Here is a 102,930-nt window from a genome sequence, read left to right on the forward strand (position 1 = left end):
ATCGTTATCTGAGGATTGCACAGCTCTGCAAATCAGTAAGCATAAGTATCCAGAACAGTTCACAACATGTGGTCCAATCTGCTTTTATCCAAGGCCAGAACTGGGATGCACAGTAGTGTGATACCTCTCCTGCTGAAGTCTGTGCTTCTTTTTGTTTCAACAAGAAGGGACTAATCTAGGTATCAACATAATCCTCTTTGCCACAATATCTGAGTTCCGTTAAGGGAATTTAGCTAGGGGGACCCGAAGCCATTTCTCAGGTGGGCAATTGAGTTACAGGCCAGCTGGAGTGACTTACCCACAGATACCTAAGACCAGAAAGCAAGCCATTACTCCAGCCACCGATAGGTGCAAGATCACCTTTCTCCCTACTCCGTGATGAAACCGATCACCTGCCAACCTTTATCTATTATCAAGTCTGAAGGGAGCACTCAAGAAACAAGGAATCTGCATAGAGACATCCAATGGGCCAATAAGTTAAAAGGAAGCAGACCCCAAAAAGTTCAGGCAACTTATGGAGGGTATCCAAGGAGCACATGCTATAGCTCGGGTTTTAGACATCACCTTTGATTCTGAACTGAATGTAGCTCAAATAAAAAAATCTTCTATGCATGAGTTAGAGATGAAACAACACAAATGTCATTTAATTTACATGACAAAGTGCTGCCATTATTTCAGTATGACAGAATGCCACTAAGGGCAATTTCTGAAAATTATTTAAACAATGTAATGAGTTAAATGTCAACGTTAGCTAATTATGTTTATGCTAATTGTTAATTAGCCCCATAATGGAGACAGTCTTAATTAACAATAGTTATGTGTGTGTATGTGTGTGCATGAAAAAAGTGTGCATTGAGAGAGAGAGAGAGAGAGAGAGAGAGAGGCTGCAAAAAAAAATGTTGTAAGTAATTTAATTTCCTGTAATCACAAGTATTTCATTTCAGACATTAACGAGAATTTTTCAATATACTTTAGAAAAGATGTGATTAACTTACAATGTATCTGTAAGCAATTCTTTCTGTCTAACATCTGTTCTGTCACAATAATAGCAGCATCTTTTTTTTTTTACTATGGATTGTGTAAAGCCATATCTGTCTCTGTTTTGCCACAGATTTCTTCTGCAACAGGAAAAGGGTACACTTTGGAAACATAGGTAGGGTTATGACAGAGAGGTCAGCATTACTGACAATCACAAATGAAATAAATCACTAATTTCCCAGAGAACAAGAATTGTTTGTTATATTTACCAGAGAAAAAGCCATGAATAGATTGATACTCATATCTGTGGATACACTTGACACGTTCATAACAACAACCTTTCTACTGTATGGTCCAAATCATAAAAATAATCTCCTCAACAATTTAAGGTTTAATTTTAAAAAGTGGTAACTGATTTTTTTGTCATACAACACGGCAAAAAGTACACTAAAATGCAGCTTGCACACTCACAGTCCATGGGTTTAGAGCCGACATAGACAAAGCATTTAAATACAGGTTTAGACTTAAAGCAGATACTTCGGCCATTCCCATCCTACAAAGCACTTTGGACTATATTGAAAGGCTGTGCTGAGCTGAGACTTTCATTCCCAAGTTCTTACTCCAGTCTCAGCTGGGGAAGAGCATGTCAAAGTCTGCAAAAGTTGCATGTGTTTAGAGCACTTAGACTAGCCCCAAAATACCTAAAATGTGTCTTAAAGCAGAAGTATATGTAGCAACACTGCAAAGCTGCTTCCTGTGTATAGACTTGCATGCGCACACTTGGAAGGGGCATCCCATCACCACAGCAATCTGCCTGCCAAAAGGTCAGGTCTGTTGGAAAGATCATGGCCACCTTGTCAAGGAAACAGACTCTGAAATGGGGAAAAATGAGTAATATAGAGAAGAGAGACACCTGCTAGCTTAGAAGAGCTTAAAAAGGAAAAGTAACTACTAGATTTCTGCAGCTTCACACGCACACACACATATAGCAGGACACATCCTATACAGAGTGCCCAGAGCAGGTACAGCTAGCTGCTGGCATCAGTCCTTTGGGATCGTGTGAATTATAGACCTTCCAGTACCTTCAAGGAGACTGTCAGAAGGACGAAGCTAGGCACTTCACAGCAGTGCATGGGGGGACAAGAGACAACAGGCACAAGCTGAGACGAGAGACTAGACCCTTTTCACAAGAACAGTCAGGCAGGGGAGCAGGTTCCGAGGGAGGTTGTGCAGACTCCGTCCTCGGAAGTTTTCAAAGCCACAGTGGATAAAGTCCTGAGCTACCTGGTCTGACCTCAGAGATGACCCTGCTTTGAGCAGAAGGTTGGACTAGAAGCCTCCTGAGGTCCCTTCCAGCCTGAATTATCCTATAAGCCTACCTTTGGACACACCATTCTAGTCTGCGGGCTGCAGTACCCGTTACTGACCCATAATTCAAACCTAACTGTGCTTCTTTAAAATCTGAGTTTGTTTGGAGTTGAATGGAAAGTCACTACGTGTACACCTATTGGGCCAAACCCTGCTCTGAGAACCAGTAAACAAACCCATCAATCCTAGTAGAGCTGCCCAGGTGTGACTGAGAGGAGGGTCTGGCCAAGAGTGTGTTTCTTAAATTCAGTTAAATGTCTAATCTAATTCCTTCTGTGCTGCTGTTAAAAATATCTGGGCTTTGATTTAAGTTACAACACCGCTAAATATAGATGCAGTAAGTAGTTCAGTGGCTTGCCAAAAACTAACAGTGGGGTATTATTGACATGCTAGGTCTTAAGGGGTGGGAGAGTCTCTAGGAATAGCGCTGGTACCTACAGCTACCCTTGCTGCATATTGCAAGCCTGTGCATTTGAAACTTGGCCTCGTGAAGTCAGCAGCTCTCAGCTGCTGTATCATCTCTCAAAAGGAGATGTAAAATCCTTTGTGAATTATTTTGTGACTTCTGTGGGGGATAGTCTTCCTCTCACACATCCAACTGCATGATGAGGGAAGCATCCCCAGAACAAAGACGGGGCTCAAAACAACCATGGAGCTCGAGTGAGCTAATAAAGCCATTGTCATCTATACAAATAACCCATCACTTCAGCCATAGCTCTCTGAGCAACTCTTCAACCTCCCTGCTTGCTACATCCAGTCTGAACAAGAACGAAAAAGAGCATCCAGCCCTGAGAAGTCTTGCAGAGTTTGGCTTAAGGCATCCAAAAGGATGTATTTACAGATGAGCATGATATAACACTGAAAAAAACAGAGAGGGAGAACTTCCTAGCCAACCTGCCAATTTGCTGTTGCTGCCTTTTATGCCTTTGATCCATAAATGAAAACATGACCAGAGCCCTACTTTTAAGAGGCTTAATTAGTATCTGAAAGAATTGCTGTTGCCTTAGAAATACAGTTCTGCAGTTTGCATTTTAGCCGTAACCATGCAGTAATGAGTATAAATGCAGATGATTAAACATAGAAGCCTGCCAAACTACTTTTGTAGTAGTAGCTGTAGATAACATAAAAGCAGCTTTCAGTCTTTTAGACTTTAGGTTACAATCATGTTCATAAAGATAAATAACAAACATGTATTAATGCTACAATGGTTTCATGAAAGAAACTAGACCTTCCTTTTACAATCACCTTTTCTAATTTTTAGCCTTGACTCAAACAATGGAACTTTCATAAACATGCTTAAGCTTTGTCCAGACAAACTTAAGCTTCATCCCTTTTCCAACAGGACTGAAGGGCTTTCCAAAGCCTGACCCACTCGGAAGAAAGCAATTACAAAACTCTATTACTGTATGAGATCATGCTGAAAAAGTGGGAAATTGAAGTGGTGACTGTGTATTATTAACTGTTTGTCACATAGCATTGGGAGTCCAAGCTTCTGCATGGCATTTCTAGCTGTACAGATATGCCAGTGCAAAAAAGGAGGTGTGCATGCTACTGAAACAGATGTGCTATTGGGCAACTGGAGAGCTGAGTTCTATTCCTGCCGTACTTACTGACTTGCTATGTGATTGCAGCTGGTTTGGGTTGAACCATGGGAAGTCAACATTTTTCTTCATGAAGATTGTGAGCAAAGCCTGAAAAATTAAAATTCTCAGTGGAAAAAAAAAATCCTGTGGAAAACAAATGTTTTAGTTCAAATTAAATGTTTCATTCCAGTCCCTCTTTTTTTTATTTTATATCAGACAATATCAGCTTTGCAAAATGAAAAAACATTTAAGTTCAGATTTAAAAGTTTTGTTCAGAGACGGCACATTTCAAGACTTGGGCATCGGGGGCCCAGGGTATCAAAGCTGATGCCATTTTGCAAAGCACTTCAGTGGTAGTGAGCAGCCCTCATCAACAGTAGAAGTGATGTTTTCCTTACTTTCACTGTCCATGCCCTTCAACACACCCATTAGCCTATGGATCAGATTGCTCCTACCTGAAACTGATGGTACTCCACTGTTTTTCGAAGGATCTTCTTGTGCAGTTGTTGAAGAGAAGGAACTCTTTAAGACTAAATGGTGAAAGGTATCTAATTACTTTGTGGATGCTCAACTCCCTTTGAGACTCAGGTACTTAAATATAGTAAAGAACTGGGACTTTAATGACTTCACTGTAGAAATTTTGCCTGCGTTAGGCTTGAAGACTGTTCAAGTACCCAGGCAGTGTATTCCAGAAAAGTTCCACTATACTACATGTAGCTATTCTGATTTCTGACCACTTGGGATCTGCTCTCAGCTTCATAGTGCACTTGAGAGGCTTAGATGAAAGGTACTGCTTGAAGTTAATTTCTTATTATTTAAAATATTCTATGATTACACTGCCTGCATTTTATGAACTAAACCAACTTGCAGACAACAATAATTTTGGTAAGTTCAGGAATTCTTGGTTGTACTCATACTTGTTGTATTTTCCCTTCTTAAAGAGAATTACGATTATTAAAAGCAGTCCTGAAGAAAAAGAGCCTGTAAATCTCATTTATTAAACACTTAATAGTTTGATCTCTTGAAAAATATTCTAATGTTGCTGATTCTGCTAGCTGAATAGTTATCAAATAGCATTTTTGTCAGAAAAGGGTGAAGTATAAAGGACTAGATTGTGACTTGGTGCACCAGACCTGGAAATAAGGACACTTCTTAGTCCCTCAGTGGCTGCCTTGCATCACGATACCTAGATATCTGCATGTGAAAGGTATTGCTACATGCCCAGTTTATTCTCTTTCCACAGTAGCTGGCTGATGAAGACACAGAATGGACTTGGTCTGCTCCATTAATATCACCATGGGCCTGGATCTCAGGGCTAGGGGCCATAAACATCAGTCCTCCCACAGGGAAAAACCTGCACTTTACCATCCAGCCCACGTATCACAAAGCAACCAACTCCCACTGAGCCAAAGGGTTAGGGTGGCACATGCACAAATGAAATGAGAAAGTCCAAATCAGGAATTAAGATGCTGTGATAGCATAGCATGCACTATCTCCCCCAAAAGTCAACACACACCAGTGGAAGCCGACCATTCCTGGCTGTGCGTGCAGCCATGGACTGGAAAGCTACAAACTGCTGCTGTTCTCACAGGGTCTGACACTGCTTTTTATTGTTGGGCAGTTTTTCTGCTCATTGCAGAAGTACAGGTCCAAATGGCTCTTGATCATTACAGCGGACTGAAACAATGCATATTTTCAGCTACAGTCACATGCAGTTGCCACGCATGTTCATTATAAATAATTTAATGCAGATAACCTTTCTAAAGCAAGAATATAAAACAGGTTTTACCTGTGGTTCAGATCACTGTCTCTAGAAGCTGATACAGCAGTGTGACCAGCCTAGTCAATGATGAGCCTCCTGCCTTGCCCTAGGCACAAGTGAAGGTTTTGGAATAAGCCCACCATGCTGCAAGTACAGGGGAGCTAGATGTAGAGCAGTAGCATAATATATGAAGCCACAAAGCCTTTCGTGCTCTCTATTGTCCACTGTTGAGTGGAGACAGTTCCGGGAGTGAGGACATTCAGATTTCGTGAGGGTGCACCCTGGAAGGTAAGGTAAGGGCAGAGCAGACCCAAGATTCACCTCTTCCTTCCCTCAGTGGAGCAACAGCAGCTCCCCTGTGTCTTCCTAGCATAGGCCTAGGCACTATGCACAGTCTGAGAAGTCAACCTCAAGGTCCGTTGGAAGCACTGTCAGAGGATGAAGCTAAAATGTCCACATGGAGTGAAGGAAGGGACAAGTCCAGAACCCCTGTGATACACCCAAGCATGACACGCCGGCCACCGTCTATTCAGACCATGGCAAGACAGATCTTTGGCCCAGGCTGTGGCAGTAAATAGGCTAAAACTCTCCCTTTCCAACCCAAATCCATGCCTGAGCATGCATTTGTACATAAACCATGTGGTGGTAGGTGATGCAGGACAGCAGACTCAGCTCAGTATTTACCCAGGAGGGTAATCATATCCGCTGTGGGTGCTCCTGGAGAGCTACAGCGTAGCCAAGGCTGCCCATGGAGCGTGCATGCCCTCACAGCACTTCCAAAGGGAACCTACTGCCACCAGGTTTCCTCAGGAAAACAGAGGCTTCCCCCACCTGTGCCCACACGCTCCGAGTGGCCTTTCTTATTCTGACAAACATAGTCACAACTCTCAGGTACCCGGGGCAGATAAGAGAAATTGGTCTTAATTAGCTAAACATACTATATGTGTTATTGCTCCACATTTATGTGGTTAAGGGAACATATGTCCAAGGAAACAATTTTGTTGTCGCTTCCTTTGCACGTTAGTTTCTAAACAAGTGGGTTATTGTTTTATTAAGGCAGCAAATTCCCTGACTGATGGCTGCATTCGCAGGATGACCTTGTCATTGTTTTCTCAAGTACTTGTAATTGTTAAAGTGGAGAACATTGGGCTTTAATTATCTGTACTAAAAACTCATACACTCCGGTTACACTCTGCTGATTGTATTGGATACACTACGATATTTATTTGCCAAAGAGGGAAAAATGGCAATGGCAAGTCAGTCTAAGAACTCTCACAAGAGAAAGTAATGGTGGATATTACAGGTTCCTAAAATACTGTAATAGCATATAGTAATTCAGGCAAGCCTAGTAATCAGTTGGTGCTTGGATTCAGTACGGATTAGCTGCTATTATATCAGACCGTCTCTCAATCTTGAGAAAATATCTTTAAGGTAAAAACATTTAAGTGTAAGAGGTATAGAATGTAAATACCATGGTTTGGCAAACAGTGCATGCTGCAGAAACATTATGACTTCTCCTTATTTGAATATAATGTATTAATTTCACACATCCAGCCACTGGGTAGCATTACAAGCTTCAAATGCCAGGCATGCTCATTATAAATAATTTAATTCAGATAGTCTTTCTACAAAGTTCATTCCCCGAGAGGATTTCCCACCAGCAGTCTGAGCCCAAACTTCTTCTGAACCAAAGTCTGTCAGTGCCTGCAGTGGGGGCAAGACAAAGAGCACAGCTACAAACCAGGGCTCAAAGACACTAAAACCTTACAAACATACATGAAGAACGTTATATTTTGACAGAAGGACTTTGAGAAAAAAAATATATATATGTGGAGCTCAGAAAGATCTATGCCATGTCAGATCCTCATTATTATAACAATATTAAAACCTCAGGGTTTCTGTTGTCAGTTTAGTACAGAAAATAAAGCCATATAGAATATAAAAATAATAATGTCACATAAAATACGTCATGAAATGTAGAGCTATGAAGTATTTCCCCAGCATCTGTATAAGAACAGATCATTTGAAATGCAAATGGTTCATGTTATTGCCCAGCCCTTAAGTCCCTGAATGCAAAACATCCAGTGACTTTGACAGTATCTACATTTTCCCTATGCCGTATTGCTTCAGCAGCGGCATGAGTAAACGAGAAGATGCCACCAGGACATTTTCTGGGAAAGGCCCTCATCTGTGACATGCGCTCTCCCACTTTGGACCAAAATACCTCAGTCTGTTTATTCTCAACACATAGCATGAGACCCATCTGTTTTCATTAGGTTTGGAAGAAGGAGAAAAGCAAAAAAGATTACCTCTCCTAAAGATGGTCAGACAATTTTACATGTATAAGACATAGTTAATAAGTAAAATTGAAGGAAAAACGCTAGGTGCCAAAGGCCCCTTCAATCTAACCAAGAAAAAAATATCAAAAACAAAACAAAAACAAACACGGAACCAGAGTCTGGAACTGAGGTGAAACAAATTCAGATTAGACATAAGGCGCAGTTATTTCCCCCTCCACCCCTTACAGCGAGGAAACGAGGTTTCCACTGCCTCTTGAAGTGTTCAAGCCAAAGCTCAGATGCCATTCTCAGAGGCACGTTTTAGCCAAGCACTAGAACTCAGCATTCATACAGGGGCCACTTTTCACAGAAAATGGCATGCAGGAGATGAAAAAGAACATGATCTAATAACTCTGTCTTGCTTTCATGGCTTTCAGTTAATAAAGAGGATGAATCTCTTAGAGTGAGCTATGGCTGAGAACTGATGAATACCTTTTAAGAGAAGACCTGAATTTTTAATGCTGCATGCGTACATTAAGAACATAGCAAAAACATTTTTTTTCATGTTCAAAATCCAAATATAATTGACAGAACCAACTGCGAAATCTAGAAATGACAATTATTATCATTGTTATTACTGAACTTAAGGTTGGGGGATATATGGAAATATTTCCACACAGAGATATACAATATGGAAAGATACAGAGCATGTTAAAAAATACATTACCTCCCATTCAAACTGTGAAGAAGGTACAATAAAACATACCTCATGAAGGAAGGGTACATATGAAAAGATAAATGCCACTGGTGCGTGTTCCCTTCCTGATGCCTCATTATATGTGTAGTCGCTACCATAATATTACTGATGCTCTTGCTTTTCATTTGAATATAACTTTGAAGTCCATTTCTGCCATATTCTGCTACATTTCCTCCCAGTTGGTGGTATGTTACTCTATAATCAGCCCAATTGATTTCACAGAGTGGAATAAGGTTGGTGTCATCTGGTATTATTTAAAATGCGGAGGCATATTACAGACTAATTTAAATGAGACTATTACAGAACTGTTGTATGTGAAGAGGAAACATGCACCGCACCATATCTTGGGGGAATCTAAGTCCTGTTTGGATTTCATGAAGTTATTTTCTGTCCTAATTCTTGCATGTCTTCAATCACTGGCAGCACTTTATCAGGTTCATCTCCCAAATATGTGCATGAGATAGAATATTATTATTGCTTATAATTTAAATATTGTGTTTATTATAAACAAAATATCTTACAAGCCTATTTTGAAGTTGCTTTACTCCATAATTAAGCCAGTTAAACTTGCATATATCTACCAGGAATACATTATGAGCCCTCATTTCAGCATCGTAGTATAGGGAGAAATGTTTGACATATAAGAGCACTGATGCGAAGTGACTTCATAGTTAATTCATTTCAGTTTACAAAACTTACATTCAATAGTGAGAAATTACTTGGGAATAGTTTCATTTGTTATTAAGTTTAATATAATGTGGCAGTGTTAAATAAAGCACATATATTAAAGCCAATTCTTTTTGTTTAAGTTATTTCAGTTAAACCAAGAATGCATTGTAATGTGAACTAATCAAAACTACAGCAAGATGCTTGTGCCAGATTCTCACCCAGAGCCCGTGGAAAGACACTGCTTTCACTTCGCACACCTATCTCACCAGCCTGCCACCTCTGATTCTGGAAAGGAAAGAATAGCTGAAAGTTATTTAAAATGAAAAATGGGCATAGTCATTGCCAGTGTACACACTTTGGATTGGCCTGTATTTTTCTACTAATGTGACAGACACTTAAATGAAAGAAGTGAATTCACGGCTACCATAAAACAGTGGCCAAGTCTCCCTTACCCTTATTTTATTTCTAGCAACAGTAATAAAATGGCTGTTTATTGAGCTTTTCTTCACTCTTTCTTTTCCTTTTTGCTTCACAATCAAACAAAATGTTATTTATGAGAAAGTGAAATAACTTATTTATTAAATTCTTGTTCTTGTGGTTCCACAGTAAATTGATGGCAAGATTTTATATATTAACTGGTGCTGATGACAACAGTCTCTCCTTTGAGAAATGCTTGGATTCACCTAGAGGGCTGTGGTTTTACTTGAGCATTAGGAAAAAATCAGCTAAGGAGGAAATCTAAAACCCAACTGTGGAAACACCTTAATCACTGAGCATATGGTAATGATGGCAAGGCTATGCTGATTATTTTAAAATACCCATAAAAGTTGAAAGGCTAACAGAATGAATACAGTATGTACTTATGCATAGGATATGTGTTTGCCATTGCTTCTCCACCCTTGCGAGGCCAGGCAAACAATACCAAATGAAAAATGAAGGAGGTGCACAAATATACTTCCCAAGGGGCTGCCACAGTCAGACTCTACGTCAATAAGCACCCCTTGAAGTCCCCCCTGAACTCCCACCTGAAGTTAAGGGAAGAAATAGATGATCTACACTTAGCCTCGGCAGTCATCCTAGAACACCCAATGTGCCTCAGAGCTCCCAAGTGCTGCGAATATGAAGTGGCAGCCCCTCAGTACAGCCAAAATCAGTAATTCAAAGGCAACTGAAGAAGCAGGAAACAAGCCCTGCCGTATGGAAGCAGGACGCCAGCAACTCCTGGGGTTTCTGATCTCTGCTGGAACAAACCTATATGTATTTCTCCATTGCTTCTTCTCTCCAAAGTCCACTACCTGTTTTCAAATCCCTTTCGGATAGAGGGGTGCTCTGTAGGTATTCACAAAGAGTTATTCCAGCAGGTATACCCTGGCTCCTTAGTGCTTTGCTGCATGTTCCTCAGTTGGACCACAATACCTAATCTGGGCCCAGTAAACCCTGATGCTGCACCAAGTGTTGCTTCTCTCACTCATGTGTAAATTCCCATTAACCTGACTGAGGTTCTTATATGAATCAGCCGTGCAGAATTTGACCCATTTCCACAATAGTCTTCTTCATTTAATCCTTCTGCAGAAAGGGTCACTTAAGATATTTGTTTCAATATAAGTTATTGATTTCATATCTTCACCACTTTCGCTGCAGTATTTTAGGTCACTAGGTCATGTGGCCCTGCCTCATCCAATAGCTGTCTGGTCGATACCTTAAAAAACCTCAGTATTGACTGCTGGAAGAATGATCATATAAAGAACAGGACCCGACATCAGTCAATTGGATTGCGTTTGGCAACCAAAGGGGGTAAAAAGTGAACCTATACTGATAATTGGATCAGCCTAATAAAGACACATGTGTCTTCAGCTTTAAAGCAATTGATTTTCCTAAAAATGACATGAAGATGTAACCTGAAACAGTTTGGGACTGAGCAAAAGTCCACTGAAACCAAGATTCCCCTCAGTTTCAGTAAGGCTTGGAATCTGGCCCTCTGTCCATACGACTAAATTGATGGATGAGTTAAGACATACATGTACTTGATGAGAATCCATCATCTTGGTATTGCGGTTTGAAAATAAAAGTGGAGTTAAAGCAAAAAGAAAATATCCCAACCACTAATTTCAGTAAGGCTTCTGCCCTTCACTCAGTCTCCCAGAACAACTTGGGAAACAGATGTGTGAATTTCTATCTTTAAAAGTTGTAAACAGGAATCTGGACTAACTTCTGTGCCTGAAAAGGCAGAAAGAATATGGGTTTTTTACCATCTGTATGATTTCTCTGTGTATCCTTAGATCCTAAGGCATCAATGACAGCTAGAATGAAATGCCCCAGGGAAACATTTTCTTCTATGCAGTAGTTAAGGTGCCAGTCTAAATAACTAACTTAAAGTAGACAATTTTTGGACAGCAAAGTTAGATAATGCAACTTGTAATTTTGGGAACTCTCTCACCCTCATCTATGTTTCATAATCATTTTTGTCTATATTTCAAGCAAAGTTTATCATCAGAAATAAAAATAGCTAAAATGCGGCAGTTGGGAGTTTGGTTCCCACTCCTGGTCCTGCCATAGCTACAGATTATATTCGATGCTGGAACCTGTAGTTGTTTCAATATCCAGAAAATGGGAGTTATAATGTTTATGAGAAAGTACCATTGTTATGGAGAAAATTTTATATCTATTTATAGCTTTATCTCTGTCTATTTATGATACGCTTATCAAAGCAACACAGTATATAGAGTTGTTCTTAATATTCCCATCATCCAGTGGTAAAAAACACATGAGTAAATGATGCTTTTACTAAGAACTTTTCTTCACAAAGATCTTACAGATTATTTTTTCTGTAGTCAGCCCAAATTTGCTTGATTGCTGCACATAAGAAAAGCAATTTTCCCCATCAACATTACATGGGTTGTTCCTATACCTATCCTGCAATACAGTTATAACACAATGGCATCCAAAGACCTCAATATATCTTGGCACTTCAATTGAAAGAGGAATTGAAGACAACAATCCCTTTCCAGAAGTATAATTACACTTAGCACAGATACAAGAAACAAAAGGAAGCAAAAGCTCAGATATGCAGAGATGTTTTCCCTCATCAATTGGTAAGCTCAAACTGTCCTGATCTCTGTGCTGCATCACTTCTCCAACCCACAGAAAGGCAACCGCTGAACTCCAGAAACGCTAAACCAGAAGGTCAATATACAAGCCACGCTCTTTTTTTCTTCTTTACCTTCCTGCTACTTTTTCTCAAAAAGTTACCACTGTCCCCTTTCATTGCTCTCCCAGGACACTAGCAATCTGAATCTGCCAACCCTCCTTAACCATGGACGTATTTTCTCTGCCTCACCCCAAGTGTTAATGGGAATGAGAAAATGGCAAGTGGGCCTCAGCATTTGTTGAGAGGTGGATACTCATGGCTAAGACTGGAAGGCTTTCTTTAAAATCTCATTCAACCATCACAGCTTTGCATGAATCAAAGTTAAGCCTAAGCAAGGGCTCTACGTTTGATACACAAATCTACTTGGTATAGAATGATATTGTTTACAGAATGGTACTTTTTTCAAAGCAAAGCAAAGTACACCTCAGTTATAAATAACTGAGGGTGTAGTTTTGTTAGTCTTTTTTATTTCTGTAGCTGTAATTACTATACTGGCTGACACTTGTTATTAAAGCTTTTGACATTGCTACTTGGCTACAAAGGACAGTAAATGACACCCTTTTAGCTACTCTCATATATATGTGTATATGTATATATATGTAGGAACAGGACAGGCTTCTTCATCGTTTTTGGCTTTAAGCTCAGTCACACTTATGTCTTATCTGCAAAACTTTTCCCTAATTTTCCTAATTTCCCTAGTCACACACTAAAGGCGCAGTATTTTCCATAGGGGTTCATTTCCAAATATGACAGTATTGTCAGCCAATTATTAATCGCACATTATAACATTTTCTTTCACATTTAAGCTTCCTGGTTGATGGCATTCACAAGCCATTCTTCCTGTAGAATTGGCTCTGTAGTTACCATTTATCATGTGCCTAACAGATTTCCCTGGAAATATAGGTCAAGACTGTTGCAACAGTCTTGTTGTTTGGATCTTCTGCAGCAGTCAATGTGCTTGATGAATATTACAGGATAGTTGCTAATTTAAATAATTCTGAAATTATAGTTCAATTTGATTCAAAATCCAAGGTGCCAGGCTTGGCTCTGAGTTTGGGTCTAAATTTTCAGGTTGAATATATAGCTAAAATAGGAGTCCCAACCTGGACTCTCTAACTCGGATCAGGCTTTCAAAAGCCTTAATTAAGAAATATTTATCTCTAGCACTGAGGTACCCAGTGTTTCTGCTGCTTCTTGCCTGGTGCAGTTTTTTGCGTCCATTCTAAGTGCACAGAGAACGGTTGTGAAATGCTGCAGTTCGATAGCGTGTTATACCCACTTTGCCCGGCTATAAATAGGAGGACATGCTTTCACTCTGCATCCAGGCAGCCTAAAAAATTACCTTCCCTCCTCCCCAGACTGGAACAGAATAGTGAATTACCACATCTCAGCCAGGAACATAGTAATAACGGAAGGAGTAACTGCATGCCAAGAATGCCTTAAAGCACTCCAACCTAGTTAAAAAAGCACACTGGGCAGCGCCTTCAGTACGCCTGCTTGGCTATGCAAGAAGTTTCTCAGTAGTGACAGGAGCTGGATTTCAAATATCAGAGAGGTCTTGCAATAAAGTATCAGGCAATTTTGCATTAGATTCCCTACTGGGGTAAATCAGCTGACAGCGCTGGTCTAATTTGCACCGGTTTGCAGAGCTGGCCCTTCAGCTTAACTCTCTAGATTAGATCTAAAGGAATAGTCTTTTTATTCTCCGTATGTCTCATATCTCTATCACCTTCATTTCTAAGTGCTGTATACAAAAAAATCATAATAGAGGGGGATTGTGCACCCATCTGAGATTGTCTTTGACAATACTGATTTGTAACAATATGCTCAGCTTCTTTGCCTCCTCTGCCATCTCCAAACCAAATTCATCACAAATAGCGTTGCAGTCATTTCAGTGAAGTTCTGCAATGGAGGGAAAGAAGTTTGGGATATAGTGGAAGTTGGCCAGATTCAAAAAACTGTGACTTGATTTTTGTAAATGGCCTGACACCATTTCCTGTAGCTAAGCGTATGGTTAACAGAGGCAGCCCAGAGCAGTCTGTCAATATGGGCAAATTAGGAATGTGGCAGTCTTCACTGAATTCACCAGGTTTATTCTACTGAACAATTAAGCTAATAGGGCTGGAGTTTTGGCATCTTGCTTTGCTACTAAACTCAAAAACTTGGAGTCTCAGGTCCACCTTCTTCCTACTGCCATGCACACATACACTTCCCCAGCTCTGCTAGCATTTGAAAATCACACAGCCAGCAGCAAGACTTAGGGACATCTTCACTGACCTATCACAACTAGTAAGTCATGGCAGCATTGTTAACTTGTTGCTTAAATATAAAGCGTAAACCATTTCGGTCTTCATGTTAACTGACTTCTTTGCATATAAAAGCAATGAAAAACAAAGGAAGAATCTCATTTTCTCACTTCCTCCTTGGCTAATAGGAGAAGCACCTTTGCTCATGTGGTTCCTGGGTATCATTTGCTGTGATATGCTGAATGGAGGGGGACACTAAGAAGAGTTCAGCTTTAAAGACTATTGTGAAACAAGAGAGGTCTGTATTTACTGTTGTCTTGCCTGAAAAGGTGCTGGGAGCCTGCAAGAGTGGTGTTTTCCATGCCCATCTAGCAACTTCTTCCTGGGTTTGCCTGCAGCCAGCACCTCTTTGCCTTACTATTGAGCCCAGTACTGGTTCTAGTAACACTGGATAATAATTGGATAAGGACTGAATCCTACCTAAATACACAATAAGAAACAGTTTCCCAGAAGGATCTCTGCCATTGCAAGCTTTTTTCTTTTTTTTTTAATACTTTGTGCTTTCCAGGCAATCTGGGCAAGGACTATCTTATAAGTAAAGGGCTGTGAAAAGTATGACTAGGAGAGGCCTATTGAAAACGCTGAAATTAAGATGTTATTTGGGAAAGGAAAGGATTAATACCCTAGATAATCTAAGCATAACTAGAAAATGTGGTTCTTTCATCACTCTGTGTGAAAGGATGTTGTTCAACACACCCTCCTGTAACTAATAAGGGTAGAACTAATATGATAAATAATATGCCCCTAGAAAAAGGATTATTGTAGCAGTAGAAGAAGTGATTTTTACAATCAATGTAAAATAGGTAGAGCCCTGAGTGTCACACCTAGAATATTGGTTTGTAACGCTGAGCAAGAGGAGAGTTTATAATTTACAAGGTCTGACTTGAAGTTCATTTGCAGAGAAGGGGATAAAGCCAGTTTATGCGGCTGATACTTGCAATGCACATAAACACTTTAGATAGATAAAGAGACATATTTACATACGTGCATTACAATGCAGTTATTTTTTATTCTTTCACATGCGTAACTGTATTCTGCATGCAGTCTTTACATTCCTTAAACGTGTGCATATGCAGAAGAAAGTATCCATATACAATGTGCTTATAGACATAGATATGTACGCTCACATGCACGCACCACTAGGGTATGGATGTAGGCGTACGTCTTAAATGATTGTACAGTCTGGGGCATTGCAAAGGCTACTTAGATGCCAAGGCTAATGTTAGGAGCTGTACCTGTGAGGAGGGGCTTAGCAATATTTGGAGGGAGGCTTGAACTCCACGAGGGTCTGAAGAGTCTCCACATCCCACTGATAAGAGAACCTTGCTGATGGGGGGAAGGGGCTTACTTGTTTTTTTTATTTATTTGCTAATTGCATTTGTTTTAGCTTTAATTCCTTCATATAGGTCAATTTTTTTTGGCCTTCACTCACTTCCCGAGGACTGCGCCATCTTAGTAAGAACCAGGCCTCTGTGACAAGAAAAGGGCACCTGCATAAAGGAGCAGCGGAAGATGCTATCGCGGGCAGCCCCTCTCCCTGGGAGATGAGACCAGCAGAGGTGTGTGCACTGAGTCTGCAATAGCCCTTCTCCTTCCCTCTCGCTCTGTCTGAAGTCTGTTGTATATTTGTTCCTTCACGGCTCCTCGTCCTTAGATTAGATTTCTCCTTTCTCATTACCAACCTTAATAGACCCTTCAGACCTCATTCCAGCCCCAGATATTATCTGACCCGTATAATTAATTAATTATAGCCCAAATATTATAGATTATTAAAAATAGCATAACTAATAGTGTAATATCTCAAGCTGTCGACTTTAATAGTCAACATTGTCTTGGTCTCTCTTATCAGGCTGGGACACCCGGTGAGAATATTGATTTCTGGTAATTTTAACCATCATCTGCCATCCTGATGGGTAATTGTCAGATTTTCACCAGAGTCAGAGCTCATTTGAAATCGTTAAACCGTCGGCAAGGCTCACAGTTGATCTTAATGTTTCCTTTTTCTCCCCCTTCAATATGTTTCAGCAACAGAGAGGAAAATAAATAGAAAGAGAAAGAGAGAGCGAGAGCTGCCTGCGCGCCAGCCATCTGATTTCTCCCTTATTTTGTCTTTTCCTTTAAGCGCGCAGCTCCCGTGGATGCAGCGGGGCCGTGCGTGTCGCCACCGCCACCACCCCTCCTCTAACCTTTCGTTAGAAAAGAAATAAGAAATAAATAAACGAGCCGCTTGTCCCTGAAGCACGCGTGTGTCCCCGGTGCGCAGCAGACGGGATGGCCTCGGCTCCTTCCCGGGCCCCGCTGCTGGCGCAGCGGCTCGGCTCGGCTCGGCTCGGGGAAGGGAGGCAACGGGGGGTGCTCTGCGCCCGGCCGCACCGCACCCCCACCCCCGGGCCGCTCCCACGCGTGTCCCCGGGGGTCGGTCCCCGGGGAAAGGGGGGTCCCCGCTCCCCCTGCCCAGCCTCCCGGTAGTCGAGCTGGGGGTGCTCCCGGCGGCCTGCAGCCTCCTGCGAGCAAAACGGATCGGCTTTCACGAGGTGGGTGAAAAAGCCTCTGCAGAGGCGATAAGTGACAACAAGGCACTTTATTAGTATTTTATATAAACTCCCGGCTGCTGGGAGATAAGCACCCAAATTACAGGAAGGGGGGCTGTGTAAATGGGGATCCCCCCGCTCCCTCCAGCCTCCTCGGTCTGCAGCACCCACCTCCAGGAGGCCCCGGGGCTGCCGGGGAGCTGGGAGGGAGCCGCCGAGAGGGAAGGGAACTGTATAATAGATCCTCCGAGGATGCCCCTAGAGCATTATTTAAACTTCTAATTATGATTCATGTGTGTGATAATATTAATTTAATAATCAAGGAGCTGTGCAGGAAGCATTAACCTCAATTAAGCTCATTACTACCCTAACCTGGAATCCCCAGGGCTTTTAAATCTTCTACTATGAGGACCTGACACTGCATTGATAGAGGGCGAGATCTGCTTCAGAATCTTTTTTTTTTTTCCTTAAATCATTTGCCTTCTTGGAGAGAGTTAATTAATCCTCTGACTTTGGCTCGGGGGCGCCTCCCCCCCGCCTGCCCGGGAAGGGCCGGGCACCCCGGGGTGACTGCCGGCACCCTGCTCCTCAGCCCTGCCCGGCGCGGGGAAGCACTCGCAGGGCACAAAATAAGGGCGAGACCAGGACCCATGTGCAAGGCAGGGGCTGGCCCCGCTCCTCGGAGCAGCCTGGGGCGCTTCTTATTTTGTTATTATTAACAACAACAACAACAGTGGTAGTAATAAATGCTACAATACATGCTAAAATCCGAGAGGGACCCACTCAGAACAGGAGAGGATGAGTTTTGGAGCCCAGTTGTGTTTGAAAACAAAATAGGGAAGACGAGAAGCCCAAGACATCCCCCCGTCCCGCCCCGGGCCTGCGAACCGGGCAGAGGTGGGGTGGGAAGACCTGCGTCCCGGGAACCCGCTGCGCCCCAGCCGCGGCCAGCGGCGGGAAGCGGAATCTCTGCGCCGGGTGCATCCACCGGAGCGCCCTTCCCGGTGCTGCAAGGGCTGCTAAACTGTTTTACCACGGCGATAAATGCCCTTAATTACCCAGCGCTCCACACCCTCCGGCGAGAGGGGGGGAATGGCGAGTAGTCAAAAAGGAAGAAAGAAGAGGAAAAAAAAAAAGATTCGTTTGTCGAACCGCACTTTGTTGCAATCTAATTTGAAATTAATCTTCAACTAATTAAGTTCGAGATGGAAAACCGCTCGTAGCTCCGGTAGCGAGTGGGACCTCTCCTCTGCCCCCAGCATCCCCGGGACCACTCTGCGGGCTCTCCCCGCGCCGGGCACGGCCGAGGCCTCGGCTGCGGGGCCGCTGCTGACCTGGCTGCCGGCGGTCCCTGGGTCGCCCCGGGCCGGAGTAGGGGCTGCGGGACCAGCTGAAACTGGGGTGCGAAGTGCACAGCCTATCTCCCTTGTAGAGCTAGGGGTGAGCGGGCCTCTCGCTACGCTTAGGAGAAAGCGAAAGCGCTGGGCACCAGCAGGGAGGGGGCAGAGCCCCGCTACGGGGACCCTCCCTGCCCTGACCGTGCAAACACAGGTTATCAGCTTCCCGTCCCCAAATGGGGCATCTCTTCCGAGGGACTGGGCTCCCCCTGCTCCCCGCCGGGGACATAGGGGATCGGCGGGGACCGTAGGCCTCGGGGTGGCGGAGGAGCCGCGGAGAGGATGGCTCCTGGGAGCTGCTCCGGCCACCAGCGCCTTCAGGCTTTGGAAATATCACCAGCTCGCAGATATAATTCAGCCTAACTACAGAGATAACCATCGCTGCGGTCGGGAGGCTTGTAAAAACGCGAGGGTGTTCCGCGTGTTTCCCTATTTATTTTGGAGAAGGAATCATTTCCGTGGGATCCTTCCCCAGTAGGGCACGGAGTCGGCGCACCGGGCTTGCGTGGTGTTCATGCAGCCTTTCCGGAGGGAATAGGGTGCCTGCCACCCCCTCACCCCCCTCACCCTTCGAGCTGCTCCCCGATGCGGCGTTTCCCCTACTCCCCGCCCGGGAGAGGCTGTTGCTGGTCCCCCCGGCGAGGAAAATGTAAAGGACTGTCTTCCCTTGGAGCAGGACGGGACCGGTCAGCCGGCCCGATCATGAGAGAGATATTACATGTCACAACTCATCTAGGGCTCCATAATCAGCGCTAACTTTCTGGTGAACAGATAACCAGAGATGGCAGATGGATGGAGATTGCACAAATGAGGCTCTAATTGACAATCAATTGTGATTAGGAGCAATAGAACATCTTTATAACACTCGCTTTAAAACGCGAAGAAACAAAAGCGCCGGGCGGGCTGGGGTCCCTGGGGGACTGGGTCCGGCCTCGGTGCTGCCCCTGCCCCGCCACCCGCGGGAGTGCGCGTTACCCTGCGTGGGAACAGGTGAGAGGAGCGCGAAGGTGCCCCCAGCTCCGGTTGCTTCTTCCCCCGACAAATCGTCCCGGCTGGCGTGTCCGGGAATCGGTGCTGCTTTCCCTGCCCGGGACTGTTCTTGCCCAGGCAACCGGGCATAAAGCTTTAATCGCAATTAGAATAAATATCTTCCAAGAGCTATTGACTCAAGGTATAAGAAATTCCCTACTGCCACCGCCCCTTAAAAAAAAAAAACGTTTTTTTTTTTTCCGAAAGAGGTACAAATGCAGGCGATTACCATAGCAAATCTGATAAAGCCAAGTCATTGGCATCTACCTAAACTACCATCTACTTTTCATAAATAATATCGTAGAACTACGGGCAGAAGTAAGGGGAAGAAAATTTATCCGAAACAAAAGATCAGATCAAAGTCACGGCCAGAGAAGAAGCAGAAGAGAAAGAGGAGCTGTTAACAAACAAACAAACAGATGTGTGTGTGTGTGTGTGTGCGCGTGTGAACATGCAGATTAAAACTTCGCTCTCGCTGTTCGTTCGTGGCAGCCCCGCCGGTAAGGTCAGGAAAAGGGGGAGAGGTAATTACCTACACATGATCAGAGATTATACATACCATTTCAACCCAGGAGGTGATTTATAATTTAAAGATAAAGCATAATAAAGTCATAAAAGGGAAAGGACACTGTTGTGGTGTCTGATTAAAATCTAAGGGCTGGTGTATAATATATGAGCGGGGGCTGTTGTGGGCTCCCGCTCAGCGGGACTCCCCTGGGCCCAGCCCGCTGATGGACTAATCATGTCCAAGCCCTACCAAAATTACAGGCTGATTGTTTTACCCATTATTTCTCCCAACTTTTAATTTCTGCTTTCTAAAGGATCATTGCCCGCGGTAATTGCAAAGGACCTGTCCTTGTATGTGTCACCAGCCTCAAAGACAAAAAAAAATCTAATTTTCCTTTTATGCTTTCTCTATTTTCCTACTTTTTTTTTTCCCTGGCAGCTAATTCAAACTGAGTAGCGACTGGAGCGTCCAAAATAAGAATGAAATTGATATGATCAAAGTACACACGGGTACACGAAGGCAAAGGAAATTAAGCAGGGAAAGAAATTCTGGTTTTGTAATACACAGATAGCTCTTATTCTTATTTCTTCATTTTCTATAATTAAAATCACTTTTAAGAAGGGAGAGTTTTTTTTCGAAAGTGGAAGTTAGCTCTGGCTATTGCTTTACTTCTGCATCGGTAGGGAGCAGACCCTTTTTTCCCAGTTACTCAGAATTTATTGATCGTCGTGTTTTGTCTTGTGTTGTTCTAACGTATTAATTTTCTCTGAGCACTTGCCTGGCACTTACGTTTGATATTTAATTTTAATTAATTAATTAGCTGGGGGAAAGAGAAGCGTGTGTGCGTGTGAGTATGTCGCTGGACACAAGCCCCGCTCCAACCACTAAACCTCTGTCCATAATTTCCCCCTTTTGTTCTAATTTAATAATCCCAGCAGGGGAAGGGAAACAGGTGCTCGGGGCTGACACCTCTGAGCCCGCACGCACGCACGCACATAATCCCCTTTTGATCATATAACTCCACTATTAGGGATGGAAGACCTTAAGTTCCCATTTTGTGTGTATAATATCTTCTTTATATTGATCCCGCAATTATTTAAAAGAAAGCGTCATCTCCTCCCACTTCTCCAAATAAGGCTATTTAGATGCTTTCCAGATGAGTGGAGGTGTGCTGAAACAGAGCTGACAGCCAAGTATATCACAGCCAACACCATCCTTCATTCGCTCTCTCCATCTCTCCCCCCCTCCCCCCGGCACACACTTTCACTGTGTCTCTCCTCCAGTGATGAAGATTACAGACTATTATGGGCAAGGGATTAATTTGTAGCCAATTACAATCCAGTGCTAAATATGAATGCATAAATAAGATACAGCAGTGCCTCAGCGTGTATGGGTGCGAGACGGGGGGGGGGGGGGGCAGAAGTGTCTGGGCAGTCTGGTGAGGATGATGAGAAGGAAGAAGGAGCAGCCGAGTGGAGGCTTTGAGCCGAGCATCACCTTGTGACTCCCTGCCTCCCGCGGAGGCTCCCGGCCGGCTGAACCCGGCGCAGCCCCGGGGAGCTGAAGGCAGCGGCTCGCCCCTGCCCTGCGCTCCCCTGCGCGCAGAGCCGCTCCGGAGCGGGGGGCCGGGGAGGAGTTTCCAGCTCAACTTTGCTGAAGGAAGGGGGGGGGGAAAGGGGGGGAGAAGTTGCAACCGAGAGGGGCTCTGTAAAGAGTCATGAATGTGAGCAGAGACAAGGTCGGTGACATCTCCATCCCGGCAGCGGCAGCCGCGGCGGTGACAGCCCCCGCAGTCGCAGCTGGCATCGGCGGGGAGCCCTGCGGCTTGCACGGGGAAGGCATGGACAGCCATGGGGAGCAGCGGCTCTCCGCCGGCGGCGAGCTGCCGCTGTACTCCTGCCCTGGAAATAGGGACAGGCAAGGGGACAGCCAGAGCAACACCCCTGGACAAGAGGGGGCAGTGGCCGCGCTGCCCATGGTGCACAGAACCACCTCCTTCTCGGTGCTCGACATCCTGGACCCTAACAAATTCAACAGCAAAAGGAGGCAGTGCGCGGTCTTGTACAAATCGGTGGGGACCGAGTTCACGCTGGGGGCGGAGGATAAGCCCGAGGACTCAGGGACGGAGCTGGCCGAGCAAAAGGCTCTCGCCGAAGATTTCGACACGTGCAAGAAGTCCGCAGACCTGATCAGTAAGTAGGTTTGGGGGCTCGGAGCCCCCCGGGAAGGGGGCTGCAGCCGGATGCCCGGGGAAGTTCTTGCATGCTTTTAAGTCCCCCACCCCACTCCAGGCAGCCTGGTCCCACCCGGGCACTCTTGGGAGCCAGGGTGCTGGGGGCCCCGGCTCGCGGCGAAGTGCAACTGCTCCCTCCTGCTAGCTGTAAGGAGGTCGAAAAGTGTGTCAGGCCGGGGGTCACCTCGCCCTGGCACAGGCTGCGCGGCCAGGGGCTGGGCGCTGGCCCGGGCCGGCTGCCTGCGCTCGCCCCCCTTTCCGCCGCCTGGGGCTCCCCGTCGGGCCCTGCCCCGGACAGGTGCCCCGGGAAACTCGGCAGGAGACGCCCCGGGCAGCGCAGCCCCGAAGCGGCAGGATCGGTCTCGAGCAGCCCGGTCCCGGGGGGGCAGGCCGGAGCCGAGAGGGGAGGGGATCCCGGGATCCGCTCCCTCTCCTTGCTCCTCCCGGCTGCCGGGGAAAAGCAGCCGTGGGTAACGCTCAGGCAAACTTGCAAGCGGCTCCTAGTGCTGAGGCTCCAAAGGGGCTGAAGCCCTTGAGGGGCTCGGCCCGGGCCGGGGATGTGAAACGCTCTCCCGACCCGCCCGGCAGCCCCACCTTGCCTGGCCTCCCGCGGCATTTATGACTTTTATGTATGTTCTTCCCAGCCTTCAAACCCGCTCTCCCCTTCCCCCCCCGCAGCCTGCTGCGCGTTGCTCTGGGCGACAGATTCAATTTTCTCTCTCCCCTTGGCTTTTTTAGGACAAATCAGACTAATTGTGACAAAATGCTGGTTATCTCTGGAAAAACAATTAAATTCCTTCGATTACATTTAAGGTAAAATGTGCTTAGCAGCGTAAAGAGGCTGGATAATGGGGGAAATCGCCCCAGAGTGGCATGTAGGACTGCCTGGATCGATATCCTATTATCGAATTGTGCATATCTCTTTCAAGCACCTTGCAAACTCTTCCCTAACATCTAAATTATAGGGTCAAAATTCGGATAATTACTCGATTAAAACCTATTACACTTATTAGGGCTCGCTATTGATCGGGAATTGCATTCGACCGAAGCTCTAGATTGCTTTTTCTTTCTGGGTCCAAATATCCCAACTTTCTCACCTCCAAACGCTGCGACTCTGACGATATTAGAGCACTTCCGAGAAAAGAGAGCACTGGTGAAAAATCTCTATATCTATTCCGTGCCCTGGGAGGGGAGAGGAAGGGGCGACGAGGCTGGCAAGTGGCGGAGAATAAACTTCTCGGAGAGGGAAAAAAATAATTTCTCGGTATTTAAGGTGGGAGAGGACTCCGAGTCCCGACATAGCATGTCTTTTAAATTAAAAATAGGCAGCAAGAGATCTGGAATCTGTTCTAAAAGGCTCGGACTAGAATAGATGTGCTTTAATCACTAAAGGGGAAAAAAAAGCAGGAATGAGGCATTAATATAATTCCAAAAAGACTTTTTTTAAAATCAGTTTCTACCAGGTGTAATTATTCATCTAAACTGATCTGACTTTTGTCATACTAAATAGATCTGCGCAATCAGAAAGACCGACGAGGTCAGCCTATCACTAATCTTATACTTTTTATCTCCAGACAGGGAGAGAAATGCAACTCTATCACTTTTGTAAAAATAAATATATGTGGAGACATCATGAAGCAGTGTGCTTCGCTTCCTGACAAGTTTCCCAGACATTTCGCACGTTTAGCTCTTCAGTCATAACACATTAATATTATGTAAAGGGAGAACAGCCACAGATAGATCTGGGACTACTCAAAAATCATGACAGTTAATTCCAATTTTCCCCCTTCGTAAGTAATATTAGATCAAACTGTAGTTTAATTTAGGAGATGAAAGTGTTCCAAAAAGTATCTCTAGCCAGAAAAGTACCAAAACCATAAAAATGTCTTTCTCGCAAAAAGAGAGAGAAAACAGTGTATTACAGATCACTTGCAAAACTTATTTAATCTCAAAAATAACTGCTAAAACCCTGTATTACATGCTATCTTCCAGGAACATAATCCCAAGTTCAGCGTGAATCTGCTTCACCAATTATATTCGCCTTGCATTTTTCTGCTTAAAGAAAATTTTAACAGCCCTTAATTGAACAACGGCTGGCATTTCCTAGAGTTCACTGGGAAACATTAAACTCTTAAAACACGAAACGCGCGTTCCCTGTTCAGTGCGTGTGAAAGCTATGCGTACTGATGTTACGTTTATTACCAAGATCCTGCCACGTAGACGTATCTACACACGCTTTTTATATATTGTTGTTGCAAAAATTACGCACTAAAATTTACAACGAGTTCTACAGGTTGTAGGGTATTTAACTTGGCTTCATCTTCACACACTGTTTCAAATTGGGACAAAAAAACTAGCTATGTTCACATTCACGTACAGCAGTGCTTATACGCTTCTCCTGCTCGCCAAATTGAAAGAAATCTGGAAAAACACTTGGTTAATAAAGCCCGCGTTATTAAGGGCAGTTTCCGGGTAAAGATGACTACAATAAACTTGTCTGCCCCATTTCCTAGGGGGGAGACAGCCATACCCGACGTTGGCCGAAATCAGCTCTTTCCGCAAAACACTCTCACTTTCCTTGATACCTCTGATCTGAAATACGGGACATGGGTGTCCGGCATTAGAATAAGGACTAATGTGGTAAGATAGTCAGTTTGGGGGGGAGGGGTTTAAAAATAACTAAAGCACGTAAAGATTCACTCCTCTACTTGCCTACCTCGGTTAAACGAGTTAAACGAGCCCTTGCTTAAGGGATCTACCCGGAGCTACACCCCTGCTGTAGGTGCTAGCGGCTACTTGGGGCGGGAAGTTTCGGAATGCCTGAAAGAGACGGATAAAAAGGATCGCATTTACGGTCCTCTGCACCTCGACCTGCCCGTGGTGCCTCCGAAATTCCCCGCCACTTCGGGGGGAGTTTGCAGAGAGCATTTGCATCCCGGCTCTCCCGGAGGAGACCGAGCCCCGAGGTCGAGAGGAGCCGGTTCCCCTGAAAATGCTATTTTCTTGCAAGCTTCATAATGTCGGAATTGTCAACAGAAGTCCAATGGCCTTAAATATCGCATAATTACCTTGTTCTCCGATGGAAAACCGTTAATTGGAGCATAATACAAACCCAAATAAATTAAATGACCGTTAACTAGTTTGTACATTACACAAAATGAGTTTAATTAAGTTTGTATCTGCTTTGCTAATCAATACAAGTATTTACTCCACTTTAATACTTCCATCTCATGAAGAGACAAGAGGTCAAACAAGGCGGAGAAAGGGTTAAAAAACGCCAGAGCAAAAAGCCAGCTAATCTTCCATCGGTGCGGAGAATTCCGAAACGCAAATTGCTAAAAGCGACGTATCATTTTCGCTGCCCGCTTCCAAACCGCTCAGCCCCGGCGGGGTGCGCCGAGGGCTTCTCGGCCGGCAGGCCCCTCACGCCCCCCACCGGCCCCGGCGGAGCGCGGCGCAGGGCCCCGCCGCGGGCGGCTGCCGGCGGCCCGGGCGCGGCAGCCGGACCCGCAGAGCGCTGCCGCCCGCCGCCGGGCTGCGGGCAAGTCCGGCCTGGCCTGCCCGCAGGCCTATTCCGGCCGCTGAGCGTTTTGCGTGTTCGCTAGCGGCGGTTCGAGGTGGGAAGCGTTTCCTGCGCGGTCGCCTTTTGGTGCCAGCTCTTGTCGTAGGGTTGCTCGTAGGGGACTGCGCTGGCAAACCCTCCCCGGGCTCGATCGCCCTCGGCCGGCCATCGCTCAGCCCTACGGCCCGAAGGGGAGCTCCTTGCCCAGCCCTTCGCCTCGTCCTCCCCGCTCCAGCTGAGGGGGCTGAACGTCCCTCCGCGCAGCCAGGAGACCCGGACTAGCCGGCTCCCACCTCGGGCAGCGCCCCGCCGCCCTCCCCGGGCGAAGGGCCCCGCGGCGGCCGGGCAGGGCGGCGCCGCTCCCGGGCGCCCACCCCGGTCCTCCCAGCAGCCGGCGATGCCAGGCGGCTGAACCTGCTCGCCAAAGCGGGGCCCGGCGGCAGCGCCAGCCCCGCGGGGCCCAATTCCTCCTCACGGCCCTCACCCTGGGCGGCTGCAGCGGAGGGGGCTTGGGCGGGGGTTGGGGCTGGCGGCGGCGAGGCCTAACGGCGGCTGTCGCTTGTGCGCAGAGGACGGCGAGCTCTACAAGGCCGAGGAGTGCGACCTCGACTACGGCAGCCGGCCGAGCCGCAGCCCCGACAGCGAGCTGCCGGACGACGAGGAGCTGTGCAGCGAGGAGAGCAGCAGCAGCAGCAGCTCGGCGGCACCCGGCGAGGCCGAGCCGGGCCACCACCACCACGCCGAGGCGGGCGAGGCGGGCGCCGGCCCGCCGCAACCTCCGCCGCCGCCTCCGCCGCCACCTCAGCAGCCGGCGGCGCCCGGCGGGGGGCAGCAGAGCCAGCAGGCCAAGCCCAAGAGGAAGCGCACGGGCTCGGACTCCAAGTCGGGCAAGCCCCGGCGGGCGCGGACAGCTTTCACCTACGAGCAGCTGGTGGCGCTGGAGAACAAGTTCAAGTCCACGCGGTACCTGTCGGTGTGCGAGCGCCTCAACCTGGCGCTCTCGCTCAGCCTCACCGAGACGCAGGTGAAGATCTGGTTCCAGAACCGCCGCACCAAGTGGAAGAAGCAGAACCCCGGCGCCGACACCAGCGCGCCCACCAGCGGCGGCGGCGCCGCCGGCGGGGCGGGCGGCGGCCTGGGCGGCGGCGCCTTGGCCGGCGGCCTCAGCCCGCTCAGTCACTCGCCGCCCATGGGCAACCCGCTCTCCATGCACGGGCCCGGCAGCTACGCCGGCCACCCGGCCGGGGGGCTGGTGTGCGCCGCCCAGCTGCCCTTCCTGCCCAGCCCCGCCGTCCTCTCGCCCTTCGTCTTGGGCTCGCAGACTTACGGCGCTCCGGCTTTCTACACCCCGCACCTATAAACCCACCGCCCCCCTTCTTCTTCCTCCTCCTCCTTCCCCCTCGCCCCGGCCCGCCCGCGCCGCGCTCCCCTCAGGCTCCGGAGACTCACCTCAGGCTGGCGGTGACCGGGCGGCCGCCGCGGAGGAGACCGACCACCGTGCTGTGCCCCCTTCCCTCCCCGCCTCCGACATGGGGGGCGACCCCGCTGGGTAAATACAGAGCGGCGAGGGGGGAAACGGCTTGCCGGTGAGCCCGTGAGGGAAGAGGAGCGGCGAGGCGAGGCGCGCCGCGGCCAACGGTCGACGGCCAACGGCCAACGGTCGACGGCCAACGGCCGACGCGGCGGCGGGCTCCCACCGCGGCGCCCCTCCGCCTCGCCCAGCAGCGGGGCTCCTCCATCACCCACAAACATTTCTACGACCCTTTTTATACGCGATATGTCCGGACTGGGTTTCGGGGCGGGGGGGGAGGAGGGGAGGGAAACGGGAGGAAGAGGAGGAAATCCTTCCTCCCCCGTGTATATAGAAGTAGATGTAAATCATCGTTACTTGTATTTTTTCACTGTCTCTTGTTGCTGTGTTTTGGGTTTGTTTTTATTTTTATCTTCCCTCCCCCCCCGCCTTTTAGTTCAGGATTAATTTTATTCTGGTCTGGCCACTCGTAAAAGACTTTAAAAAGCTTACGTACGTACCCGTTCGCCTCTCAGGGTAAAGCAGAGAACTGTAGTCTTGTCCCTCGACGTTGTTGAGGCAACAGAGCGTCGTTTCCTTCCGTGATTTCACGATGACGACTGCTTATTTTCCACATGCGTTGCCCTAAGTAAACCCAGACCTGGAGGAGCTGCCGCAGACGGCGGCGCGCACCTGGGGAAGGGGCCCCGGGCGGCGTTTGCTGCGCCTCGGGGGTTTTGGGTTTTTTTTTTTTTGTTTGTTTGTTTTTTACGTTGACCGTTTCTGTATATTTCTGGTTGTCAGCTAAAGTTTTAACTTTGTAATTAGTGTAAAAGGTACGGGAATAATGAGCAAAAAGATGGTAATAGAGAGCACTTTGTTTGCTGAACGCTTTAAACCAATCAATAAACTTTTAAGGAAACGGCGTCTTTCCGTGGTGGTGTGTCCCTGATGTGCGGCTGACTTCGCAAGGCAGCTGGAGGCACTGACGAGCCTCCTTCCGAAAATGCCTCAGGCCTGAGGCTTTTGGGGCGACGCCTTTCGTTAGCTTTCTTGCTTCATTTACTCTGGGACCCATACTGTGTATTTCTTATGCACAAATAAACTTTGTTCTTTTTGTACGCGAGGGGGCATTTCCCTTATTAGTTAGTTTTCTTGTTTGCGTTTTCTTAGTTGGTTTTGCCGAGCTCTGTTGTGCAATATTAAAGGGGGGGGAAAAAAAAGAAACTTTTTATGGTAGAGGAGCCGAGATTTTCCCTTTGTTGCCGCAGATGGGGAGTGTGATATTTTGCATTTAGGTAAATTTAATAAATCGACTATTTCATTCCTATCCCACCATTTAAAAAAAAAGAAATCTAATCTTTCCATCGCATTTCCCCTGAGTATTTTTAAAATAGTTTCAAAGTCAGTACTTTCTAATCCTTATTCTATTACTTTTTTTAGTCTCAAAAACGATTAAACGCGTCGATCATCCCGATTTGGTTACCGTTGTAACAACAGCTTTTAATTCGGTGCTGAAAAGGCGCTTTTATCTCGTTTCCACCCTCCCTGTACGATCCCGAAGTTTACACGGGGAAAGAGGTAGTTCCCACTAGTTTCCCACTAGTTTGTTTGTTTTTTTTTTTTCTTTCTCCGCCCCAGAAATTTGACGACTGGCTTTCCGGGACCCACCGCAAATGTTAACAACACAGAGAGAGAAGTACTCCGCAAGCTTTCCTCGCCTCCCGCTGAGCTGGCTGCGGTGTCTCCTGCCGTACCGCCGCACGCGTTAGCAGCGCCGCTAGTACTTTAAGCAACTTTTTTTGCAGCGTTTCTCCTAGGAGCCGTGCCCCGCTTGGGGAGGGGGGAGGAGGAGGAGGAGGAGCGGGGGGGCGCGGACGGAGCCGCCCCCGCCCCGGCCGGGCTCGCCCCGGCCCCTCGCCACCGGTGTCTCTCCGTCTCAGGGCACAGAGCTCCGCGTCTGCCCACCAGGCGCTCATCTCCCCTCACTTAGACCTGTGCAAAAGTCGAAAGTTTTGATCCAGAGCTTTGATTTGCGTTTGAGAGAATAAGCCTAAAGATGTTCTGGAGTAATTTTACGGGGAAAAAAGACAGTGTCTTAACGGGAGGCATCACCTTTCAGGTTATAGGTACAGCTGATGGCTATTTGGTGACAGGATCCATCCTCCTACTACCACTTCAACCCTAATACACTAATCAAAACCCAAAATAGTTTGACTAGGATTATGCAAAAGCAGTACTGATAGGAAATGTCAAACTGATTTGGAATATGATCCTATTTTTGATTGGAAACTAAGAGCATTATTTGAAACTGCTATCTTGGCTTGTTCAAAAAGCTGCTTCCAAGAGAGGCAGCAGAGGCAGGTGCCGTGCACAGCTGGGCACGGGAACCTCTCCGGCCGGGCACCCGAGGCTGTGCAGGGCACCGCAGGGAACGTGCAACCTCGCCGCCGGTCCTTGCCTCAGCTTGGCTGAGTACAGCTGGTGCAGACACCTTGCTGCCGCGATATGGGTGTTTCTACTGCTCTAAAGGTAGGGCTTAGAGTGCAGCCCTCCACAGCTATTACCGACAGGAGAGAGCCGGCAGAAGGGCAAACGGCTGCTCAGGAGACGCTTCTGTACCATAAAACTACCCCGCAGCTGACCAGGTTGGAGCAAGCTACTGTTAGCTCAGATGGAGCAAGATGTACTTCAGCTCCATTAAGAGAAATGTCAAAGCCTGCCTACGTACTGAGAACTCCAAAAATTCCCCCTGCTGGAAAATATTTCAGCTCCAACAAGGAGATACTCCGAGCTCTGGAGCAGATGATTTTCCTGCTCCAGGTCAGTTAGCATCCTGCCATTGAAACCTGTTCTTCAGAGTGTTATTACCAACAGCTGTTGGATGAAGGGAATCACTTAGCCTGAGATTCCTAGGCCTTCAACCTGTTATAACAGCTTCATAGCACTGCTGAAAACAGAGCTGAGGGTTATCTTTCTCAGCATAGTTGAGGGAGTCTGCTTTTGATAATTCTTGTCTGAATATCTGATCCGGGGGCCTGATCCTCTGCTCTTGGAAGTCAATAGCAAAGCCATACAGCCTCAGCTCTAGCGTATGTATTCCCCAGCACGCAGACCGTAGAGGAACACATAACACACCATATACTAAAGTCTCAAGTCACAGCATGTGGCCTGTGTGCAGAGGCCAGTCTCAGCAAGAGCAGCCCTAAAGAACTAGTTCTCAAACTGCGCTCTCCGGGCCGCTGCTTTGCTGAATCGGATCCAACTCGGATAGTTACAGACTTACCAGGGAGAAGTTTGATGACATCAGCACGCAGCAGTCTTTGAGGAACGTCTCTGGTCTGAATGCTCAGTGACCAGTATGCTAACACTAATATCTCTCACTCGTCTGAATGTTTTAGCTCCGTCGCCCATGTTTCTGCCTGTTAATAACTCTGGCTCTCTAAAGGCAAGGAACAGAATGACGCAGCAATTCCAGGGTATCGTACTAAGGAGATCACACTAGATAGTCGTGTTAGCCTCTTCTGGCCCAAAAAGTTACTAACATACTGACTCCCAGCAAGGCCCGAAAGCTGATTCCCATACGGTGACGTACCTACTGCGCTACGTACAACAGTCCACGCTTGATCCTGCATGGAGCTTTTTGGAGGAATTCAGCTTGTTTTCAGTGAGTTACCAATTAGAAATAGAGAGCCTGGTACACTAAGAGTAACATCAACTGACTGAAAGAAAGCTGATTATTTCTCAGTGATGCCAGCAGGAAGTGGTTGCTCTGGTTTCATTCTGTGAGTTAATTTTTAAAATTAATTTATCTTTCATTCATAAAATAGGAGATTCAGAATGCTAAATGTATTCAAAAGGACCTTTAGCAAAGCATTTGCCAGAGGACAAATCCTTATCTCAAATACACTAATAGCGCATTCAGAGTCTGATTCAATATTTTCAAGTGCCTTTGGCATATACCAAAGAAGATCCGGGGCATTGATCCTGCTCTCACATCAGCATATTTTTGATCTAATTCCCATGAAGTCAATGTTAAATCCAAGGGTGCAAGCCTGTATCAGTGAGAAATGATTCAGACCCTAAATGCTCCTTGACATTGTTCATTGCGTTTATGGTTGAATTAGGTAAAAAGAGAAGGAAAACCACACCTATTTTACCTTGCTTTGAATATTTCAACTTATACTGAACTTGAAACAACTTTCACTTGTTTACATTCACTGAATAAATGACAGCAAAATGTCTTCCAATCAAAAGAACAGAAAATGTACATAAATACATTCTAAAAGATTAGGAGAAATCTGACTGAAAATATTTTGAGGTATATTATCTCATTGCTTAAACACAACACTCAATAAAGTTGTGCAAAAGGATTAGAAACCAGTATTCTCTATTTTTTTCCCCAAAAAACATTTCTTAGCATATATATATGCTAAGAATAACAATTCCTAGCTCGAGCAGGACCTTCATGTGGTTTCCGTGACTAGCGTCTCAGGTTTTCTTCCACGTATAATGCAGACCTTCAGACTGCAACATATGTTTCAGACTTCAAACTCACAGTTACGTTACATGTTTTGTTTCTCATACTACAGAAGCAAAATGTTAAAAATAAAGTTTTCTCTATATCAGCTTAAACCCATTTCCTGAAAACGTACTGTGATGTCTGCTTGAGGTCTGCTGTGTTGGCCAATATACTTACCCATTAACTTAAATGTTACAGCTATGGAATAGTTCTGCCCAAACATAGCCATATTTAACTGAAAAGCTCAAAAGAATATTATTATTTTATAACTTCTGGGCAGTTCTGATCTTGAGGTCCTATCTCAAAGAGTAGGCAAGAAGACACGGTTGTTGTAGAGTCTTCCTTAAGAATAAATAGAAGAAGAATTTTTTATGGTATTGGAAGATTTGGCAGGCTCTAGGATTTAAGCCACGGCACAGATCAGAGTGGACACTGACAGTGAAGGGAACAGCCACGTAAACCAATGGGATCCTAATCTGTTTGTCTCACAAACTGGGTCTACATAAGCTGTGTTCTTCTCTATCTGGTTGTGCACTGTACACTGTTTTTTTGCCTTCTGACCACGGTGCTCTGTTCCACCTGCTCACATTACATAAATGTCTAAGGTGGATAGAATAACTGTTGCTGCAATACAAATAACGCTGACAGCAAAAGCTTTTTCTACTTTTCTGATCCTATCTGGCAGAGATGTGGATCCATCGTACAGAACAGGCTTCAAAGCAACTCGAGATGTTATCATAGCACCCGAAATCTGGAGCTGCTAAACCAGCTATCAGGAAAAGGGTTGGCACTGAAGCTGTTCTGCAAGCGCCCGTTCAGGAGAAATGCTACAGAAGCTGGATCAGGCACCCGCTGTCAGTGGAGAAACACCAAGGACACGGAGGTCAGCTCATGATCAGGACCCAAAAGTCTGGGCACGCAGGTTCAGGCAACGTGACAAATAAGAGCTGAATCTAATACATGATTTATTAATTTAATCTAATGTTATGACAGATCTTCAACTAGTTAAAACTGTCATTCTGCCCAAAGTTCTCTAATTTATTTTAAAACATATCAGACTCTTTTATATTTTCTTCACTGCAGAGTCACAAATCAGTAACATTTTACAATAACAATAAATGAAAGACGACACTACAGCAAAAAAACTGCAAGACACAGAAATATTTATGTGAGGCGATGACTGATAAAATAAAGGCTCACCCCCTTTTGTAAACTGCTGCTTTCTTGGTAGAAAGAAATCTACTAATCTTAGTACAAATATCTCAATTATTGCCCATCTCCTGTTTTTCTACAACCATTGACATTCATTAGGAGAACCTGCCCTGTACAGCTGAGCATAAATGGTCTCTTTCCCATCTCTCCACCCTTGACATCAGCAGGGTGACAAGCCTCATTTACTCTGATTTGGTCCCCTGAGACTGCATGGGGGGAGAGAAATGCAGGAAAAGAGCATTTGGATGGGCTACTGGTAGGACTTTTTCAGTGGGCTGTGTTGCCGGAGAGACTGTAGTATCGAGCTACACTCTCTATGATCTGTTAAATATTTTGAGATTTACAAGTAAAAATATTCTTTGGGACTTGAAGCACCAGCACTACTCCCTGGGGTGAAGTGTTTGCGTGACAAACCATTTTCGCTTTGAGCATGCTCTGCAGCGTACCTCATCGGACTTTCATTTGCCACTTCTGCTTCAGCGTTCTGTAAAATAAAGGTTCTTGTGTGCTTTGAAGCAACATCTAATTTCAGCCCTAGTAACTGCCTGTGGTGGACTCTCCTCCTTCAGCTGACAAAAACACTATTGCAAAAAATCCAAGATATCCAAAAGCAATTTCCAAAGAAGCAGAATCGTATATTATATTTCCATATACCTTTTATAGTGTGCGAGGATAAACGTGCTCCATAATGGCATTATAAATATAGCAAATTAATGGTGGATGCAATGCCAACACCTTGTCATTATGCAAATTGGAATGTCGGCAGAAATGGTTATTCAACAACCCCTTTCAAAGTAACCAGACGCCTAATGCTGCTCATTACACCTAAACTAATTAGCACCACATTTAAACAATTTTAATAAGCTTTTTCCTTAACCCTTTGACAGAGGGGATTCCTGATGCTAATGCAAAAATGTACAAGCACTTCACATAGGAGTATTGGGGTTTTGCTCTGGACACTAACAGGCAGAAATGCAAGGGAAGGCTACCCACAAAGCCAAATGGCAATATTTACGGTACAGATGTGTCAGGATGGACAAATAGATTGCACTGGAGTAAAGTCTAGTTCTGTTGCAGCCACTCACAGCCACTTCCCACCATGTGCCTTCCTCCCAGTAACTCAGAGTCTGCACCCAGATTGCAACACGCTGCATGCATGCACTTTCCTGATCTGCTACGAGATTTAGACTCTATTGGCAAGTACCAAAGGAGACGGATCTGAAGCCTCCTCCATTTCAGCCTCTGCTCTAGGAAAGGAGCAAGGATGAGATCCAAAAAATGACTTTCACTTATTAGTGCTGACATTTTAGGTCCTTGACCTCAGAGAGGAACCCATGCTGCAGCGGCCAGGCTCTGCACCCAGCTTGATGAGGGTCAGGTGTCACAGTAGCATGATCAGTGAGTGACAGCTGAGCAGAGGAATACCCAGACCTAGCTAAAACAAAATGCTCAACAGAGGCCTTATTTAATCTCTCTCTCCGCACCAGTCAAAAGGAAACTCCTTGAGAACTGTCTCTCTTTCTTTGGTGGAGCTCCAAACCTCTACTTGAGGGCAAGATACACACGAGATGCCCTGTGCGTAAGCAAACGTGTTCAGATATTGCCCAGGAAGAGTGTGACTGAGGACCAACCATCTCCTTGGACTCGGAGGATTCATTTCTGGTTCTCCCTTCTTTCATTAGCTGATAGCGTGGAGACCACATGAGTTTTGTCTTTTACCTAAGGCCTGTATGACCCTCCTGCCAAATACTGTTAGTCTGTAAACAAAGGCCAGGTTCAATCTTTAGGAATTTCTACTAAACCATAAATATCTCCAGCTCCAGGATGCCCTAAAAGCCTGGATTGAGTAAACTGCTTCCTGAGCACAGTAGAGTTAGTTCCCCACTTGCAGAACTTGGATTGAAAGAGAGGTAAAGCAGATGAAGGAGAAAGAAGAGGAGGGAAAGCACCAAGCTAGAAACATGAGTGACTGATCAACAGCTTTCAACCCTTCTGCCTTTAGAGGCAGCATCCATCTCCCATAGCTGGAAGACAATAACCTCCTCCCACAGGTCGCTCCTAGGTTGTTGTGGAGGCTCTGGGAAGTCCAGCTGCTAGGCAGACTCAGCTCTCATCCACATGTATTTTCCAGGTGATGCGCTAAGTTTTGCGATCTCTAGCATCTCTTCCAGCTGCTGCTCAATGGGAAGGGTCCAGGCTGGAGTTTCTCATCGAGGATGCTGCTCTGAGGCCTTAGCCTCTGTCAGCACTTCCTATCCTTGTTCCTAAGTCCCTCAGCTTCTTCAGAGGATTTTGTAACAGAAAGGACCATCCCTCCATTTGCTCAAGAGAGATGCTCCTCAGGCTCTGAGTGCACCAACAGACTCTAATTGCTCTGACTAGCCTTTAACCATCTTTCTCCATACCCTCTTCCCACACCCCTGCCAGGTGTTCAAGGTCTGCACTGATACAGCACAGCTATGTCGTCTTGTATCAGACTGCCATGAAAACAACTAAAATGTGAGAGAGAGCTGTGGGAGGTCTAGTCTGGGGTGCCCCCTCTCCAGCCATTACCATGGGAACTATGTTTAAGCGGAGGCCTTGCCTGAGCTGTGATGTGGATATGCTGTGCCTGGCCTTTTACCTTGCTGACCCTGATCTTGCCTTGCTGACTTTGCCTTCAGACCTGCCTTGTCCCTATGGACTTTCAGCTGGTCCCTGAGCTGTTGTCAGGCTCTGGTTAACGCCACCTAAGCTGCTCTGCTCTTCTTGTTTAGGTACTGTGAGACCATATCCCTCATCAGGAAGGTCACTGCCCCCCTTGCCTTGTCACCTTTTGTTCCTGGCTCACCTGTGACACCTAGAGTTTCTATCCCATTTTTTTCTTTCTCACCTTGCCTTGGAAGCACTTGATTTTACTGTGCACTCTCAGTACTTACTGGTTAGAGTTCCGGTTCAGCACCACTTAGTGCAGAACTCTCTTCCATGTTTCTGGACATAAATGCAGACATTTATTCACCCAGGAGCAGAATGTTGTTAATTACTTTGTTTTTATTTAAATATAGGTGTTCCAATCTGTCCTATGACAGCAGTTCCTCTGTATGCCTATTTAGTAGATGCTAGAATAACACCCTTCTCTTGCAAATTGGTATCCAGCTGAAGACCTCAGGGCTGATCTTCTAGCTGGTGACAATGGCTGCTATGAGGGAGCTCCAAGCTCTTGCCTCAAGACATGAGGATCAGCAGTGCTTTCAATGATAGGTGTTGAGGCTATGAGGATGAGGATGAAGATCCAGCCCTCTCTTGCCCCATCCTGGGGATTGTGACCGCTAAGGCTCTTTTCTGCCTCCTCTCTGGTCTGCTACGTGAAGCATTTCTAGTTCCACTGTGGCTCAGTTTCAGTTCCCACAGGAGAGTGGGTGGTGGAAAATTGTCTCCTTCCAGCTCCCTTGCACTTAGTTGCCTGTGGCTTGGGCTGCCTCCTGAGACAGGACATTTGAGTGTCCTATGTATAATGACCTGAGAAAGGAAGTTGAACTTCACCTTCCCTGAACACGTGCTCCAGCCTTACAGGTATTATGTGCATGAAGGGGAACACTGTTATTGCCACTGCCTTTTTAAATTAAACAGTGAGGTTTGTTAGGATCTTTCGGGGGGTGTCAGTCATCCTATGAAAATACTTGTCAGGTCAAGCCTTCGTGAGTGGTCATACGCTTTTTTTTCCTGGGTCTCATTAAGTTTACACCTGAGCAAGAAGTATGGTCTAGGTGGGAAGGCCAATTCAGCCCAAGTCATTTACAGAATTCTTGGGGGCCCAAGAAATTTAAGCAGCTACTGGATCGCAGTTTTGGACTCAGGTAACTAGACCCCTCTTGGGAACCAGTGCAAAGTCTGCACGCAGTCCCTTTCTCTGCCTGCTTGCTACGATCTATAGTCAGACTATCTTGTAAAGGGGTAAAGTTTTCCTACGTGGTAGTATCATTTCAAAAGGCATGGTTTTAAATTATCGATTCCCTAAGCACTGCTGTAACATTCAGATGTCCTTACCTTTTCGGATGCATAACTTGCACATTTATTTCACCTCTGCAATTACAACCATTAATGTGTTTAACAGCACTGGATAAGCTACAGAGAACTGCATGAACAGTCAGGTATTTGCATGAGGATTAGAGACCACCAGATGGCTATCTCTGCTAAACTATTTTGATATATGCTGGGTTAGTTTTTGCTAGCTGGGTTACTGAGATTCAACTTTTCCTGCTTTTGGCTAGTAGCTCATTATAATTAGCAACATCCTTATCAGCCACTTCAGCATTTCCTTTCAGTAGAACAGGTTTCTTCTTTGTTTTCCAAAAACAAGAAAGATGTTTCTTCCACAGTGTCCACCTGAAAACTGTTTTGCATAGCATAATGTTATGTTCATGCAGAATCATTTACAAATCTTGGGTCTTTGCCTTGTTTCCAAAACAACCAGAAATAAATTGCCTAAAGATCATTTAGGAGGGATTACAGTTTCCTAATAAAAATCTTCAGCCAGAACTGCATTGCTAAAGCCAAACCTAATGTAGGTTTAGAGATAAAGAAGTAGCAAGATATTATGCAAAGGATGAGTATGGACCCATCATCTCACATCAGTAACTTTAAAAGGAGATGTGCCGAAAGATTGTTTTCATTCAGAAACCCTGCCCACAAATTCCATGTTAATCTTATGTCACTATGTTCTCTGTATATATAGAACATATTTCTGATTTTCTCTAAACAAAAAAAGTGCTGCTGCTCTTCTCCCACACCAAAAGGAAGGTGTTTCAGCATCCTTCTTCATACTGCCATCCTAAAGATAACACCTGAAGGTAATCAGTGTCGCTTTGGCCTTGAACTCCCACAAGTCTAAAACAAAATAGCCATATAACAACCTTTCCAGAAGTATAGTATCAAAAAAAAAAAATCAAAAATCCAATCTGTTTTCTTTAGACACTTAATCTAAGGGTTGGAGTACCACACCCTAACTAAAAGGGTTGCAACATATGCATTAAGTCACAGAACATGTATTATAGAGCCCAAGGAAACACTCAGGACACAAACTTTCTGCTAGGAAGAACTGACAACTATAGACTTTCCTTTTCTTTTGAAAACATAAAAATTACCAGTGAACATTTTCAGCTTTCTAGCATCAATATATCACGCTACTCTGAGCCAAACCCTTCTTTCCAACCTGAAGCTGCACTAAATTTATATACACTATTGTCTTTTCCTTCCGAGTTTTTCTTTCTAGATGCAACCACATCCTCAGGTAAGAATAACCATGGAGAAGTGTTTCGTTCATTTCTTCTTGTGGTACCACTGAAATAGCACTAGTTGCAAAAGGACGACTTAGATGAACCAGCACAGCTGACTCCAGCTCAGAGCTACCATGTCCTTTTAAGAATACAAGAAATTCAACCTTTATTGCAGCTATTCACCTTAATTACATAGAAGGGCCAAGTCTTCCAATGTGTGTGGGTACCTGGAAATCATATGGAGTGCCCACAATCAGTGAGTAGAAATAGGTTGCAACACACTCATTTGGGTGAGTTGCAAACACACAGCAGAGATTATGTGGATGATATTTTGTGGACATTAAGGAATGAGGACAAGAATAGGAAATGTCTGGTAGAAAAGTCACATGGACAGTTTAACAACTAAGATGTTTGAAGGGCCGGTGAGCTCAGAATCATGAGATGTGCAGGCTCCTAAAATCCACTCTGAATTATTTCTGATTGAAATAGGAACCACTGGTACAATCCAGGATGACCCTCTAACAGGTAAAATTCCTGAGAATTCCTGAGAATGGTTACAGAGGTAAAGTAGTTTGAAATCTCTCATGTGTATATGCTAAGTTCTCTTTACATAGGGAAATCCTTTGATTAAATGAAGCAATAACTAACACGGAAGGGGAAATACCTGTTTCTCAAACACTGTGGATGAGGGGAAGATGCATGCTGGTAAGAAGTCAGGGTAGCATACAGGCAGAGTTACGGAGGGTATGCATTTACACATATTTTTCTGATGAGTCATAGTCTTTCTTGCTTCAAGGGCAAGAGGAAGAAAAAATTCCTATCCAAATCATTATACTCCCTGATGGACAAGGAAAGCTCTAGCATTAAAATCAAAGTAAAGAAAAGTAGCAAAACTCAAAAGAGAACAATCTCTGTCATCACTAACCTGGTCCAAAATCCATGTGCTTGTGTCCAAGTTAGCTAGCTCCAAGTTACTTGCAGGGAAACCTTAATTCTGCAAATTCTTATTTCACATGAAAAAAGCAACCTAGAAAAACACTCCTTTGTAAAAACGTATGATTTGATCCTATAGTGCAATCTGTATATTCATTTTAATCGGTGGATTGAACACTCAGGTCTAAGATAAGTTTCTCTTCATTCTTCTACAGCTGATGTGACCCTAAGTAGCATCACAGAGCAGCATAGCTCACTAAGTACGTTATTTCCTCATAACTTTCTACCCTTTCCCTTGCCAATCTCAGTCTTAGGGATTTTTTTTTTTTTTCATTTTTACTAAAATATAAAATGAGAACTCTACAGGGTGCAGTGAAGCACACTTACATTTTGCTGGCCGTTTTTCAATGCTGATTCCACATGTCTGCAGCAAAGACAGGTTAAGCGCCACTGCCTCCTATAAAATCCTCCCTCTTTTTACAGGGAGAAAACATGTTTTATAAATGAACACTGTCAGTCTTTGCAGGCTCAGAAATCTCTGGAATAGCGGCACGACGACGATTGTGACACATGTGAACGTTAATCTCCAAGATCAAATAGTTTAATTTAAGCTGTTCTATGACACCAGCCTCCAATGGCCTACATTGCATTCAAATGTCTAATTTTGCCTGTATCTCTGCTAAGAAATAAAATCAGTTTAGCAGTTGATTCCACTGAGCTGGTGAGGAACATGCTTTATTCTTGTCTACGTTTCCACTTAAATCTTCACTGCCAAATTAGCTAGACTGATGGAAGTGGTTTTGCTTTCCAGTGCAGTAGAGATATTTGAAGTTCTTACTTTCAGTTAGTTATTTATTATTTCATTTGTGGTGGGTTTAGAACTACATCTTTTAAATATCTGTACGAGAGAGAAAGAGTCTTCCAAATGGCAGAGCTCTGCAAGATATATTATCAAGATTCAGTATTAACTGCTTTCTAAGCAGTACTTGCATAAGTCAAAAAGGTATTTGGCAGAGCTGTAAATCAGCTTTTGTCTGAGGTGGTCAGAAGCTACACTGAAGAGTTTAAAGTTTTTAATTCCTAAACAGTTTCTTGCTGCATGACACACACTGCAAAAAGATGAGTGACTAAGCCAGTGCGGTACAAAATCCATTCCAATTTGTGTTCTGCATTTTATTGGAAACATCTGCAGTTTAATTTGAAATTTAATTTCAAACAGCCCATTCCCCTGGATATGCCATATTTCTTTCACCCACAAAGCTGTACGAAACCTAGAGACAGCAAACTTGTGTCAGCGTTTGGTTCACTCTGCTTCAGGCATGGCTAGGGCAAGCAAAGCATGTGAGAGATCTGGTTAAGTCACCAGCCAATAACAACAAACCATGCTGGATCCAGCTACTTAATTTCAAAGTAAAGCCTGCAGAGTCAGAGGAGAGTCCAGACACTCTTCTTTGTGTTCAGGTCCTCAGCTGCACTTTCAGGATTGAGACTGAGGTACTTTTAACTGAGTCAAGCCAGGCAGCTCACTTGTACAGTAGGATGCTTGAACAATTTCTAAAACTCTCATACTTTCACTTTGTGCTAGGGCTTTTCAGTATGACTTAAACTGCAGCACATTCTCTACAGCCTTTTAGATCACGCTTTCCAGATGTAGCTGGTTTTGAAAGACAGTGGAAGACTATCCCGGTAAAACAAGAAGCAGACCGGGACTAACTCGATCATTTCAGCTTCTCCACTGGTGCCATACCTTCTGACTCCGAATTAGTCCCTGGACTTGTCACAATCAAACTTGATTCCATTCACTGCCAGCAAGACATCCAATCGATTTGGAGCTTTTTTAATATGCACACAAGAGGTGTTTAGGAGTACTGCAGGAGCTGGTATGCTGCTTGATATGGTACGTTTTCTGGAATAGTAAGCTGAGCCAATACTCTGCACTGCTGCCTTATGTGTGAATCTAATCGTTTTTTAAGGCGTCTTTCTGAAGGCAGGAAAGTCAAGGCAAAGTACAAGCACATATGTTGACAAACAAAGTATAAAAATTACATGCGTCCATTAGGAAGGCCAAAAACATCTGTGAATATTTTAATTAGAGCATGTACAAGCCATAAAACTTGTTCATATGTAAATTTCAAGTAGTTACCAGCTTGTTAAATGCATTCAGTCATATACCACATCTTTTCTATAATTCATGTTCAAATAAATTAGAAATTGATAACGATTAAAAATGACCCCAATAAAAACGCTTAGCACAATATTTTAGTTTAAATATGAAGGTCTGTGATAAAGGCCTGGTACAGCTGCACTCTTGTTAATCTTCTTCTTTGCCCTTCATTTTATCACAATTTAATTCAGTGCATAGTTAAACTGGTTGGCAAACTTCTCATGCTTTCTTTGGTCCACTCGATTCATTGCTTTCACCACTCGTTTCATAGCACCTCTGAAAGAAAAAACAAAAAATGAATATAAAAAAGGTTATGTTGATGCTATACAGTCTCAGAGAATGTTTATGAATGTTGTGGGAAAAATGAACTACGATTAATCACTATCAGGCTTCTGAACACTGCACTGATGAGGCTGAACAAATTTGTCTTGTTAACCCAATTAGCTGCAGCAATACAAATAGTTTAATTCAGCAATGATTTTATTAACAGGAGTAAACAAATTAAAGTCTTTCAGTTTAATGACTGTGCATTCCATCCTCCTAGTGTTATTTCTGATACTCACACATCAGAAGTTTGATTTTCAAAAGCATTTAACTGCTCTAGGAGAAAAAAGAAAAAACCTAGATGCACATAACAGGATTTAAAAAACACCCTCAGACACTCTTATAAAATCCAACGTGTAGAACGTAGAATGTTTCTTGTAAGGGAAGGGCTTGCTGTCCAACTGATGCAACTTTAAGTGATTTTCTTTTCAAAGGCTCCTACAAAATGCTTCATCAGTAATGAGCGGAACAAGATCCCCTCTCACTCACACCACCAACACCCCTATTCTCAAGCGGCAGCTATCTCATCTGCAAGCACAACACTAGTACTTTAGGAAGACAGCAGAGACTGTCATGTATCTATTTGCAGAGAGGTAAATCAGTATTCCAGAACAGTTAAGTGCTTAGAATTTAGCATAGCCGGGACAACATCTTATGCTTACATGAAGTGGAATGGGACCTCTACTACCTGGTGATGGGCAGGTCTTCATGCCCTGTGCAGCACCTGCTGTGCTTGAAAGCTCTGGAGAGTTCCCCAGATCAAAAAAGGAAATCAGTGAATGAATTTTGGAGCTCTTAAGCTTTCTGGTGCCTCTAAATCTGACCAGAGTGTGCCTCCAGGTTGCTAATCTTTCTCTGGCTGCCATTGTTTCTTCCTGGTTGAAGGTGCCCAGAGATTTCCCTTCTTTGGGGACTGGCTGCTACGCTTTTGAACTGGGTGGAGAGACACACATTTTTCTTCTCTCCACAGAGCTTTGAGTGGAGATCCTTGCAGCTGAGATTTGAGGGTGGGGGAAATGGAAGCACCTGATGCCTAGAAAGTAAGAATAGGAGCAGAAGCAGGAGGTCCTTACAAAAGGTATAGAAAGGGTGAGTCTACATATCTTTTGATTAAGAAAGCAGAAGGGGTTCACGATAATTTTAAAGGGATAAGTAGAAGAAAAAAAAAAAATCAGAACTCTCTGTTGCGTACATCTGCCTCCCGAGAAACTTATAGCTGGTGTTGTGTACAGCTTTGTGCCTAGGGAATGTTCTTCTTCACTGGACTCCAGAGTTCCCATGAGTAATGATTACTTTGGGTGCCTCTAGCAGAAAGGCTGAGAGAAGTTCCAGAGATTTGAGGCTGATATTTGCGGATGTATTAAGATGTCAGCCTACCTCTGTTTATGAAGAATGAGGTTATCTCCTAACACTTCTCTGAAAAGGCCTGGATACTCTGCCTAACTGGGAGGTATACCAGCCAAGGGCTTGGTTTGAGGGACTACATTCAACTTCAGAAAACAGTGCTGACTGATGTATCTGCTTTCATTTCTACATCACAAGCTCAGTCCTCAAGTTCTATCCCACGATGAAGAGAATGGTTTCAAGTCTACTGCTAAACCTGTTTGACTCTACATTGTCACAGCCTGCCTTTCTCTATCGGTTGCGAGGCTGCTGCAGGTTGGGTTGTAAAAAGACAGGGCATCCACCAGGTAACGTGCACTAGCTTTTTTTCCCAGCATCAGGCCCTACACACTATTCTAGCTCAGCTCCTGTGGCCATATCTATTAGGTGCTTGTTGACCTCTGTATAGCTAACTGCTCTCTGTAACTGTTTCCTTTTAAGAGGCATTTTGAAACATCTGAAAATAGATGATGCTTCTTAATAATACTTCTAAATGGTGAGATTAAAGATTCTCTCAGCAGCAACTGTAAACAAATCCAGTATTCTGAAAAAGCACCTCGGAAGTGGTATTCTTTTAACAATATTCTGCCAATAAAGTTACAAGGAATATGGAAAATGTGGTCATGGTTTTGCACTTCAAATATTGCCTAAATTGGTAGGAGAAAAGTGATCCTTTAGCACTGCAGAGTGGCCTTGACACTTTCACGTCATGTAGGTTTTACATTAGCACCACTGGATTGTGCAATACTGTAAATGAAATGAGATCCCACTTTGATGATCTGTGTGCAATTTCACTTTACTTTATTGGCAGACTAGAGCCTGGGTTTATCGCCTATACATTTCAAGTAATTTGGGGTTGTTATAAGGAGCCAAGGTTATCATCTTGTTTAGTGCTGCAAAGCGTGAAACCTATTAAAACGTGACAGGTTTGATTCCCCACGCCTGGCACTAACACACTCAAAATCATTAGCACAAAGCATAATAAACCAAAAACGGGTTTTTAAATTTATTTTGTAAAAGCTGATACGAAATTCTGACTATTGGAACTGTGCATCTTACAGACCTCTAAGATCAGGTAACATGAGAATTTAACAGAAAACATGCTATTTTGTAACCAAAAGGAACGTGCATTTGGTTTTGTTCTTATAACCATTATATTAGAGAAGGGAAAAGAGAGTTTAAACAAATACTGCGTCTTGGATGCTGTTCAAGTCATCCTGTATGTTTAGCACATAACACAGCACTAATGATTTTAGAATAATAATTTTATTTTCTTTTTGATTTGACAACTTTGCACTGTTTGTCTTGCTTTGGCCACTATGTTTTTAACATGTGAAACTCCTTAAATAATTGCAGCTGCTTCTCATTCAAAATGGTCCAGAGCATGTTTGGGCAAATTTATGCTGTAGCCATAACTAACATAGACTGGATATCAGAAAGAGCGTAACAGAGCAGACACATGGAGCTACTATATATTGTAAAACTCATTCAGCTTAGTGGGTTTGTAGGCTCCCACTTGTGTCTGAACTAGCTTGCCTGTTTGCTTATGATTAGGTCAGATATGCCTACTTAAGTCATGGACACATCTTTGCTACGTCCAAACACTGGTGGCAGTGTCAGGATGTCACGGGCATCTGTAGAAGCAAAATCTGTTTCAGAAAGAAAAAGATTTCATTTAAGCCATAGAATCCTAAAAATTAAGCACACAGATCTGTAAACAGATTTCTACAAGGCCTGTCTTTACTGTGGTTATAAATCAAGTTATCTGCATAATTAATGGTCCCTGAATAACAGTGGCTTGAAGCATTTTAGCTGTGCGGGTTCACCTCTTTACTACTCTATCTGCTAGAGGGTTAACCTCTGGGAAGGCTGTGGGGTACAGAGCTGACAGCAACAGCCTCTTAACTTCCATGCCCAGATTTGCCAACTTAAGCATCATATTCACAAGCCTAGCTTGAGAAAAGCAACCAGACTGCAAATCATTTTAACGGTGCTGTGGCTGCAGCAGCAATCCTGCACTGCTTAACTAAGTTTCTATAAGATTCTTGCTTCAATGGAACCACTTTACTAACAAACTATGTAGAGTTTTAGAACTCAATTTATCTTGAGCTAGAGAGTTTGGGGGGGGGTGTTAAATTGCGAGAATATTCAATCTATTTATTGAGCTGTCATCACAGAAAAGCAAGCTTTCTTACAGATAAGTAGCTATAGGTTATATTTTTAAAAAGTAAAGGTAACAGTGCATAAATTATCTTGTATGCATTAGTACCTAAATTTACTTCAGTAGGCCTAAGTTATGATTATCTTAACATTTTTGATCTTTGTTTTTTTGCAGTCCAAACAATTTCTTCTATAGTTAGGGGCAGGCCAGGAGCTACTGTTTGCACATGTGCTGGGAGGAAAGGGAGAAGTATAGAAACAGCACCATCCTGGAAACAACACTGTGTCCACATGTCATTGTAGAGGGAATACTCAGCTCCCAATTCTTAGACTGAAAAGAGAAGAGGTCTGCAGCAGGTTCCACTTCTTAATATTAACAAAGGACAGCAGAGGTGAAGTGAACAAAGACCATAACAAAGATGCATTTTTTTTTCCTCCTTAACTGAGAGTGAATTGAACTGGATAAAAAAAAAAAAAATCTAACAGCAGAATGTCACTGAATAATATATAGGAAGGAATCATTGTGTGTACTTACTGGAAAGGGAGGCACTCTATCAGGCTCAGCTACAAGCTTAGGTTACCCAAGGGCAAGACAAAAATACACTGGCGTAAAGCAGCCCAGGCAGCAGTCAAAAGTTCTGGAAGGTCCCTGAACACGCACTAGAGCCTTGGGATCAACTAACAAGATGCTACTACATGCCAAAAGCCAAATGTTTTTGACGTATCCTTTTATTAAAGGCATTTCTACTCCAGGCAGCCCATCCCGGCCTTTCAAAAGGAAAAACTATTCACTTTCACTCTATCTACACTACTGCAGTGTGCATCTGTTGCTGCAAGTTGTGTCACTCTGAACGCTTAACCTTCTTTTCAGATTCAGTAGCATTTGCACACATACGGTACCATCAATCTGATTAATAAATGATAATCCAGAAAAGTCACTACAGAAATTAGAAGATTAAAAAAAAAAAAAAGAGAGAGAAGGATTAAAAAAATAGCTTCTACAGGGAATTTTTTAAATTAGCTGCAAAACATTCTCTAAGAAATAACCTCGTTCATCAGTACCTGCTACTCCTTGCCCTCCAGACAGATGGAAGGCATTCCTGCTTGGCACTCGGCTAAGAGAGTTAGTATGTGCATGTTCAAGTAGAAGCAGAAACTACCATCCAAAGAAAGGGCAACAGCAAGTTAGCAGGCTTTAGATAAGGCAAGCGTCTTACTTATTGAAGACTTTCTTCTCAAGCCGGGAACGAGAAGTATTAGCCTGCTGTTTCAGGTCTGTCAGATTTGGGTATTTTTTCTTCTTTCCTTTCTTTTTCCCTCCTTTTCCATTATTTTTAGAGGACCCAAGATCCACTCCTGTAGCTGCTTCAACTTCTCTCATGAATTCTGGATCTCGCCACTCTGTTTAAAAGAAAAACCATGCACTTTGAAACTCCAAACCCAAGTCCAATTTGCAAACTCCTAAGGTACAGGTTCTTGTCACCACTAGGCGAGGGCAGAAACAGTGTGTTGTAAGTTACAGACACAAAGGAAGGGGAGGATAAGACAGCTGGCCAAAACCACAGATCTTGATGAAAAAGCCCTGCCAATCTGGGATTAGTACCTATTATCAACTGCTATAGAGAAAACTGTTCCGTGGGAAGACTTAAATCAACTTTTACAGCAGCACAGCAGCGAAATTCCTAGGAGACTCTTCCATGTAGGAGAGGTGACAAACACAGTGATCGTTATTTATAAACTGAACAAAATGCCAACAATGCAGCTGGAGGAGCTTACCTGCAGAAATAAATTTTGAATAAGCAAAGTTAAAAATATGGAATATAGCAACTCCAGTGCAGAGCGGGGGCTACTGAATGTTGTAACATTTCTGCACCAAAGAATCGTATTTGCTTCAAAACATGCAACTGATATCTGACATCTAAAGAGTATTCTTGAATAAGACGACATGACCCTGTTTCCATGTGCCCAGTTTTGCATCTGAAAAAGATACTTCAAAAGAAGTATCCCACACTTCATCAGTTTAATTATCTAAATCAAGTTTCTTCTCTTGAAAACAGCACAAGAGTGAATTTATCTTGTCAAAAATTTGTCTGACAGTTTTATCAATACCTTTAAGCTTCACAATGCAAATACAGACTGTAACTAGATTCTCATCATAGATGCACAACAGGCATAAACAATTTAGACTAAACTCTTTGTGGAAGCAGTTGTCTCTCATTTTTGGTATAGTCCTACACATCAAAACAGACAGAATAAAAGTTAAGTAGGTAAAGTTAGTAAGTAAAAACGTGGCTAGAGGATAGGTATCTTCGAGTAGAAAAAATGAGCTGTGTAAACTTAGGAAAATGACACCCTTTCAAAAAACATTTTGAGAGTATGGGTTGGAAAAAAGTGAAAAATGCCACTTCAAAAAGTAACATGGTTCAAACTCAGCATAAATATGAGAAACCTGGATTTTAATAACCAAAAATTACCACTCATTTGTCATATAGGCTCACGTATGTCATTCAGCCTTTCTTACCTGAAGAAATTGTAAAACCAAACTCTGACTAAGCTTATTTATCATCTATGTAGATATGAAAAAAATATACAGTGCTAAATGACAATACAATTTCACTTATACACCAAGTTGGTCATTGAGTGTGACAAATATTGGTAACAACATTTCAAGAAGGTCAGTGCCACTTAACAGTACTTAAAAAGATGTTGTAATACTAGAGCAACTCTCCAAGGAAAGGTTAGATCTAACCTACTAGTATTATATATGAAAGCAAGGACAGGATAAAAATCCATCACAGACAAAAGGATAACTAAGAATGAAGCTGTATAGGGACTGAGCTGGAGAAATACAGAGGGAGGAAACAGAACACACATACTTGATAGATCATAAGACTTCACAGAGTTTATTTTTTTGAAGTGAGGGAATACAGAACAGCACAATTCAGATACAGGAACGATTAATCCAAGATTAAGGAAAACTGTCTAAACAGTTTATCTCTCAGTAATAAGAAGGCGTCACAGTTTAGGAACCCAGTGAATGGAGCAATTGTTTAAACACAACGAAAAAATGCCGGCATCCAGTAGAGATGAAATGAGCATTTGAGTAAAATGAAGGAGCAATTTAAAAGCCTTTGAGAAAAATCAATAGGATGCCAGGGAAGAGCAGCCTTTTTGAGCACTGATGGGCCCCTAAAGCTCTTCATACATTGTTACTGAGTTTAGCAGCAGGGAAAAGAAAATTACACAGTTTGCAAGGGTAGGCGGGAATCAATACTGTAGTTAGTAAAGAGATGCTATTTCACATCTGACTGGCCAGCGGCCTGCCTTCACCAGCCTGTCCTGATACCTGTTTGTTAACAAGTCACTAAGGGCTGAAAAACCAGATACTCTTCAGGGTTGACACAAAAAATAGGCACTTAATTTGCTCCTGTGTGCGAACTATTGGAAAAGGATGAACACTGCACATTAGCAGGTCAGCGTAATCCCTCATGATTCATTGTTTCAGGACCAAAGAGCCCAAAGCACCATTTTGTGAACATCTAGCTAGAATCTAAAATTTTACACTAAGTTAAAAAATGCTTCGTAGCAACAGTGATAGTGTTGCCAAAACACAATCACCACATGAACTGTATTACTTTTATATAATTGTTTTCCCATTCTGCCACATAAGGATGAAAATAACCTCCCTCCAATAGCAAAAAAACCTAGGAAGTATTTTTGTGCAATTTAACCATACAACTGAGGCAAGTTTTGACATCTGACATTTTTCAAACTGTGTTCTTTAATAAATGACGGTGTCAATCATCAGACCAAAGCACTTATTGTACAGAATGAGTCTCCACTTGTACACTTTTCACAGCAGCACTGGCCAGACTTGCTAGCAGGACTTCAAGTCCTTTGTAAAAACAAATAAGGAAACTGAAAGCAAACAAACAAATGCTCCCCCAACACAAACCCAAAACAACAGCCCAAAAAACCTTTTATAATATTTCCATTAAGGTTTCAAAATAAATGCAAAAATATGGAGGCCCGGGGAAAAAAGAAACGTCAGAAACAAAAAGCAGTGGGCGATAGATATTCAGTGATATCTGGTATACACACAGCATTAAAAAACCTTCAAGTTTTTGTCCAATAAATTAACTGCCACAGATTCTTCATCATCTTCCCAGACAGACAGAACGGACCTTTGTAAGGCATCTCAGCGCAACAACGGCGCTCAATAATGCAACGCAGCAATGTCAGCGCTGGTTTGGGACCAGCATACACATCCTGCGGGCCAGAGGTGAGAAGCCTCTAACAACACCACACTGACTCCGTAATAAAAATAGATATTATGGCTAGCCTAGAGCAATGGCAATTTCATAGGATTAAAAAAAAAAAAAAAAAAAAGAAAGAGAAAAAAAAAAGAAACAAACATCAATACCTCCCAGCACAAGTGATTTTTCATACCAAGAGTATTAGTTTCCAGTTTGAAGCTAGTCCCTCGAGAACACCTACTAGTTCAACCTACTGGTTTTAGTTTGTTATAACTAGGTCAGCAACTTTCCTTTTTAGCATAACATCCACACTCCTGGTCTGGCTTCAGTGAGCCAGCGCGACCTTTCCAATGCTGCTGACTAGATGCCAGCCTAGAGCACCTCACTCCACCAGGAAGGCGGAGGAAGTGGAGGAAGGAGGAAGATGGAGACTGCTTGCCAGCATAACACCTCTTGACATACGCAGATGGTGGAAGATGTTCAAGAACAGCTCCGTTCACACGGTGCTGGTAACGGCCTAGCAGAGTTGCTCAAAGGTAGCCAAACGTGTATTACAGGAAGCTGGTCAGGTCAGTTGTATGTTTAAACGTACCTTTATTCTTCTTTAAATGTACCTTTATTCAACAACTACTGTTGTTCTGCAGAGATCTCAAGGGAAGGCTCAGGAACTTCATTAAGAATATACGTAACTGGGAGACTGATGAAATACAGTCAACCAGAACTGTAAGAGAGAAATGCCCCCCTCCTCCTTAATGGGAGCACACTAAAAGGTATCAAAATGGTAAAGCCTAATTGGGATAAAGCCTTAATTAGAATACAGAATACTCAACTAGAACAAATAGTTTAAAACAGAGAAAACTAAGACCTGCTGGGAGAAAGTAGATTAACAAAAGCTTTGAAAACAAATCTGTCCCCTCCAATTACACACTATGTCTTTGCTAGAGAGATCCTTCTCTTCAATCCTCCTTTGCAGTCCATCAAGTTCCAGGAGCTGCCTGGCTGCAGTCCCCCCGGGGCGCTATGAAAATCTACCTTCTGTCCATCATTAATGAGGTTTTGTTGTACTACTGCAAAGAAAAAAAAATCCGTTACTCCTCTTGGAAGTCTTTCTGCCTGTGCATTCTCTGCATGCTTTCCTTCTCACTACCTTATCTAGCAGTCCAAAGCTTTATTGCACCTAAAAACATTCACATAATCTTGGGAAAGGATAAGCCTTCTGCTTGGACTATTCCACCTGAAAGCAGCAGCCAGGACAACTACTGGAAATAAAGAACAAATGCAACTGTTATCTTTGCAATTGTTTATCTTATTCTGTGTATACATGCATCCATACATATATCGCATAAACAAGAATCACCGCAAATGAACTGCAAATTAACATCAACAGGAATTTAAATGAAAGAATGGGGCTGGCACTGAAACAGAAACACAATCCAGTTCCGTGGATCTTAATTTGTGTCTTTAGTTGCAAAAAAAAAAAAAAAAAAAAAAAAAATCTGCTCTCCTCCTCCATATAGCCTCCGTATTTCCTAGGTTGTTCAAAATCATAATGTTGAATGACACTGACTAAATTGTTGGCAGGACTGGGACTCAAGATCTTAGGCACAGAGGATAAACAGGACAAAGACAACAGTAATTCTCTCTGTGAGCAAGTTATTAAATTAAGAAAACAAGGATATTGTGCCAGTAGCTTTTACCAGCACTTTCTGAGCTGTAGGACAAAGTTAGGTACTAAAAATCCTAAAACACAGCCCATAGTCTCAAAGGTTTGCATGTGGTATGGTGATTGCTGACTGCATAGCTAACTCCTTCTACTGCTACCAGAAGCATCCTCGAGTTCCCATCCTTCTAATGCAGAACATTCATCGTTGCTCAGTAAAAAGCTCTGCGAAACGCGTAACCAGAGTTATTAACAGCGACCAGCAGAGCTGAGACTGAAACTTCAGGTATCTTCACATCTCCCAAGCTCATTTTCCTTCCGTAACCTTACGGATCTTTTTGCTACTCCTGTTCTTCCTGCCTGTTTCAGTTTGAGAGGGAATTATCTGGGCATTATAGGTGTACAGGAGTTCTGTGGGGGTCAAATATTCTTTTAAAGACAAAGAAGGGCCAGCAAGGCTAGCACGAGACCTCCATCAAGCTCTGAGTGCTTTTAAGTGGCACAAATTTCAATTGACCACTCCATTTTCCGTTCCTAGCCCAAAAGTTTTCTTAAAAAAAAAAAAAAAAAGGGGGGGGGGGGGAAGTAATGAAAGTTTTTTCAAAGTTGATTTATTTCTCTGAATTTTCAACCACAGTTGCTGAAGCTTTCAAGAAAAGAAAAAACAACAACACAACCCTTGCAAACCCTTAAACCCAAAACTCAGAGCACAGACAAGAAAAGTTCAGGCCAGGTGACTGAAATTTGCCCAAAGGGGCAGGCAGGCATTCCTGCCTCTCCATGGATCACAGCTGGGCAGGTACCCCCACAGAGCTACCCGCTGAGCGGTCTGTTGTACACAGAGAAGCTCTCAGGAAGGCTGGTTCTCTCCTCCTGCCGCAGTTTCCTCCTCCTTTTAGGTAAGCTGTGTGTCCCAATGTACAAATCATATATAGACCTGCCTTTGGCTGTTAAGTATAATCCTCTGAATATCTTTGTAGAGCCACGAAGACATCTACCTGACTACAAACAGATTCTCTCATATAAGTTGGAGTTATTATGGGCCTCTCAAGACCACCTGTTTTAAAACTAAAATTTTATCTAAATAAGTTATTTTTCCATACCCGCTAAGTAGCAATTATGCTCATGCAACATTCTCTTCACAATCATAAGGGCTAAAAATAATTTTGGCTTAATGAAAGCTGAGGTTTTCAGGATTCATCTACAGAGTTAGCACTTCAATGGAATCCAGGCCGAAGTGGCATCTAGAAAGAGAAATTACTAGCAACATAAATCATAATTGTTCCTACAAGTCGTATCTAACACAATAACTAAGAATTTTACAAGTTCTTTTAGGTACTAGTCTTCAGCCAGTCACAACTCAATGAGAAATGGCTGCAAAAGTCCTTCTCCCTTGTTTTCCTCCATTAAATTAGTTTCAGCTAGTTGGGAACAGTCTCAGTGGTTCTGCAAAAAATGACAATGCATAAAATCAAAACAACCTTTCCAACTTGACTAGATCATGTTCTACAAAACTTCACTCCAAGAGGCTCAGCAGCTCCAGATTAGCTTTTTGACCCCTCTGCCTCTCTCTCTTTCCCTCCCAAGTTTCTATTCTCTCCCCATTTCTCCCTACCTTATTAGCCTACTTGGCTGGTTTTCATGGAGAAAAACTCCACAACAACAACCCCCCAAAAAATGCTTTGAAACATTTTGGTTTTGTCACCCTGTGAAATGGTATATAAATACATAAATAAAAATGTAAATCCTAACAGCAAGAAAGAAAAACGGTCCCCAAGACCACCCCAAACTCAGCACTACCTCCTTGCTCACTAAAACTGTGATTACAGTTTGTGCAGGCATCTGACCTAGCTATCTGGCCTGCCAAGGAGATCTGTGATGTTCAGAGCCTGCTGAAAGAAACCTGATATTAATACCTAAACTAGTTAACTTAGCTTAGCTGCTCCTGCACGAGCCACATCACACCATTACACAGCGGTGCAACCTGTGTGCTGTCCCACATGCTGGGCTTCAGTTAACTGTAGTCTTCAACAGCCGATTAGTTTAAGACTAAAACAGAGACGCGATTTTTAACTAAAGAAAGAAAACAGTAACAACAACAAAATCACTTCTGGTAATATCTAGAAAGAGGCCTCAACTTACAAAATTTTATGTACTGCCACCTTGACCAAAAAGTACTTGCACTCGTAAAGTCTTTGAGAAAGTCTTCACACAATTGTGTCTTTTTACACATTTAGGTGCAAGATAGCAGTATCCGCTGATATTGTAGTACTGAACAGTTCCCTTCCAAACTCTTGCCTGTGACACTATCAAATTATGCCCATAAAGCAATTGCTTTCAGGGAAGGACTGCACCAAAAAACAACGTTAATATCCTAGGCTTACATTCAAGGCTTATCTCCCACCTTGATCTACTATTTTGACACTTTTTCTTTCTTTTTTTTTTTTAAGATGCTATGTAGACACAAACCTGGCTGGGCTGCTTGCTTCTCAAACCGCATCTTTTCTTCTCTGGCTCTGTCCTCTGAGTTAACAGGAATCCCAGATTCATCCCGAGGAATTATCTTTCCATGGAAAGGGCACTTAAGAAAGAAAGGAAAAACTCTCAAAACTTCTGAATGAAAAGAAAACTTTTTCATGTAATTCAGCAGGGCTCACAGCCAGACACTGGAATGAGGTGATAAAACTTCATTCGATTTTACGCCTGATCCCCAGTCCCCATTCGAAGGCATTAGGATCCCTTGAACATCATACATTGAATATATTCACAATTGCCAAGAAATAAGCTCTTTGTGACATGAATTCCCATCTTCAAGAGCCAGGTAGTATATCCGGTCACCTCTGGAACTAAAGCTATATTGAATTTTGTTATATAAGCTGTATCCCTATCATGTAACAGTGTCATTTAAAGCATTTTAGCACATTCAGATCCTTCAGTCTTAGATAATACAGGAAGAACTGGAATATCAGAGCAAAGCATTTAAGCAAAGCATTTCTGCTCAAAAGCCCTCGTAATTTGAGGTTGCGTAGGATTTATCTTTCATAAAACCTAATCTGTAAATGAAATCCAACTCTTTGCCACCAAAACACCCATGTTACTAAAAATGGCTAATATCAAACATACCTTTAAATGAGGAAAACTATTCAACCACCAACTCATTGCCTCTGCTTCACTGTCAAGGAATCAAATATCACAGTAATAAATATAATAAACACACCTATGATCAATGCCAAATATGAGAGATCTTTAAACATCTATAACTTCCTTACAGAAAGGATGTTTCCCATTTGCAACAAAACAACAGCAAATTTCTCCAGATACAATTTTCATTTACTCCTTTTAGCTATATTTGGAATTGGAATAAACATTTGTAAAAACGTTTTAGTGATATCTTCTCCATACAGCACATATCTCGGAAGTTAGGTTATTTGGCGCCCACCTTAATCCGATCTTGTCTTTCGCACAGACTTCCATTAGGCATTGGTGCTCGACATTTGTGTTTCACTGGTTCAAACTTCCCAGCAAAGGTTATATATCTAGTTTTTAACATTTCAGTTACTTCTTTATTTTCGATCTCATCCTCCACTTCACTGGGTGCCCAAAAACGATGCTGAGAAGAAAATCTGGAAAAACAATGAACAAAAATTATTTGTCTACAGGCAAAGGTGTGCCTTTCCAGTCCAGTCTTGTTGAACTGTCGGAATCAGACATAAGACTAGTATGTAAGAAAGCACATAAAGATGTCACTATCATCCCTTAGTAAACCTGTACAAGAAGGGGAAGTTTTAATCAGCAAATTATAAAATTGTCACGACTACCATATCATGAAAACATTTTTTAGAATATTACCAAAGCCTAACGTCTTGAATTTCTAAATATCCTGTCCACCTCAATTTCTTGTTTAACCTGCTCACCTATTACCAGTCTTAGCGCTAGTGCGTGAGCTGGCATTTGGAGTAATTCATCCAATAGCCAATTACAGTAAATAACTTGGTTTGTAATTCTGCAGTTAACGCTCTTCTTAACAAAATATTTCTACTACGGAACACAGAGGACAGACCAGGGAGGGAACAGTTACGTATCTATGAACTTGTCCGATCTTATTTTTGGCAGCTGTACCCCTGTAGCAGCAGACAAGCAGGAGCTGAACTCAGAATTTATTGCAATATTCTGAGACCAAAGAACAGAGGGAAAAAATCAGTTGAGCCTTAAGGAGATTCTTTCCCATAGGCTCAGGTAGACTATTCTATTCACCAGCAATAGCTCTGAGAAACTTACGGCAGGGGGTTCCTCATGGAAACAAGTGCAATCCACTGAAAATCTACTTTAATACTAGTGATTTCGCCTGTATTTACAGGCATATATATGTAAATATAGTCTCCAATAATATGGTGTAAAGAAGATTAGTACCATGTCAGTGGATGTGGGGAATGGGAGAGAAAGCAAGGACCCCTGAGTGGAAAAAAAAAAAACTTTTGAATGGTACAGTACTTTAACTTCATAAACGTTAATAACTCTATGCTAATAACCTTAGAGACACAAGGAGGGGAAAGCAGTCTAAAAAAAGATACCATACTGGATTGCTATGCGCAAAGTAGGCTTACAGAATCTTTGCGTAAAATTCTAATGCTAAATGGCAGCCTGATCTCCCCTCCACCTCTACATTATCAAATTACAGTTACATGAGAATGATGAAGCATTCAACAGTTGTGTGTGCCAGCCTTTCCTATTAGGAAAAAGTTCTATTCAATATTTTGCCCCCCCCACCCAAATCTACATCCAACAAATCTCAAGGGAATCAAAACTATGTTTTACTCTATATAGCGTTGCTCAGTATTTGGGAACCAGTCTCAAAAGACTGCCTCCTACAGACATTCATAAGTATTATTGTTTACTGCAATCATATAAATTATCTTCTCCTCCAAACATTTACAAGCAGATGAGAAAAAAAAACCACGCAGTGTTGAATCCCAATCCCAAAGTTTTCTGATTTTCTGTTGCTCTAATTTAAGCAATGCTTTAAAGGGGCAGAAAAACACAAGAGATCTTTGAAAAAAGATGCATGTGACAAGTAAAAGCTTTTTGTAAGTGAGATCAGCAGAGGAGTAGCTGATCAGCTAGAAAATCAACACCCCACTCAGAGTGCTTTTGATCTGGACAAATAACAGAGGCTTTAATGGAAATTTCATGCATACCTGCAACATTAGGAGGAGTAACACATAAACAGTGGTTAAGTGAAATCTAAAATAAACAAGAATCTGAAAGACGAGTGTTGCACTTTTTAAACAAATTTATATACACTTTGTTATTAAGATAACGGGAAGCTCAAGTAAATACAAATTCTAAAACCAGTACAATGTACACAGAGATCCTGGAACAAGCTCTAAATGAGTTAACCGAATATCAGAAACACTCTGGCCACAGTAGTAAAGGGCTGTGTATCACCTAATTTACCCTGATGCTAAGAGTAAGCTGATTTAACTCAAAGAGGAAGGCAAATCAGCCTGGAGGGGCCATGCTACTCAAAAAGGTGGTTTAAGCTGATATAGTGGGCTTTATACAGTACAACACTCTGCAGTATACACAGACCCCCTAGAAGTACAACTACAGCTGTTTAAACTCATTTTAAGAGTTCTTGAACTAGCTTAATGAGTTGAACAAATGTGAAATCAGGAAAAATGGTTTGCTCCAAGCTCTTTATAAAGTCAACAGTTCCTCTCACTTTTTACAGAAAGTGCCAGTTCATCATTTACCAGCTAATCAAAACTTGTTTAGGAAATGATCTTCCTGATAGCTACAGTCTCACTATCAGTATTTCAAAATCTTAATTTCTCCTTAATGCTGTAGTGAAGTATACTGTAGTGTTTAAAAAAAAAAAATGAAGAGGACAGGCTATTTCACTTCAGGTTTCAGAAACTCAAATTCCCTACACATTCTATACGTAGTTCTGTTTTTGTTCTAAGCATGCTATAGAGACAGCATGCATGCATACAGAACAAGTTAAAGGAGTTGGTCAATGACTACCTTAATTTTTCCATAAATATATTTTATACCCGGGGTCAATGGTATTGTGTGTGCAGAGTTACTTAAATTATCTTTGGTTAGATTGGCATACCTGTAGTTATAGACTGTAAGGTTCGGAAGCGTGCCCTCTATTTTATTGGAAAGCATAAAACAGTACAGCACAAGGCAGGCAGTGAAATATGATTTTGATTTCACTTATGACTTGAATAACTCATTTGCAATGTAAAATAAAGCCTTACTACCTTTTTGTCATTATCACAGACAACTGCTTCTTAAAGCCTTGCTGAAAATCTTAACCATTGTATAGGCCTTGAAAAGCTTACACCTCACCAGACAGAACCCAAAGCTTGGGGTGACTGTGTTAAAACACTTTGCTGCATCAAATTTCACTGGCTTTCAATAATTTAAAACAGATGCAACATTTTATAAAATCAAGTAGAGGGACAGAGCCTTCCTCTTGTTCCTTTCTGCAAATGCTGTCACTGAGAGTTAAATCAAACCGGAGTGAATTGTGACAAAAGCAATCCAACTGATGCCATTTAGTGCTTCCCCATCCCCAAAAAGAAAGGCATTGGAAACCAACAAACGAGGACGGCAAGTGTGGCAAGACAGTCATCTAGCTACTGTTCTGAAAAGTGGTAGATGAAGAAGAATATTACATGAAACATCAAGCGGAACAGAAGAATTTATGTCAGGGAATCCAATATTCCTCAGTGTGCAAATGTGGAAAAGTTGATGATGTTTCGCTCAGGCTTCATGCTGCAGCATCATTTACGGTTTGTTTATATGGCATTATTACTCCAGTCCACATTGCAATTTTTTTTTTTTTTTGGCTTTGGTAAGAAAACAAACTCAAAATTAAAACAATACTGCTGAGGACATATAAGTTTGATCCAGTCAATGATTTTTGCCTTTCTTCAGGCCTTTCTTCATGCATACTGACCCTAAATTTCTACTGGATTTGAACAAAATTTATACAGACGATACCTTTGAATCCACATAAAAATATTAGAAAAGGCTAAAAAAAGGTTTTAAAAAAACTGCTAGAAACAAGTTCTTGATGTACAGCTATAATCAGTTCTCCCCAGCGCTGCTAAAAGCTAAAAGCGCTTTCCCAAAGCCAGCACTGCTTCATGCCCAAAAAACCACAGAACCTTCCCAGACAAGAATGAAAAGTGAACTCAGAGCTGAGAGATTCAAATTCAAATTCTGGCACTGCCGCATATTTCCTGTGCGACTGAGCAAGCCTATCAATTTCCCCAGTTAGCGCTCTGTAAAGTCAGGAAAAATACTATTTCCTCCCCAGTCTTTCTCCTACCTTGTCTGTTTGTATTATTTAGACTGTAAAACTCCAGCAGAAGGATCATCTGTTATGTACTTGCATAGCACTTTGCACAATGAGGTACCAATTTAAATTGGAGTAAGTGCTGCCATGCTGCAAATACACAAACATGAAAAAAGCAGAAAAACGTGCTTTGATTCATCAAAGGATATTTGATTAGTATCACATCCTCTTAAAATAAATACCTTTTGTTAGAATTTCTGACTAGATTTACAGGTCCCATAACACATGAGAAAGAAGAAAAGTAATTATCAAAAACAATAGGATTCACCCTTCTGCATGACCTCTGAGTACAAGTAAGTCTATTTATTTTTTTTTTAAATTTCTCTTAAAAGAAAAAGAGCATTTACTTGAGCATCTTCCCAGCACTTGGCTGGTCCTGTCCCCAGTAGTGAAGATCTAATCCAAAAGGCATGATGGGAGCTTTAGCTCTTTCTTCTTCCAGTTTTCTTATTTTACTGTCGGGCTCTTCCAAAGCTGCTTGCTCAGTAGTTGCAGACTTGCTGGAGAAAGTTTATGGAAAGTCAACAGAAAACAGCAACGATCACAACTTTTTCTCTGTTTCCATTAACTTCTCACACAAACATTAGCTCACATCTAGAACTTCAACCACCTTTTGCAGAATTCTCTCCCTCCCACTTTTTTTTTTTTAAAATAGGATACAGACTTATTACACTTCACACTAAGTACAGCACAGTGCACCGCACATTCAGCTACAGCTAGCTAAAACATATTATATCATGGGTGCAGAAGCCTAGAGGTCTATAGGTGAAGCAGTATGTATGGATCATATGTTGCTGTACTGTAACAGGAGCTACAGAGTTTGTATTGCAGACTGAATTTATAATAGTCATGCTTCTGTGAATTCATACCCACGTGTGTATGGCAGTTGCAGACTACAGTCATTTTGTTGGCAGAGTGCCAGCTTATATCTTCGGGATATTTTGCTAAGATAAAGATGGAATTGGCAGTGTGGTGTAATACTATATTACTTACGGAAAAATTGCTTAAGAAAAGAAGCAAGCTGTACAAGCAAGCTGCCTAACTTTCATATATATGGGCAAAAAAGAGATAGATATAAACAACAAACAAATGAAATGAAGCAAAATAAACAAATAGGATAAGCAGCATAAGCAATGACTGCAATTTGCTTTTCTTTCTTTGACCAAAGAATGCTGGAGTCCAAAGCTACAGCATTCCTTGCTAAATTCATTAGTCCTTAAAAAGCAGAGTGCTATTATGGAGATCTCAGGTATTCTGTAATACAATGCTGAATGGTCTCAGTCACCCTTTCTGAAACATAAGCTTTTTTTTGCCAACTAAAATACTCCAAACTCAAGAGATCCAAAGGAGTAAAGCTCTTTCTCTTTCTGAGATTACATTCCAGTTTGCTAGGTTTGGGTTTTTTTTTTTTTCCTGGACAGTGTAGAAGTGTCTTTTTTGGAACAACATACCATTAACTAATTACTCCACTCTCATGGCCACAGACTCGCAGGTAAATCTTAGACAGGCTGGCATTTCAGCAAGCTTTGAATAAGACTGACAATAAATAGTTCTTTGAAATCAGTACAACAATGCTTCCAAAACAGCATTGATAGCATAAGTCACTAGGAAACCTGAGACTGTTGAAACTAATCTCTAATTTAGCATTAGGGCTATGATCTGTTTAGCTGTAAAATCAAAAAAACCCTCAACAAACGGGGATGGATTTTTTGGTTAGGAAATGGTATCTTGGACACTATTAAAAAAATCCCCCATTTACACCAAATACAACTTAAACCAACTTATTAATACAAGATTTCTCAAGAGCCTGGTGCAATCATTAGCAAAAGCCCCAATTTTAAAGCAGTGAATGTACATCTAAGGAAAAAAAAAAATTAACTTTAAAGTGAAAGCAACACAGCCTTAACCTTTAGCCTACCCATTTCAGGATGCACTTTTCAAAACACTTTTGCTATTAACAAATACAAGTAATAGAGAGCGGTCTCTAAAATAATTAAAATGAAGAGAACCTCGTGTATGGAGGTGATAACTTCGGTAGCTTGTCTCTAATAAGTTTCAGTGTTGCAGCTGCACAGGTTGGGTCAAGCTCATCTTCGTTGCCTTCCGGCTGGGTCTGGGAGCTCACCAGAGCCAGTCCTACTGACGTCTTCCTCACTGGTACATTTGGAGGCGACAGGGGCTCTAGCCCTGCAAAAGAGCTAGATGTTTATGAGGGGTTTCTTTCCTTCCCCTGAACACTTTACAGGAGGGCTAAACAGCTCAGAACACAGATTTTGTTTCAATGGGCTATTTTACTGCTTTCAGGTCACATTAGACATCATCTTACTCATAGAGGCCAGCAGACAACAGTGGTATTTGTCTGTGAAAGCTTTCTTATTTTGGTACAGAAATGCAGTGAGTAACTAAGTAGAGCAAAACAATGTTTTAATTTCTACGACATGGCATGATGCAAAGAATGATGTTACTTCACCTTGGAAAGAAGGGTTTTAACAATATATGCTTGTTTAAATTGCAATATTGCTTTTTGTACACAAGTTTCTAGGGTCACATCAGCTTGCTCATACGTTATTTCTGTATGCTAGGTTACATCAAGATAAAACAGAAGCAAGGAACTACTAACACTATATAAGTTTCCTGTGCAACACTCAGAGCCCAGAAAGAAATCCCAGAGCAAGAGAAAGCAAAATGAAACTCAGATATCCATATTCTCCTGTGTGCTGAGATTAATTCTCTATGGTGTCTTAGCAAAAAGTACCGCTAAAACTCTTACAGCCTGGCAAAGAGAAATCACTGCTGGGAGGATGCTTCACTGCCGAGCATGACTGACAAGAACGGGAATCATCACCATCCGGCAGGGCTGGCAGGGAAACAGCACACCAGGTGAAAAAATAAAGTCTCTTTGAGATGCTTCCCTGTCCTTTGATGATTCTCAGCTACCAGACTGAACCTTCACACCTGAGCCTAGAACACACACCATCTTTCGAGGGGCTATACATACATTCTCTTTTTCCTTAGCGATTTGTTAAAGGGCAGCACCACTCACAACTCGCAAGTTTCAAATCCAAAATACACTCTCAGACTACAGAGCCTTCTGCTTTCACATACACTGGGACACACTCTTTGTCAAGATAAAATATTTAAGTGTTGACAGAAGCATAGAGTATGGCCGCAGAGCACTGCAAAGAGACGCTAATTACCCGAGTTATAACTGAGGAACAAGCCCACTGCAAGGCAGGACCAAGCATAGATTTTCAGCACCAGCAGCTCTGTGGTGGGGCAACATAATTACTTTCTACAGCTAGATTAAACAGTCAGCGTAGACTGTAATGATGCAATTAGATAGGCTGGGGAGTTAGACAGCACATGCCTCTACCAGTGAGCTGCAGAAGCAACTTTATTAGCTGGCAGTAGTAACGAGAACTTTTCAACCAACAACATCTAAAATGGAGAGACATGATCCCCCATGCTAACATAACAGACTACATCACCTTTAGAACAGAAGAAAGCCTTTTTATAAGGTAAGCAACTGAAATGCAAGGTCACACCCCCTCCCCGCCAAAAACCAAAATCAACACAAAAAGAAAATCATGATATCACAGGACTAAAACTTCCAGCAAATTATCACAGCCTTCATTTAGAAAACAATCTGAGTCTATCTGACATGTTTTAGCAATCATCTAACTGGGACTTTTGGTCTCTTGTTCACTTCTAACCAGCCCTGAAGTTGTATTCAGCACTACTCTTCCTTTGCTGTCCTGTTTTACTGGTTATTGACTACATCACAAGACATCAACCAGAAAAGGAAAAGTTAACGGGATATCTACACTCTCGGCACTGAGCGGGCGATTGCAGACCAGTAGTGTCAGGTAACTTTGGTGCATAAATTACTTTCATTTCAGAGAAAAACATATTTAACATGTACAACATCAGGGCAACTTGCTTTTTACCAGAGTCTACATAAGCGTACATCACGAAATATGTCATAAAATATATAAAATCTACTGCACGCTTATTTTCCCTTAGATATCTACAATAACGAAGTACCACAACACTCTAAATAACTATCAGTAACTAAAAATTCCATAACTTAATCTTAAGTCATATACATTTAAAATACAGAAACCTCATGAGGGCATACAGAAACGCACACATGTGGAAATCAAAGTTAGGTGCCCCTCCAGAAGATGCTGTGCTGCAACCAGGACCCGTGAGACGAGATTCTTCAACAAGTCTCAATCGTGACGACGGAGCACAGCTCTAGCTGTCCAGTGCTTCCTGAGAATTGAACTTAGAACGGATGCCAAGATAGATCACCCCTTTTTGGCTTTTCTCTCCTCAGATGGGAGGTGAGAACCTGCCTACAGCTGTGGACACAGGTGGGCCAGCTTCTGCTGGCTGTTGGTAATGCCACCAAGAAGTGGACCTGATGCTATCACTCTCTTGCTCAGTCATGCCCACATCACGTTTCCTAATGAAGGTAATGAACATGGCATGCTCACCTTATCTAACTTTCCTTCCCAAAGTTAACAGGGCTTTAAAAACTTCTGAAAAATTCATTCAAAAGACTAATCTCTATGTTTGAAAGTCATCTGAAAATTAGCAAGAGGACCATCAATAAGGGAAATTATAATTAAGCATAATGGGATGGAACTAAGCAGAGGAACATCTAAGCTAAGTAGCAAAAGAAACAATCTCAAATCAAAAGATTTACTAGGCTGTGGATTTGCCTTTCAAGAGATCATGGTGACTCCACAGAACTCCACTTTTTACGACAAGAATACCTTTCTGAAAACCACTGCTTAAAGTAAAGGTTTTGAGAGCACTTGTGGGTGCGCTATTCACAAGTTGTCTTGAAGTGTGTCTCTCTCACCACATCTTTCTCCTCTTCAGGAAGGATGTGTGTATGTGTTAAAAAGTTCTCAGAAAATCCTAATTTTATTCCAATTTTTCCCTATAATTTTTATGGAAAGCATGATCACTCATTCACTATACTGATGGCGGGGGGAGAGAAACTGCCACAGAAAAGGCAAGAAAGATAAATGGACAATGTGACATATAGATAGATAGAAATCACATCCAAAAATCAATATAGGAATCCTTAAGGGTTACAAGAACAAAATATTTTTCCATTGATTTCTTATTTTAAGCCATTAACAGAAAAATGGCTAAAGGTAAATACATTACTACATCATTAAAACCACCACCGCTGTGTGGTTTTTTTTTTAATATTTGTTTATAAAATTAGTTTTTGCTGACAGGTTAAAGAGTCACTACACAGGCAACAGCAGTATTTGAGTTGTATTTAACAGCATGGTGGGGTTTTATGTTTAAGACATACGTGGCACTGAATGCAGTTTTAAAAGTAAAATTTCTCTTAATAATTCTGCTGCTCGGTACATTTTCTGTAACTCAAGCACAGCACCTAGGTTAAAACTGTTCCAACAGCAGCTTTTAGAAAGAATCATAAAAACATTCAAATCCCCTTTTGGTTTAAACTGACCAAATGGCACCTATTTGCCTGAAGCAATAAAGTAGACCGTGTTCACAAGATAAATCGATAGAAGGAAAGAGAGAGGCTGGGATTTCAGCTGAAGTTAGGCTGCTGAATGCTGACATTATTGATTTTAGCTAGTTCAGCTGGCCTTGTAATTAAAATGTAAATTTGAGAAAGAGATTATGTCCTGACAGAAATGGTGGGATTAGGGGGAGATAAAAGCCCCTCAGTGAAAATTCAGAGAAAGAGCAAGCACAGGTTTCCTCAGCTGTGTGGATTTAGACGAAATCTAACTACTTCAAATTCACTTACATTTAATTGAAAAAATGGAGATAGACTACAAGCAAGTATTATGGACTCCAACTTTCCTGAAAGAATATAATAATTCCAATTTCCTATTTGTTGAATCTTATTCAAGCCAAATATATGCGATTTCTATTAGTACAGTCACAGTTCAAGAACGTCAGGAAAGTCTAGCAGTTCAGGTACAATATTTACCCACTTACTCTCTCCTGTGATCAAAATGAAAAAAAAAAACCCTGAATATATTTTACTCAGCAACTACAACAAACTTCACTGCTAACGGAAAAGAATTTTGCAAAGTTTCCCTATAAGGACTTGTGGATCAAGGATGGTTCTGTTGCTCACTAAGTGACAAAACTTTGAATGAATTATACAAGTCATCCCCGATGTATCTGATCTTTAATCACAAATTAAAGGGATATTTAGGGTTTTTTTTTAATTGTGATCAAATTTCATCTCTACCTATAAAATCTGGCTCTTCCCCTGGTAGTACCACTTCATCTTAAAGAACTCTAAAGTGGGAAAAAAAGATTTATAGAAGTAGCTGCTATAAACAAAATCTAAAAAGTGTCTTCAGCTCATACAGAGATAAAAACATTTATCACTTATTGTGGCAGAAAATTTCCCCTTTAATTTTAAAATTGTATGATAGACACGATTCTCTTTTTGCCCTCAAATGCCACAAAACAAACTGCTGTCTACATCTACTGGGGGAGGATGCTACAACAGAGGTGGTTCTAGCAGACCTGAATATTATTTGGCACTGGTAAGCCAAAGGTACACTGAAAAAAAAAATTTAATCACATGGTCAACTGCACACACTACTGTTACCGTGCACATTACAGTACTTTTTAAAAGTTGTCAAGGAGTCTTTTATAATCAGAAGCTCCCTTTAAAGGCAGGCACGTTCATTTACATTTATCTAAAATTTCAAAATTTTACTTTGGAAATTAAAAAGAAAAAAGGTAACAGCTGTTAGTTAACTATACAAGTTCGATAACATTACATAAAGTATTTGGTTTGGCTTAAGGCAAGTACAGAATACATTAATTTGTTCTAACATTACTTGTCATGAATTAACCCTATTTACCGTTGTTTTACAATCACAGTTAAGGGAGGCCAAATAAGCAGAGTTCAGGTTAAAACCCTCCCACGCTGGTTGTCCTGATCATTTAAACCTCTTGCTAATCATTTTGCAGTCCCTGGCTATTATATAGCTCCTATGAAGTACAATGACATCACAAACAACTCAGACATATTAACACCACCCTGTTCACTGATTACTAACTTCTAAGAATTTCAGTAGGAATCAAATACATCCTGTGTCCTGCCAAATTTTCATGGAACTTTATTTGCATAGAAGGACCTTGCTTGAGAGTGAGGAACGGTTTGCATGATCACGATGTATCTGAAGAAACATCTACAATTTACTGACTCTACATGGATGTAGAAGTGTTTTATTGGAAGTGCCAATCATGTTTTTTGGTAAACGTGCAGTTTTCTTCGTTCCAAATACTGTATTACAATAAATGTTACTCAATTATTGCCTTAACTGTAGCTATATAGAATATGCATTTGCCTATATATATATATATATATATATATATGTACATACACACACACACACAAAACAGGCTAATACAATGAGGCAATCTTACTTGCACATTTATAATTAAATACTTCTAATGTTGTATATGTTAAGAAAATTTGAGATCACGCAATACAAATATATTTGATTATAGCAGATCAGGGCTAAGGTCTTAACCTGAATGCTGAATATCTGTTTTCTATATGTTTATGGTAAATCAATGTATGCTATTCCAATCACAACTTGCATAACAATCCTAGCATACTAACAACCCTAACTTGAATGCTAAATCCGTTATCTCTATAGCAAATCAGTCATGTGTCTTTTTTTTTTTTTTTTAAGGATTTATAGCAATATTAACAGAAATCTTATTCTAAGTATTAGCCTCTTGTTTAGTGAGAGGCAAACAACTGTGTTAACTGTACTTTCTTAATTTGTGAAAGGGGAAGCCAAATTTCACAGGGTAGTGAAAGCTGAAGGTAATTCTACCTGTCCTTTCCCCCTACAAAACCTGTTTTAGGTTTTCCTATAAAGAAGTCAAGTAAAACGGACAAATACTTATGCAGCCTAACAAGAAGTAGCATGAAGGAATGGTGATAATGTAGTTCTAAGTCTCAAATTCGATTCCCGAGAACTGTGCTTCATACGATCTGAGGGTTTGCTTTCCCTATGGTCTCCATGGAGCTCTTTCTCCATACAAAACTCTTTTCCATATTCTCCACATTCAGGAAGAATTCCCTCGGGAAGCTCCTGAGGCATGGAAAACAGACAAATCAAACCAAACTAAAAAGCCATTAGCCTTTTTAAAGCACAAGCCAAAAGAATCTGAGAAATGTGTGTAATAAGAAAAGAAAAGCTTAAGTATCATTTTAAATTCCCATTTAGTCAGCACACGTGTGTCCATTTTTTGGGTCAACAGCCAGCGGACCCCTTTAGACTCCTCAGCAACTCCATTCTCAAATTATAACGGCATCAAAACCATTTGTTTTCATTACAACTAAGGTAGGGCAAGATCATTTGGTTAGTTACAGTGATCTACACTGTTATGGCCGGTAGCTGATGAAAGCAATTTGTAACAACCTGCTCTTCAGACATGCACCCACCCCCTGGATAAACCCACCTTTCATTTGGTACGAGACACGGTGACATGTTAGCGACAGAAGCTGCTGTGCTGATCTCACATCAGCGTTCTTACTTGCACCGACGCTTCCTTGAGTTAAGTTTACTTCACGGTCATCACCATGATAATCTAGCTCTCTCCTGTGGAAGTCTAGGCTCAACCAAAGCCATACTACCTTTAAAGCTACCGCAACATTATTTTTATTAAGTTTTTGAAAGTATGTAGGATTCGTGGTTTTTCTCCATGTTTTCCGTGCGTACAATTAAAAAATCACAGAACTGAGCAAAACCTGACTGGAAAATATAAAAAGTGGTATTTAACAGCCATAATTGGATGGCTAATTTGAACATGGAAGAACTGATTAACATTTTATTAAAACAACTTAATTGTCAAAGTTCTAAAAAACAAACAAAAAAATCCCACTCGTCACTGACACTTTCGTTACACCCATTACAGCAAAAATAACGGGTAATCATTCTGTTTCAACTAAATCTGTTAGATGCCTTTATGGAGAGAAAGACCGGCAAGAAAGATTATTTCTTCATAGCTGGAAGTGGTTTCTATTTCACTTCATGAACACTTGCGTGAATGCTCTTTTTGTCACATTTAGCTTTAAATCTTTTACATATGACAACAAAACAGCTTTTTATGGGAATAATTTCATTTGGATGTAGGATAAAAGAACAGATTATTACTGTATACAATAATTAACATAGTTTTCCTACTTTTGTGCTTCTATATGTACTGCAGCAAAAAGGAAGCAGGTAAATAACAGCTAGGAGGAATTAGCACAGTGAAACTATACAGCCATACATTTGGTTAGACAACATGCAGGGCTTAAAATTCAGTGTCATTGTTCGCAGAGTGACACAGGTGAAACAGTATTCTTGACCACGCAAACAAAAACATCCTCAAGCATTTAGAAAATCTGTTACGTAGGGAATAAAAGAATCAGATTCCAATAAATCACTAATGAATTTTTCTATTTTTATCTCTAATGATGACTGTTCTATTACATTCCACATTTTCAAGGCAGTTTTCCTTTTAATCAGTGCAAGGACAAAACCCGATAGCCAGAGTAGACTGCTTCCACACTAACGTTCCCAAGTCAGGCAGCTTCCTCATATCGCCACTTGTAAAGTGGAAATACCACTTTCCTGTACCTCAAAGCAGTATTGCGTAAGTACATTCATTAGTGCATGCATTGGGACACAGACAAGAATTATGAATAACCTATTAGGGAGAAAGATCAAATGGTAAAGAGAGAGCCTATTAGCACATTGATATTACATAATTAGAATGGGATTCAGCTTTCAGACTAAAACACTTATTTATGCATCTAAGCACAGGTGCTTGAAATCCCACTACAGTAAATGGAGATCTATTCAACGTAACCAGCGGTGTCTGGAGAGCGAGCATACTTTTAACTGGAACTGCTCCCCAGACTCCGTTGGCCTCGCTAAGACACAAGTAGCAGAGAGAACGGTTGCTTGAAAGGTGGTGCTATGAACTAGATCAAAAAACTGTTCCATCACTACATAGAGAAGCACATCTCTCAAACCAAGACACTTCTGCAAGTAGCTCACAGCTCAGCTACAAACAAGTGATGCTGAAATAACTGAGGGAATAAGACAGGGCAGGAAGGAATATCTTATCTTAGCGTCAGCACCAAATTCTTTGTCTGTCACAAGAACTATGTCTCCAAACAGCACAGGTCCATCCTTCACCTTATCCACTGTTAGGGCTTTAAGCCATTGCAACCGACAGCTAAATAGCAAAGGCTGTAACGTGAGGAAATAGCAAGCGGACACAAGATTTCATCTGTTCCCTAAGCCTGCTTTGAAATAAGACCTCAATTCTTAAGAGGTCAGCAGTACCAGCCCTATAAAGCAAAGTCACTCTTCAGTGGAAGTAGGTAATTTTGGCGCAGAGTGCTGAGAATCAGAGTAACCTTATGAAAACTATTTTCCCAGAGCTGTTGCTCTTTCAGCCAAACATTCTCTTTAGCAATATAGTGCTTTTAAAGCGGCTCTGCGGTACCACAGCATGGCTGGTTTCTTGTCTGTTGCAGACATCAGGTGCAAGTGTAAATAAGGATTATACAAATGGGAGGTCGTTAAAAGTCTGGTAATGTTAATTTGGCATGACACCCCTAATGGGTTATAGCTTCACACTTCAGTTATCTAATCACCTAAATTCTTTTAACAAATTTACATTTCATCTTACACATGGAGATTCAAATTGACTTAATTCTCCCTCCACCCAAACGGCATCCAATGCTCAGCTCATCTTACATATTAAATATCATCAACAATTTGGGGGCCATCGTCACCAACTACATAGACATAGACATTACATGTGTGTGCGTATATTTATGCATACAAAACCTCCCTGTCTCCAAATATCTTTTCAGATCTCAAGAGAATCAGAAATATGTCCTCAAAAATAGCATCTGAGCTTGAAATTTATTTTGTTGGTAGAATACTGTCATTTTCTTAAGAAAAGTGAAAGGGAATAAAGTGACTTTTAAATCAGGTATCTAAATGTTACATTTCAGAATAGTTCCACAGCCATGTTTTACATCTTTGTCTTACTACTTTGTATAAACATTTAATCTGAGGAGCTGTTTGATTTTCCTGGCTTGTTCATGTAAAGTAACACGAGGGAAAAGCCTTTGAATTGTTCACACCTTCTACATAACAGTCACAATATATTTTAAATGGAAGGCTTAATGTTGCAGTTAAGATATTCCACACAGACTTCTAGTTTCTTAGCTCAGAGTCCTTGTGAACTAAATGTTTTGCTACATTTCTGTAGTTCACACTTGGATTATATTAAGATACAGCTAAAGTCACTGCTAACTGCACTGGTATGTGGCACAAATGATCTTACTTAAGTAGAGGGCTGATCTTCTAACACAGTTAGGCCTCCACGGTAGCACGTGACTATGAAGTCAATTTGTTCTCATTTATTTTACTTTAGTAATTCATTCTTCTAAACAAAAATGTGCCATAAGGATCCTTAGTTTGTTTTTTCTCATTAAAAATGTAAGTATAACTGAAGCCAGTAGAGCAAATACAATTCTCAATTTTACTTCTACAGACCTCAAGTAATTACACAGCAGTCAGCTGATTTATGCTATAGTTATATTCTAAAAAAAAGAATTAGAACTACCAACTGACAAGTTGGTTCAAGAAAGCACTTAAGTACATAAAGGTGGAAGAAAGCACAGGCATTAAAGATGGCCTGAACAGATATTCTTTCCTGAATGGGGAGCCTGTGCAGTCATTTTAAAAGGCAGCAAAAAAGCTGACTTTCTTCAGGAACACCAATAATGGTTCATTTGTTTCAAAATGTTATTTTTTTTAAACAAACTTATCAAATAAAGAATGAGCAAGTGTGACCGGTAGCTCCCACCTAACTACATGCATACAAAAGATGAGATAGGTTTTGTTTTCTGACAGTTTGGCTTCTTCAATATAAAGTACGTTCCTATTAGCCATAGTTTAAATATAAACTGGGAATTTCTTAATCCACTGTATATAAATTCTTATAATTTTCTTGGGTAGATAATATACCATTGACAGATGATTGGGTGGTAAGTTGCAGTAAGTTTGTTCTCTTATCCTTTTCCAAGAGGAAGAATTCAAGGGGCAGCAATGTATCGGTGGTGCGACACAGAGGGTGGTAAGATGCTTTATTTTTCAAACGTGAACACGTGTGAGAGAGAGAGTGAAGGAAAGGGAGACAAAGAAGGGAAAGGAGTCCATCTCACTTCCAGTGGAAGCTGACAAGAAATAAACAGAACTTTCGTATGTTAGGACTCATCACATCAGGCTGCTGTTATGAAAGTCAAGTCCAGTCCCTGGAACTATTCAGAAAAAGTCAAGTTTTGGCACAATTAGTACAGTCAAAAGAACGAAAAAAAAAACCCATAAAGGGACTACCGTAGTGACTAACTTCATCTGCTCCTTTACTTATTCTCACTACTATTCTTTTTGAACTCTTTCTCACTAGCTGCATATGCATAAGATGTTGTTCACAACTATCTGGAAGGCTGCACCACAATTTTTTTCATAACAGAAAAGTAAGAGCTGCCCAGTTCCTATGTGTCTGTGTCCTACAGCCCTTCACCACTGTCCTGTGTTCTCTCCCGATGAATACATTCAGTTCCCATTTCACCCTCTATCCCATGTCAACCTTATCACTATCTCAGTACTCCCAGTTCTACTTCATCCTCCCCAACTAGTTGTTGGACAAAATACGTGCCTATAGCTTGTTTCAAGCAATGCACGTGCAAAGTGGTCATTCAAGCCAAACCACAAAAAGCAGTCACCTGCTCACCAGGGCACGGATTTAGTCTCAATCCTCTGTACAGTTGCTAATTTCCACACTCTATAAAGGAAAAGTGGGAAATGAGACATTTACCTCCTCCAGTTCAATTGGTGGTTCCAGTTGGACTTGTTGCAAGCCCTTAGGCGAGGGGGGAAAACAGACAGACATACCATATAATCAATGCAGGGCTTACTTCCAAGGGCACCACGGTGCCTTAATAGAGAAAGTCTAGACAGAGTAAGTTTGAGGCACTATATGAGGACTTCATACCAAGAGAGGTCCATGTGCTGACCCCAGTCACTGCAGAATATTACTGAATACCTTTCACTGTCTGTAGCCAATTCTGACGGCAGAAGACAGACAAAAAGTTTACCCTCTCCGTATCTTTTTGGGCTTACAAAGGCATACCCCTTAGTTTTAACCAAAACAAAAAAAAACGACTTACACAGGTAAAAGCTGAAGCCTGGCTTCTATGGCACAAACTGTGCATGTTAAAAATAAGCGTGAACAGGAGTGAAAAAGGCAACATCACCCAAACAACACATTCGGGGCAAAACAATTCTCACACAAAGAGCTATGATGAAATAAAGGAGAAACTTACTACAGTGTCTAAGGTTCTTAACTTTTACTTGATGGCAGCCGCTTTCTCTTTCTCTACAATGTATTAAAACTTCTGAGACTTAAAAAACACCATGCTACACAGAGGCAAAGCTGCAGGCACTTAATATGCTAGATGTACACAGGACAAGAAGTAATGCACTGAAATTTAATTATTTTAGATGAACTTTCACCAGTAACTCTCCGCTCAATTTCAAAAGAACACATTACAAGTATATATTTATTTTAAAAAAAATCTTTAAAATGCATTAAAAGAAGGCTTACTTCATTTAAATAAAGCAGACAAGACCAAGATTACGTTTTGTCATCTGGTATGCGCTCAGTGGCTACAATTCTGCACTAAAAGGCTGAGCTCCATTTAACTTTTTGCAACAATGACACCACCATTGAAACGAAAGCCTATGTTCTGAGCTGTAAATTGGCCACCTTATGGGAAGAAGTAGCTGCATATTACCTATTAATACAGGGAACAGTACAAAATCTTATCCCATCTCAGTAGACTGTTACCCGTATTTCTAATATCCAGGCTCATTTATAGTTGTACTTTGCAATCCCTTCACTCTGAGTAAGTATATCTTTAGCACATATATAAACATATAGCACTGCTTCTTGCTCTAAACTAACAGTGGAACATGATGGAACGAAATAAGCTTCTAGTCTCAGTTGCTTCTGCTCCTAGAAAGTATTTGTTTATCTAGAGCCAATCGCTGCTACCCTATCTATGTAATGACTTCCTCATAGCAGTCAGAGAGATTACCCACACCAGTGATCACTTTATTACTTCATAATGGCTGTTTATTTACTTTACTGCAGCAGTAACATGCAGGGATAAAGCTTTTCACAGCTGGGCAAACTCACCATATTCCTTACGCAGGTGGTCTGGAATGTGGGGCTCATAACCTTCCTTCTCAGGGACCTCCACAAATTCTTCTTCTTCATCGTCGTCGTCGTCGTCTGAGGCTTTCATCTACAGAGACAGTATTTTTTTTTTTTTATTAACTTGAAGACTGTTTTTCATTCCCCTCCACATTGAAAATATTTTACAGACATCATGATAGCCCTGAGACTACTCTATGCCAAAAGTATTTCACTAATTATGTATTTAATCTTTATCTAAGATTAGACCTTTGCTTAACATTTTATCTCTAAAGCCATACTCTATCCTAAGATATAGAAGAGGCTTTAAAGAAGAGATCCATTACTCCACATACAGCTGCTAGAGTCTGAAAAAGCGTGAACTTATAAAATTGAAGAATCTTAAAACAACATTAAGATTTTGACTTAATAAGCAAATTACAGCCTTATCTCTTCTTTATTTCATTTCACTCATTTGGGTGCACCCGAACGGTCTGCAGCATGTTACATAGTATCACTGATTGTTTAAGGGCTCAGAAAACCCACAGAGCAAGCAAACAGGAAGGGAAGCTGATGGACTGGCTGGTTTAATTCTGACAAAAGCAAGAACAGTCGGATTTGTCTGTATACTATAGTGTCTCACGGCGTTTCTTCAGAGCAACACTCAATACTTTGATATATTCATTTCTTAATTAAGAAATTAGACTGCACGGATTACTACGTACCAGACCAGCAAAACGGGATTTTTAAAACGTGCACTTAGTCTATATCGCATTCTGAAATGGAATATCTATGACTAGCCGAAAACTAAAAATGGAATTGCTACCAATTAACTAGGGTAATTAATTCACGTAAGTGGCTACCTCTATTTCATTTCAGCTAAGCATTACTGTGTTCATACCAACAAACCTCTACAATTTTTTTCCTCAGTTTGTTTCATACCTGAAAATACATTTTTCTGCTAGACTACACGTAAGCTAAAAACATTTGTGCCACCTCAGATATTGGTTTGTATTATCAGAATTTTAAAATCCCAAATGCTGACTACCCTAAAAAGACAGCAGTGTTGCAGGTTTTATGCTCCATTTCTTCTGTCTAACTTAAGAGTTACCTGATCCTTAACACCACCACCATTAGTAAATTATTGTGTTTCCCATGCACTTTTATAGGAAGTGCACAGGTTATCCACTAAACGCAACCTTACCACAGAGCTCACTATCACTCTTTTTCAATTGACTTCACTGCAACAAGCCAAAGCAATAGGTAAGAAATGGCATATATTTCTGTTATTTTCAGCCTTGTTCTTCACTTCTGCTAGTGCACCTGACTCACATTGATATTCGTATCAACTACCCATTGTTGCAAGCACTAGAGGACACTGCAGGTTTTGCCTGCAGCAGAATTTTCCCAATTTAATTCACTACTCTAATCGCGTGTCACAGCTGCACAGATGAGTTCCTTTAAATCATACCTGTACTCTGAAGCCACAAAACCTAGAAACTAACCTTGGTTTACTGAGTATAGTTAATAAATAAATAAATAGCAGTATTTCTTTTGGGTCAGCACTACTTGCAAGTAGGATTGAAACGCATTTCTAACAAACAACATCAATATTGAACATATGCTTTAACATACAATGAATGGATGGTGCAAGTTAGAAATATGATTTTCCATTTGTTTAAAAAAAAAAGAGAGACTTTGCTCAAAGAAAGATGCAGTTCTAAGCTTCTGAAAAAAAAAAATTACTGTCCTGAAGAATGCAGTGGGTTTACTAGTGCATCCTTACCAGAGAGCATCTAATTATTCATTTTAACACAATATCCCAGCATAATCATCTTTGAAAATAACCTGTCGTCAAAGACAAGCACAGCATAGTCTCTTCAGCCAAGCTATCGCTTCCTCTAATTAGCGGATACAGTTGCCAACCTCCCAGCTGTGCTGGAGGATACTGCAGCATCCTAGTAAACTTTTTGTTTCCTACCACAATCATTCTTCCTCATCTAAAGGAAAGAAGCAATTCAGGCCCCAGGTGGCACAGCCAAAACAGATACATGCTGAACCTCACCTCCACAGCAGAAATCAAAATAAAGTTCTAATGTAAAGAAAGGGTCAAACACTCCACTACAAATCACAAACTCGCAAAGGCGCTGGACATGAAAGCAGCACATTCGTGATGAACTGCAACTTTTAGAAGACCTTTCTGATGACCTTTTGAGGGAAAAAAAAAAAAAAAAGGTTTTGTACTCTGTGCAACAGAAAAGGGCTAGAGACTAAACAGAAATTAGTCTGTTTGTATTCTGATTTCAAAATTCTGCTGGTGTTGTCACTCCCTTTTTATCTGTTACGGGCAATTTAATTAAGTTTGGAAATTACATCCACTCCTATTTCTCCAGCCAGAAGCAGGATAACATCATATTTTACATACTCATGTTCTATTCCTCATTTAGCTATTAAAAATATTACAGCAACCTAGAACTTGTCATGGATGATCTTAATCTACAGCTTTAGTTTAGAAAGTAATTTCAGTGTATTTCTACAGTTTTTATTCACAAGTAGCTTGTATATAAAAAAGAAGCAACAGGTTTAAGGAACTGAGAAACAGTGATGAACTAGTAAGAGAAAGAAAACTCATTTAAGACTTGCCATTTAACTTAAATCACCAAACCGTATCTAAGACATAGTACGTGTATAATACAAGTACTCATGCGTGTGACAGATCTGAGAGGACCTGAAAGAATCCAGGACAGTACTATTCTGACTTGAGATTTCCCCTAATTTGTTCCTACACTGTTGGGAAGCACTTAGCTCTCCGTATAATACACAAACATACTAAAACAAAGTGGGCTTCAGTAACCCTCAGCTTCAAAAAACCTGAATTAGAAGCAACTTTACCATATACCTGCATGGTTTAAAACTTCAAAGCATGTGAAAAGCCTGACAGAGAAATGGCATAATCAGATGCAAATTCACTTTGTTTAGGTACAACCCATGAGCTGTGCGTTCAACTACTATAGAAAACATTAATCATAGGAAACTGTAATTTTTGTTATCAGTCTAACACTAATCAAAAGGGAAACCTGTCACTACCGCTGACCTGTGAAACGTCCCAATTATACTCTTCGGAAATGACAGGAGCACTTAACTTCCTCACTGAGTAAATGACGACAATCAATCAAGTTTGAATAACAATGAGCCACGGAGCTGAAAATTATTTTTTGTATAGAATCTACCCAGGAATTTATGAAAGGTGAAAAGCAACCCAAGGTTTTAGGGGCATTATGGCTTTCAGCTAGTGCAGTGCATATCAAACACTAAACAGAATTTATGTGTTTTAATTTTCTAAAAGGTAGATGTGGACTTGGTGCTACAATGCATAACATATAATGCCAGGTTTTAAATATGGGGGTCATTTTCATAAAATATTATGCTTATTGTTCACACCCTTGAATTTCACTGAGGTCTTTTATTAAATTCAGATTTCCTTTTTAAAAAACAAAAAACAAACAAACTGCTTAGCCAACTATCATGAACTAAGCTCTCTTTTCCCTTCAAATAGACATAAAATCTTTATTTTGATACCGTCCTTAACAAGATAACTTATTTTCCTTTTTGTTCTCAAATAGGAAAGTCATCACTGCTGGAAACTCAAAAGTTGCACAGGATCAGTGGCTAGGAATGTCTCGATTACTTCATTCCAGTGATACTTCACCAGAAGCATCCCGTTTATGCCGTTTTTCCCGCTCCCCTTCTGTGAAAAGGGGGAGAACTCATGGGCAACATTATGAGTCAGAAAAGCCACTTGTTTTAATTCCAATTTTCAAACTTCAAGAAAGTTCCAAAATAAACTCTACAAATGCAGTATGAAAGTTCAACTACCCGTTCTCTGCTTTGCCATTATAGGTAATCCTTTTCCAGTCAATTAAAAAACAAACAAAGCTATCAACAATCGATGATTACATCGGAAGAAACAAATATTTAAAACAACATTTTAAGAGGTAGAATTGGTAAATTACAATCCTGCAGGAAGGAGTGGTTAGGCATTCACAAACAATAACAACAAGACAATGGTAAAATAAGCAATGTACCATTTCTAATGCTCCATATACGAGGTAAAGTGAGAGCTCAAGTGATAAACACTACAACGTAAAACTTTTCTTGTAGTTTACAGAATTAAACACCTTCAAGATAAATAGTCTTGCAACTGGTTGTTTCTCAATAACCTGTCAAGGAACGTGGAAAAAAAAGTCTGTGTTCGCAATCCTTCGTAATTATCAGGCGACAGGCGGGAAGTCACCAGCACAGTTTGGCACTCTTTTTGATCATCTTAGAGATGAAGGGTGAACTACTTTCCCTCTGTCACTAGGGGATAGTCCACGTAAAGGCAGACCTGACAGAGTCTGAGCTATTTGAGGCTACTTGCACCATCACTGCTCATTAAGTAAGCGTTTGATGGAGAATCAAATATTTTCAGTTCAGTGTTAATCTGCTCCACAACAACACTGAAATTTGCTTGCATATAAGTGAATCTTGTTTTTGCAAAAATACATTTTAAAAATATTCCTAAAGCAGTAGAATTACTGACTAGATCTCTCACTGCTAGAGAAAAGCATATTTTAGTTAGCCAGTTTCTACAGCCTTGTCATGAACTTATTTGCATACAAGAATACATCAAAAAGAAAACATGCAGAACAGATGCATGTATTAGTTTCACTGATAGGATTAGAACAGAACACAGAGTTCGAATATTGTCTCTTCAATTCTCCTAATTTCCATTAAAAAAAAAAAAAACTTTAAGTAGTGCTGACTTTTCCATGTGGACAACTATACGTGTTTGTTTCCTAACTCATTAAAAAAAAAAAAAAAACCAACACAAACAAACCACGCTCCTCCAAACCCAGATGTTTCCTTCTCAAACTCCATCTCATAAAAATTAGTACTTAAAACAGATACCGATGCCAGCAGAAATACACTCATATCTTCCGCTTTGGGGTTATTACTCTGATGCCTCCAGCCCTTAGTGCTGCTCAGTGGAACCACACATGCAGTTAAAGGCCCCACTCATTCATCCTAATCAGTAATAAATGCAAAAAACTCCACCCACTACACAACACTTGGAAAGACATAAAGAAAAAGCCCTTCGTCCTTTTTCCAGTTTTACACAAATTGATTAGTACATTCTGTTACAAGGATTTAAAAATCTGAGCCTCCACAATCATATTTAAAACAAGCAATAAAACGACTGAAATATACAATGCAATCAGTTTATAGGACTAGATGTACAGTGTTTACTAATTATTTTGAAAAAGAAGGAAGAGAAAAGATAACACACGGAGGAGTCATATCTACTTACTAAACCACCACTAGCAAACTACAGCTGAGACCATTAAATAAATTTTGTAAGGTCTAATTAACTTGGTTTGCAATCTCAATTACTTTTCACCCAAGAAATCACTTTTGTTCAGTTTTATGTGTGTCTTTTTCCCTTTAAAAAAAAAAAATGATGTAAGGCATCCTCAGACAAGTGAACTCTAAACTTCATTTGTCTTTCAGCAGGCTTGATGGCTATGCATTTAAAAACCCATTCTATCTTATAAACTAAAAATTAAATGTACTCAGCTGTGATGGTCGTCATTGCATCTGCTATTTATATGCTAATACCCTCACTGAAAGATCTTGCAAATTATTCCACCATGCCAATATCTCATGTGCATCTACTCAAAGCCAACTAAGTATTTTTCTAGAGGCTGAAGATTTTGGTTAGGGAACCAACCAGAATATTTATCACAGGAGAACCTAGTTAAATGGGCAGCCTCAAACAAATACATTTTTTATTCAACCACAACACAAAACTTATTTCACTCATTTTAAGCAAAATTTGGGGATATTCTGTGTAACCAAACACTGAATGGGTAAAAATAATTTCTCTAGTACCACTAATAGAAAGTGACTAGTCAAACAATGTCTCTTAAACTTAATGACTTTTACAAGGTCCTCCTAATCCTTCCTTTTATATTATCCAACACAGCACGAGAAAGAAATAAACATTGGCATTTTGACAGATTTCAGAACTGTGCTTGATTTCTCCTTTGATGACTGCAGTGCCAGGAAAACATAAACTACTAAAAGAGCCATATTTATAGGGATCTCCTCCCCACACACACGCTCCCTCCCCTTTTCTCCATGATTTGGGCATAAATTCAAATCCAGATGACTGCAAATTAGATATGTAGCCTAGGCACACCACATTTTATGCTTACTCATAAAAGTATCACCACTCATTCTATTTGTACTTGCTCACCAGCACACAGGCTACTCGGGCAGCCTGACTTTTATTTGGGAACGTACTTCCGGCGTTACTTCATAACTCTCCAAAGTTAGCAAAAACGCTTAAAAGGGTTACAGTTCAACAATTAGCCAAAGCACAATGCTGGTGAATGGGCACATCTTGCTGCAAATTCCTTCAGCAATATAAGTTACTCATCCAACCGGTTTTTCTTTAAAGCAATACATTAGCCAGATGTGGTCTGCGAGTATCATCACAGTTCCAGAGACAGAAGTATGAGGATCACTCCGGACTTGTGCCAAATCTCTCCCCATTCAACCCAGCGGTAAACAGAGCTCAGACATTCAGGCTGAAAGGTCAATTGTGATGAGGCATGTTGCTCAAAACCCATATCTCTCTGCTTTATTGTCTACAGAAACTTCCATCTCTAAAGCATATCAAGCTCAACATGCCACACCAGCAGACCTTAAGGCTGCCAGACACTTTAAAAAAAGCTTGGATTTAAATAAATCATGATTCAGATGGAACACATGTCTAATATATGTATGTACTACCATGGGCATTTATAGTTTTATAATTGTTCATTCAAACTGTAGTTTCATATACTTCATAGTTTCATGATTGGTACCTTTAACAAAAAGGCCATCTCTGGAAGATACTGCAAAGCAAGTTTAGTACTTCTTTAGCCATAACCACTCAAGTGTTTTTTCTTTAATTATTTGGCTCAGATCCTCAGACACATTTTATACCTCACTCGTTGGGCACCTACCATCCACCAAAATCAAGTGTAGCTGGTTGGGTAAATACTCGTAAGCCTTTAAGCAAAGTACATCAGAAAAGCAAAACTTTTGTGTAATCCTAGCCTTTCATAAAAATAAATACTACATTCACTGGGCTGTGTAATAGTTTCACTTAAACTACCCAAGATCTCCAAGTCTAACAATGCCTTTCCTCTCCATGCATCCCAGAGAGCTGAAACAGAAGTCTGTTGCCTTTCAATATTAAAGCTAAAAGTTCCCAAACATGACAAAAAATTACGATTCGTACGGAATTTATGCTGACCATCTGCATTTGATATCTACACTTAATCTGTATCATCAGAAGTTACTGTGTAACATTACACAAAAACATTTATGGGACATTTCTTTCTTTTTTTTTTTTTTTTAAAGCTACATCTTACTTTTAGATTCCTTACTTCTGTACAGGAATGTACTTCTCCCACATAGTTACTGTGCATACTTTAAGCACCACATCTTATTACACAGTAAAAAGAAAGAATGTATTTTAACAGAGCAGTATTTTCACTCTACTTTTTCATCCAGTTTTGCATTCACACTGAGAGAAGAACTAACCATATCTCACGCCATCAATTTTGGAGTCCCCTGATTAAATAAGGATTCAGCTGCACAGTTGGATCTGCATTCCCTGAATCTACACTGCTACTGAAAGGGACACTCTCACTATCTGGGCTTAATGCTTGCATCAAAATCTTTTTTCTAGGTTAGGTTTCAGCCCAGTCACGTCGTGCAGCCACAGGAGCTCTACACATAGTGCAAGGGAGGTAATGGGATTCATCGGGGAGGAAAGAGACAGGACTGCCCCTTTTGATTGCTGCTCACACTTAGACGATCTTTAAACCAACCACATAATCACCGCTAAAATATATAAGCTCTTTCCTGTTCAGTGCCCACAAAGTAGTACAACAGGAACCTGTGCAGAACCAACCTGCCTATTAAGAAGTGGATTTAGCAACTATGTAACATCCTAAGAAATACCTGTGGAGTTTCATTTTTATGGCTTCAAGAACTGTAGAACAGAAGAAGTGATTTTACAGAAGAAGAAGGAAATGGCGTTGCACTCATTCCCTTTGTCTTGAAAACCAAACTTATTTTCTTCCTGACTCATGGATAAAAAAAATGAGTAAGGAAACTCTGAAGCGCATTCTCAATTTTTCATTTATCTTGACATAAACAGGAAAGGTTTGCAGGTTTGAAGGCTGAGGTAGGATCAGGTCAGTGAAGCGACAGAACCAACAAACCAAGTGACAGGAAATCTTGTTCAGAGGCCATGCTCAGACAGGAACACACCTATTCCAGAGCAGAACTCCAGAAACATTTCCTATTGCTATAAGCAGTAGGAACACCCTCATTTTTGTCACCAAATAAGAAAGCAGCTATCCTATAGCCACTCTCATGGCTACAACGTTACCTGAACGGTCACTGTGCTTCAACTATCCCTCCCTTCTCCTCCTCCTCTTCTGACTAGGCATTCTCTTCTACCCACTGTCCCTGCTACACCAGTCTCACCAGTCTAGATGAAATTGCTTAAAGTAATTGTTTAAGGCTGCAATGGGTTCCAGGACTGGCTGTATCCGTTCTCGGCCAAAAAGCTGTTTGATGGTCTGATATCTCAAAGGTCATCAACCAAAAATACCTGTTTCTTTCCCCCTCCAGAGAAGCTTTTAGGTTTTCCAGTGCTTTTCAGCTAGTTGCAAGTCATTTATGAGATGATGAACCATATTTCCATGACCACCTGAAAGACTTCAAGGAATATTTGGAATTATTTAACTCCTTTATGACTCAGAGGACTATATATGGTAAAAGCTACACTGTAGAGCTGAGAAAAAAAAAAATCTCATTATCAGTTGTCTTTATAAAATTTTAGGAAATGTGATTTTCATCTAAAATGTGGTATAATAAGTTTCCCATTAGTGCTCACTCATGCAAAGAGGTTCCACGGCATTTGATAAGATTACCACTATTGTTTAGACTATCCCAAACTTATGCTACTAAAACTTTGTATCCATCATCAGTGACTGTGTTTTGTTATATATTTTGCATACATACACTCCCCCATAAAATCAGCAGCTAAATGGCAATTTACTTTAATTATCACTTTTATGAACAAATCTGCAATTATAGACTTTTAAAAGAATATTTCATTTGCTATATTTTTAATAGCTGGATATTTGCCTCCGTTAAATAAACCCAACTACAGGCAACAAGTCAACAAAATATTCTATGCAAGAGCCACATGAGCTTAAGAATTTTTATTGTGCATTTTAGGAACGCAGACAACATTAGAGGTGTATATATGTACTTTTAAATTTAGTCCACGCAATAACATTAAAGACCTACTCTAATAAATTCTCTTGGTAGTGTTCTAAGCCTGAATATTTTTCTTTTCCTTTTTTATAAATCAACTTTTTGCAACCTACCTGTACTGAACTTCCCAAACATATTTTACTCACTTCAAAACATTCTTTCCCCATGTAAGGTGGGATGGATAAAGAGTACGAAACAAATTTACACCTAATAACTGCAGAGCACACATTGCTCAGTATTCATGGATGAATCAAGAGAAATGACCCTTTGGCCTAGAAACTTAGAAACTTAACATAAGGGTTGACTTTAGATGACAGAGACACCCTACTTTATTTTACACTCTGTTACAAGAGCCTCAAATTGCATCGTGTGACCTGCGAATCAGATACGGATCAGAGGTCGTCACAGTGACAACTTTAAAAATTTGTGACTAGATTTGCATAACAAGATATTTTTAATAACTTTGCAACAGCGGCAGGCAGCATATCCACTGCAAAGCATACCACAGCCACGTTCAGTTCTCTGAAAGAAAAAAAAATTAAAAATAAACCGCACTAGCTGATTAAACACTGTGACAAGAGAACAGTGCCTTGAGTGTTAATTTTACAGTGTTTTCTTTTTTGCCAGTTCTACATTCAGGTAAGACTTATAAAAATAGAAAAGCTTCTTTTTCTGAAAAGTAATTAAAAACAAAGCAAAGAAGAAAAAGAAGCTTCACAGAAATATTTAATTGCTACATGAGAGTTAAAATGGGGGAGGAGGGAAGAGGAAGCATAAGCAAACACTTCTTCCGTATGACCTATTTAACGGTTTGTATTTACTTTTACAGTTACGGTTGACCTGGCTTTTTTGATTTTAAAAAAATTAAAAAAAAAAATATTGGCTACTATTTTGACCAAACAAACATTATCAAATTTTACTTATTCTGAACACATTACACGCATACATACACGCATGCATACATACATAATGATATATACAACCTGAAAAGGGACATCTTGAAGTGTAATATTGATTTAATTATCAAATATAGAAATATTTCTGTTCGTTTTCAGAAGACATACTAACAATCAACATTAAGTTACTAAACACCTGGCTTTCAGAGGGCAGCTTTGTTAAGAGTTGGGGGGGAGGGCTGTGTGCAATTTAAAAGCATCACCTGCAGGAAAGACTTATTTTACAAAAATGTCTCTCTTGCTTCTTGGTCTGAGTATGTCCTAGCAGATGTGGGTTCAGGCATGGTGAGGGATCACTAGGGACAGTGATTTACCCTCTAGAACCAACTTCTCTAAAAAGAAAAAATAAAAAAAAAAAAACAGAAAGAAAGGAGGAAATGAGTGCAAGAAATTGTTACACAAAATAGAGAGCAAGCAGCTGAACTGGATTCTCTATGGCTATAGAAGGATGTACAAAGAGGAAAAAAAAACAATATAGCCTTCGCTTTTCATTGAAAATGCAAGTGCAGGTTTTTTTTAAAGCAGGTACTAAAAGACCGACCTTAAAAAAAGAGCCAAGCTAAAAAAAATAATTAGGTAGAAATAACTCAGTAACACTGACAAAATACCAAGCTGCAGTTAAAGATATTGGGGGGGGGGGGGGAACGGAAGTCAGCAATAGTCTTGCAGCCAAGTAATTGGCAGAGCTCTTGGCTTGATTTATTGCATAGTAACATTTTTGTCTTTTTATGTATTCAAATATTTTAAGACAAAATTATGACCATAAATCTTTAATTTGTAAACACCGTTTGCTATAATATCTGAAATTATACTTTCAAAAATAACTGAGTTGTACTGCTGTAGGGGTTAGGTAGCAGAGCAAGGATCAGGTTCTGGACGACGCAAGGAGACCCTGCTTCAAATGTAATTATTAATGGCATTACTGAATTCAACCAGATGCTTCACATGGATAAAACCAAGCACATGTATAAATCAGGATCCAAGTGCACACTTACATATGACAGCAGATAAGGAAAGGTGAAACACAAGGTAATTAAGAAAGTTAATGGAAAATATATATATCCGAGGTTGACGGTATAACTTGAGGTTAAGAATTCAAAACATTACAGGCCTGTTAAATAATCACTCTGTTGACAGATAAATGAGCTGCATATTTCCTACATTATATTGTCTACTACCTTCTGTTTGGTTCAAGTTTTAGTCAGCTTGAGTACTACACCTTCTACTGCTTCCCAAAGGCAATCACACGAAAGATAAATATGCTCTCTGCATACAAAATGCTAATGAGCTACATTTCTATTAATAACGTGATAATTTTAAGTATTATCCTAATCCTTTATGGAAGCAATGTATATGAAACACTGTGCAGGACTTTTAAAGTAGAGTACATGTTTGTCCTCTCACAACTTTTAAAACTGCAGTGTCGTTAGGATCTAATCAACTGCAAAGCAAAACACTAGAGGAGAAGAAAAAAACATTTAAAATCTAGTATTTTAAGGAAGACATGAACAAAATAAACTATTTCCAACCAGGAGACTACAACAACACTGCTACAATAATTCATCTAAATAGAGTCAAGAGCTAACTTATTAAAGTATCTCTAGCGTAGTGCTGCTATAATAGGTTTACCTGGAAACACACAGACTGAGATGACAGCTGCCTTTGGATAAAGGTGGTGGAGGGAAAAATGTCAGGCATGCAGTGTGCACTCCCTCTACTGGACACTGAGATTATCCTGAATAGGCATAAGAAAAAGAAAGTGGTATGTCCAGACACCCAGGTACTGTGAAACAAGAGCTCTTTTATAGCTTCTGCCCTCTGTCCCCAGATTCTGCTAAAATTTAGTTCCATAGAAAAATGGATCTCAAAACTCTCATTTATATTCTTCAGATACGTTTCCTATCAGGAACCAACATCTGATTCATTCCCCAAACAAGCATTTAACTACGGTGAACGTAATTTGTGCAAGCACACAAAAACTCCTTCCTGCCTTTGACGAACACAGCAAGATTGTCACCGTTTCTCCACCTCCCGCCTCTTTAAAAAATAAAAACTCAAGAAGAAACGTGTTGCAACTTCTGATCTGCTGGGGCAATGTATTAACTCCCGTTTGCAATGGGATAAATTAACATTTATAAAATCTGTTCCGAGGGACTTGTTTCTAGACACTAAAAGGATAACCTCTGTCATTCTTTTCCCTCTGCTTGCACGGCTCCAGATATAGAAAAGAGCAGAAGGATGCCATGGTCGGCACGGTGTAAGTGTTACATATAGATGGCCACCCTCCTTATAATCAAGGCTTTCTGATGATTTGAGTTCTTCACTATCATGGAGTAGATAAAAGAGGTAGTTATATCTGATGTCACTATAAACCACTCCATACTATAAGGTATAGTTAGTGTTTCACTGCATAAAGTTTTGTGCTTTCATAAAATTCCTGTAGTTCACAAAGCAGTGGGTCCTTATGGTTTTTCTATAAAGGCAAAAAATGTCAGAGAGAAAATTAACACAAAATATTTTAACACGCTCTAATTGTCTGAGGATACTGCCTGGTAGACTAGTGCTCCGTAATCTGGAAAGTGGAATGAGAGACCATGAAAAGCACCAAGGTGGTAGTTACCAAAAGCAGCAAGAACTTTGATCCACAACTTCCTGCAGTAACCAAGCAATTATTCTGTGAAGATAGGACAGGTAACCACTGACTTCTTCCTCCCAATGTAACTTATATCCATCTACATTACATGGTGCCGCAGCATCAAGTATTACCGTGCATATACCTTCCTTTCATCTCAGCCATGGGCACATGTGCCTTGGCTCGGCTCAGCTCAGCTAAACAGCAGCATCAATGGCACGTGGCCATGATAAGAAACCAGGACGTTCCTTCTTCTACTGGCAATTCAAGTATTTCCTGGTTTGAGAAGTATAGAGTGAATAGTAACAAATCTCCTCCAGTTCCACTGTACAATCTCTCATCAAAACCCTCCCTTTATCAACTTTCTTGAGCTCAGTCTGTGGGTGGGTAAAGCCTTTCCTTTTCTCCTCTGCATCAAAACAAAAACCTCTGAGAAGGCATTCTAGCGCAAGAGTGAGGAGAAAGGAAACAAAGCACAGAACAAAGATGAAAATGGAGGAAATTAGAGACCACATAAGCACAAAGAAACAGCAGAAGAGCAGAAAGGCTGAGGAGACTGGGCAGGCCACGTTTCCAAGTTCCTACTTTTCTGTTTTATATTTGCCAGAAAAAATAAAACCACGCTTTCCCCGAAGGTAAGGCATGCCTGTGGTGCAGGATCATAATTACACTCAAAGAAATAAATGGATACATAAACAATTCACCTTTATGTTCTCCAGTTAACAACATATGTACTTCAGATTGCAATGACTAGTTGCCAAGCAAATTGATATCAAATGTCAAAATATCCAGGGTTGTCACAGATAACTACAAACCAGCCAATTTACACGGGACCTTCAGCACTCAGACACTTCATTTACTCCCTCTGTCCAACTAAGTGCTCTCCTGTGTTTCTATATATGCTCATCTCTACACACACGCAGGTAGAGCACTCACTCGAGTGTGCTAACAAATAATATTTGTAATACACCGAACTCTGAAAAGATAAGATGGCCGCAAGATACTGCTCTGGAGGAGAGATTATTAGTAATTCTCTTGGGTCTAAAAATACAGGAGATAATGTTACATGATAGCAAGACTTTGGAGCGGCAAGAACCATAGCGCCAATGACACAAAAACATATAGACAGAAGCAACTATACATACTGCAAGCAGCAATGTTAAATTAAGAGGAGTCGGGTGTAGTTTCATATGCTAACATGTAAATATTTGATGGATAGGGATTTAATAATCAAGGTCTAGAGGCACTGTTGCTTATTTTGTTCTATCGGTCTCTCATTTTACTGTGTTCTTCAGTTTCAACCAAGACACCTGACGCATGTGAATAAGAGACATTTTATACACTTCTTCCTGCAGCACAAAGCTGTCTTTCTTCAAGTTACAAGTTTAAAGTAATTCAACAGTAAAACTAAATTTGGGTATTTTCCACAAAAAGAAAAACCCTAAGAATAAATACGTACAGTTTCAATGCATAAATTACATACCTCAGTCTGCATTGTTTCATTTTATATGTCTTTCTGAGCACTGTTATGTACCTTCCTTTTTTGTAACAGTGGAGTTTATTAGGTGTTAACCATATATAAATATACACATAGAAAAAAAAAAAATTCAAGGCTTGAATGTCATTTATATCTTGCAAGAAATATAGCAACCAATATTCCATGCAGAGGACCAGCAAATGAAGTCCTGTCAAGCAAATGGCAGGAATGACAGCAGATGTCTGGATTCCTTCATAGCTGGTTGCATAAAGGTAGTGCATATATTTCACTGAAGAAAAAAAACCTCTGACAAGACAATCTTTCAGTACTTTTCATTCAGAGTTGGCATTTCCGATGGGTGTGGTATATCAGTAACTATTAAGATGATAAATCAGATTAATCTTGATAAAGGTTCATTTGCACAATGAAAGCAAGTCTAAAACACTCAGTCATAGCTAAACTAGGCTACTACCCTTTAACCCAAGATGCAATGACCGGATCAAATTCTTGCAATCCCATCAGAAGCCAGCCTTCACTCCGACGCTGACCCAAAACATTTATTTTCATAACAAGCTATACAGCAACTCTGCTTGATTGCAGCCAACAGAAATAGGTGTCATGCAGCTCTGCTGCTTTAGGTATACAAACAAGCCATAGACTCCTTTTGTGGATTATCATTTGATCTTTCAGGCCCAGCTTACTCAAAATTTAATATCCTCAATCCTACCTATTTTACAAAAACGGTCATAGGGAGCTAATCTTTGTGAAATATTTTGACACTTTAAAGCTTTATATAACGACCAGGTCTTACAAGCAGTCCACAATCACATCACCTGTTCACTACAGAGAGTGAATGCTATAAAGCAGAGTATTTCCCTGAATTGTCAGGCACTAGTGTAAGTTAACACACTGTAAAAGAACAGGAATAATACCAATATTTACTGAGAAATATGTATCTACACAAAAGAAGCTGAGGATATAGCAACGTTTCATACGAAAGGTAAATAAAATCTGAACTTAACCACTTCTCTATATAAAACAGTAACAGTGCTGGCTTATGTGTTTTTGTGTGATAACCAGATCCCAGGCACCACACGTGTTTGGTTCAACCTTCCGGAGTGAAACTATAACCAGCTGAAATAGTGTACGTATTGGTTAACCTTGTGTTGAGAAGTTTGCAGGATTAAGGCTTAAGAGAAGCTGTGTTTTTTGTATACAAGCTAAGAATGAATAACGCTCCTCTCCAGGACTTAAAAAACTCACCACTTTTCTTTTCCTCTCCTTAAAGGAAATGTTCATGTCCTTGTATTTCTTCATCGCAACCTCCAGTTTATTCTTGAGGTCAATGGCACATCTTAGCCGATCATCATTTATTCCTGCTCTGGTAAATAACTGCAAAGCAAGAAACCTACATTCTTATTCTTTTTCCTAGACACCAGAGACAAAAAACATTTTTTCTTCCATTTTTAATGGAACAACACTGTCACAAATTCCTTTATTGCGTAAGTAAAAATTAGTGAACCTACATCTTTCACCATCTAGAATACAAAAGCTAACAGCAACAACTAAACACAAATAAAGAACGAACAGCTGCTATAAACGTTTGCCTTTGGGAGTGTCATTTAGTATGCCAAACTCCATGCATGAGGTTTCTGAGCAGTAATATCAACTAACATAAAGTGTTTTTCTGATACAGGCATGTCTGATACAGGCATGTCTGACAAACAAGCTGATTTTTACTTTAACCCCTCTGTGAAGGGGATATATTTTCTAAAACATGGTATTAAAAGAATAAAAACAAACAAAAGATACAAAAGACTTCACTACTGTTGTAGGTAGCACACCTACACTAAGGGCCATCAGACAAGTTATACAGCTCCTGCACTTTCATCTTACCCACCTCTATTAAATCAGCAACCTTTTCTATTTGAACCACTGTTTCTTCAACTTTGTTTCAAGTTCAACTTTGTTCCAAGTTCAACTTCGTTCCTCATGTTTGTTTTTTGGCCCTCTACCTCAAGCTTTACCATACTCCATCCCTTGCTCCTCTATCTTTTCATAAGAAATGAAGAAATCAGCTCTTTATCCCACCTGAATCCAGGACTGCACAGAAGGCAAGAACTTATTTCTAAGGAGTCTGTGAGCATCCATGATATTGTTTATTATGGCTGTATTATCTTCATTCTCATGTACTTTTATATCTGTTCAAAACAGGAGAAAAGGGTTAGTACACGGGGTTTATAGTGTCGTCTTCTACAAGAGCTAAAAAAAACTTCATGGAAAAGTATATGAGAATCTTGTTAATATATTGGATCACTTCAGGGAAGGTTACAGACATCAGAGTGCTACTGTGTTCAGAATCAACTATTAATCGGAAGAAAAGATGAAAAAAATTCATTCTGATGAAGACAGAAAAATGGCTAAGCCGTCAGCACTCAGGAATCGCTAAATAAACCAAAGGCAAGTGAAGGCTTATCGTTTACATTACATGGGCTTCATTGTACCAGTTTCTGCATATTCAGTACGAAATGGTCCCTGCCCAAAATGGCAATAGGGACTTGACTGTCAAAGAAGCAAGTATGCCACTACCCAAGTGAAAGTGGAACTGTTCATCTGTTAGTCATTCATAATCCCTGAAGATCCATTTCCAATTCTGTTGTCTGCAAGCAGAGAAGTAGGTACCTGTCTTCCTGGCTGTTTGCACATAAAATTCTACTAGAACTGTATCTATAAGGCACTTCACTTAGATTACCCTTTTAATATAACTTTGCTAATATGAGTTACCTGCAGGAAAAAAATCAGTGTAGGCTGTGATTTGGTATAATCACGAACCTTACGGTTCTCCTACCAGAACTCTACTCATTGCTTCTTGCAAGTTGTCAACAATAAGAAAAAGAAATTGAAGAAACTGCCGATTCTTAGATATTTAAATTAGTACCTTATACACCTGAAGAGAGAAAGAAAGGAGTCGTGAAGCACATGGAAAAGGAAACTATATTCTGTAAACTGACTTTAAATTTTTTAAGAAACTTCTCATCTTATTACTGGTACTATGAAGCACTGTACTACAATTACAACTAATACAAAAGCATAATCTTAAAAGTTGATTAATAAAATCTGTAAAGAACACATAAGGCAACCCAAACCTAAGAATGGATACTAGATGAACCAGAAGTAGAAGAGAACTCCAAAATAAATGAAAATGGTGTCCAGCAGCCCCAACTATTACAGTCATAGAAAGAAGCAACAACAAAGCACTTCAGAATAAGACTCTCTCCAGCCATCTGTGAAAAACTGTTCCAGGTACCTGTGGAGATTTCAAGGTCTAGAGTATACTTATGAGAAATAAGTCCATGGTTCCTAACAAAAGTTTGGTAATCATCATCACTGAGAGCAGGGACACCAGATCCAAATTCTGAGTGGGTGCCTCTATCTAACTCTTTTTGCTCCAGCTCCTGCTGCTGCTCACTCAGCTCTTCATTTCCATCAGTTTTAACACACTGAGAAACAGAAAGAAGGTCCTTGCTGCAGCACGGCTGTTCATCATCCGCATGTCCAAAATAAGATGGGTGAAGTGCTATCCGAGAGGACGAGGGAGATGCAGGTTTGTCTTCATTAGCAGTCATTTGTTTGTTGGGTTCCAGTTCTGTGTCATTCATAGTGAAGTCAAAAGGATCTGGCATTAGAAGCTGGAAACAGTTTTCCATCTCTGTCAGCGTGTCAGCAATCTCCTGAGACATTTCTATTAGGAGACAATTGTTTTAGAATATTGTTAAACAACGTAAAATGCTAATGTCTCTGGAACAGATACAGATCTACAAAACAAATCTAGCTGTCAAAATGATAATCCATTTAACCGGTGATCAATACTATTCCTCCATACATACTTCTCTCGACTCCAGAAATTATATTTAGAAAAGCCACAACTCTTCCTTAAGCAAGAAGTCCAGCATTTCCTGGGCAAGAAATTTAGAACCAATGTTTGTCTTTTTCCTTTCTCCCTAAAATTTCATTATTTATCAAAGACGACTTAAGATAGTTCATAACATTTCAAGGAGAACAAGGTTCAATGAGGATATTCTAAGTGATGCTGGTGAGTACTCATTCTACAGCCATGGATGTTACAGTTGCTTCTAGGTGCACCCATGAATATATACTACAGCTGAAAGAGATATTACAAACAAAAATGACTTTTAAAAGGTTAAACCTCTTTAAAATTTCACCCTTGTGCATGAAAAAGGCTAACAGCATGCAGAGTAAATGCAGACACGCATGCAGGCATTGCATAAACCAAAGCAATTTCATTAAACAACCCTTTGTAACTGCAACATAATATACTCACTACTCCGTTGCTTTATGCACACCACTTAGAGATTCAGTCCCCAATCAGACACATTTTGAGCAATACTCTGATACTTTTCATTGAGTTGCTACACCACATGGAGGATTTCAGTGCAGACCAGCGCCCATACTTCTGGAACGTGGTAATTGCATATATCATGTAATTCAGATCATCAGTCAGTAAGTTACTAAGAAGTCATGTCTGTGTCTATGACTAGACACAGAAATTAAGCCGCTGGCTCCAAAAGGTATCTTGATATGATCTTGATATGCTCACGGTCATGCAGTCATAATTTGTTGACTAAAGGTCTGGTCTGTAATTCAGTACTGTTTTTTTTTTTTTTTTTTTTTCAATCCCTTCATACTACCTGAGCTCATGGGACTGCCACTTGTTTTCTCTAATACTCCGTAGATGACAACAGATCAAGCACACTGTTTACTATTCTCCCCTTTAACAGTCAGCTATGACCTGGATAGCTACTTTCTTGGAATTTGTTTTATATAACTTTGTAAAAGGTGCTTCAACAACAACAAACAGGAAGAACCACAATAATTCACCTGCCATTTCTTTTTCAGCTCTTTTGGCTTTTTCTTTGTAAATGTTATCCAATCGTTTTTGTTTCTCCTCTTCCCTCCTCCTTTCAGCCAGGGTTCTGGCACTCACATCCTGAAAATCCACCTAAGGAGGAAATGGGAAAAAATAAAAATAAAAAAAGAAGTGTTACACTCCTTGTAAGAAATATATAGAAAATCCATTTCCTAGGATCCTTATCTGTGGTGAAAAATCCACTAACATCAGTGATCAGCCAGCAGCTCAGCAGTACTTCCTTTTATCTCTTCTCCTCCTGGAATCAATAACTACAGTAATTCTGAATGGAGTTTTTACTTGTACTGAAAGTCATTGATTCGCAGCAGTCCCTTATCAGAAAGGAATCATAAGGTAGAAAAACAAAATGTTTACATTTCCATACCTAAATTGTAAGAATGAACTAGGCTTTGGGAGACCTCTGTCACAGCACTGGAGATACAGGATTGGGAGCGGGACGGGACTACATAGGGCAACTATTTGTATTATACGAAAATACTGTGCTAGGTCTACTTTCAATAAAGGAAATTTAGGAAAACTTGTGATCACTATGTCCACATATATATATCACTTACTGAACAACTCTGTAAGTAAGTAAAATAGTAGAAAAGGCATTCAAATTCATTATAGTACGACTGATTTTTGAATTTTACAGTTAAACTTTTTGGATCTGGGGACTGAGAGAAAGGCTGTAATTTAGTCTCACTTGACCTTCTTGTAACTAAAATATTGTAAAAATACAAACAGAAATCTGAGTGAGTCAAGTTGCTGTTTCTTAAAATATTTGTACTTTTAAAATATGAAGTGGGGTTTTTCAGCTAATTCATAAAAGGGCCTGAACATGTTAGTATTTTTCACTTCTGTTTTACGGGGAAGAAATCTTGAATTACGTTAGTGCATAAGCAAACCCTTCAAAAAGGAAAAACCTTGACTGCTACATACAATTTCATTTTGAATGCTACCACATAACTTTCATTAACCTCAACACAGATTATGCTCAGCAAATCCATACTTTAGAACATTTCTGCAAATGAAGTCTACAGTCTCTCTGGTGCTATGTCTGTATTATGATAAAGAGAAACGTTTAACGGATGCTTGGATTGTTGGGCAAGAAAGTTTATCAAAATACAGTAATGGCTCCCGGACACTGACGTTCTATCTTAACAGGAGCTACACAAGTGAAACAGTGAAGTTAGACCTGACTTACAAGGTAGAGGCCCATACGATGTTGAGATCGTCATAAATATAACAAATAAGTCTCAATTTCTATTTAGTCCTAGGAAATCTTTTCTGTCATATGTACGTGGACTTACTAGCCACAGGTCAAGCTAACCAAGTACATCCTACAAATGAAATTTGGTTATCTCTTGCACAATCACGTATTTTTGTTGCTTCCTCTTCTCAAATGTAGTGAAACATTTTCATAGGTAATACCATTAAATATAATGGAAGTTAAAAAACAAATGCTTGAACTTGGGCTTAACTGAAGTGTCTGACTATATGCACGTTTCCACATGCCAAACATTCCCACTATGTGCAACAAGGCTTAAGGTGTTCACAAGTATTATTTACGTAAACACTTTATGGATGAACAGTTTACCTAAAAACCTCTAGGAGTAAAAGGCTACTTCACTTTTCACAGAAAGTGACATGCAGAGTCTCCACCACATTAGGAAGAGACACACACTTACCAATCTCGCTTTTTATCAGGGACATCGGGGAAGGTAGAGAAAAGAGCTAATTTCACAACCTATAGCAGTACTTGATTCTCCATGGTCAGTTTTTCCGGTTTTCAGGATCTCATTTTTCTACCAAGTTTGCGTAGCTCTCCACACAGTAGCAGGAGAAATAGATCCTCCAAAGACGCACTACTGCATTAAATCCAATTGTGTGACTTATGTTGCTTTGTAAACAAAGATACTGAATCCAGAAACTTCGAGGCAGTGTTTCTAGGCAGTCAGACTTGACTTGCACGGCAAACCAGGGATACCTAGAGCTTCCTAAATCTCAGCTTCCACCTTGGATCAGAATACCTATGGCAGAGCCATTTGCCTATTCCTTTCCTTTCTTTGTTCCAAAGGGACCAGCCACATGCTGCCCTCTCACTCTGCCACATTCTGGTTCAGCCTTTGACACTTAGCGAGAAGCTTCCCTTACAACATCTACCATATCATTACGGTTCCCCGCTGTTAATAAAAACCTCATCTCACATACTAGATATACATCACCAAGCACACCTAGAGCACACCAAAAGCTTTGAGTTGCCCAGAATACACCACGCCCTCCACTTAAAGGAGCATGGCAACGTCAGAGGAACTTGGGACCTGAATTACAGTTCTGCACATGGACTTTGTGTCAGCACTAACTTGGTCAGAATACATCTAATCTCATTTAGGTGACAGCGACAGAGATTAGTGTTGTTGTTCTGCCTGTGTACAGGCTACATGAAGCCTTTTATCAGTGGTCTGTAATTCTGGAACTGCACGTGAAGAGGCGCAAACAATTCTTCTTGATTTAAATGGTGTAAGTTCTGGGCCTAGACAACAACAGATACTGCAGCTTTGGGGAAAATATTGGAATACAGCAGTTGTATACTTCATTTTGGTCTGTTAAAATCCTGTTCCCCTCCTGTCCCATCTCACTCCATAAAACTGACCTATGCATTCCACAAATTAAAAAGCAAAAAACAAAAAACCACAGCACGACTTATAGTTGCATTACCTAAATACAGAAGCATTTGGAAATGTTTGAAATAATTTTTTTTTGCTTTGAGACAGGAGGTAAAAAAAAAAAAAACTAGTTATTTTCAGATGTACTGAAATATTATTTGTTCTCAAAGTCAAGTATTTATATAGGTATAATTCAGACTTCCTAATGTTAAAACAGCAGGTAGCTCTCTGGTGCACTACACTAAACCACTACAGCAAGAACAACTTCAGGCATCAGTTGTCATATTTTGACCAAGTGTTTAGAAGGTGATTTTGGTGAAGATAATCTGAAAGAAACAGAGATGTCACTAACACTCCTCTTGGATTGCCCGATGGTATTGTGCCAAATCTGTAATACAGAACGGCAGACATATTTTACTTGCAAAGTCAGAAGGCCTCCTCCCAGATCTTGCACTTCAAGTATTAAAATGGCAAGAAGCAGGCTGATCCTAACCCCAAAGTACAAGAGCTGTCAAACTAGATTAACCTGTTTCTAAAAGTATGAATGCTTCTGAAAGGATTCAAATTCAGCTGCTTTAGAAAATAGTACTGTATTATCACAAAGGTACAATGCAACCACCCAATCATGACGAAGGAGCAGTCATCAGCCACAGGAGGCCAGGTAAACACACCAATTTTCAGTAAACTTGTCATACACTTGAGCATCCAATCTGATAAATTTGTGTTATGTACTAAAGATCCTCTGCATCAGTCTTGCAATTTCTCCTTGTCACTTTCATTGCTTTTAGAGGGTTTTTTCCCCCCCTTATTAAATAAGAGAATAAGGGAGGATTCAAAGACAATCATCCCTTTGTGAGAAGATGCCAAAACTTCAATAAAAGGATCACAACATAATAAATAATACAAGTAGGGTGGAATATTATGTAGTATCTAGTACAGAAAGAGAACAACAGAAATATCTCAATACATCAAGAATAGCAATATTCTTTGATCTACTGTTAGAAACACTGAGCACCTGTCCTTCTGAAGAGGAATACAATCTATAGTTTTTATTTCAAGCACAATGTTATTGTCGTAGGCAGCGTGAATGCTAGAATAGTGTTCCCAATGTCATTGCTCCATTTCAGAAGATACTACAGCAAAATAGCGATCGAAACATAGTATAATTCTAGGCCTAGAAGGGAGGCCTAGATAGTGTTTATACACAAGAAATTTCTCTTTAATTAAACTTCTCATATGACACACAACGACCCTGCATTTGAGGGGGGCTAGCACGTACACGTGTTCTCTTTGTTGGGTAGTGAAAGGAAGCCAGAACGAGATAGTTCAGTACAGAAATAAGGCTATTTTAAACTTCCAGAGAAAGACTTAACAGCTGAGACCATCCTCAGTTTAAAGTGTCATTTCCTTTCTAAAAAGGCTACACTTTGAGGCTTGAGATAGCGCAAGACAGGCCTACCCCCACTTATGCTTATCTGAGCTAGGCTAGCTGAACAACATTTTTGCACTCTGAGAAAAGACAAATTAATTCCAGTTCTTGGTACAAACCTGGGGGTTTTATTTAACTCCTTTACCATGATAGCAGATGAACAAGATCTCCTCCAATGTGTAATCTATTCCTCTGATATGGAGATGTCCTCTATGTCCTCCTAGTACTTTATCACTTTAAAAACAATTCATTCCCCATCGCTACCCTGCAATCTGTAGTCTCTCCGTTATAGTTCGGCCCCTTCCACAAATACGTCTTACTGTTCTATGGCTGTCAGACTGCAGCTTAGTTTGGAGACTCAGACAGCCCTTTCTCCGCACCTCAACTAGCTGGCTGGTATTTAAGATAATGCTAAACCTTAGCAGATTTAATAACTAAACTGTAAGTTGCATACATATGACAGTCAATGAAGGGAGAAAAAAAAAAAAGGAATCACAGAAAACAGGTCAGCATTCTGAGGGAAGGACTGGGTCATAATAAAAAGACACCTGCTTCAACAGTACTAGAAAGCTTTGCTCATTTTCTGGCCAGCACTACAGTATGGTGATACTGTGAAGTACAAGTTTTCCTCTAAGACTAGTCTTGCTAGTTCACGGAAACACGGCAACGTTTTTCTAAAAAGCATCTTAGGTTCAGAAAACTTTTAGAAAGTACTCTATATTAGATTAGTTAAGGCCTCCTTCTCTGAAGATCTTTAAAGTTATGCTCTAAGGTGACAGTTTTGCTTCACGTGAGAGTTATCACCATAAATCCAAGGAAGTGTGCATGAGTTTGGGCTTTGCTTTTGAAAGACTATGCTCAAGGGGATGACTCTTAAAGATAGTGTTTTCCTTCCAACAGTTTTCCTTTTAGATGTATTGATTTCTTCATTTTAAACATCTCCTAGAGAGCATTACCTAAAAACACAAACTGAAGTAAAAATGCAGAGTACCTTCTTATTCTGCTTTAAAAAGTGGTATCCCAGAGAAAGCTGCTTGTAGGCCTCTCCATATTTCTCATGCCAGTCTTGTACTGCCTTAATGGCTGCTTTTCTCAGCTTTTGTGCCACCTCTTTGGGCGGGGGAAGAGGTTGCTCATGGTCTATCCCAACCGTGAGCTCCAAGAACTCTTGGAAGTTGGAAATAATTAACGTCCGGAACTGATGCGATCGGGTAAACAACTCGTGCACGATCTGAAAAGCTGAAAAGCGTATCTCGGCGTGCTCCTCGTTAAGCCGTGTCATCAGCAGATGATAGGCATGGCTGATGTGTTCATCTGAAGACCTGAAAAAAAAACAGAAAGAACAGGTTTTATTTTAAAAGTGTTATCACGCAGACACGCACATAGTTTTTTTATTTTTTAAACCAAGAGCCTCTGTGCCGACAGCAATGCCGTGTACCGCTGAAACAACACGCTCAGGAGACTCTGGGGCAGCCTCCACGGCACCTGCTGCCTTAACCCGAAAAGCGCAGTTCTGGGGCCGGACGGCGAAGGCCCGGCCCGGCCCGCCCCTGCCCCGGTCAGCCGGAACCCGCGGACAGGCCCCTACTTGCAGATTTTCTTCAGCTCCTTCATTTTGCCCGGCTCCAGCTGCGGCTCCCCCGACGTGGTGAGCTCCTCCACCAGCTCAGCGAGGCGCTGGTCCATCTCCCGACCCTCACAGCCGCCGGCCGGGCCGAGCCGGCCGTGACCGCCGCCACTCCAACCGTCGCTCGCCTCGGGGGCCGCCCCCCCCGCCGCGCGGGGGTGGTACATCCCTTCCTCTCCCCCCCCCTCCCGCGGCACCTACCACTGCTCGCAACCCCCCCCCCCACCTGCGCCACTGCGCCCGCTCCTGCGCAGTGACGTCCGAGTGTCGTCACGCCAGTGGGAGGTGGGGAAGGCCTTAAAGGGGCCGCGCCTCGCCTCGCGGGGGGGTGTTAACCCCTCGCTCCCCGCGGTGGGGGCGGCCGAGCACCCGCGGCGCCATTTTCTCGGGGGAGTCGCAGCCCGGCCGCGCGGCGTCGAAGGAAACAGCGCCGGCAACCACAGTCATCCCCCCCGAGCAAAACAAACAAACAAACACACAAACAAAAGTGAAAATGGCAGTTTTAGCCGCACGCGCCAATACAAAGCCGTGCGGGCTGCAGCCTGAGGGTTGAGCTGCTCCGGTATAAAAGAAACGGGGCTGTGAAGGAGGGTTTTTGCGGCCGGCGGCACCTCAGAAGCCGTTACAGATGGGGGGACCGTTAACGGCGGAGCCCGAGTAAAACGTTACAGGTGGTGGGGACCGTTAACGGCAGAGCCCGAGTAAAACGTTACAGATGGGGGGGACCGTTAACGGCGGAGCCCGAGTAAAACGTTACAGATGGGGGGGACCGTTAACGGCGGAGCCCGAGTAAAACGTTACAGATGGGGGGACCGTTAACGGCGGAGCCCGAGTAAAACGTTACAGATGGGGGGACCGTTAACGGCGGAGCCCGAGTAAAACGTTACAGATGGTGGGGACCGTTAACGGCGGAGCCCGAGTAAAACGTTACAGATGGGGGGGACCGTTAACGGCGGAGCCCGAGTAAAACGTTACAGATGGGGGGACCGTTAACGGCGGAGCCCGAGTAAAACGGCTCATAGGAGCGAGTTAGGCCTGGGAGGGGAGAGAACGGTGAACAAAACCCGCTGATGGGGTCTTTCGAGGGACGTATCAGAGTGCAACTGTGTTTCTCTGATGCCTCCCACTTGGGAACCTCAGAGCTAACGTTATCGCTAACCCTGTGGACCTATTACCTCCAACGATGTTAATCTAGTTTAGAAAAGCTGGGCTCAGCAGAACGCGAAGGTGCCCGCTGTCACTGGAAATTCCTGTGTGCTAACGTGACTTCTTAACAGATGTCCGTCAGGTGGCAGCGCCCAGGACCTGCAGCCCAAGCTGCCTGCGTGCACTTTTATCGAGCAAGGTGTTGCTGGTCCACCCATGACCGTCCCCGTTAAAGCATTGCTTGTTCTGCTGAAGGGTTGTCCCTCCTGAACTGCGTACAATCATAGGAAAAATGAATTCTTAAACTGTAATGCTCACAGGCTCAAGTCAGCTGCTTAAGTCTCCCTCCGCATTGGTACCCCAATCTGTAACCACGATGCAAGCGTAAAACCTTTTCCCTACCAAAGCCCTGGGTCGCAACATCTTTTATACTGGATGTGGCTATTAAGCCCATTCCAAACAGGAAGAGAAAACATGGGTAAATATGTCCCTATTTGTGGAAGGCATCTGCAAGCTTTGTAACAGAATATCATAGCTTCACTTTTCCTCGCCTTTCTATGCAAGTCACGCACGCAACTTTCTGATCTTTTCCCTCCTCGCGTTTTGATGCACTGTAGCCAAAGTGGCAGCAGCAGGTGGGTGGCCCATTGCAGTGGTCCGAGGCACTTTGATGATGTGCTGCACAGGTTAGGTGAAACCCATCAGGAACCAAATAGTGAGGGGCCAGAGAATACTGAGAAAGAGATTAATACAGATGAAAGAAAAAAGAAGCCTGGAAATCTGATGTGTAATGCCCCATGGATTGTTATTATGTCTTGTAGTTGTTCCTCTTCACACCCAGAGGCGCCAAGTGAGATTTGAAAACTGGGAAGGCTGAAAACTTCTGCTTTAAACTATGAGGTTAAATTTAAGTCAAGTCACCAGATGAGGGGTTTCAAAAGGTCTTTTAATATAGATAGATCATTCCGTAACTACTGCATGTAACTCCTCTGAAACAGCCAGTACTAGTCACCCTCACAAAGCCCCAGATAAACCAGCATCACAACGCGACGTGAACCTCTCATGCACGAGCGACCCTTCCCACGTCACATTCAACAACACAGAGCCCTGCAGCTCCGTGCCAAGTACACGACCACGCTTGCCAGAGACAGCAGGGCGGCCTGGTTTTTGGTGCGCTGACCACAGACATTTACTGTGTGGATGATGGCCATATGAGAGAAGCCGCAGCACTGCCTGCATCCCTGCAAAGGGGAAGTTACAGTCTGAATGCTGGGCTTAACCCCTGCCAACGTGCTCCTTCCACCCTTCCCGCATGAGGGAAAGCATCCAGTGTTTTTACGCCGCATGCAGCTGTTTGCTGAGGGCACGTGCCCGGCCCGCGGCCCGATGCTTAGGGTCACCTATGTAGAGAGAGAAGCTAGAAGACCCGTCCCTATTGCAGTCTCTCTGCACTAACCAAGAACATAGTTTAGCTACTGGAGATCACGGGGCTGCCCTGAATTCGCCCTTAGCATCACCTGGCCTGCTTTCATTTTTACATCCCCAACTAGAAATGTCCTACAGGGCTCCCATCTCCAAAAGTGCTGATTACTCATTGGGAAAGATCAAGCCTCTGCAGGTGCCCGTTTTGAACATCCCCCAAACGAGAGATGTTTAAAACAATTATTCCCTTTTGAAAACCTGGCCGGGTACTATAAAGGTACTTGCTTGGTACTCCACTGTTAAGGCACGCGTTGAAGGTAACACATGTGAATTCTTATTGCAGCTGTCTGTACTGGTTTCTGTGATAGGGAAAGACATGATTAAACACTTTTTACAAGCAGTGAACTCTGTTTCACATATATTTACTGCGGTAAATTAACGTATGCATTTTGCAGAAGTTCTGTTGTTTCTGAATTGATACATGAAACCAATGACATTTTAAATAATGTTTCTCTTTTCCTCATTGCCTTCTATCTAGTAAAATGGATGTCCTACAGTTCATGTGAAAATCACATACAATGGCATAGTTAATCTTTAAAGTTTAGATCAGTATACTCCTTCAAGATTTCTTATTTTTCTATTTCTTAATTTGTTTGAAAGTGCCTGAACAACTGCTTTCTATTAGGCTATTGCTTGCAAAATTAACATTGCTTTACTATCTAGAAACAGTTCTTCAAAACGAGCCTGAAGCCACAGACTTAACAGCTACAAAGGCACCAATTTAATATCTATGCATAATATTTAAAGAAATCCTGCAAGGAGCCATATGGTTTTGCAAAGAACCAGTTGATGAATGAATGTTCAGTTGTGTAACTCATTCATGGCAATCCCTTAGGCAAATCCCAACAACAGCTAAGCTATTTAGTTTTTTTTTTTTTAAGACAATTACATAAATTTATGTTTGCTCAAGTTGCTTGCTTTTTTCCTCCTTCTCCTTTTTAAAGAGCATGGTAAATATCTGCCATTCAAGTATTTCCATATTTCCTCCATCTGCACTAATCTGATAAGAGCCTGAAGAGAGAGCCAGAAGCCTGAAAAATTCATTTAGCTGCACAAGTCTCAAGCACCGTACAACTACTTTGATTTTCCACTGATACTGTGCGGGGTTTTTTGGCGTAGGGGAACACAGGACATCGCTCCAGTGGCGCGTAGAGCCAGGACCGAACGCGGCCCCGCTTGACCTTCCAAGCCTCAGCGCTGCATCCACTTTACGCCCGGCTGCAGCGCAGCACCAGCCTGCTGCTTCACGTCACGTAGAACGCAACCGTTTGCTGATTCAATAGGCTGCATTTCTTACTTCTGTGCCAAGATATCAGCAGTGTCTTAAATACCAGAAAGTGCATCGCTGTAACACTTTCCAAAGTGTTCCCTGAAGTGAATGTCTTATTTTGATACCTTGCAGGAGCAGAGAGCCTTCCAGAGAGCGCTGTCCTACCCTAGGCCTATAATCATTGGCAGGAGGCTTTTGCAATGGGAATTGCAAATTGTGGGCATTTGTGAGCGCTCTGAGATTGTGTGATGCTCACTGAGCTGTAGGAGGATAACACGAGCTGGAGGGAATTACGAAGCAGGGAATGCTTCTGAAGTCTGAGAGCTCTCCCGTGGGGTATCTCCAGGCATGACCAGTTGGCCCTGTATCTTTGGTCATATGCGCAGACAGAGAAGTACAGAGCCCAATGCAAAGACACAGTTTTGTCCATTGACACCAGGTATTTAGGCGAGGGGATTCTTGCAATAAGGAAGGACTAGCTGCTCCTTCACAAATTTAAAAGGTCAGACTGATGGCTCTTAAAAGGATTGTTTCAAACTTTCATGTAATATTAAATTTCAAGGTGCAGTCTTTCTACAAAAGAAAAATCCAGGTAGGAGACAGTTCCACCATTTTGTTAGCTGATTCTTTGTCTGCGCTTGTTTTCCACTTTGGAATAAAAGAACATGTCAGGCAGAAATAAATCTCACTGAACTTTTGAGATAGCTGTATTCAGCTTAATGATATGAAATTAAAAAGGAGGACTTATTTTCCTGCC

The 102,930-nt window shown here is 41.5% G+C and overlaps 2 protein-coding genes across 4 annotated transcripts; one reads left to right on the forward strand and one right to left on the reverse strand.

Annotated features, from left to right (window-relative positions):
* Nucleotides 1-22,155: 22,155 nt before the first annotated feature.
* Nucleotides 22,156-27,470, forward strand: NKX1-1 (NK1 homeobox 1). Its single transcript, XM_068941036.1, has 2 exons — nt 22,156-22,507; nt 26,680-27,470. The coding sequence occupies exons 1-2, from the start codon at nt 22,156-22,158 to the stop codon at nt 27,468-27,470; spliced, it is 1,143 nt and encodes a 380-aa protein (XP_068797137.1).
* Nucleotides 27,471-40,694: 13,224 nt separating this feature from the next.
* On the reverse strand, nt 40,695-98,513 carry UVSSA (UV stimulated scaffold protein A). 3 transcript variants are annotated; one of them, XM_009686278.2, is made up of 13 exons: nt 98,237-98,513; nt 97,640-97,970; nt 92,523-92,643; nt 90,931-91,365; nt 89,715-89,824; nt 88,887-89,015; nt 73,175-73,283; nt 60,868-61,045; nt 59,206-59,358; nt 54,929-55,112; nt 53,959-54,070; nt 46,791-46,974; nt 40,695-41,982 (listed from the first exon to the last, which is right to left on the reverse strand). In XM_009686278.2, the coding sequence occupies exons 1-13, from the start codon at nt 98,440-98,442 to the stop codon at nt 41,889-41,891; spliced, it is 2,346 nt and encodes a 781-aa protein (XP_009684573.2). In that variant the 5' UTR covers nt 98,443-98,513; the 3' UTR covers nt 40,695-41,888. The 3 variants fall into 3 exon arrangements, with proteins under 3 accessions (XP_009684573.2, XP_068799703.1, XP_068799702.1); XM_068943602.1 differs by lacking the exons at nt 40,695-41,982; nt 46,791-46,974 and adding exons at nt 48,453-50,896; nt 50,977-51,088 and having other exon boundaries at nt 98,237-98,503; XM_068943601.1 differs by lacking the exons at nt 40,695-41,982; nt 46,791-46,974 and adding an exon at nt 50,842-51,088 and having other exon boundaries at nt 98,237-98,503.
* Nucleotides 98,514-102,930: the final 4,417 nt, after the last annotated feature.

The sequence above is a fragment of the Struthio camelus genome, chromosome 4 (genome assembly GCF_040807025.1).
Source record: "Struthio camelus isolate bStrCam1 chromosome 4, bStrCam1.hap1, whole genome shotgun sequence".
In the NCBI taxonomy this organism is placed as follows: Eukaryota; Metazoa; Chordata; class Aves; order Struthioniformes; family Struthionidae; genus Struthio; species Struthio camelus.

What these genes read in the sequence shown, in the direction of transcription:
- UVSSA (XM_009686278.2), bottom strand. Translation starts at nt 98,442, where the DNA reads ATGTACCACCCCCGCGCGGCGGGGGGGGCGGCCCCCGAGGCGAGCGAC. An exon ending in TTTTAAAGCAGAATAAGAAG is followed by an intron (nt 92,644 to 97,639) that starts GTACTCTGCATT and finishes TTTCCTCCTTAG; the next exon opens with GTGGATTTTCAGGATGTGAG. An exon ending in GAGAAGAAAGTCTTCAATAA is followed by an intron (nt 41,983 to 46,790) that starts GTAAGACGCTTG and finishes TTTTTCTTTCAG; the next exon opens with AGGTGCTATGAAACGAGTGG.
- NKX1-1 (XM_068941036.1), top strand. Translation starts at nt 22,156, where the DNA reads ATGGACAGCCATGGGGAGCAGCGGCTCTCCGCCGGCGGCGAGCTGCCG. An exon ending in GAAGTCCGCAGACCTGATCA is followed by an intron (nt 22,508 to 26,679) that starts GTAAGTAGGTTT and finishes GCTTGTGCGCAG; the next exon opens with AGGACGGCGAGCTCTACAAG.